Source organism: Stenella coeruleoalba (genome assembly GCF_951394435.1).
Source record: "Stenella coeruleoalba genome assembly, chromosome: 14".
In the NCBI taxonomy this organism is placed as follows: domain Eukaryota; kingdom Metazoa; phylum Chordata; class Mammalia; order Artiodactyla; family Delphinidae; genus Stenella; species Stenella coeruleoalba.
In genome coordinates, this window is record NC_137160.1 from 25,769,507 (window position 1) to 25,913,685 (window position 144,179).

The window sequence follows — 144,179 nt, forward strand, 5'->3', positions numbered from 1 at the left end:
ATTAGTAGGGGTAAAGGGGTGTCAGAAACAGAAGGGAAGGAACTGAATAAATGGCATTTTTTGAGCAGGTGTGCAGAGCACTCCTCAGGGGTTATTCTCCCCTGTCCCACCCAGGGGCAAGGAAACTGGGGGCATCCCATCCAACACTGGCTGAAGATTACTCCTGGGGGCACTGGCTTCCCAGCACTTCTGGCCTGGCTGGAACACAGGCCAACAGGAAGTTCTCAGATGGAGAGTTGCAGGTGCTTGGTGTAAAACCCGATAACATTCAGTTATGGGGACCACTGGGATTGAGTGGGACATCGATGATGGATATAGTCACTCTTTTGGATACATCCCTGCCCAATCTCTGCTTGAACTGAGCTGCTGAACGTGGCTGAAGAAAAGCATACAAATGCGCCAGTGGGTCTCACATTAAAATGTCCACCAACATAAAGTGAATCATTAGTTAATTCCTTCCAACTTCCAAAACATCAATTTCAAACTTTTTCATCCCCTGTCAAACCTGCAAAACTCCCTTTTATCTCCTCATATTTGATTCTTCTTGTTCCTATTTCACTAAGAATATAGATGTTATCAGAGAGAGCTTCCACGTTTCTTACCATGGCATCCGAACACCTACTATCTATTCATGTGCTCTGTCTTCTTTTCAGTTATAATAGATCAGTATTTCTCAATCTTTTTTTTCATCACCATGCTCCTTAAGGAGTTTTTATTAGATATATTTTCCCCTAACTGTGCCCCCATGAAATATTAATCCCACAGATATACTGTATATCTGTTTATGTACTATATGTATGTCTGAGCTTTAGACATAAAGAGAGTAAGAACCAGCGTCCACGCCCATGGAGAATGTATGCATCAGGTGGACCACCCATGCTGCCATTTTAGGCTAAACCCTCCACTGTGCACCAGGTCCCATCCACTCTCACCAACTCAAGGACATCAGTCCCACCAGTATCCTCTCTGTCCTGTACCATTATATCCCCATTTCTACTAGATCATTCACTTCAGCCTATAAAATCTTACATGTTCCATCTTATCCTCCTTTAACCTGCATCTCCCTTCACCGGTCTGTCCTATTTTTCTATTACTCTTTACAAAATAACTCAAACGACATGTCTTATATTTGCTGTCCTTACTTTCTCTGCCCCATTCTATCTTTAACCCGTTCTAATCAGACTTTCATCCCCATAGCTTTACTAAACCTGCCATTGTCACAATATCAATATTCTCCACCTTGCCATGTCCAAGGTCACTTCTCAGGCTTATGTTTCAGACCTATCAATCAGCAACACTAGGCTCAGTGGATCATTACTTTTTTCTTGAAACAATCATCGTATTCTCCTGGTTTTTCTACTACCATCATACTCTCCTTGGCCAGATTCTCTTCATATTTCTTACTTCTAAATGATAGAGTATTCTCCAAGTATGTTCCTATGGCCTTTTCTCGCCCTATAACCACTCTCTCTCTTTAAATGAGTTCAACTGGTCCTGTATTTTAAACATGATTCTTCTTTGCCACTTAAGTCCCTTCTCCTTGAATCTGGGCTCTGTGACTACTTGACCAGTAGAACATGGTGGGAGTGACGTGCCAATTTCCAGGCTCAGGCCTTAAGACACCGGCAGCTTCCACTTTCTCTCAGGACCTTCACTTTGGGAGCCTTGAGAGGCCCTTTAGGCTGCTGGGCTGTGAGGAAGCTGGGCCGCATGAAGAGACCATGTGTGTGGGTGTGCTGGCCAGCAGTCAGCGTGACCCGCCAGACATGAGAGCGAAGATACGTCCACACAATGCCAGCATGAGAGGGATCAGCCCGCCCTCCAACCCTCGGGTTTCCCAGCTGAGACCCCAGACGTCGTAGAATGCAGGAAAGCCATCCCCACTGTGTCCTGCCCCAATTCCTGACACACAGGATCTGCGGTTGTTTCATGCTGCTGTGTTTTGAGGTGGCTGGTTACACAACAATGATAAGTGGAAGAATTCAGCATTGTAATTACTCCTCATTCCTTTGCCCCTCTCCCAATTCTTTATTTTCATGTGGCAAAAGCCCAACCCTGGCTAATCCTACTATCCCTTTATTCCACACCTGCAACCTCACAGCTGCATATGCCAGAAATCCTCATCTTACTCAGATTAAGAGTCACAGTCCCTAAAACGGCCCCTACCTGACCCCCTCACCCCAACCCTTTCCCCACTCTCCCCCTGCTCACTCTGCCCCTCCTTGTTGTGCCTTAACTGGCCTGCCTGGCATGCTCCTGCCCCAGGGCCATTGCACTCACTCTTCCCACTGCCTGAGAGCCTCCTTCCCCAGATCTCCACATGGCTGGCTCCTTCACCTCCCGCAAGTCTCAGCTCCTATGTTACTGAAAATGGCAAACAGCCCTCCACGCCTACTCCAGCAGGTGCGTTTCCTTCACAGGATAGTGCTTTGCCTGTAATGTTTAATAAATGTGTATTTATTACACTCCCATGGTTCCACCCTGAATTGCACCAGAGGATGCAAAGATTTCCAAAGCAAAGTTATTTGAAAGACTCTTAGTTGAAGGCCTCTTGGTATAGGGCTCTCTTTAAAAAATTGTATTAATTATAATTGTGCTAAGGAGAGAGATTAGTACTGAGACTCTTTTGAATTATTTTGTAGTGCTTGTTGTTCTAAATAAGTAATTCATTAAATATATATGATATATAAAATATCTTTGTGGTTGTTTTCACTTTCTTCATGTCTTCCTTGATTTACCATTTAATACCTGCAAGTGAAGAACCAAGCATTAGGAAACATTTTATAGCCGCAGAGATCAGAGTAATCTCTTGTATATAGGAGGGTCTAAATCCATATTTATTAAATGATAAAATATAACAATTTAACACATTACTGTTATTACAAGTTGGCACCAAATTTGAAAATTTTGATTAAAAGGAAACATATTTGCGGGGTCTTCCCTGGTGGCGCAGTGGTTGAGAGTCCGCCTGCAGATGCAGGGGACACGGATTCGTGCCCCGGACCGGGAAGATCCCACATGCCGCGGAGCGGCTGGGCCCGTGAGCCATGGCCGCTGAGCCTGCGCGGCCGGAGCCTGTGCTCCGCAACGGGAGAGGCCACAAGAGTGAGAGGCCCGCATTCCGCAAAAAAAAAAAAAAGAAAGAAAGAAAAAAAGAAAAAAAAAAAAAAAAAGGAAACATATTTGCTTCTAATAAGAAGATTGAAAAATAACAAATCATGAATTCTTTTTCATAGTGTATGTTTTTCAACAAGCTCTTGTGTTTGTTTTTTTTTAAGAGGGTCAAACATCGACTGCTTACTTCTGCTGAGTTTTGAACCCTTTTCCTTCAAGTGGTGATCTTTTCTTTACTTGGCATTCTTGTTCAGTGTCACCTCTTTCCCCACCTCCTCATGCCCTCTCCTTTCTCTCTCTTTTTCTTCCTCCTTCCCACGCAGACATGCTCCTCTCACATCCGGGCCTCAGCACATCTGCTTTCCTTCACTTTCTTGACTCCTTGCCTGGCTAACTCCTGTCAGTATTATCTTAGCTATAGTTGCCTCTTCTTCTGGGAAGCCTACCCTGACCAAACCCAGTAAACCGCCTCCTCCACAGAATATTAACAGATCCTGCAGGACAAGGACTGTGTCCTGTTCCTTCTCTTCCCAGCACAGTGCACAGTCCCTAATACAGGGTTGATTTTCCAGGAACACATAGCTCTGCTGAATGAATGGAAAACTTGGCTCCTTGGCATCGTTGAACAGAAGTCACAAAATGTCACTGGAGAGATAATTGTTTCATTAGTTCAGTGAAATATTTTATATATTGGCAGCCAATTCCAATAGCAGCAATGCTGTATGTTTGCCAAGCTTTCAATATCCATGAATAATCCTTTATAAAAAGCCTGGCAGAATCTTGTAGACTGATGGACAGCATACTTAGAGCTGGTCAGAAGGGGAGAGGAAATTTTAGAATAAAGTTATGATCTAGAGAGTAGTATAAAAATTTATATAAGAATGTTCATGGCAGCATTATTCAGGAGAGTTGAAAAGTAGAAACAACCCAAATGCCCATCAACTGATGAAGGGATAAATAAAATGTGGCGTAGCCACACAATGGAATATTATTTGGCCACGAAAAGGAATGAAGTTCTGAGGCGGGCTACCACATCGATGAACCTTGAAAACTTATGTTAAGTGAAGGAAGCCAGTCACAAGAGGCCACATACTGTATGAGTCCACTTACATGAGACATCCACAAAAAGCAAATATATAAAAGCAAAAGACTAGATTAGTGGTTGGCTAGGGCTGGGGTAAGGGGAGGGAGGAAGGGGAGTGAATGCTAACGGTATGAGGTTGATTTTGAGGGTGACAAAATGTTCTAAACTTTGATTGTGATGATCACTGCATAGCTCTGTGAATATACTAAAAACCATTGAAGTGTACAGTTTAAATGGGCAAATTGCATGGTATGTGAATTATATCTCAATAAAGCTGTTTTGGAAAAACTGTAGAGAGCATTTGTTGCAAAGTTACACCTGAGTAGGCTGTAAAAAAAATATTTTTCTAAATAACCGTTACTTGTAAGAGTTCTACTTGGTGCTTCCTGGTAAGTGAAAAACCAAATCTCTAAAACCTGGGCCTTTGAACCCCTGTGTGTATAACCCAGGGAGCCCCATTCACTGCGGAGGGGTCACAACTACATGATGCTACAGATGCCAGCCAAACTGCTACAGCGTGATGAACTCAAGGGGGAAAGCTGTAAGCATAATGAGGAAGAAAAGAGCAAAATTACGTGTACAGAGGAAAAGGTAAACGCGTACGTGCAAACTGACAGCTTGCGAAAGCACTATTGTTTTTGTGTAGACTTCTCCTGGCTGGCCGTCCGATTTAGGGAGTCTTCATTTCAGGCACCAATGTAACTGGAAGGAGTGCTGATCTGGGACTTAGGACACCCTCATTCTAGTCCTGGCTATGTCATTTATTCACCATTCAACAAGCAATTATTAAAAGCCCACTATATGCCAGGCACTGCGTCTAGCCCTGTTGACTTAAAGTTCAAAGACACATACCCTACCTCAAGGATCTCACTTTTCAGAGAAAGAGGATAAAAAATATAATAAGTCCTGTGACAGGGAGGAGGGGATCTATTCCCTGCTGAGGAATAAAGAAAGAAGACGTAGGAGTGAGGAAGAGGCTGACCGGTAAGTTGTATTGTTTCCTGCTTGTTTGCTGTCCCACAAGCATTTCAGCTCCTTGAGGAAAGAGAGCCTTTTCTATCTTAGTCATTTTTTCAAAAACAACTTTATTGAGACGCACCACACAATTCATCCATTTAAAGGATACAATTCAATAGTTTTTAGTATATTCACAGATTTGTACAGTCAACATCATAATCTATTTTAGAACACTTTGTTACTCCAGCAAGAAACTCTGTACCCATTAGCAGTTAGTCCCTATCCTATCCACCTCGGCTCTCAGACTTAGCCAACCACTAATCTACTCTCTATCCTTTCAGATTTGCCTATGCTGGATGTTTCATATAGATGGAATCATACAGTATGTGACCCTTTGTGACTGGCTTCTTTCACTTAGCATAATGCTTTCAAGGTTCATCCATGTGGTTCATTACTTTTCATGGCCAAATAATATTCCATTGCATGGGTATGCCACACTTTGTCCATTCATCAGTTGACAGGTCTTTGTTTCCACTTTTTGGCTCTTATGAATAACGCTGCTATGAACAATTGTGTATGTTTTTAAGTGAGTATATGATGCCATTTCCCTTGGGTATACACCTAGGAGTGGAATTGTTGGGTCATATAGTTACTCTGTTTAATCTTTTGAGGAACTGCCAGACTGTTTTCCAAAGTCCACTATTTTACATTCCTCCCATCAATTTATCTACATCTTTGCCAACACTTGTTATTTTTTGTCTTTTTGACTATACATCCCAGTGGGTATAGGCACCTCAGTCAATTTTGTATCCTTAGTGCCTCAAAGAGAATCCAGTACGGGCAGATGCCAATTTATTTGTTGAGCGAATTTGAGAACATTTGTCATTTGGGGTTTCCCAAAATCTGACCTCCTTTCCTTTCTGGGGGGTAATCTAATGATTATTGGAGTGAAGCAGATCCCATTAACAATATAGGTCTCAAAAAATGTCAGCTCCTTACTTTCCCAGACCTGCCTGCAATTCGAGCAAGGAACGTATGTTAAGCTTAGTAAACCTAATGGATCCGCCACAGGCTTCAAAGAGGGAGCCCTAGTAAAACAAAGTAGGTTTGGTGGAGAATCCATTCTGGGGGCAATAACAGCCACTGCAGTGACATGTGGTTTCCAGGAGCAATAGCGCTGGGAGTGCCAATGGTGGATGGTACCTGTGTCCAGTGCTACTGAACTGGAAGTGTAAGCTGAGGTATCCTGTTTTGAACGGTGGTGGTCACCTCCTTCAATGTGTTGTGCTGTGATGTTGGTTGTGATCCTAGCTGCTGCCCCGACTTCCTTGCTCTTGCTTACTGTCGGAGCCTGTTTCTGCAGACTTCCCAGCAATTTTGTCAGCCACCCAATACCCTTTCACAAACTGCCTCTCTCCTTAAGTCAGCAATGTCAGTTTCTTCTGCTGCTTGCAACTAAGAAACTTGAAAGTTACAATGAATCTTGCATGGGTGAGTGGGTGGGGGATGGATTGATCAGTGGATGAAGGCAGCTACCTGGAAACAGCGTTTTGAAGTATGAGTAGAGGTTCCTCAGGCACGAATGTATTCCAGGCAGAACAAAGAGCACAGCATAGGCACTGAGGAATGGGAGAGCATGGTGTATTGGGAAAAACACCAGGATTTCAGTCTGGCTGGGATATAAGGACAAGGTGGGGAGTGGTGAGGTGTAAAGCTAAAGAGACTAGCCTAGGACAGATTGTGAAGGATCTTTTGGGTTACGCTAAAGAGTCTTGATTCGATCCTTTTAAACAAACTATCAGTTTAATCAACATAGTGACATAATCAGATTTGCATTCAGAAAACACACTATAGGGCTTCCCTGGTGGCGCAGTGGTTGAGAGTCCGCCTGCCGATGCAGGGGACACGGGTTCGTGCCCCGGTCCGGGAAGATCCCACATGCCGTGGAGCGGCTGGGCCCGTGAGCCATGGCCGCTGAGCCTGCGCGTCCGGAGCCTGTGCTCCGCAACAGGAGAGGCCACAATAGTGAGAGGCCCGCATACCACAAAAAAAAAAAAGAAAAAAGAAAAGAAAACACACTGTAATTTTTAGAAAATTCTGCCAGGAAAGAGAAAGAATTGGAGGAGAGGAATACCAGAGACGGGAAGACCAATTAAGGAGCTATAGCAAGCATTACAATGAAAGATGCTAAAGTTATGAATCAAGGCAGTGAGCTTGAACAAGAGGAATTAGATCTGAGATATATTAAGGAGGTAGAGGAATTTTTGTCCTCAATATAGGAATTAAGAAGGAAGATCACAGATGACTCCAAGATTTTGGCTTAAGTAAATCAAGAGATGGTGATGCCATTTATGCATGCATTCCTTCAACAAACATTTAATCATCACTTATTGTGGGAGGTGCTGATACAATGCAGCGAATCAAACAGACCTGTTCCTACCATTGTTGTGGTAACAAGTACTCTACATTAGGCCCCGTTTATGTGTCTTCTCAGGCTTTTTGGGCCTCTTGCTCCTGTCTCAGCTGCCACCATGAGCGACTTAGTTAAGTCCCTTGTGGTTTGACAGCCCAAGGACGACCAGCCACATACCAACAGTCTCTTCCCACCACTTCTGAACTCCAGGGCAGGGACCTGCTTTCTGAGTGACTATCAAAGAATATGGATAACACAACTGGGAAGTATGGGAAAGTTAGCTCCCTGTGGGACAAGCTTTTACCAATGACAAAGAGACAGGAGACAAAGATAAAATTCCTCTCTTCCTTGAATGTTCCAAGGCATGAGTCCTCCATATTGTCTGTCTGGCCAAGTGGTTGCAGCTGTCAAGAGATTGGCTGTATCTCCTCAAGTCTTTCCATGAAGCAGTGTTCAGCACAGTAATGCATCCCTGTGCATAGCTCTCCATTCTTCCTTGCCTTTTCCCTGTTCCTGCCCTGGGATAATATCTCCTAAAGAAAGGACCAGCATCCTTGCATCAGGGTCTGTTTTCTAGGGAACTGGGCTAAAACACACCCAGAAAGGAAAACAGAAGATGATGAGTTTATTTTTCACATGCTTTGAGCTTGAGGGAAAATTATCGATCCATTCAAAAATATGTATTGAGTGCCTCCAGGTATGCTTGAAGTAGGGATAATATGGTGGACAAAATAGACATGCTTCAGTAGGAATATTCTGGTGAACAAAACAGACATGTTTCCTGCTCTTAAAGAGCTTACATTCAGCAGGGAGAAGTGACAAATAATAAGTCACAGTACAGAAATAGTGGACATGATAATTCTAGATAATGATAAAGAGTTTTAAAGAAAACTTTTAAAAGGTGATATGATAGTGTGACTGGAATGCGTGTGTGGAGCGGGTGGTTCTAATCTAGACTGGGTGGTCAAGGGAACAGAGAATAGGTAGACGAAAAAGCCTCTTCCAGAAGGAGGAGCAGGTCTTCCACAGGAGGTGCCTGGGAGAATAGATGTGGAGATAGACATATTTGTCTAGCGTTGGGGTTTAGGTGCAGAGAGGAAATTTGCCCCATTTTAGCTGTGAAATAGTTGGTCTGGACATATGCATAGAAGGTAAAAGGGAGATTGAAGAGAGTAGCAAAGGCATAGGTGAGGCTGTAGATCAGGGACAGGTCAAAGAGTCAGTGGGCAGTATCAGAGCAGGAAAGGTAAGACACTATGTGTATAACCCCTGACACAAAGTGGTCATGGGTCTCTGGAAAAGCCTGGGCCTCGGTTTCTTTAGCTGCAAAATAAGAGCATTGATCAGGCTCCATTACTGTATGAAGGCAAGGAGGAGCTGATATGAAACTTCTATGTAGCTATGTAATTCACCCCTTGAAAGTCACAATTGCAGTCTTTAGAACCCAGTAGTAATTGTCTCTCTCCCATCATTAATTACATTCTGGCCACTCATCAGCTAACACAATTGTCAGACTCTTTCAGCAAAATGTCTTTTTCATAGCTGAGGACTCCTTACAGTAAGGACAAACAATTGGGGCTCATTAATTCAATCATCAGGACACTGATTATGCATCTATTGTCTACTCTAGTCAGTTATGTTAAATAAGCTCTTCAGTCTTCATCAGAGCAATTATGCTAATAAGGTTGAAATTTTCTAAGAGTATTATACCTTCATACACTTATCCTGCCTAGCAGCCGCCTGGCTCAGTCAATATTGTCACACACAGACAATTATAATCAAGGCATAAGGCCCTATTGTTGACATCTGACTACCAAGTTATCCCTCTCACAATAGAACTTTGAATAATTTGTCCATTGTTCTTCCAGGGTTTAGACATTGGCCCCTGTTTAGTTTTTTCCAAAATATGGAGATCTCAGATACCATTTAAATGCCTTTATGGGAGTGCTCATTGCACTGCATAATTTTCCAAGTAGTATTTGAACAATCATTGGATTAACTATCCAATGATAAATTATCCAGTAATTCTTTATGCTTTTAAATGTACAGACAAGAAATATAATATTAATTATCAGATGCCTGGAGAACGATGAGAAATATAATTTGTTTTCTCCAAATGTTTTTCTCTCAACCAGAGCCAGCTTCTCTCCCAATGTCATTACCTTTAAACTAAAAAACCTATTTGTACGTTTTATTTTCTTGAGTGATTTTGGCCATGGAATGAGGACTTTCCACCATGAAAAACCAATGCTTTTATGATAGGCACATAACAGATACCTGATAAATATTTGCTGAAGTTAATTTTTTTCTTGTATATGCTATATTCTTGTCTCCAGCATTTCCCATCAGATATTAAATATTTTTTATCTTAATAAAAATTACCATGGACTCTGTGTGTGTGTGTGTGTGTGTGTGTGTGTGTGTGTGTGTGTGTAGAGGCAGGTGGACACATCTTCAACATAAGTTCATTTAAAATATCAAATTTCATTGTATTGAGATAAAAATCCAGCTGTGTTGGATTTCTTCATTTACAACAAAAGTAACCCCACACATTTGTTCTTTACATTTTGTACTTAGGTTATCTCATTTAATCAGTTGCAAATAACTGGATCCTTCTTTAAGATGTAGTAATACTCACTGCAACTTAGTTCCACGAGGATGAGCATATATAGAGATTGGATGTTGACAAGATACTCAATAGTTGTACTGAGGGTAACTACAAACTGGAAGGATGGGGCAAAGCTACGTAGAATGCTTGCAGACCTTTGACACACATACAGCCTTTTTCTGCCATACAAATGCTGTATTTCACACTTCTTCAATTACGTGGTATTTTTTATCTTAGGTTGTGGGGAAACAACTGAGAGCGAGATGCTTGCCGTCCTTGTCCTTCAGGAATCTGCAATCTAAATGGTGAGACAAAACACTCACATGAGAAGTTAAAAACCCGCTCAAGACTAAACTAACAGATCAAGACATTACTCAAAGCAAAGTCATGGTATGTAAATCATTCTGACCATGAGAGAAAATTTATAGGTGAGTGATATCCTTTGGGCTGGAGTAACCAGGAAAAGCTTTACAAATTTAGCCGAGTTCTAGCTTTTGAATATGAGTTCTAGCTTTTGAAAAATCAATACATGGATATATATATATAGATATATATATACATACATATATATGTGTGTGTATATATAAATACACATATATATCTTCTTTAAAACTCTACAGAAGAATTAATGATAAAATTTAAGTTTTCCACTCATGACTTCAAGGTTCTCTTTCTAGAAGCAACCACCATTACCATTTTCCTTATATGTCTTTCCAGTACATTTTACTACTTTTAAATAGATTCTGAATTGATTTTGATTTGATTTTTCAGTATCATGCACAACAAAAGGTTAAACAAGGTGTCTATCCATACAAACATAAGACTTACTCAATATAATTTATACAATAGGGACCTACTGATAGGTCTTGAGATACCCTAGTGGATTTCCAAGTTGATTGTTGCCACGGCAATCCCTGCTCCATCTGCCTTCAGTTTCTATCTTGACCCACTTTGGCTTAGATGCATTTCTAGCTGAGAAGGGATGCTCCTTTTCTAAGCCTTTTGGGGACTGCATTGGTAGCCAGATTGCCCCTCCTCCCCTTTCCTCAATCCTACAAATCCTGGAAGGCTTCCTAAATGAAAGAGTTAGGGATCCAAAGTCTGACACTTTGGAGAGACGGTCTTAGACCTCAAGCATATGATCCATTGAATTAATGTGCCCCTCAAAGTACCTAACTCCTGTACTGGGAGCAGATTCTTCTGGAATTCCAGCCAGATCTGCTTCTGTTTCTATTTCTATTCACCCACATAGACAGCCAAATGCACACCCTGGTCACATAGGAGAAAATACTTGTGTGACCCAGGGTAGCTTTTTATAGGCCATTTCATATAAAAACTGTTGGCTGTGTTAGTAGGGAGAAGGACCAAAAACCATAAACAGCCCTCCTACTTCTAAATCGAATAGCCTTTGCCCTAGAACATCCTCCCTGGTGGCTCTGGGAAGCGGAAAGAGAAGTATTAGGATGTGGAACAGCTCCACCGATTGGCTTCCTAGATCCCCTTCGCAAGCTGTTTTTAAAAAGGGGTGAGTAGAGCTGCCTCTAAACTGACAATGGGAGACACCACCCTGGGGGTAAACTTTTGAAGGTAGAATTTCTGCTGAATGGGTTCATCTTAGCATATGTGTTGCAGGCAACAGAAGGGAAGAAAGGATAATGATTATTGGTTTTCTTTTAACTTAGCCCTGTGCTAGTCACTTTCATAATTATTACTTTATTTAATCATCACTCAACTATATTTAAGTAGCTATCATTGCAGGTGAGTTTCACTTGCCAAAGGTCACATATTTGGAGCATGCTCTTCATCACAAACTTTCGATGAGAAAAGTACTTCCATGTTTGAGGAGAGAGATGGAGGAAATGCAGGAGATTTTTAAAGGATATTTGGAAAACCTGTAAGACTCAGAGGATGACCAAGTATCTCTCCACATTCAACTGAAGGTACCCTCCTCAGGGAAGCCTTCACTTCAGAAAAAAATATATTTCAAGAAGTCTTACTGTTTGAAGTGGTCACTTGGTACTTCCTGCTTACTGATTTGAGATCTAAGTTTCTTTTCACCTTCAGTTCTACGGTGCTCTCTGCCTAACACAGTAGGTGCTTAATAAATGCTTGATGTGACTGGTTGGGTTCAATATTTCGGCAGAGGCTCGGGTGTCTGTAAGGTAAAAGTGACAAAGTTACCCGATTGGGGTTATGACTCCACTAGCTTTGCGAAGCCAGCGGCTTAGCGGCTTGTCGTGCAGATGAGCGAGGATGGGGCCTAACAGCGCCTGAACAGTGCAGAAATGAAGGGGAAGGGAAGATAACTCAGCAATTGAGGGGCATCGTGCCAGGCACTTATGTTCTAGACTTCACAAGACCATTCAGAGCATGCATTACTAGCACCATTTTTAACGAAGACAGAACGACGGTTCCGGTTAAAGAAAAATACCTGGCATCCCCTTTCCCTGGCCCTACATCCCAGAAAAGATCTCAGCCCTGGGCTTATTTACATCTCGGACCCCGCCCCCGTTTACCACCACGAGGGCCCCGCCCACTCATTCGCAGAAGGGCGCGCCCAGAGTGGGTCCGGTACCCGAGCTTCTGCAGAAACCTCTTCTGCCCGTGGCTCGTCCCGTCCTCTGGGCTTCCCCGGGGATGAGCACGTATCCACTCCCGGCTTGACTACTGAAGGTGGGCCAGGCGGCCCCCGACAGGCCCCACCCAGTGGCGCTGGCGAGAGACCGGGAGGGAGGTCAGGGCCGAGGTAGTGAGGGACGGGTGGTCGTTAGCGCAGCAGGTTACGTGCCTTCCCCTCCCCTTCCCAGAGCCTCTCGTGGGACCGCGCAGGAGACTAAGCCAACCGAAACCGCGGGCATCACACCCTGCCTACTCCTCCACCGCCCCGCCGGCCACGCCTCGCCTCACGCTCTACGGGGGAGGCGGGACCAATCAGCGAGCGACGTCTCCCTTCCGATTCGAGGCCCCCGACGCGCGGCTCACACCCCGAGCACCCCGTGCGCTGATTGGCTGCACGCGCCGCCGGTCCGGCCGGGAGGGCGGGGAGGCCGAAGGGAAAGGAGGTGGGGAGGTAGTGGCCCGCGACTCTCTGAGCCCCGCTCGCGCCCCGGCCTTTCCCGGGCGCTCGGCCTCCTTCTTTCCCTCCTCCGTTCTTCCGTACGCGCCGAGCGCTGCGCTCGGCCGGCGTGCCTCGCGCCCTAACGGGCGGCCGGGGGCGCCAATCAGCGGGCGGCAGGGTGCCAGCCCCGGGGCTGCGCCGGCGAATCGGCGGGGCTCGCGGCCCGGGGTGGGAGGCGGGTCTACCGCTCGGCCGCGGCGGCGGAGGAGCAGCTCCCAGCCAGCAGCCAGCGAGCGCCGAGCGAGCCGCCCGGAGGTGGGTGCGCCGCGCCGCTGCGGCCGGCAGCGGAGGGCGCAGGGCGGAAGCGGAGGTGGGCCGGCGGGCGCAGCGGGGGAGGACTCGGCCGTCCCGGCCGCCCGGGGTGGGGGCGAGGCGGGCGCGCGCCCGAGGGGAGGAGGGGCGGTGGCGGGACGCGCGTCCCCACCCCCTCCTTCCCGCGGGCGGCGTCCGGGCCCGCGCCCCCTCCTCGCGCGCCGGGGTCGACTGCCGGGCTCCGGCTGGGGGGCGGGGCGGGTGGCCGGGCGGCCGCGAGAGTGATTTCAGTCCTGCCTCCAATCGCCCATTCCCCTCTCCCCTCCCAGCCCCTCATCCCATTCGGAAGAGGAAGGAACAAAAGGTCCCGGACCCCCGGCTCTGACGGGGCGGGACCCGGAGCCTCGGTGCAGGTAACGCCGCGGCGCCCGGCGGGCCCATGGGGCTGGGGTGTGTCAATGTGGGGCTCGGGTCGGTGAGGCTCGCCGCGTCACCTGGCCTCGGGGGCCGGGGGCTGGGGTGTGGCGAGGTCGGGGCCGCGGGGCGCCGGGCCCTCGGGGTGCGGGAGCGCAGGGCGGGGCAGCCGGAGGGACGGGGCCGGCAGCCGGAGGGACGGGGTCGGCAGCTGGAGGGAAGGGGTTGGCGCTCGGAGCTGCCGCCCGCCCGCTGCCCGGGGCGGGGGCCGGCTGTGGCCCGTCCCCTGCGCCGCGAACACACTCGGTAGTTTGTGGTTGTGATTTGCAAAGCCCGGAGGGACGGAGCTCTGGTTTCGGGAGTTGTTGGGAAGCCGAGTTAGGAGCGTGCGATACTTTGCTTCCACTTTTTTTTTTTTTTTTTTTGGTGCTGTAACCTTTGTTAACCATTCTGGTCTCGGGGTTCAGAATCGCTTGTGTGTGCTCTCACACAAACACGCACACGGCTGATACTCTGTCCAGATCCTTCTCTACTCGCTTGTGAAAGTTGCTCTGTGAGCGGAGCCTATTTGTTTTTATCACACGCCTTTAGAGAGCACGCTGATTGATTTCACGTATTTCAAACTTGGTTTTCAAATCTGCAACTTTGTTTTGTTCTCTCCTGGGGGATACTGCCCTTGGGTTGAGTACTTTCGTCTTTTACTTACTTAACCGTTTTGTGGTTATGGTTTCCTTTTGATCCTAAACAAAAGAAAGACAGTACTTAGGTTAGTTTTGTTATTTCTTTCTCCTGACCCTTTAAAAGCTAAATACTACCGGTTTGTTGTCAACTAAACCTTTATTTAAAAAGAAAAAAATTTCCAGGTAAAACGAAAATGAAGTAGCATTTTCCATCTAAGTCCTGGCATGTTTGTTACAGTTTGGAGTATCCTAAATTTTGGTGTTTTAAACTTTTAAAACGACGCAAGTAATTAATAAATAAACAAGTGATCACGCAAACTCCATTTTCCCAAAAATGGTCCCTGAAATTTGAATTAATTTCCAGAATTCTGAATGATTAGTTCCTTTTCTTCTGATTTCATGTGAATTGAACCTTCACCACTGATTGTAAGGGTGCTTTCCTTGAGACTAATAAGATAATACATTTTCTATTATTCTGAAAATACATTAGCTAATTTTCTAGTTTTGATACCCTTTAAAAAAAAGTTTTTCTCACATACATGTGTAAGGTAAATAATTAAATTAAATTTGGTAAGTTTTGATGTGAATAAATAAGTGAAGCAAATATACACAGAGATGGGAGAAATAATGTAAAATGGATTTCATAAATGTATCATGGTTGGAGGATTTTTTTTTCATTTGCCTTAAAAAACCATACAGGGTATTGATAGAATTTTCTCCACCAAAAGGTCATTTAGAAAACATTTATATTAAATTCAGGAAGTAACACTGATTTTATTTTTAAAGTTCCTTAGTGTTTTTTTTTTTTTTTTTTGCCATAAAATTAGCTGTGGTAGTAAGTAAGAATAGTTCAAGTCTATGGGCATATCTAAGGTGATTACCCACTTACACTCTTAATGTTAAAATTGAGTTTAAAGTAGTTCATTGGTCTGTTTTAATTAATGTAATGTGATTGGTAACATCCATTTCTGGACTTGTTTTAGTAAGAAATTGCTGTTAGAACTTGGTTTTTATACTCCGTTCTTACCTTGTACAGTGATTTCACATTATAGGAGTTCAACAAAGTTTGGTTTTTCAAGGCTGTAAGTTAACCTGTGCCTAGTCATAAATGGTCAGATCTCTACACACACAATCTGTAAGGTTCATGAAATAAGAATCTTGTAAGAAACTGTGCAGAGTAATTTCCTGTTGTTTGTGGCTTGTCAGGCTTGGTGTGTGCTTTAACTCTTAAGTAGGAATTTGGGGATAGTTTTGTATATTTCAGCAGAAATTCTCTTTAGTAAGAACAAAGGTTGTTTCTACTTCAAGATGGCAAAAGGTCCCCTTTTCATTTTCATATTGTAAATATTACAAACATGTTGCTAAAATTTTGTTACTTCACATTGGGGGAAAATCCGTGAGTGAAAAATAGTTTAGTTACATAACCTGCTGATCAAAGACCTATTGAATTTTTACATTTTGCAAATATTTTCAGCTTTGGCTTTTCTAAAGGTGTGAAAGCACTCCTTATTCTTGTTTGGTTTTGATTTTGTTGGCTTTGTACTTTAGGACTTCTCGTTTTGTAGCAGCTTTTTTACACAGGTGTTTTTGTAATGCATATAAAAGTCGTATTTAGTGCAGTCTGGCAGATGGAGTCTCATTCTTATTCTTGGGACAAGAGTCATTTTTAGAGGATGGCGGGGGGCATGTCTTTTGATGGGAGTAGAGGAGCCATTTTTATCTGTAAGAGGAAAGATTGTAAGTATTGCATTGTAAAGGTATGTCAGAAAATGTGAAATAAAAAGATTTCAAAACCAGTTCAGGAGAGGTTATGCATTTATTCAACAACTAACTTGTATTTATTGAACAGGTAACATTTATTCATTTATTAAACAGTAAAACAGCCTTTTGCTGTGTGTCAGGCCCTGAACTAGGCAGTGAAGTAACAGGGAACAAGTGTATCCCTGTTCCTTGATGGGATTAGAAAAGTGGAAGATCTTCATATCTCCTTGTCCTGTCCTCCAGTGTTTAGAGTAGGAAGATCATGTTAATGTACAAATTCAGGACTGAGCCAATTCCTAACGTATGCTTGCACGGCTTTCTTTTGAGTTTAGAGGACAGCACTAGGGAAGGTGTCACGTGTTAACTCATATTGTCACCGGGAATAGGTAGTGTATTTTTTGGGGGTGGGGGAACTTGTCACCATTTTTGCACAATCTCTACAAATTGAAGATATGACTAGTCTTTCAGAAGTATATTTGTTGCTGAGCAGGTGAACACTTGTAGAGCTAAGCCTAATTTGGCCTTAGTTTGATTATCCATTGCCTTTTATAGAAACCGGTTAGGGAAAGAAAGCAAACCTGAATCGGTCAGGTTCTAATGAAAGTATCAGAAATAAAGTATAAAAACAATTAGCTAAACCGAGAAAAAGGATTGGGCTGCAATCTTGTGTAATGGAAAGGCCCTGGGTTTTGGCGTCAGAGAGACCTAGGCGTATAGTCAGTTTCTCAGTCACTGTATTGGGCAAATTACTTAACTCCTGAGCCTTGGTTTTCTGATTGAAAATGGAGGTAATAACACCTTCCTCTTAAGGTTATTACATACAAAGAGTAAATGATTGTGATGAAGATACCTAAGCACAGTGCCTCAGACTAAGGGTCTTCTCAGAAGACCTTTGTTCTCTTCTGGTTGTAGCTTTCACTTGTTTTCTAATTCAGATGATTTTCCTACACTCTTCTCCTTGATCTATTATAAAATACATTTGAGAAACAGACACTTAGCGAAAAGGTCTAAGGTAGGCAAATTGTCCTAGTCCATACCTTTCAGTTCTAGTCATAGGAGAGAGATTGTGACCCTTAATTAGAACCTGTTGGCATTTATTTCAAATGTTTCTAACAAGCAAAATTATCTTGCTTCTAAACCCATAGTAGATTAGAGACAAGTAGATTGTGGGTCATGTGGGAGGTTGAGGGGAGTCTAGTGAGGGGTGGGGTAGGAGGATGGGGAACTGTTAGCCTACTGTCTATTTTAAGGAAAAACAGATAACAGTCTGGTGAGGATAATGGAGATAATCTACAAGACACAAAAAACGAATACTCAGAGCCTAACTAGCATGTCTGGAACCATTCAGTGCAGGACCAGACCTGAAAACATAGTAATGAAAGTTCATCGATTAGATTAAATCATATTTGGGAAAATCTATTTAAAGAGAGCGGTAATCTACATAATATACTTTAGATTGTCATTCGGGATGATTAACAAATGTTCTTAAAGGGGTAGAACATGGTTCTAATGACTTATGACAGATCCAAAGTACCTGCTCTGACCAAGGTGCTTTTCATTTGTTTTGCCATTCAGAGTGCCGTGATTCCAGACTGAAAAATCTTTCATGCTAGGCCAGTAGTAAAGAAAGGTGATCTAAATGGTGTTGCACCCCAGGCCACACCTTTTCTTCGGAGTAAGTCATTTTTTTGTCAGTCTGCAGGGGTGTTGTGTACAACTTTTCACTCAGGTTTTAGGATAAAGTATGCTAGAGATTTCTAGGACTGAACAAGTGTGGACAGTTGACTAGTCTGTCTGTTGGGGGCTTCATGCTTCTTTTATGTGACTTCTTTCCAATATTAGCCTTGGTAATTTTTTTTGATCCTCATCTTTCCTATCTCAGGGTTACTTTCTAAACCATCTACTCCATCAAATATTAATTGGTGACCTTGTAATTTATAGCCTTAGCTATTTGGAAAAAAGAAAAGGGTCTTTTGTTTTTAAACCAGTAGTACAAAAGTTATCCAGCCTTTTTTGTTTAAAAATGCACAGTTTGAGGCTTATTGCTTATCTCTGATCAATTTTTTAAATTTATTCCATTTTATTTATTTTTGGCTGTGTTGGGTCTTCTTTGCTGCGCATGGGCTTTCTCTAGTTGCAGCGAGCAGGGGCTACTCTTCGTTGCGGTGTGCGGGCTTCTCATTGTGGTGGCTTCTCTTGTTGCGGAGCACTGGCTCTAGGCGCGTGGGCTTCAGTAGTTGGCAGCATGTGGGCTCAGTAGTTGTGACTCGCAGGCTCTAGAGCGCAGGCTCAGTAGTTGTGGCACATGGGCTTAGTTGCTCCGCGGCATGTAGGATCTTCCCAGACCAGGACTTGAACTTCACCGTGTCCCCTATATTGGCAGGTGGATTCTTAACCATTGCCCCACCAGGGAAGCCCTCTCTGATCAATTTTGATCATTACTCCAGGTTGATATAATTGTGATGTGTTCAATTAGGACATATTTCAATGCTGATTATAGGTAGACATCTCAAGGATAGCTCTGAGCTTCAATTTCAGTAATTTCATGTAGGGAGAATGTAATTTTGCCAAGCCAGATGGATTTAGACCCTGCCTCTGGTTTGGCTAGTTAGCCAGAAATATTAAGGTAGTTAAGGTAGTTGTGGCTCACATATGTGCCTTACATTCTAGAGTGTGTACGCGTTCCTCTTAGATATAAGTGAGCCACACTGACAGGACAGATGCCTGGTAATTTAGATCTTTAAGTTTGTGCTTTTAAGAAAATAAGTCCTGAAGTGATTCATTCTCATTAAAATTTGTGAGTTTACTGTCAACTTGTCACAAATTCTTCCAGATAGTTCTGTAATTTTCAAAATCTCAGAATTACTTTGGCCTCAAGACTAGAACAGTGGAAAGTGAGTGCAGACTTTAGTTTTGATCTGTTCAGTACACATGTCCAGTTTGCATCTGAAAACCTGTAGTGCCCTACTGTGACCTCCCTTCTCTTTCGGCGGGAGGGCATAGCTTCAGGTTTAATGGCTGAAGAATAACTGGGAGGAGCCACTGGAAGTTCATCAGATTTATTACCTTGAGTCTTTCAGTTCAGAAACTCGATCTGAGGAAGTAGCATAGTAAATCTGTGATCTTGTAGTTTGCCCGTTGAAGATAAAGTACATTTGCATATGCTACTTCAGCTTTTCCAAAAATTCTATAACGGGATAATGGTTATGGACTTGTAAATATTAAGGAAATGCTCCGTCTTAATCATCCTTCATTATAAAATGTGGGGAGGTGAATCTGGTTTTCAAAGTTCACAGAATAAACTCCTGATGAATGGTGCAACGGAAGCTGGGCCCATGGGCTTTCTTCCTTGATTTGAATGAACTATGGAAACTTTTTTGTTGACTAGAGGCGCTCTATCTATGGCAGTGAATGCAAATTTTTCATGTTTAGACCAACCTTTTACTTTGTAGACAGGTGGTTAGGCTGTAGTTCATGTAAGCCTGCCAATTAAACTTTTCTTTGTAAAATGTTTTAAGTATCAGGAGGGTTCCGCTTTTGCCTGAGGTTTGTGCGTTGGCCATATTTGCTCTAAACTAGTTTTCAAACCTAATGCACACACATACCTTTATGCACACAACAGCAACCAGAGAGAAGGCTCCTACCAGCAACAGCAACAGCATTATGCAGAATCTCAAAATGTAAGGGAAGTGACAGTTGCTGAAGCCCTGCCTGCTCAGTTTTCCTCTCATTCTTTGGCCCCCAGGAAGCCTTTGAAGCTCTAGAGGAGTAGTAGATCGTAGAGAAGAAACTTTCTGTAGACCCACACCATTCAATATAGTGGACACCAGCCACATGTGGCTATTTAGCACTTGAAATATGGCTTCTGTGACTGAGGAAATGAATGTTGAATTTAATTTTAATTAATTTTAATTTAATAGAAAGTTGTGTTGGGCAGTGCTACTCTAGCCTTTGCTTTAACTGCACTTTTACACCCTGAGGACTTGTACCCAGTTGATGTGGGTGTAATTTGTTGCTTCAGCAGAAGGTCAATACAGACTCTGGGAGTTTGAAGGGAGATTGGAGTACTGAATATTTGTGCTGATTTGAGTCTGGGCTTGTGTAGTCTCTTAATAGTTGGATCCTTTTTCACAGTCCAGGGATGATAAACTAGTATGTAGTTTTATGTTTACAAGCTGAATATAGACCTATGGATTCCACGCAACTCATTAAAGGTGAAAGGAATGTAACTCAAGTAAAGAACAGATAGAGTCTCTTTACACAGCAGTCCCCATATAATGGGGACTTTCACTGAAGTAATGACCTGCTTTTAGGGTTAAATTCAAGCTCTAACATTACGTTTTAACAGTCCATAAAACTGAACACATGAATGTTTTCTCTTCGCTTTTAAAAGGCACATTACCCATCGCTCTCCATGGGGCCAACTTAGGTTTCCAGTTGGCAGTGTCTTTCCTTACTAGCGTACAACTTTGGGAAAAAAGCATAGTTACAGTGAGAATTGAGAAATCTGGGTTTTTTTTGGTGGTTGTTCTTAAAACTAGTTTTTACTTTTTTTTTTTTTAATGCTTTCTATTGTCCTGGTTTCTTTGACTAAAACAATTATAAAAATCCAGGTCATTAGTAAACGTGTGATACATGTTTAAATGTGGATGGCCAAAAATCTAATAGTGATTTTATACTATTTCAGCAGGAACTTAGGTGTTCGTTATGAGGCAGCACCATCACATTTCAAGTATTTTATGTTGAAATATCTAACTTGATTTTCTTTTGAAATAAATATTTATATAGGTATTTGGAGAATGTTTTGTATTTGCAGTTTGAAGATATTTGAAATCTACATTTACTTTCTATACTTAATGACTTCCTTTGTTCTAAACTTGAACCTTGTGAAGTGTTTTTTGCCACTCTTTTTCATATTCGCCTTCCTGCTGCCCTTTTAGAAGTCATCACTGAATTCTGAATTGCCAAGTTTAGCAGTCTTTTCTCCATTATCGTACTACTTTCTTCAGTGTTTTTGCATCATTGACTATACTCTCTTTATCTAGATTTCTAAAAAATCACCTAAAGAGACATAGATTAGGCCCATTCCTCCTGCTACAAATGTTGGATAAAATGTAAAACATTTTTGGTTTTTATATATATATAGCTGATCTAGAGAGGGAGGGGTGAGAGGGAGAGAAAAGTCCCCAGGTACCAGAAATTTAGAAAATCAGTTAGTGTCAAGGAAAAGCTGGCCTTGGGGCATTTATTAGATAAATAATTCAGTAGCTGGGGCTGGGGTTGTAATGCCATTTGGGGAAAGGAGATAAAATTCTGGGAACTGTATACTAAAATATATATATATCTATATCTCTGTTCCGATATCATTGAAACTTCTGTGGCCTCTGAGAAAAACAAGCCTCAAGCTTCTCTATGGAAAAACTAGAAAAACACTAGTTTGTAGTGTTTTTGTAGAGGGACTTAAATATCACATGAAGGCCAAGCAGGGTAAATAAAAAGCAGACACTAGCTAGATGTAGCATAGTGGGTTTTTTAAATAGGTAATACATTATTGTATTCAGATTCAAAATTCCAAATTCAAAAGATACAAAAGGATATACAGTGAAAAGTCTCTTTGCCAGCCTGTCCCTGCCACCCAGTTGCCTTTCCAAAGGCAAGTAGCATTACTAGGTTTTCTTGTATTGCTCCAGAGATTTTATGCATATGTGAGCAACTTTGTGCATATATTACCTTTTAGTACAAAAAGTGGTTCTGTATTTTGCTTAATAATGCATCTTGCAGATTATTCCATGTCAGTACATAATGAGTACTTTTAAACTTTTTCTTTTGGTTGCACAGTATTCTTCTGTATGGGTGTCTATAATACATTTCATCAGTCCTCTGTTGATGGACATTTATTTCCAGTCTTGTGGTATTAAAAATAGTGCTGTAATAAATAACTTTGTTTATACATCATTATACACATACATAGGATAGATTTCTAGAAGTAGGTCAGAGGATATCTACATTTGTATTATTTATTTTAGGGAATGTACTTTATTCATTTTTTGAATAGGTAGTAAGAGCACATGGTGCAAAATTCAAAAGGGACAAAATAGTAAATATTTCAGATCTCTTAACTCCTGCTACCCAGTTCTGTATCCTTCTAGAGCTGCTCTGTTCAATAGTTAGCCACTAGCCACATGTGGCTCTTGAACACTTGAACTGTAGCTAGTCCAAATTGAGATGGGCTGCATTTGTAAAATACACACTAGATTTTTAATAATTAATTAAAAATAGAGTGTAATATATCTCCATTTTTAATACTGATTACACATTGAAATAATATTTTCGAGATATAGTAGGGTATATTAATAAAATTATTAAAATGATTACTTTTAACTATTTTTACTTTTTTAATGTAGCTAATAGAAAATTTACAATCACATGTGTGGTTTGCATTCTATTTCTGTTGAATGGCTCTGGCTTAAAGAAATTCCATATATATATATGAACAAGTCTGAATGCATGAGAATTCCTCTTATCAGGCCGGGTTTTTTTTCCTTTGCATTATAATCTGTAGCGTCAGAAATCTCGAAGTTGGTTAAAACATACCAGGTGGTTCTTTACTGTCACATTTACTCTCAGCATTTACCATGATCATAGTGGGTCTCATCAGTGAAAGTCATGCTTCCATTGACTTTTACGATGTTTGTCCACTTTAGAGAGAAGCCTGATATTACTCTTTTTTAAAAAAAAATTAATTAACTTATTTATCTTTGGCTGCGTTGAGTCTTCGTTGCTGTGAGTGGGCTCTCTCCAGTTGCGGTGAGCGGGGCCTACTCTTCGTCGCGGTGCGCGGACTTCTCGTTACGGAACACAGGCTCTAGGCGCATGGGCTTCAGTAGTTGCAGCATGTGGGCTCAGTAGTTGTGGCTTGCGGGCTCTAGAGTGCAGGCTCAGTAGTTGTGGAGCACGGGCTTGGTTGCTCCGCGGCATGTGGGATCTTCCCAGACCAGGGATTGAACCTGTGTTCCCTGCATTGGCAGGCAGATTCTTAATCACTGTGCCACCAGGCAAGTCCCCTGATATTACTTTTGCTACATGTTTTTGAACCTGCTCCAATCTGCACTGGTTGCCTACACCTAGTACACAGCAGTTGTCCTCGGATCCCCCTTCACTGTCATTTTATGGGGTTCACTGTCATCTTATGGGGTTCCTTAGCCTTTCTCCTTTGTTAGATCTCCTATTCTTTTGCTCTCCTTTCTTTTGATGAAACATATCCTTCAGGACTTCCTTTGAGAGAGAGTGTGTGTGGAAAATATTTGGAGATGTTACATGTCTGAAAATACCTTTATTCGATCCTGGGTGGGTAATAGAATTCTAGGTTAAAAATAATTGTTTTTCAGAATCATGAGGGCATTGCTCTGTTGACTTCACTTAGTGTTACTGTTGCGAAAATCAAATCCATTCTGATTCTTTTCTGTATGACCTTTCAAAAAATTTATCCCTGGAGACTTTTGGCTCTTCTTAGCATTCAGAAGTTTCATAGCCACCAACCTTGATGTGGATGTGTTTCATCCATTGTGCTGGGGTCTTGATGGGCCTTTTCAATCTGGAAGCTCCCATCTTTCAGTTCAGGGGATATTTCTTGATTTCTTTGACTGATAATCCCCCCCCCCCATCATCTCTGATGTCTTTCTGGAAGTTCTGTTTGGACATTTGACCTCCTGAACTGGTCCTCTAATTTTCTTCATTTTTCTCCACTATTTTCCATCTTCTTGTTCTGCTTTCTGGGAGATTTCCTATACTGTATCTTCCCACACTTCTGTTGTACCCCCCCCCCCATTTCTGCTATCAAGTCATCCAAGAGCTTTTCTTTTACACTTTGAATGTTCCCTTTGTAAAGTATGTTTCCTTTGTAGAACATGCTGCTCTTGCTTCAGGGTTGCTATATTCTCTCTTGTTGCTCTGGGTATAGTGATGATTTTGACGATGTTTTCTTTCTCTGTATAGTCTCAAACTTCTTGAAGGTTGCATTTTTCTGTTTTTGCTTGCATTTTTTCTCAGATAAACCAAGTAATTCTTGATTAAGAAGGTGGGGGTCTAAAAAGCTGATTGGAAACTAAGCATGTGGGTCTTCTTTCAGTTTCACTGTAGAGTGATCTGAGTGGACCGTTTGTTGGTAAACTCTCAATATTAGTATCTGTATGTTTTTCCTCCTGGGTTGGTCAGGTAACCCAGAGAAGAGTCTTGATCTGACTAAATGGGTAAAGGTCTGGCTGCTAGTATCTTGGGAGCCAGAACTCAGTGGAGGAGGGGGTTGGGAGTGTCTGCTTTTAGTGTGCTTATGTTCATTTACTCCCTCTCTTCTCCTAACGGGACCCAGGCCATCTCCTAGTACAGGTAGACTGTTTTACTCTCTGCCAAGAATAAACATTTAGTCTTCTGGAGAGGAGAGGAGCAGTTACCCAGTGGCATAGAGTGGGGAAGTGGATCTAAGTATCTGATTGCTTCTCAAATATCCCTCACCCAATCCTGCCTATTTTATCTCCTTCCTCCTTCTGGCCCTCAGTTCCTGCTGTGACTGGTGGTGTCTGCTACTTAGCCTTTTGAGAATTCTGCTGTGTAAATCAGGATGTTTCTCCACAGGTAGCCTAGAGTTAGTAAGTAGTCTCTGATCTGTTCACAGTTATTACTCATCCATCCATTTTCCAGTTATCAAAATTTTGCTTGTTTTCTTCTTACTCTTCTCCCTATCCTCATGAAATAGTCTTTTCTTTTTTCTTTTTAAATTCCTTTATTGTGTGTTGAGTTTGTTTTTCGTTTGCTGTCTGCACTTGCAATCCACTGATTAAAGTTTTCCATTAAAAATTTTTAAGGATAACCCTCTGAAAGAATTGGAATAGAATGTATAACTCCAAATCAGTGGGGATGAGGCGGTGGAAATAAAGAATATGTGATCATTCAACTAGAAGGCAGGAAAGGAGAAAAAAGAAGCAAAGAAATTGCTTAGGAATTAGAAAACAAAATAAGATGATAGAAAATAAGCTTAAATATCTCCATAAACCAATATATAATTTCAGATTAAGCTTGCTGGTTAATGGAGAATGAAAAATTAAAAATTAACTAAATGCTTTTTATTAGTAGATACACTTGAAACTATGATGACACAGTTTTAAAGTAAAGGGAAAAGATGCAAAAAGATGTACTAGGCATAAACTCCATTTGGGCTGCTGTAACAGAATTCCATAGACCGGGTGCCTTATAAAAACAGAAATCTATTTCTCACAATTCTGGAGGCTGGGAATTCCAAGTTCAAGGTGCCAGCAGATTTGGTGTCTGGTGAGGGCTCGCTTCCTACTTCATAGACAGCTTTCTTTTTGCTGTAACCTCATATGGCAGAAGGGGGCAAGGGAATTCCCTGGGGTGTCTTTTATAAGGGCATTAATCCCATTCATGAGGGCTCCACTCTCATGACCTAATCACTTCCCAAAGGCCCCACCCCCAGATACGATCACATTGGAATTAGGTTTCAACATGTGAATTTGGGTGCAGGGCAGGGCAGGTGTGGTAGGGACAGTCTATAGCAGTCTATACGGTAACATTAGCAGAATTATAAGGGTAAGTCAACAAATGTGTAATAATCATTGTAGGAGATTTTAACATACCTCACAGTAATTTAAGAAGAGATAGGTAAAAAATAAGGTTTTACAGCACTGGAAATGTGCAGTTAGCAAGCATGCAACAATTACAAATATATTCTTTTCTGGTACACATGGAATTTTACAAAACTTGGTTATGTACTAGACCTCAGAGCAAATGTTGACAAATTCCTAAGAATTTGTACCTTAAAAATCATGTCCTTGGACCCTAGTGCAGTTAAGTTAGAAACATAACAGGAGGATAGCAACAACAGCTCCCAAATCCACAGTTGTATGCTGAAAAAAACATACTTCTAAATTTAAGAGCAACTCATAAAAATTAGAAAATGTTTAGGATGATGAAAATACTATCAAAACTGGGATACAGGGCTTCCCTGGTGGCGCAGTGGTTGAGAAGCCGCCTGCCGATGCAGGGGACACGGGTTCATGTCCTGGTCCGGGAGGATCCCACATGCCGCTGAGCCGCTAGGCCCATGAGCCATGGCCGCTGAGCTTGTGCGTCCGGAGCCTGTGCTCCGCAACGGGAGGGGCCACAACAGTGAGAGGCCCACGTACCGCAAAACAAAAAACAAAAAAACAAAGAAAACTGGGATACAACAAAAGTTCATTTGCCTATCTAGGAAACTTACAACCTTAAATGTGTATTAAAGAATTAAGAATGTTTACTTAGTAAAGAAAAATAAGTTAACTATACAATGTAATGAATTAGAAAAAGGAAGGAAATAAAGTTGAGAAATATTAATAGGGGAAAAATAGATATAACTGGAACAACTAAGCATAAGGTGCTAAGTTGAAAAGACTAAGTTTGATAGAGGAGGAAGAGAAGGCACAAATGTGTTAGAAATGAAAAAGGGATAGGACTGCGGCCAAATTGAGATTTCAAAACTAAGAACACTGAGCAGCTTTTTGCTTTCAGATTGGAAAACAGGTAGAATGGAAATTTCTGGCAAAATAAATTACCAAAATTGGCTTAAGAATAAGAAACTTGATTAGATTATAATGTTAAAATTTAAATTCATAGTTAGATATTACACCAAAATGAAATTAAATAAAAATCCTCAAACAAAAAACCCAAACCCCAAGTGAAAATTCCAGATGGGCAAGTTCTATTAAACTTAGGAAGAACCAGTAATTCCAGTGTTATACAAAATGTCATAGAAAAAATCATTTTGCTAGGCAACTGTAATCTTGATACCCTCCCAGCCATCGAGACAAGTGTAGTACCAGAAGGGAAACATGTAGGCTACATCTCACTAACGAACATGGCAATAACATTTTAGGTAAAAATGTTAGTATTTGCTCAAAACAAAAAAAAACACTGTGACTATTTAGGGTTTGTCTCAGGAATGTAAAAATGATTAAACATTAGAAAACCTGTAAATGAAATTCATTACATTAACACATCAAAAGAGAAAAACCGTATGATAATCTCAGTGGGTGAAGGAAAGCATATGATAAAATTTAGTACTTATTCTTGACAAAAATTCTTAGAAAATTAGGAATTAGGGAACTTGCCTAATTTGAGTAAATGGTGTTGGTTTAAAAAATAGAAGTGTACCTATGGCATGATTCCAACGATGTGAATTTCCAGAACAGGTAAAATTACTTTGCTAGAAATCATGGGTGTGAAGGGTAGATTGACTCAAAAGGGACCCAAGGAATCTTTTTGAGATGATGAAAATATTCTGTATCTTGACTGGGATGGTGGTTATATGGAGGTATATATTTACCAGGACTCACTGAATTATATGTTTAACATCTGTGCATTTTATTGTATGTAAGCTGTGCCTCAATAAAGTTGACTTTAAAAAGAATACAGTTGACTCTTGAACTGCATGGGTTTGAACTGTCTGTGCCAGTCCACTTCTATGTGGATTTTTTTCTCCAATAACTATGTACTACACTATTCATGGTTGGTTGAATCCTCACATGCAGAACTGTGATACAGAGGGCTAACTGTAAAGTTATATGCGAAGTTTTGACTGCATGGGGGGTCAGCACCTCTAACCTCCTCATTGTTCAAGGGTCAACTGTATATAAAAACCAGTGCATTACTATATGCCAGCAAAAAACAAAATCTAAATTTTAAAAAGCCACCCTTTAAAATGGCAACACAAACTACAAATACCTAGGAAAAAATAAAAACACATGGGACCTTAATGGAAAAAATTATATGACCCATATAATATTCAATTATAAGAAGATGTGTTTATGAATAGAAGCCAGTATCGTGTCAGTTTTCCTCCACTTATTTATAAATTGTATCATTCCAATTAAAATCGCAGGTGAAAGAGAATTCACTTTATCAGATTTCAAGACATATTGTATAGCTTTAATGGTTAAGACATGATGGTATTTGTCTCAGATACAGACTAATGGAAGGAAAGAAAAAAAGCCTAGAAACACAAATAGCATTTGTAATCACTAGGGAAAAGATTCAGTATATGGTGCTGGTGTACTTGATTATTTCTGTTGAGGGGAAGATACCTACCTCACATCATACACACAAAAAAATTACAAGTGTGAAAAGCAAAACTTTACACTTTGACTTTTAAAAGGTGACAGCATATGGAAGGATCTTTAAGAAGGTACAAATATATACATATGATTAAAATACTGATAAATTTGAGCACATTAAAGTGAGCTACTTAAGTATAAAAAAGGCCATCAAAAGTCCCTTGCTAGGTGAAGATACATGTGACATGTGTAATTAACAAAAGACTATTATCTAGAATATATAAATAGTTCCTGTGAATTAAGAAAAAGATGGTGAATGTGAACAAATGATTCAAAGGAATACGATCCTGAAAAGTCAGTAAACATGAAAATATTCTCAAACTTCTTAGTAGTTGGGGAAGTGCTAAACATCGACAGCGCTCTGTGTTGCACCCCATCCTTTTGACAAAAGTTTGAGGGACCAAATAATGTGTTAGTGATACTGGGTAAAATAGGAACTCATATTTCCTTGGTGGGAATGACAATTAGTGTAACCATGTTGATAGTATTTGGTAAAGTTGTATATGTGCATGTCCTACTATGCAGCATTTCAACTCCTTGGTATCTGTCCTAAGGCAGTGGTTTTCATATGTGTTTTTACAGACCTATGGTGGGAAATATGTTTTACATGAGACACAGACTGAATTAAAATTTTTGAAATAATTGAGTGCGCTCTGTTTTCTACTGTATTCTGTTTTTCTTTTTTTTTCTTTTCTGTTCTTTTAAAAAAGATACTTCTCAGGATCAATTAAGTTGATTTCATATTCATTAAGGGTTTACAACCCTCAATTTAGAGAAATGGCAGAGGATAACATATGGTAGAATGTCTCTTAAGAGTGTGTGTGTGTGTGTGTGTGTGTGAGGTTGCAGTGTGAAATTGTATTTCTCGCTGTGGAGCTTCTTTTTTGATCAAGAAGTTCAGAAGTTTCTGTCCTTAAAGAGCTCTCATATACGAATGAGAAGATATATGCCAGACTACTCATGGCAGCTTGTAAGAGTGGAAACCAAAAGGAGACTAGACAGTGAACTGTGATAGAGTCATATAATGGAGTGGTATATGACAGCTAAATGAATGCATTAGAGTTGAGGATTATATATGTATAATATATGCTATATTATAACTATCAGCATGGATAGTTATAATAACGAGTGAAAAAAGCGAAGTTACATGAGCAGTGTTTAAAAGTTTGACACAAATTTATAAAATGTGCAAAACTTTATTGTATGGATACCATATGTATCAAAACCCTTTAATGACCATGGGGGAAAGTCAAGATAGTGACTCTCCCTGAGAAACAAGAGGGAGGAGAGTGGGATCATAAAGGTGTTCATAGGGGACTTCAGCTATATCCATCTATCATGTCTTATTTCTTACATCTGATCAAATACTGCAAAATGCTGAGAGTTGACAGAGCTGGATGGGAGATCCAAGGGTGTTTCAATGTATTGATTTTTTTGTATGACTGAAATATTTTTTTCTTAATGTTCCAGCCACAATAAAACCCAAGATGGAGGAATAAGCAAATTTAATGAGATGTACAGAAAATTAGACAACTTATTGATGGGTATTAAGTCCAAAATAAATGGAAATATCTCATTTTCATAAATAGGAATACTCAATATCATAAATGAATCTAAATTCATCGCACTTCCAAAGTGCTATAGGGTTTTGGTGGAATTTGACAAGCTCAAATTAAAATAACTAATATAAATTTGAAAAATGAGGGAGCGCTCACCTTGTAGGTATCAAAACTTGCTTGAAAGTAGTAGTAGTAGTAGTAGTGTAGATACGAACAAGCATACCAATGAACAGAATATAAAGTCCACAATCAGACATGTATTTATAGGGATTTGGTATGTGACAGAAGTGGCATTTTGAATTAGTAAAGGAAAGATAAACTATTTAATAAATGGTGCTGATTAAATAAGCTGTCCTTACAGGAGATATTTAGATCGCCATCTCAACCCTTAAAAAGAAATTCCTGATAAGTTAGGCGCCTAAGTGTGAAAGGCAAATCTAAAGTATCTACAAGAATATCTAGAGGGAGCAATATCTTTATAAAATCAGGGTATTTCTTTGTGTCTCAGATTCCTCATTGGTAAATAATAGTACCCACCCCACTGGATTCTTATGAGAATTTAATGAGTTAATGCTTACCAGACTATTACACTAACGTGTCATTGAGTAAGCACTCAATAAATATTTCCTGCTGTATTTGGGTGCAGAAAGGGATTTCTTTAAAAAGAAGCAAAGTTGTGTCATAAAAGATTTTATATTAAAATATAAATTTGTATATACTAAAAGACAATGTAAGAAAATGAAAAAACATTCTAAGGATTTGGAGATTTTTTTGTAATACATATTCAGTGATAGGGTTTATATCAGAATAAAAACAGTACGCAAAGAACAGCAAGTTGAAGACTCTGCAAAGAAAATGAACCGTAGTTTAATAAGACATGTAGAGAATGCTATTTGCAAAACTATTTTACAGTTATTAATAATTTGAAGGTTTTATTTGCTAGTTCAGGATAATCAGACCTCTTACTTAACTGAAACTTTCCAGTGAGTAATCTTGGAATCCCAATTTTACTAAGGTATCACTTGATAAGCTTTCTTACTTAGCTGTAAAGATAGTCTTCCTATTCTGTTGAAACTTGCATTGTATAAGTATCAGTTATAGCTGGAATTAGGAACAGAGTTAGAATCTGAACTTATTTTTCAATTCTTGCAGATGTTGGGAAAACATTTCTAACTTTAGTAGAGAGCTTGCTGCCACACTATTGAAGGAAATCTGTATATTATGTAAATGACTCACATCTCGATAACTTGATCATAAATCTAATTTTCTTATTTTCTTACTCCATTTTGTCTTCAACTGGGAACATGGAGGAGTCGATACCTTGTAAAAAACCTAAACTCAGTCTGTTTACATTTCAAAACTATTGGCTAAATATGATACCTTAGCTATTTAAAATGCTCAGCTAATTAAAGTGTATTATCAGCATTACTGAAAAATATTATTTTATTGCATAATTGAAAAATTCTCCAGAGATAATTAGCCAGGAGTCAGCCAGCCATGATTACTAAAACGTGACAAGTTAAGGCTGGTAACTTTAAATGAACACATAGTTCCAAAGTGGTCATAACTGCTCTTCTAAGACATGGGACATTGAAATCATGTGGCAATACTAGGTCATGAGGTTATTCAGATGACCCAGAATAGGCGTAAACATTTCATGTTTTCATTTCCATGAAGAAAAAAAATTTTAACGATTTTACAGAAAGTTTTCAGGTCCCCAAGAATACATCTTAACTCACAAGAAACATTTCTAACAGAAATCTAACAGAGAACCTGTTTACTCAGATTCTTCCTAACACTGGGAATCCCTTTCATTTTTGCTGCATATATAAAAGTTTAATTTTTATTCATTTTCCTAGGCTGAATTCTCATGGATGGATTAATTAAACTAAAGTTATAGGCACTTTTAGATAGAGTCTTGTTATATTTGCTTGTTCTGTCAGTTTTTGGCAAGGAACAGGGATCCCTCGTGTAACGGAGGAAGAGTTTTGTTCTAAGGATAAAATCGGTGTGGGGCTGAAACAGTGCCTGCGGAGCCCTCAAAATCCAAGCCTTCTCCGCAGGACTAGCTCTGCCTTGCTTGGGCGTGCTCTCTTGCCCTGACTACCCTCTCTTCTGAGCCTCTGCTGTATTTTCTGCTGCACCCTGGTTATGTGATGAACACAGTTACTTACGTAAAGCCATGTATTAATCCTGACCCTGTAACCTTAGCTTTCAGATTTGCTTCTGTTTCTGTGTTCTGAATAGGGATTAGTGCATCATTCCACAGTGCTCAGTTACATTGGTTAGTGGCCATTATTCTTGAATCCTCCTTTTCCCTAAACTGTCCACATCCACTTGGCCAATAACATGTGAATTGTTTCTGAAATCACTGAAGTAATACTAACATTAGCACTAACTTGTCTTCAGTTTTTTAAACTGGGCTGCCTCACTCTCCCCTCTCTCCTACCACGTTGCTTCCTTGTACTCTGAGTTCTAGTAATACCTACATTTTTTGGGGTAACTCCTAAAACGTTTCCTGTCTCTTGAAAACCTGCTGAACTTTCTGCCTGGTATTCTCTCTCTCTCTCTTTCTCTATTCGCACTTCCGCTGTGTGTTGCTTTTGTGATACCTCTCCCTTCCAAAGGTTGAATTAATAAGCATGTTCTCTGTGCTTGGATAAGACTGTCACATGGTATTGAGGTTTATATAGCTGGCTCCACTAGAGCGTGCTTTGTGACACAGAGTAGGAATTCAGCAGAGGTCAAAGGTAGCCAAATACACCTTTTGCTGCCTGGTAGTTGCAAATGTCTACTTTGGTGGATTATTACATGTGTTTGATGTAGTTTTTTGTGTTTGCTTTATTTTTCCAAGTTGTAGTTTCATATACTATAGTATTTTTAAATTATAGTATTTACTATAGTGTACTATAATGTATGGCATTTTTATATATACTTATTTATGTGTGTTATTATAGCATCTCCCACTCTAGACAGCTTAATGGTGCTACCTGCTGTCAAGCTCTCGTTGCTGTTCTTTACTTATCTTACAGTTCCCTAACTGGGCAAACCTCACTTTCCCACCATTTCTGCTGTATTGCTAAAGAAAGTCACATAATCCTGCTTTTTGGCTCCTTTCAGATTTTTAGCATCTAAACCACAGTTGGGCTATCAGGGGTGCCAGGGCAGCATTGTTATGTGGAATTCCAGAGATGTCCCTATAAAAGGGTTACTATGGCCAAATAAATTTGTGAAATTTGGCATGCTATATTACCTCTTGTGGGAGACCCTTGGGACAGTCTTCCTGAATTGAGGTTGGGACCTGTTAATTGTTTTTCCCTTTTGAGGGGAATGAATATGATTATTAATTAGGTTGTGACCATTATTTTCTAGCAAACTGTACCAAGGCCTAAGTATCTTCAGTTTGGAAGACCATTTTTGAGAATGGTCTTTTGAGAATTCAAAGTCCTTTTTTGAGAATTATACTAACTTTTTTTTTTTTTTTTAAAGTAAAGGTATACCTCTGTTGCAGCAACCTTGCCACCGCTGCCCCAGATAAGTTTGTGATTGGATGTCATTTGGGCTCTCACTGTTTGTTCTCAAATAATAAAAAAAAAATCCCTCCCGCATCCACGGCCCTGTTCCCCAACATATACCTAGATGTGCTTGCAGAGGCTCCCCTCCAAGCTGTGGGCAGACACTTGTTGGCTTACTTAACATCCTTGGTCAATTGCCACGTCCTCCCTTCTGAAACTTACAGTATGCGTTGGCATATTGAAGGTCTGATAAGTTCTTAGATAAAGAAGTCCATTTAACTTTGCTTGTTTGAAACTTCTTAATGTATTTGTTTAGATGCTTTTTAATTTTTTTGAATTGTAATTTACATTGATAAATGCCCAAACTTTAAATTTTCAGTTCTGTGAGTTTTGATACTTGGGTACTCACATGTAATTACTTCTCAAAATAAGATAGAAAACAGTCTTATCACCCCAGAAAGGTATTTGTGCATCAGACCAAGCATTTCTCTGTGTGTCCCTCCCCTTTCCTGAGACAGTCATTTGACTTCTCTCACTGTATTAGTTTCCCCAGTTGTTGCAAGTCATAAGTGGAATCAGTATATATTTTGAGTGTCTTTTTCCTAGCATGATTTTTTTTAACATCTTTATTGGAGTATAATTGCTTTACAATGGTGTGTTAGTTTCTGCTGTATAACAAAGTGAGTCAGCCATACGTATACATATATCCCCGTATCTCCTCCCTCTTGCGTCTCCCTCCCTCCCACCCTCCCTATCCCACCCCGCTAGGTGGTCACAAAGCACCAACCAGCATGATACTTTTGAGATTCATCCATGTTGTGAAGTGTATCAGTAGCTCACTCATTTTTGTTCCTGAGCAGTATCCCATTGTATGAATATACCACAGTTGTTGGTTTTATTTTTTTCAGTTTTCTTGAGATTTGGGCTCTTTCCAGTTTGGGGCCATCATGAGTTATGGCTACTATGAACATTCTTGTATAAGTCTTTTTTTGTGAACTTAAGTTTTCATTTTTCTTGAATATGTCTAGGAGTGGAATTGTTGTGATATAGGGTAGATGTATGTTTAACTTTTTAGGAACTTGCCAGTTTTCCAAAGGCACTGTACCATTCATTTTACATCACATCAACAGGGTATGAGCATTTCCAGTTGCTCCATATGTCAGGCTGAATAATGGTCCCCAAAGACATCCAGGTCCTAGTCCCCAGAACCAGTGAATGTTATTTATATGGCAAAAGGGACTTTCCAGATGTGGTTAAGGATCTTGAGATGGGGAGATTATTGGGTAATATCTGGGTGAGCCCTAAATGTAATCACAAGTGTCCTTATAAGAGGGCAGATAGAGGGAGGTTTGACCTGAGATGGAGAAGGCAGTATGACAATGCAAGCAGAGATTGGAGTGATGTGCTTTGAAGGTGGAGGAATGGGGCATAAGCCAAGGAATACGGGAGACCACTAAAGGCTGAAAAAGGCAAGGAAGCAAATTCTCCCGTCAGACCCTCTGGAAGGAAACAGTCCTGAGTATACTTTGACTTTCTTGAATTCATTGAAACTCATTTTGGTAAATCTGTGGTGGTTTAAAGCACTGAGTTTGTGATAATTTGTTACAACAGGAATAGGAAACTAGTATATTCTACATCTTCACCAACATTTGACAGTGTCAGAATATTTTTAAACCATTCTAGATGGTGCGAAATGCATTGTGGTTTTAATTTGCATTTCCTGAAGATTGTTGATATTAAACACCTCCTAACGTGCTTATTGGCCATTCCTGTGTATCCTCTTTCATGCAATATCTGTAATTTGTCCTTTGCCTATTTTTTAAAAAATGGAGTGTACTTTTTTCTTTGACTTGCAGTTCTTTATATATTCTATATGGTAGCCCTTTATCTCAAATATTTATAGCAAATATTTTTTCTCTAGTCTGTGACTTACTCGTTCTTTAGTGGTGTCTTTTGGTAAGCAGGCATTTTAAGTTTTGATGAGGTTTGTGTTATTTATATTTCTTTTGTGGTTAGTGCTTTTTATGTCTTAAGGACATAAAAGTATTTTGTGTTTTCCTCTAAGAGTTAAGATTTTGCTTTCCTATTGAGGATGGTATAAGATAGTGCTTGAGGTTTACTATTTTCCATATTTTTGAAAAGCTGTTGAAAAAATGTTGAAAATAGATTGACTTGGCGCCTTGGTAGAAAATGAGTTGACTGTATATGTATGGGTCTATTTCTGGATGCTCTTCTATTTCACTATCTTTATTTTTCTTATGCCCACTCTATACTCTTGATTACTAAGGCTTTTTCAGTGAGTCTTGAAATAAGGTGGTATAAGTCCTCAAAAATCCTTTTTCTTTTTTCAAGCTTGGTTTTATTATTCTAGATCTCTTTTGTTCCATAGGAATTTTAGCATCAGCATATCAGTTTCTTTTTAAAAAATCCTGCTGGGATTTCAACAGGGATTGCATTTATATATCAAACTGGGAAGAATGGACATTTAAATAATATTGAGTCTTCCAGTCTATGAACATGGTCTCTCTTCATTTCAGTCTTCTTTCATTTACCTTAGCAATATTTTGCAGTTCTTAGTATAGAGGTCTTGAGTATCTTTCTTTAGATTGACCTATAGGTTTTTTTTGTTGTTGTTGCAGTTATAACTGGTATTTCTTTAAATTTCATTTTCCATTTGTTCTTTGCTTGTATGTAGAGATACACTTAATTTTGTATGTTGACCTTCTATCATGAAACCTTGCTAAATTCACTTCCTAATTTTACTAGTGTTTTTGTAGGTTCTGTGCAGTTTCCAATGAAGACAGTCATATCACCAGAGAATATACTTACTTCTTTCCAATCTTTATGCCTTTTATTTCTTTCTTGCCTTATTGTGCTGGCTGGAACATTCAGTGCATTATTGAATAGAAGTAGTGACAGTGGACATCCTTGTCGTATCCTCAGTTATAAGGGAAAGGGACTCAATGTTTCATCATTAGATATGTTGCTAGCTTTAGGTTTTTCATAGATGTCGTTTTCCAGAATGAAGAACTTCTTCCCCTTTTCTATTTCTAGTTCTCTGAGGGTTTTTAATCATGGATAGATATTAAATTAACATTGTCAAATGCCTTTTTTTTTTCCCCTGCATCAGTTAAGAGAATCATAAGGATTTTTCTCCTGTATACTGTAAATGAGGTGCTTGATTTTTTTTTTTTTTTAACTGTTAAACCAGTTTTGCTTCTTGGGATAAACCCCACTTGGTGATGATGATTACTTTTTCTATATATGTTACTGGGTGTGATTTGCTAATATTTTGTTAAGGATTTTTCCTTCTAGTAGTAGCAGACCTTTGCTTTTTGTATTAGTGCAGGATCTTGGGCCAAAGACAGTTTCTTGCTCCTGGCCCATTGTCATATCGATAGCTTTGCTTTCTATTCATTCCTTAGCATCAGGGTATGTTTGTCTGCCACTGGTGGTGGCAGTGTTTCCTGTCTTCCTCTAGGGGTAGACTGTGGTTATGTTACATGGTGAAAGGCTTGTTTGTATGTGGGAGGTGGGCAAATAGGCTCTGCTCCCCCCACCCTCTCAAATAGTACACAGCTTTTGCTTTACTCTTCCCTTTCAGGCAGGGAAACTTTCCTTGGGCCCTGGGTGTGGGAGGCTTTCCTGCATCTCCCCTCCTGGTTGAAGGCTTTTGCTTCATGTTAGGTGCCACTTAAAGGGGAGGAGCTCTCTCCCTTCTCTTGCCCCATGCCATTCTTTTTCAAGAGAACTCAGTTGAGAGCCTTTGAAAAGAGCTTGTGAATGAGTGCAGATTCCCCTTTCGTCTGGGTTTTCACTGCCATCCTAAGTGACACTCAGCCATTATATTTTTATCTTTAATATTCAGCAGATTGACTACTGTATGTTTCCTTTCCATCTGTGGGTTAATATCTGCCATCATTTTTGAAATGCTTTTGGCCATTATCTCTTCTTAAGCTTTTTCTGCCCCATTCTCTCTTTTCATCTCCTTCTGGGACCCCAGTTACACTCCACTTAAACCCCAATTGACATTTGGTCTTGGATGTTCTGGGATTTTTTTCCACACTTTTTTTTTTTCTCTTCATGTTTCAATCTGGGCATTTTAATTTGGCCTGTCTTCAAATTCACAGCTTATTTCTGTCTGTTTTTAAATCCATCTAAAGAAATCTTTAATTTCTGATACTGTATTTTTCATTTTTAATGTTTCCCTGTGATCTTTTTTTTAATAGCTTCAATGTCTGTGATTAAATTCTCCATTTCATTATTCATGTTGTCTATCTCTTCCATCAGTTTTCATCATAGTTATTTTAAAGTATGTCTGATAATCCCCAAATCTAGGCCCTCTCTGATCTGATTATATTAATACTTCATCTTTTGACTTTGGTTTGCTACTCTTCTCTGTCTTGTAATTTTTGATTGAATGCTGAATGTTTGTGTAAAATCAGTACAGGTTGAAGTATATATTATCTACTTCCCCGAAATGGCCCATCATTTCTTGTGGGGCTAAGTCAACAAGATGTGTGCATAGTCAGCTAGTTCTGGGCTTATTTGCAACTTTATTTTGATTAGTTCAAGTGTCTTGAGAGTGGGATTAAGACTTTACTTTCTGTAAGATTTGTTGTCTTAGTGTAATTTCAGTTATCTCTTTATGCTTTGTATCTGAGCCATCAGCTTTCTGAACCGTGGTGACTTCTCTGCTTTACAGCCTAGCTACTGGTTTCCTGGTCATTCTGGAGTTCTTTTTGCTCTCTAGTCTTACCCCAGGCTTTTGTGCCTAGTGAGATCTCTCGGTACGAGTAATACCTTCCAGTGCTTTCTCTCAGCAGTCCTTTCCTACCCCAGCCTTGGTAGTTCAATTTCCAGAGTATCTGCATGGAAGTTTCTGTCTCAGCTGTCTTGTCCCACCTCAGCCCTTGGCAGCTGAATGTCTGGAGTCTCTTGGATTGATTTCTCTCACATCTCACCACCACCCCTCCCCCTACCCCCTCCCCAGGGCATTTGAGGAAGATCCTAAGCTTCTTAGCGTATCTTTTAGCTTTCCTGCCCTGTCTTCCAACCTTTGCCATATTTTGGCCAACTCTTGGTGCAGACCTGTGGGATTGAGCGGTTGAGTGGTGCAGACTTGCTCTGTGGAATCCTTGGAATTCTAATGTCTTGTCAGCCTACATGTTACTGTTAAAATGTACTAAAATTTAGGCTGATTTCTCCTTACCTTCACTGTGGTGGGATTATTCCTCCTTAGCCGCTCTACCAGGAAAGAGACCATCTGTGGGCCCCTCTTCTATCAAGACTCAACACTTTCTGGAATTTAGTTTCACTTAGGTTTCTTTGCATCTTAAACTTTCTGATGGGTTCAGAAAAACCATGATTTTATAGCTTTTCTGTCTTGTTTTGATTGTTAGGGTGAAAGTGATGGTCTATTGTGACTCTGTATCTCCTGATTAGAAGTGGAACTCCTTCATGGAATACTTTCTGATATATAATCTGGCAAATACCTGATAAAGTTTGTTATTTCACTTCACCCTAGTTGATTTTACACCGTATTTCTCAGAGCTAGGTTTCAAAATGTTTTCCATTCTTCTCAAATCTGAACTCTCCAGTTCTGTCCTCAAGTGGTAAATTATCTTATCTCTTACTTTGAGATTAAAGCCATTGACATTAAATTTTAATTGGGCTGGTGGAAAGTGTGGGAAGAATTTGTAGTAGGTGCTTAGAAAACTAGGCAAATGAAAAACTAACATAATTAGCTCTGGGGAAAGGAAAGAGTTGTACAAAAAAGGAAACATGATTATACAGTAGTAGTTATACAGTAGTAGTTAACTACTAATCTCATCAGGTACAAAACTACCTGGGAGATAATTATTTTTAAGCTTGGAGGAAAGCAAGTGGTCGTGGTGTAAATCCTCATTTTCTGTAGAAAAATCGCTAGATATATCTAAACTTGCTATTTCAAGGGATACCATTACTGAGGTATAAATAGCAAGAATAAAAGTTAAAAGGTTCTCTTGGTGTGAGAAGAGGAGCTATATTTGACTTTACTCACTATGCATGTTGTTACTTAGATATAAATGAAAATATTTTTTAAAAGAGGCTTAATTAAAAATCTTCTCAAGGGGTGGTAAAAGTGAACCAAATCTTTTTATCACAGACTCTCTGTACCTTTATTTCTTTATTTTTATATTTTTTAACTCTTTGTTTTTTTCTTTGGCTGCTTTGGGTCTTCGTTGCTGCGCACGGGCTTTCTGTAGTGGTGGTGAGCGGGGGCTACTCTTCGTTGCGGTGTACGGGCTTCTCAGTACGGTGACTTCTCTTGTTGCGGAGCACGGGCTCTAGGTGCACAAGCTTCAGTAGTTGTGGCGCACGGGTTTAGTTGCTCCGCGGCATGTGGGATCTTCCCAGACCAGGGCTCGAACCCGTGTCCCCTGCATTTGCAGGCGGATTCTTAACCACTGCGCCACTGGGGAAGTCCCTATGTCTTTATTCTGCTTGTTTACTTCACACTTCATGCCTTTTCCCTTGTTATAACTTTACATTTTACTTTATGATACTTGGTTATGAAACTTTAAAACTTTGGGGATATTGAGCTTGTAAATTTTTAAAAATATTTTTGTTACGTGTTTTGAGAATAGATTGAAATTCTAAAAAGTGAGGAAAACTTTCTTTTGGTGAAGATATTTTATGGATACTAAGTTAAAAATAAAGTAGTATGGGTAGTGATAAACTTGTCCAGTGTTGATAAAGATAAAAGATTTTACTTGCAAAATTATTATATTTGTCCACTTATAACACTGTCTTGTTTTTAGAAGGATTTGTTTCCACAATTCATTTAAATTATTAAAGTCATTTTCAGGGGTGAAAAAGATAACTTCTGAATGTCTGTTGTGAAAGAAATAATTTGAATTTCTGTTGTATTCTGTAATTTGCTTTTGATACTATGTTGAAACTAGTAGTTGATTGTAAAGTTAGCTTCTAAATTATCCTTTCCATATCTTTTCTAGGTTAGATTAAGGAGAATATTTTCTTAGAGTGGATCGCTGCCTTTGGTAAGAACATGTCGTCCATCTTGCCATTCACTCCACCAGTTGTGAAGAGACTGCTGGGATGGAAGAAATCAGCGGGTGGATCTGGAGGAGCAGGTGGTGGAGAGCAGAATGGACAGGAAGAAAAGTGGTGTGAGAAAGCAGTTAAAAGTTTGGTGAAGAAGCTAAAGAAAACAGGACGATTAGATGAGCTTGAGAAAGCCATCACCACTCAAAATTGTAATACTAAATGTGTTACCATACCAAGGTAAGTGTTGTTAGATCAGAAATTTGATGGCCATACTGTTGAAAATTGCTTAAAGGAATCTGAAGGGAAGTTATTGAAATTTTGTTACTTTCAAGTGACCTGTCAATAGTGATTATTAAAATATGACAGCTATTTTTAACCTGTCGTATTAATTTTGTTTAACTCGTTAAGACTTGTTTATTTTACAAAGCATTTTCTTGAACAGTGAGAAGGTTTAATCAAGCAAAATAAAATACTTAGATTGTATTTTTATCTTCACTGTCTTCATTTACCTTCATTGCCTAAATGCTTCATTGTATGTTATCCTAATTTCTGTGATTGAATGACATTTGAATAAAGATTCAAAGATTTTTCTATCACCAGTGCAGTAGTGACTGACAGTTTTCGCCTCCCTTGGTCAAAACTTCAGTAAGGAGTGAACAGAGGCTGCTAACATTGTGATGAATTTTGTATTGTTTTTGCTTGAGTTGCAGCACTACTTCTAACAAAGAACAGTATGTGAGACAGCTTCCTAGGTGTCATAGGTGGTCAGAACCTGTCTTGAAGACCTACCTCTTGTATGAGAAGGACCTGTTACTTAAGAGGTTGAAGTTTCATTAGTGTAAATTTAATCATTTACAGATCAGTACCACTGTCAGAAATACTGTTTTTTAACATAAAGTAGCAAGTGGTTTTTAAGTGTTTTAATGTGTACTACTATAGTTGTGCATATTACAGGGTTTGCGGGAGTGTCAGTTTATAGCATTTTCTAAAAATGATTGTTTTCAGTGTCATACACATAGGCTAGCATATGGCACGTAAAACCATTCTACTTGACACGTTTCTAATGAGTTTTGGGAAATACACTCTGGATGCTTGTTGATAATAGATCCTAATAACACCAGCCTGTCTGCTTGCAAATACTAGGAGTAGAATGTTTCCTCCCTTGTTTGGTAGGTTAATTATCCATTTCTTTTACCTCACTTGTTTCATGTATTTCTTAAATAAGAGTCACTTTTCCTGGTATATTCTTTCGTTTTAGAAATGTTTATGAATGCCTGCTGTGTACAAGGCACTGGTTTTAGGCACATGGGATAGATACAGTATGAACAAAACTCAAAGTTCCTGCCCTCCTCAGGGATAGATGTACACAGTAAACAAGTGGACAGATTAATCTAATTGGAGATGGTAATGAGTACAAAGAAAACAACGACTGAGGGGTAAAACTGCTTTGGATTGGATTGTGACACTTAATCTGAGCTTTGAGAAGTAGCAGCTAGCTGAGGGAGGTCTTCTAGGCAGAGGAAGGAGTGAGTGTAAAGATGCCAAGTCAGGATATAGCTTATTGTATTGGAGGACTTACTGTATCGCAGTAGAGATGGCGTGATACAAAATGAGTACAAAACTTGGAAAGGGTCAGATCATAGAGGGCATCGTAGGGCAGTTTGAATTTTAGTGTCAATGTAATAGAAAGCAAATAAAGATTTTTAAGTGGATTTTCAGATTTTAATCCTTTTCTCTTTTCCTCGGTACGTGGGCCTCTTACTCTTGTGGCCTGTCCCATTGCGGAGCACAGGCTCTGGACTTGCAGGCTCAGTGGCCATGGCTCACGGGCCCAGCCGCTCTGCGGCATGTGGGATCTTCCCGGATCGGGGCACGAACCCGTGTCCCCTGCATCAGCAGGCGGACTCTCAACCACTGCGCCACCAGGGAAGCCCTTAATCCGTTTTTAAAGAATTTTTTACATTTATATTTTTACAAAGATCATTCTGGCTGCCGGACACACGTGGTTGGAGCTGGGGGTGGGTAGTGGTGTAGTGGTGTGTGTGTGCATGTGTGTGTGTAGTAGACTGGTGTGGTATAGTGGTCTGCAAGCGGGGAAATGAGGAGGCTATTGAAGCAGTCCAAAACAGAGATGCCAGAGGTTGGGCTGGCATGGAGGCTGTGCTGCCACCAGAAGTGGATGGATTTGGTTGGAAGTTGAACTGACAGGACTTGCTAATGAATTGGTTAATAAGTCAGGTTTTTTGTGTTCACTTTTTATTGTATAGTGCCTGGTATTTCAGTTCAGTAAACATTTATAAACATACAGTCTTTGCTCTTGAGTTGCTTACTTCCTAGTAAGGGAGGTAAACTTTAAAAAATAAGAAAGGTAATTTCATAATGTGCAGGAGGTGTTCTGAAAGATGTATGCTTAGGGAGCTGTTTGCAAAGTGGGGACCCTTCCCTGCTCTGCGGCTTGTGGAAGGTTTCCTCCTGGAGAAAGATTGGTGCCTGAGTTGGGTGGAGGTAAAAGAGGAGTTTAGTCAGGATAAGCTCCATTCATCCAGAGTGGCCCTGGGGTGTTGAGAGGACTGGTGATGGGGGTCCTGGGAGTGCCAGGTGGGAGGTGGGATATGGCAGGACTCAGAGGCTGTGTGGTAGGGAGGAAGCACCACATCCTGCGCGCTGGGGGGTTCACACTGAACATGAGTGTGATTGAGTGATGGGGGAGTTGTCAAAGAGTCTTAGGTAAAGAAGTGAGGAAAATGGTTGTGAGACTGTCAGGAGTGGAGGCAGGGAGACCAGTTAGTATGTTGTCTCCTCATCCAAGGGAGCTGTGTGATCCAGGAAGACGGGGGGCCATGCTTTTGCACAGCTTCATCTAGGGCTTCGGTGCCAGTGCGGTGAGGTTGTTGGCAGAACAGAACTGAGAGGAGAGTCATGCAGTCCTGTCTCTTAAGGAGATACAGTAGGAAGCAGCCTCATGATGGAAATGTATAGGCCTTCTGTTTAAACTGTAGAAGTCCCTTTAGTCGAATTTCTTTTCCTTATTTTCCAGTCTTCATTTTACAGTCTAGTTTTTAGAGATTTTTTTTTCGTATTCTAGGGCTTTTTCATCATTTAAAGATTTTTTTCCCCGCACTTTTACCTGAGTAATGAAAGTGAAGTGGTGCTTGTCCAGTATCTTGTTTTTCACTCTTTAAAAGTTCCTTGAAGCTTAGAAACTTGCTTGTCTAATTTGGTGGTCTTTTTTTTTTTTTTAATATTTCAAGAAATGTAGATTTGTTAATATTGGCTGTTTATCAAAAACCTTAAGTTTCTTGCACTATATTCTGGAGCCATATATTTTATAAAGTTTGTTTTTAATAATAGAACAGTTATATTGTGTCAGATTATTAGTCACCTCTTAACTACTAAATGTATTTAAACATTCAGTCAACTCTTAATTATATAGACTGTAAAAGGTGGGGAATGGGTGTGGAAAGGGTCCATTATAGAGGAATCCAAACCCTAGCTTAAGCAAAATTATTTAAAATGTAATTCATGGTGGATTTACTGTAAGCTTATTAACTTAAAATTGCAAATAAGTTGTCAATAAAATACCTTAACGTATTGATGTACTCATCACGTATTAATGAACATGAAACATAAATTACTTAATTTTTTAAAATGACAAATGTTTTCTGTTTAAAAATCCCTGTTTCATTGACTCTTCTTAACAGCTTCCTTTCCTCCAACCCCCATCTTCTAATGTTAGAGTGGGACTAAATTGCGGCTAGAAACATAGTCCTGACTTTATATCCCTCCCATCCCCCTCACATAATTAACTCTGCCTTCATTGCTTTGTCTCTGAAGGGATAGAAGCTACTACCCATATGTGTCACTGCTTCCTTCCTACTGTTTTATGTGGTGACACAAAGTGATTCATGGGTAGATCTTAACCTATTAAGCTACAATGAGCTGAATAGTATAAAGTTTCATGAAGCTTTTCCATCTCAATTTTTTGAGACTAACAAATGGAGGACAACTCAGTCATAAAATCAGAATGGCAATTGATGTTTAGGTAATGAATCAGTCAGAAGAAAAAAAAGTGACTTTCAGTGCATTTAATCTACAGTAAAGCAAAATCCAAACAGCAGTGGGGATGGAGAGCTTGTAAAGTTTAAAACAAGTGGCTGTGAGGTCTGAAATGCCAATTTGATAATATCCGTTGTACATAAATGAAGAATTTATTTTCATAAACATATATTATAAGGGCTTTCCTAAGGTGGTACTTTGACCACATAATTACATTTTGATCTTTCATCTTAAGGAAATAATCAGGAATATGGTCCAAGATTTCTGGTGTTCATTTCAGCATTGTTTATAATAGCAAAGAATTAGAGAAACCCAATCCTAACCCACAGTTTCCTTAACTGTAATAATAAAGGAAACTTAACCCAACTCATTTTATACCAGAATTGAAAATGAATAGTAAAAGTAAAGTTTATATCAATCTTACTCATAAAAACAAATGCAAAAATTATAAATGAAAAAGCTTGAATTATAAAAATAAAACCACAAAATCATGACTAGGTAAGGTTTATTGCAGGAATGCTAGTATGATTCACCTACAGGAAATCCATTAATGTAAGATACTCTATTCATATTTATGAACACTCTGATCTTGGTGGATCTAGAAAGAGCTTTCTATAAAATTCAGTATTCATGTTAACAAATTAGGAATAGGAATTTTCTTAACTTGATAAAGCAATACTTCCAAAAATGTTAACACTTAATCTTGAAACTTTAGAGAGAAATACATCAAATTGTTAATAGTGATTATTTATGGATTACCTAAAAAAAGAAATGTCCTGTAATTTTTCCGTAATATTTATCTATGAAAGTATGTTTTACTTTTGCAGTCAGCATAATCAAATTTTTTTTATGGTTTGTTTTACTTTATTTTTTTTTTAATAATTTTTTAAAATTTATTTTTATTTATTTTTTGACTGTGTTGGGTCTTTGTTGCCGTGCGCGGGCTTTCTCAAGTTGTGGCGAGCCGGGGCTGCTCTTCGGCGCGGTGTGTGGGCTTCTCATTGCGGTGGCTTCTCTGGTTGCGGAGCACGGGCTCTAGGCATGCGGGCTTCAGTTGTTGTGGTTCACGGGCTTAGTTGCTCTGTGGCATGTGGGATCTTCCCGGACCAGGGCTTGAACCTGTGTTCCTAGCATTGGCAGGCGGATTCTTAACCACTGCACCAGCAGGGAAGCCCAATTAAATGTTTAAAAAGAACTTTTGGGCAATACTTAGACTATTCTTGGCTTTGCTTTTTTACCCTTTAAATTAAGTCAATTTTTCTGTTAAAGGGCAGTTATATTTTCATTTTCTTAACATTCTAATAAATGTCTTTATATTTTTTCCTTCAAAAAGTATGTTTCTTAAAACAAAGTAGTATGTGTACATGATTCCAAATTCAAACACAGATTATACAGTGGAAAAATGTGTCCCTCCCACTCCTGTTGTCACCTGTCTCCTCACCTAGTTGTATTACTAGTGTCTTATATATCCTTACAGGATATGTTTCTTGTTAATACTGTTGCTAACATTTGGATTTTGTTTTCCATCTTCTAAATTTTTAAATATCAGAGTAATTGAAATAAACTTTATGCAGATGGTCAACTTTTACTTTTGATTTTGTATTACTACCCCTTTTACTTCTCTGGATAACCCAGGAAGAATTAAAGAGAAGTCTTTTAAAACCAAACTGTAGTATCCTTCAGTTCTTCTTAAATTAGTGTTTTTTTGTTATTTCAGAAGAGAATAATTCTCTCTCCCTCGTTCACACATAGAAATAGACTGTGTGTGGGGGTGTGTGTGTGTATGAGATAATATATATGGAATACTATGACAGAAAGAACTCTGAAGTTTGATGACTTGTTTTTGAGTCAGCTTCTTCAGTACTGATGAATGTGAATCCTGAGGCATGTGATTATACTTTTGACTGTTTCTTCATCTGTGAAACGGGTGGTACTATCTGAGTTCTTTCACAGTACTATTTTTGGGTCCTTTGAAATAATGTTAAGTTTAGTTTGTAAGCTATAAAGCACTACAGCCATGAATATGATTTGTTTGAAATTTTCACAGATATTCCATGTCTTCATTTTCCTTCCAGGTTTTCTAAAAGAACTCACATTAAATTGTATTGTCTATCTTTGCTTAGTAAACATTTCTGCCAGACAGCTATCATAATTTAGTATAACATTTATTTATAAAATCAGTTCATCAAAGCAATGAAACATTTTATAAATGCAAACTAGAACTTTGAGATTACCAGCCTCAGCATCCAACTTGTCATTTTCTTTCTATATGTTCTGTGTATAAGTTGTGAAGGCGCTTGTAATGAGCACTTCACTATGGTCCTGTGAAACACAATTTGAAGGACACTTTGCTAAGACCCTTAACCTTTATGTGGTGCCTACATTTACAGTTCTTTTTTTTGAGGGAGCTCATGCTCTAGGACCCTGGTGCTCAGAGCCCTTTTGTGTATATAATATATTCTTCGGTAGGGCATTTTTATCATTTACCTTATCAGGGAAAACATCCAACTGCCCTAGGACCTAGGTTCCTTTATAAAATTATAGGATTATTACCCAGGTTAATTAATATATAATTTTAAATTTAACGCTCGATGCAACAAGCGTCATCCCCACTTTTCTTGTCCCATTCACGTAACGTATTGGCTTTAAAGAATTCATTTCTCAACTTAGAATCAACCTAGCTAAAATAATAAGCATTTAAAAAATTATAACCATCTTTTATTTTCTCAGCATCTTTGGTCTCTTTCCAGTCTTATCTGGAACCATTTCAGTTTGCCCAGACTATGTGACTAACCACATTCTAGGAAGATCATTATTATTGGGGACAACATTTAACTATATTGTTTGCTCCTTCTCCTGCCTGTCTTGTAGTAGAGTGTTTCCAGGCCTATGTCGGCCCCGCTGGTAATACAAGTAAATGTACCACTACCATCTAAGGCAGGGGTCCCCAACCCCCAGGCCACGGACTGGTACTGGTCCATGGCCTGTTAGGAACGCGGCCGCACAGCAGGAGGTGAGCGGTGGGTGAGTGAGCGAAGCTTCATCTGTATTTACAGCTGCTCCCCGTTGCTCGCGTTACCGCCTGAGCTCCGCCTCCTGTCAGATCAGCGGCAGCATTAGATTCTCATAGGAGTGTGAACCCTACTGTGAACTGCGCCTGTAAGGTATCTAGGTTGCATGCTCCTTAGGAGAATCTAATGCCTGATGATCTGAGGTGGGGCTGAGGCGGTGCTGGGGAGCGGCTGCAAATACAGATTATCATTAGCAGAGAGGTTTGACTGCACAGAGACCATAATAAATCAACTGCTTGCAGATTCATATCAAAACCCTATCAGTGTCAAGTGAAAACAAGCTCAGGGCTCACACTGATTCTGCATTATGGTGAGTTGTATAATTATTTCATTTTATATTACAGTGTAACAATAATAGAAATAAAGTGCACAATAAACGTAGTGTGCTTGAATCATCCTGAAAACACCTCCCCCACCCACCTACCCCGGTCTGTAGGAAAACTGTCTTCCACAAAGTGGTCCCTGGTGCCAAAAAGGTTGGGGACCACTGATCTAAGGGACCTGAAATTGACAGTACCACACATAGACTGTGAAGATGAAAAATAGTAGTAAAACACCAGTTTAGGATATTCTTCAATCTTGTGTTAAATCTTACCTGGTAATTGGACTGAAATGACTGTGTCCCACATGTCTCTTATACTCTGATCTTTACATTCTTTTTGTTTTTCCTCTTTCAGTTCGGATGTTTTCTATTGACATAAGTTTGAGTTTACTGCTCCTGTTTTCTGCTATGTTCAGTCTTCTGTTAAACATATCCAATAAGTTCTTAATTTAAAATACTATATTTTTCATTTTTAGTATGTTCCTTTGATATTATAGATTCTGAATCTCTATTCTTCACCTGTTTTTTCTATTTTCTGAATTTTCTTTAATATATTTATAGTAGTTATTTTATAGTCCCTGTCATCTCTAATATCTGGATCATCTTTAGGTCTGCTTCTGTTATTGTCCGTTCATTCTTTTGATTATCATCACATTTTCCTGCCTCTTCATGTGCTGTGTAATTTTGATTGTACGCCATATATTGCATACAAGAGAATTATAGATGCTGCAAATGATGCTTTCCCCTGTCAGGTAGATAGGCTAATCACCTTAATCTTCTCAGGGGTTGAGCAGGGTTGAGGCTTGGTTGCCATTTTAATTTGATTTAGTCTACACTGGCACGTACCTTTTCTGCAAATAAGATTCTCCTGGGATTTTGCTTAAAAGCCTGGCAGGTCTCTGTCCTCCACTCCCTCAAACACTGTGGGAGATTCACTTCTACTCTTCTTCCATAGCTTGAGTTTGGCTCTTGGGCCTCCTACTGCTTGCATTTTTAAAATCAGGCAGATGTCTTTGAGGAAGGAGAATCTTGTGATTGTCAAATGTTTGACTGTGTTATTTTCTTCAGTTGAGTTTTTCTTCCCAGACCGAGCCTGATGCTCAGCGTGTACCTAGAATCTGCAGGTGACCCCAGGGAAGGAAATGACAGACAGTCATCAGTTCACCAGAAAGTGTTCTCGCTTCTCGCAGTCTTTGTTCATTTGGATCTCATTACTTTAATAGCTCTCCGTTGTCTTTGAATAAGTATTTTTTGTTACTTTTTTCCCCCTAGTTGTTGCAATAGGGAACATTAGCCTGCTATGACCTGCTTATGTCTTACGTGGAAGCAAAATTGTAACAGCTTTTGAAAGTGGGACTCTTCTGGTATTTATTCAGAGACCCGAAATTGGAGAACAACTGATTGCAAGTAACGTACACTGAGAATTGAGGTGCTATACCATTCATGCAGGACTTGCAGAAAGGATTAGCTGAGACAAGTATTTGCTACAGGTAACCCATCACTGACCTCTGAGCCATGTAAATAAAATATAAGAGTTTGTGGAAGGGATCCCATGTGAAAACTTGGGAGCGAGTAGGGTATGCTGTGGCATTTCCCCTTTCTTTATCCAAATTGAGGGGCTTCAGGGAACTTCTCAGTTTGACATGAGGTTTGGGAGATAAATAGACTGGTACCTGACTGTCATCTGAAAAAGGCTAAAAAGTGAGAGAGCAGCTGGAGCTGCTCCTGCATCAGTAGAATGAAGGCAGGGCACTGTTGGAATGGTCTGCACGTTCAGAGTGCAGTGCATCAAAGGTGCAAGAATTTTCCCATGGGCCAGGTGGACTTTACTAAGGTAGTTGAAGTTGACTTGTCTTGAACAGATCAAGAGGCTCAACTTGGAAAGTCAGAGTGACCCAAGCCAAACAGCCAGAGAAATTCCTGCAACAGGAACTAACTACAGGGAAGAGGCTGCATTTGGGCTTCTGACCTTATAAGTCTGTTCCCTCGTCCCCTAAAACCCCCTCTTCGTGATGTTCCAGAACCTACAGGGCCCTTAGAGGTAACAGCTAGAGAGTCCTGGAAGAGGTGAAATTAGCAAAATTGAATGAGAGAATAAAGTTTTGATTTAGATCAGGGTAGTAAAATTTTAATTTCTGCAAAGACGTTTATTGTGTTATATATATATAATCTATTTGGGTGTGACTAGAACAGCCATGGGATCTTTCTGAAATTTTACGCAGAAAGGAGGAAAACAGTTTGACAGGAGCTTGCTTGAGGGTAATGATATGGGAAGACTCAACAAATCCAGCTTTTTAAATAAGCTGTCTGTATTCTCCTTTTGAAAACTTGGGAATCCAAATTTAGTGGTGCTGGGGACAGGTAGACTATATGGGGAGAATGGCGGAATGTTACATACATCTGCATGAAGTATGTAGCATTTTTTTTTTTTTTTTTTTTTTTGCGGTACGTGGGCCTCTCACTGTTGTGGCCTCTCCCGTTGCAGAGCACAGGTTCTGGACGCGCAGGCTCAGCAGCCATGGCTCACGGGCCTAGCAGCTCCGCGGCATTTGGGATCTTCCCGGACCGGGGCACGAACCCGTGTCCCCTGCATCGGCAGGCGGACTCTCAACCACTGCGCCACCAGGGAAGCCCAGGACTTGAAATATTTTGAGCAACTATTTTTAGAATTGATATTTAAATCTTTTCAATGATAGGGACTATTTTATTTGTGTGGGAGATATTTTGTTATTTTTCAAAGGCAGTAGAAACATCTAGCAAGATCTCAAAGTGTGTTTTCAACATAACTTTAAAGGGAAAGGTAAAAAATTTTTCAATCACCACTTGGTCCTTTCTTCTGCTTCTAAAAAGAGCTGTTCCAAACCAAAGAAGAAGAGTATCAGTTTTATCTTATTGGACTCTATGGAAATTTTAGTGTCTCCCCGTATTTTAATTTGGGAGTAGCTCTACTAATTTCCTTGTCCAAAGCGTTTTTTTTCCCTGAGAAATTATAACTCTTACAGTGAAATCTCTAGTTTTTATAATTAAGCACATTCTATAGTGCTTTACTTATCAGAAATTCTATACCAAAGTTATTGTTTTAATTTTGTCTTGCTATGTTTTTATTTTTAGTAAACTATATAAGAGACAGAATAGTGTTGGTAATTAAGAATGCAGCCTCTATCCCCGCCACTTGCTAGCTGTATGACCTTAGACATGTCACTTCATCTCTGTGCTTCCATTATCTCATTTGTCAAATGGGGTAACTGCCTAAATTGTGGGTTATTGGAAGATTAAGTAATTCAGTATGTGTAAGGACTTAGTGCTATGCTTGAAATATAGTAAGTGCTTAATCAGTGTGAACTATATGTGGGGTGGATCCCTCCCCAAGTTTGATTTTGATGTGAGACTGATGAAGCCAAACATGTAATGAAAGGGCATGAAAAAGATTATTGTTCATATGATAAGGCTTTCTGGGGAAAGCAGGGCAGGCTCCCAAACTGGTCCAAAAATTACTTGAGAAAGGAGTGACAGGAGACATGGGGCTGGGGTGATAATTCCTGCACTCCTGTGTGTGCCCAGACTTGCCTGGTTTAAAATTCTCACCCGCCCCAAGGGCTTCCTTATCAGCTTGCTCAGATTTGAGGCAGAGGGGATGAGGACATGATGGGACTCGAAACTCTTAGCAGTCACATAATCAAGAATGGAGTCAGATTCCTCATTAAACTCAATAAGGATAATTGAAAAGTAAACCACACCTAGGTGCATCATAGTCAAACCCATGAAAGAGAAAGTCTTGAAAGCAGCCGTGAGCAATGACATGTTATATACCTGGGAACGATGATGTGAAGGACAGGTGACCTTTTGCAGAAGCGAGAGGGTCAGAAGATTATAAAATGATATCTCTGAGGAGCCATAACCATAAATGTGTATCTACTTAATAAAAAAAGCTTCAGAATACATGAGTGAAACTGGATAGAATTAATGGGTCAAAATGACAAAAAATTGTGGTAATAGTTGGAGAGTTCAATTAGACCAAAAAAGTAAGTAAAGGCATAGAAGACCTAAATCTAAAATCAGTATAATAACAGTCTTTTCAAGTACTCTTGGTAACATCACCAGGAAAGACTATTTGCAGGGCACAAATCTCAATAAATTTTAAAAGATTGAAATCAACAGAGTATGTTCTCTGCCAACAGTAGAATAAAATTAGAAATTAATACCAGCAAGACATATTAAAAATGGAAGTTATCATAATTCTTTGACCCATGGGTCATTTAGAAGAGAACCATGAGCAAAATCAGAATATATATCAAACTAAATGATAATCAAGTTATACCATATCAAATAAGTGGGATGCAGCTAAAGCAGTGCTTAAAGGGAAATTTATAGCTTTAAATAATTATACTAGAACAGAAAAGTTATCTAAGACGTCACCTAGGGAACTATGAAAAAGGTCAAAGAAAATGGACAGTAAGTAGAAGGAAGAAATAATAAAAATAAGAGCAGAAAATCAATGATTAGAAAAGAGACAACAGAGATGATAAATCCAAAAGCTGATTATTTAGAAAGATCAATAAAATTGAATAAACTCCTATAATGCTGATGGAGAAAAAAAAGAGAGCGCCCATAACCATAAATTAGCTATGTATGAAATGAAAGAGATATTATCATGCTAGATCCTACAGACATTAGAAGCATACTATGGATATATTTTAAACAACTTTATGTCAACAATTTGTAATAGTCAAATTTCTTTAAAAACATGTTACCCTGGCTGGTGCAAGAGGAAGTGGAAGATTTGGATAGCCCTATAATCAATTAAAGAAATTGAATTCATAATCAAAATCTTTCCCACAAAAAAAACTCCAGGTCCAGTTGGTTTTACTGGTAAATTCAAGCATTTGAGCAAGAAACAACATCAATCGCATAGAAACTCAGAAAAACAGAGTTATTTTATGAGGTCAATATAACCCTGATAACAAAACCTGACAAAGATGGCACCAAAAGGAGAAAATTTAGAGATTGATACTTGTCATGAACATAGGTTTAAAAAGTTGTTAACAAAACATATACTCCAGCAGTATACAAAGAGGACATTATGATTGAGTGAGATTTAGCTCAACAATGCAAGGTTAGTTTATAATATTCAAAAATTAATCAGTGTAATGCACAGCACTAACAAAGGAGAAAAACAGTGTTGATCACTTTACTTGGTTAGAAGCATTTAACAAAAATTCATTCATTCATGACAAACACTCCCAGCTAATGAGAAATGTAAAGACGTTTCCTCAGTTTGATAAAGGACATTTAAGAAAAACTGACGGCTTAAGAATATACTTACTCACAAAATAATATGTTTTCCCTAAGATCAAAAGTAGGACAAGGATGTCCATTCTTGTGCCTTCTTCAATTCATTATTTTAATAGAGGACCTAGCCAGTGCAGTGAGGCAGGAAAATGAAATATAAGAGGCATAAAGATCTGAAAGAATGGGTCAAAACTCTTGCTTTTTGTAGATGATATGATTATGTAAGAAACCTTAAGGAATCTACAAAAACAGTCACTAAAGCAAACAAGTAAATTTAGCAAGGCTTCATCTTACAAGATCAGTTGTATTTTCATAAATATTAACAGCAGACAAATGGAAGTAATATTAAGAAAACAATTCTATGAATAGTAGCACCAATAAAATACCTAGGAATACATTTTTTTTTTTTTTTTTTTTTTTTTGTGGTACGCAGGCCTCTCACTGTTGTGGCCTCTCCTGTTGTGGAGCACAGGCTCCGGACAGCGGCCATGGCTCACGGGCCTAGCCGCTCCGCAGCATGTGGTATCTTCCCGGACCGGGGCACGAACCCGTGTCCCCTGCATGGGCAGGCGGACTCTCAACCACTGCACCACCAGGGAAGCCCCAGGAATACATTTTTTTAAAGACATAAGATCTGTACACTGAGATTTCAAAACCTTAATGAGAAAAATTAAAGAAGACTAAACAAATGGGGAGAGAATTCTTCTCATATAGCCAGATACGCTTTTATCAGACTTAGACTCCCTAGATAACAATTATAAACTCTGCACAAAATAAAAAGGAAAAAAATAAGGCACTAGAGAATGAACAAACAAAATAGACATTTTGAAGGAGATTTGACCCTTGGAAGAAGCAAGTGACATGAGGTGAATTTTCTGTTCTTATAGCTTTTATCCATGCAGAATGTGCAGGGTAGCTACAATTTCAATATGAAACCTGCCTTTTCTGTCCTGAAGAACCAGAGATCAGAGTTTAGGACAACCACAGTTGCTGAAGAGTGAGAGGAGAATTCTGGCATGGAGAGAGCCACAGAAGGGGAGCCCCACATTTTCCTTAAAAACTTTGCTGAAATCACTAGGCTGGTGAAAAATTAATTGGAATTGTTCAAAGACAGAGTTTGAGTGTGAACAAGTTAATTGCCTGCCAAAACAAGAGCAGTTAACACTTAGAGGAATATAACAGAATCTAGCATCTCCATCATGTAACGTTCACAGTGTCCAGCATACAGACTTTAAGTTACTCAACGCATGAAGAGCAAAGAAAATGTGACCCTTTCTCAGGAGGAGACCAATGGAAACCAACCCTGAGACAACCTTCATGTTGGAACTACCATACAATAAATTGACAGACATACCATGTTTGTGAATTGGAGCACTCAGTAGTATTAAGTTAGTTCTCTCCCAGTTTAATCTGAATCAAATCAATCTCCATCAAACCCTAAAAATATATATGGTTTTCATAGAATGTACAAACTTATCCTAAAATTTAGGACCTAGCATGTCCAAAGCAATCTTGAAAAAGATCAGCAAAGTTAGAAGACTTAAATTATCTGACTTCAAGACTTTCTGTGAAGCCACAGTAATCATATATTGTGTTTCTGGCATAAAAACAAACAGGTAGATAAATGGGATAAAATAGAGAACCTTAAAATAGATACTTATGTGGTTGTTTGATTTTTGACAGATTTGCCAAAGCAATCCAGTAGGGACAGGAAAGTCTTCAATAAATAATACTGGGAGAACTGGATTCTCCATCTGGAAGAATGAACCTTGGCCCCACCTTAAACCATTCAAAAAAATTAATTCCAAATGGATCATAGTTCTCATCTAAAAGTTAAGACTATCAAGCTTGTATAGGAGAAGACGTTTGTGACAGAGGTAGGCAAAGGGTTTTTTTCTTTAAAGGATATGGAAAGCAATAAGAGGAAGTTGTTAAGATAGACTTCATCAATATTAAAAAAGTATTTCATCAAAAACCATTAAGAAATGAATAAACAAGTCATGGAGTGGAAGAAAATATTTGCAAAATATATTTCTGAGAAGGGGATTGTATCCACACTTTATAAAGAATTTCTGTAACTCAGTAGTGAGAAGAGGAATATCCTGATTTTAAAAATGGGCAAAAGATTGCTCATTTCCATCACAAAAGAAGATATAGAAAGGGCCACTGAGCAAATGGAAAGTGTGCAGTATTGTTAGTCATCAGGAAAACGCAGATTGTGAAACAGTGAAATACACTGCACAACCACCAGAATGGCCTATCGTGGGAAAAAAAACAACACATCAGTGATTGCCTTTGGGGGTGGGGGAGGGGATTACAGGGATTAACTGAGAAAGGGGTAGGAGGGAATTCTTGGCAGGACAGAGGGTTACCCAATTTATGTATTTGATAAAACTAACAAAATGGTACCATTAAGATTTGTTTGACACTGTAAATATTACCTCAAAAAAAGAGTGATCCGTGAGCTCTAGTTAACAATATACACATTCTTTAAGGTCTAGATTTGAAGTATCTACGACAGTTTTGAACGCATCAAAAAATAAGATGGATTGATAAATAGATATTGGGGCAAGGACAGCATGGCTCAGAGCCTTTATTGGAGTTTTCCAGGGAAGGAATGATAGTGCTGGGTAGATATGCTGAGTTAAGTTTAGGATTAGATACTTTTAGTAATTTTGGCCAGTCTCTGGACTGTAGGGCTGGTTCCTAGTTGTCCAGTACCTAGCCCTAGGGTGATTTAGGGCAGGAAGAATATTGGCTTGGTGTGTGTCAGAGTTTGATTAAACAGTTAGGGGTGTGAGCTCTGGATCGGTTGGTTTGTGTTTCAAAGGTGAGCTCTCAAGGGAGTCTCTTGCCACCTCTAGACCTGGGAGGGGTAGTCTCTCCAGGATCAAGGCTTCAAATGCCAGAGTATCAAGGATACAGAAAATAAGAAAACATAGTTAATACATGTTCCTATAAAAGTTTGAAACTACAGATCTTAAACTATCATTCTGCAGAAGTATACCTTTAAAAATTTAGGCTTTTAAGCCAGCCAGAAGTGGATGTAAATCCTGGCTGTTACCTCAATAGCTTTGTGACTTTTTGAGTTATTTTTTTTTTTTTGCGGAGCACAGGCTCCGGACGCGCAGGCTCAGCGGCCATGGCTCACGGGCCCAGCCGCTCCGCGGCATGTGGGATCTTCCCAGACCGGGGCACGAACCCGTGTCCCCTGCATCGGCAGGCGGACTCTCAGCCACTGCGCCACCAGGGAAGCCCACTTTTTGAGTTATTTAACTGCTCACATTTATTTCTTTATATGAAAATAATGGTCATGTTAATTCACTTTATAGGGTTTATATGAGTATAAATTAGATAATACATATGAAGCACTTTGAACAGTGCCAGGTACGTAGCAGATGCTTAAATTAAATGTTGGCAATTTGCTTAAGTTTTCTGTAGCCAATGAAAATTTCTTAATTGTTCACTTGTATCCTTTGCTAATTCGTTAAGAACAAGGTTGTACCTAAAGCTCCTTTCTTGGTGATGGAGTGAAGGTTAAAAACTATCTGGAGGGGGCTTCCCTGGTGGCACAGTGGTTCAGAGTCCACCTGCCGATGCAGGGGACACGGGTTCGTGCCCCGGTCCGGGAAGATCCCACATGCCGAGGAGTGGCTGGGCCCGTGAGCCACGGCCGCTGAGCCTGTGCGTCCGGAGCCTGTGCTCCACAACGGGAGAGGCCACAACAGTGAGAGGCCCGCGTACCACCAAAAAAAAAAAAAAGAACTATCTGGAGGTAGGCATTTTCTTTTTTTCCATTGCCCATCCCTCAGCTGTATAATGGTGTGAAGTGAAGTATACAGACACACGTAGTACATATACTTACAGAGACTTTATTTTTTTATTACAGCTATCAGCTCTTGATTCCTGTGGTGATATAAACTTTTAGTCTTACTAGTCATATACAAAATGGAAGGACTGATCTGTTATAAGTAGAAATAATGTTGAATGGGTGGGGCTTTCCTGGTGGCGCAGTGGTTAAGAATCCGCCTGCCAATGCAGGGGATATGGGTTCGATCCCTGGCCCGGGAGGATCCCACATGCCACGGAGCAGCTGGGCCCGTGGGCCACAACTACTGAGCCCGTGTGCCACAACTGCTGAGGCCCACACGCCTGGAGCCCGTGCTCGGCAACACGAGAAGCCACCGCAGTGAGAAGCCCACGCACCGCAACGAAGAGTAGCCCCCGCTCGCCGCAACTAGAGGAAGCCCGCACGCAGCAACGAAGACCCAAAGCAGCCAAAAATAAATAAATGAATACATTTTAAAAAAATAAATAAAAACAGGAATGCTTTAGAAAAAAAATATTTTGAATGGGTGGTTGCAGATTATTCTGTAGCAGTCCGTGTTTCATGAGTACATCAGTAATCGAGCTGCAGCCTCAAGTGAAGTTTCTTTTGTTGAACCCTTTCATTTTACTCAGTGTTCAGCATTGCTTATATGGGTTTCCCCAGTGACAGTCTAGATCCTACTCCTTTTGATTTGTAGAAGAAATATACTCTTTAGACAAGAAGTTCGTGAAAAATAATGAATTAGTAAAACACAATGAGGCTTATTACTTTTGACATTGGTGGTTTAACTGCTGCAGTAAATTGTGCAAATACTGTAGGGACAGTACAGCTTGTTTAATGGTTTATATGCTTCTGTGGTATGAGCCTTCAAAGTCAGTGTTATTTTCTTGAGCTTAGTTCACATTACTTCTCTTCTATCTCCTGATAACAAGTATACAAATAAATATACATCCTTAATTCAAAAAGTATATTAATTAACAAACAATGTCTGTTTGAACCAAAGTTCAAAATGTTAATGTAGATGTGTGTATAAAATACCTATACACATATATGGTTGGTAAATTGTACACTAGATTTTAAATTTTAACTTCAGTTTTCAAAGGTTTATTCTTAGATGAAAAAAAGCTTTAATGGTTTTGCTGATAATTATTGTAAAAGTGATTACAGGGCAATTCTATAAGGATTTCTTCCAGGTTTACTACAAAGTCATCTGGTTAGTCCAGCGGTCAACTAATATACTATATGCCATTTTTTTTTTTTTGGCAGTTTAGTGTCCTGATGATTTTAATAGCTGTTCCAGCCTCTTTTTTCCCAGATTTTTAAAATTCAGTCTATGTAAGCAAGAAAGTTTCACAGTTGATAATCTGCCTTTAAGAAATTGTGTTTCATGCAGAGGATTGGACTTTGCATGGTATTCTAACATGGACATGCTTGCTCATCTGTCTGTGAATTGATGCAGGGACAGCATCGTAGATGACTTACGGTCTATTACATCTTATTTCAACATAAATTGATAATCTATGCTAATTGCATTGATGAACAATATCAAATTTTTATCAGGCAGGTAGAATTTATCTGAGACCAATTTTGTTTTTAACCAATTAGCATGGTATTTTTTAAAACTAAAGAGTTTTTAGACTGTCCTAAAGTCAGATAGTCAAATTTAGGAGATGTTGAGCTAATGTGTATGGGATAGTGCTATCACTGTAGTTAATTTTGTAATTAATAAAGTCTAATACTTTCTTTAGGATATGTGGATTTCACCTAGCAGGTATTTTTATGAGTTTAATGTTTTCAGACCCATCCTTCTCTTCCTTACTACTTGTCAACAGCTTGGTGTTGTGCAGGTTGATACGTTTCACGTTCAAGTAACGTGTAGACATTTCTTGTGGACTTCTCTTAATGTTGTTTAAATGCTTATACATTTATTTATTTATGTTTGGTTGCGTTGGGTCTTCATTGCTGCTCACGGGCTTTCTCTAGTTGTGGCGAGCGGGGGCTACTCTTAGTTGCGTTGCGCGGGCTTCTTCTTGTGGTGGCTTCTCTTGTTGCGGTAGGCGCACGGGCTTCAGTAGTTGTGGCACGTGGGCTCAGTAGTTGTGGCTCGTGGGCTCTAAAGCGCAGGCTCATTAGTTGTGGCTCACGGGCTTAGTTGCTCCACGGCACGTGGGATCTTCCTGGACCAGGGCTTGAACCCATATCCCCTGCGTTTGCAGGCGGATTCTTAACCACTGTGCCACCAGGGAAGCCCTGTTTAAATGTTTAGAAACATAATTTAGTGTAAACTTATGCTTATCAAAAGGTTGATTTATACTGAGTTCTATAACCAAGAAAATTCTAACATCAAGTTAATGATTTGTTAATTTTGATTTTCTGTTTCCATTGTGATTGTGCTGCTGAATGACTAAGGATCTTTTGAGGCCAGCATACTACCATGTGCCCTGTGTTGCTAAATTCTCTACCTCTTTTCTCTAAGCCTACTATGAAACATAATTTATTTAGCACATCCTGATATCATTTGGCCTTTTTGGGGTGATCTCATCATTTACATGTTAAGTCAATCTCTCTACTTACCTTTGGTGCTGAGGTGATTGTCAAACCCAGATCCAGACCCAGACACCGAGATGATGCAGGCGAACAAGACTAGTGCTTACCAGGTTATCCAGAATATGTGTTTAGAAGATTTATGTAAAGTTACTATTTACTCAGAATAAAAATGTAACTTAAAAAATTATTGTAGGAACCAAACAGACCCTTGAGAGTACTATATTTGAGGTGCCCAGGGATCCCCAGGTTTTAGTCACAGAAATGCTGATGTAGGTGGTGAGAAAGTAAAAGCTCAGAAAGCTCTTGGTGGAGTGGAGAGCATTGTTGGACAAGAGTGGGCTGGAATCCTGGCCCTGCCACTTGTTAGGAATCTGACCTTGGTGAGATTGTTTTACTATCCCTCTGAGGCTCGGTTTCCTCAAATTGAAAGTGAGATAATAATGCACAGCTTGCAGGTGATTATAAGGTCCATAATATATTTAAAGTCTTACCTAGTACCTGACATGTAGCAGCTAATTTATGAAGATAATTGCTATTACATATTTCATTGGTTTTAAGGTGCACATTTTTTCACTTTGGGGTGCATCATATAAATAAATTTTGAAGTTTTTCCTTTTAAGTTTAACACAAGATAATGTTGCATTTTAGATTTATTGAAATAAGGAATGTGCAAAAGACTTTTATAAAATAGTTGTTACAATCAGTGCTATTTCTCTAACATTTTTCCTGGGTTTGTTTCTTTTAATATCTTTTAGGAACTGTACATACTTGCAGTTGTAACTTGCCACTCCTTGTGAACAAACTGAAAACCTGAGAGATCCATTTTCCCCACTGTTGTTTAATGTATTATGATTTAGTGTGCCTAGGAACATTGTGGTCCAGTTTTTATGCTATAAAAATATTAATTTAGTCACCAGATACCTTGCTTGCTAGGTGGTAGGTATACAAAGACCTTTGGGAGCTCAAGGTCTTATGGGGATTATTTTCCCCATAAATAAAAACTTTGGTTAGTAAGAATCTTTAAGGAAGAGGGAATGATTAAAACCACCTGATTTAAATCCCCTAGACTGGGCTTCCCTGGTGGCACAGTGGTTGAGAGTCTGCCTGCCGATGCAGGGGACACGGGTTCGTGCCCCGGGCCGGGAAGATCCCACATGCCGCGGAGCGGCTGGGCCCATGAGCCAAGGCCGCTGAGCCTGCGCGTCCGGAGCCTGTGCTCCGCAACGGGAGAGGCCACAACAGTGAGAGGGCTGCGTGCCGCAAAAAAAAAAAAAAAAAAAAATCCCTTAGACTACTAGGTCTTAAAAATTGACCTGATTTGCTAGGTATACCTAAAAAAATTAGTAATTAAGTCAAAAGGTGGCTAGGAAGGGGCTGTTGACATAAATACATGTGCAAGAAAATGGGTACCAAAGGCCCATGTTATATAGAGAGGACATTTTGCTAGAAGAGAATAAACAGGGCTCAGGCTGGCATTTTATTACCTCCTTTAGTGATGCCCAGAGTGAGCTGAAATGACGCAGAATAGGAAATAACAATCTGTACTTCTTAATTATCTAAGGTTAGAAGCATATCTTTTAATAGAAATGTCAAGACAACTTGACTTACATTTTATTCTGTGGCAGTATTATTTTGTTTGATTTGTTTAATTTGATAAAAGGCAATACATTCACATGGTTTAAAAATCTGTATATGTTTTATGTGTACATGCATACATAAAAACAACAAACAAACATCGAAAAATTTACCCTTCCCTCCCTCTCTCCACCTCAAGTAACTCCTGTTCATGGTGTGTGTGTGTGTGTGTGTCCGTCCCCATATGCATGTGCAAATACTTAAAGTTTTAATTGTCCTTTTTTACACAGAGAGTAGCTTACTAAAATATTGTACATTTTTTTTCACTTAATTTATATTTTAGAGCTCTTTCCTTATCAGTTCTTAGGGAACTTTATCGTATACTAAATAAACATATGAATTTTTTTTGTTGCTACTTTCCATTTTGATTATTATTTCATTGTCTGAAGTTCTTCTTTTTCCTTGTTTGTATTTTTAGGTAAAATTTTCAAATGGTAAAGTACACAAATCATAATGCTTGGTAGGATTAGATCTGACAAATGCATATACAGTGTATCAAGATACAGAACATTTCAATCACCCAGAAAGTTCTTTCATCCTCTTTCCCCCGAGAGGCAACCACTGTTGAAATTTTTTTCACTTCCAGTTTGTTTTGCCCCTTCTAGAACTTTATGTAAATGGAATCATTCAGTATCTAGTCTTTCATGTTCAGCTTCTCTTGGTCAACTAAATATTTATGAGATTCGTCCATGTTGTGTGTTCTTCTTTTTCCAGATGTTTTGCTTTTCAAGATCTTTTGCATTTCCATATATGTATTAGATCAGCTTGTCAGTTGCTATAAAAATACCTTGCTGAAATCATGATTGTAATGGATTTGAAAAAATAGAGCAAATATTATTAGGGAATTAGGGAAAATGGACATCTTGAGTCATTTAATCTAATATATTGTATTCCTTTATATACTTAGGCTTATTTAATATCTTTCAGCAAGATTTTTAGTTGTTAGTAAACAGGTCTTACACATCTTGCATTAATTAAACCTTTTGTCTAAGTATTTTATGTTTTTGACACCATTGTAAATGGAATTTAAATTTTTAATTTTCAAATAGTTTATTGCTGTAATAGAAATATAATGGATTTTTATAAGTTGCCATTAAATCCTACAACATTGCTAAATTCACTAATTAGTTCTAGAAGTTGCTTCAGAGACTTTCTGTGTAAACAATTATGTCATTGTTCAGAAAAAGGGTTTTTATTCCTGCTTTATTGATTATTGACATATGAAAAATATAAGTTTAAGGTATACAGTGTGATGATTTGATACACATATATATTACAGAATGATTACCACAATTAAGTTAGTTAACACGTCCATCCCCTCACATAATTACCTTTTCGTATGTGTGTGGTGGTAACTTTTAAGATCTACTTTCTTAACTTTCATATATATGATACAGTACAGCCATACCTTGGAGATATTGTGGGCTTGTTCCAGACCTCACAATAGGACAAATATCTCAATAAAGTGAATCACTAGGAATTTTTAGCTTTCCCGTCTATACAAAAAGTTACGTTTATGCTATGCTGTAGTCTGTTAAGTGTGCAATAGCATTATATCTTAAAAAATAAAAACAGTGTACATACCTTAATTTAAAAATACTTTATTGCTTAAAAAAAAAAATGCTAGCCATCATCTTAGCCTTTACTGAATAGTAGTCTTTTTGCTGACGGAGAGTCTTGCCTCGATGTTCCTGGCTTCTGACTGATCAGAGTGGTGGTCCTGAAGCTTGGAGCAGCTGTGGCAATTTCTTAAAATAGGACAGCACTGCAGTTTGCCACATCGATTGACTCTTCTTTTCACGAACAATTTCTCTGTAGCATGCAATGCTATTTAATAGCATTTTACCCACAGTAGAACTTCTTTCAAAATTGGAGTCAGTCCTCTCAAACCCTGCTGCTGCTTTATCAACTAAGTTTATGTCATATTCTAAATCCTTTGTTGTCATTTCAAAAACCTTCACCATATCTTCACCAGGAGTAGATTCCATCTCAGGAAACCACTTTTTCTGCTCATCCATCAGAAGCAAATCCTTATCCGTGAAAGTCTTGTGAGATGGCAACAATTCAGTCCCGTCTTCAGGCTTCAATTCTGGCTGTTTCCACCACATCTGCAGTTACTTCCTCCACTGGAGTCTTGAACCCTCAAAGTCATCCACGAGGGTTGGAATCAAATTCTTCCAAACTCCTGTGAATGTTCTTAATGGCAGCTAGAATGGTGAATTCTTTCCAGAAGGTTTTCAGTGGACTTTGCCCAGATCATCAGAGGAATCACTATCTATGGCAGCTACAGCCTTACGAAATGTATTTCGCAAATGATGAGACTTGAAAGTCAAAATTACCCCTTGATCCATGGGCTGCAGAATGGATGTTGTGTTAGCAGCCATGATAACAACATTAATATTGTTGTACCTCTCCATCATTGCTCTTGGGTGACCAGGTGCCTTGTCAGTGAGCAGTAAAAATTTGAAAGGAATCTTTTTTCCGAGCAGTAAGTCTCAACAGTGGGCTTAAGTTATTCAGTAAACTATGTTGTAATGCAGGCTTTGTCATCCAGGCTTTGTTGTTCCATTTATAGATCATGGGCAGAGTTGATTTAGCATAATTCTTAAGGACCCTAGGACCCTAGAATGGTAAATGAGCATTGGCTTTAAAGTCACCAACTGCATTAGTCCCTAATGAGAGAGTCATTAGGAGAGTCAGCCTATCCTTTAAAGCTTTGGAGCTAGGCATTGACTTCTCTCTAGCTATGAAGGTCTAGATGGCATCTTTTTCCCATATAAGGCTGTTTTGTCTACACTGAAAGTCTGTTGGTTAGTGTAGCCACATTCATTAGTTACCTTAGCTAGATCTTCTAGATACCTTGGTGTCACTTTTACAGCAGCACCTTCACCTTGCACGTTGATGTTACAGAGATGACTCATCTCTTTCCTTAAACCTCATGAACGAACCTCTGCTAGCTTCAAACTTTTCTTGTGCTATTTTCTCACCTCCTTTAGCCTTCACAGAGTTGAAGAAAGGGCCTTGTTTTGGATTAGGCTTTGGCTTAAGGGAGTGTTGTGGCTGGTGATTCGTATCAGCAGTAAGGCTGTTTTTGCCTTTTTTTTTTTTAAATCATTTTTGTGTTCACAGGAGTAGCACTTTTAGTTTCCTTCAAGAACTTTTCTTTTGCATCCACAATTTGGCTTACTGTTTGGTGCAAGTGGCTTAGGTTTTGGCCTGTCTGGGATTTCAACATAACATTCTTCGTTATGCTTCATCATTTCTAACTTTTGATTTAAAGTGAGAAATGTGCGAATCTTCCTTTCACTAGAACACATAGAGGCCATTATTGGGTTATTAATTAGCCTAATTTCAATATTGTTTTGTCTCGGGATGGGGAGGTGGTGGGGGCAGAGATGGCTGGTAGGTGGAGCAGTCAGAACACATACAGCATCTTAGATGGGTGTGATTCATGGTTCTCCCAAACAATTGCAATAGTAACATCAAAGATCACAGATCACTATAAAAAATATGATAATAATGAAAAAGTCTGAAATATTGTGAGAATTACCAAAATGTGACATAGAGGCATGGAGTGAGCAAATTCTGTTGGAAAAATGGCACCAGGAGATTTTGCTTGACTCAGGGCAAATCTTCAATTTGTAAAAACAAACAAACAAACCCAAATACACAATATCTGTGAAGCACAATAAAATGAGGTATACCTGTATTGTTAATTATAGTCACCATGTTGTACGTTAGATCCCCAGAACTTTTAGTTCATCTTTTGACCTACATCTCCCCATTTCCCCCATACCCCTGACAACCACCATTCTACTTTATATTTCTTTGAGTTTGGCTGTAAAAAAGCAGTTTTATTTCTTCTCTTTCTAATATTCTTTCTTTTTCTCGCCACTGGCTACGACCTCCAGTACAGTGTTAATTAGAACTATATCATTGTTGACTAAAATTAAGTCATTAATTTAAAATATTTCTTCTTTCTAATATAAACATATAAACATTTAAGCAATAGCCTTTAGCCCCCCTTTCCCCAATTTTTTATATTGTGGAGTCCTTATCATATAAAGTATTTTCTACTTTATTTTGTCATTTCTTCTTTAACCCATGGGTTACTTAGATGTATGTTGTTAATTTCCAAATATTTGGGACTTTTCTAAGTATCTTTCAATCATTGATTTTTAATTTAATTCACTTATGGCCAAAGAACATAATCTATAGGATTTCAGAGTTTTAAAATTAACTGTCCTCAGCATGTGGTCTCTCGTATTTTTTTTAACCAAGAACGTCACAATATGTAACTCAGAAGTAAACTCAGTTTAGATCTCTGTAGATTATTCATTCATTAACGTTCAGTTGATACCTAATAATGCAAACCATTTGTCTGAAATAGTTCATTGATCTTAGATCATTGCCCGTTGACTCCAGATAATTATTGATCAGTTTCTCTTGGATCCCGGTGTTAAATAGAGGTGCCTCAGGCCTAAAGGGAAGGCAGAGGTAGTAGTACTCTTGTCTCACTCTTATTCTGTGCTTCTGTTTAATGCCTACAGTAAGCATGGAGCCTTTCTACTTTTATCTGTTTTATATAAAGGAATTCCCCATAAAGTTCACTCATTTATCAAGTATTTTTTGAGTCACTGTTATTGTGCTAGATCCTATCTTGTCCTTTGACTTTGTTCAAAAAACACTGACTATACCATAGGATCCATGGATGACTTCTCATTACATGCCATTCTTTTTTAAATACATAATGATGAAAACTGATAGAGTTCCCTTGGGAGGTCTTGAACTACATGTCCCCATACACAAAGACTAGAAGGGAAGAGAAAATTGTCCTAAGTTTGGTCTGGTTTTTTGAGTGATGTAATTTGAAAGCCATTTCTGGGAAGAAATTAGCATTTCTAGAAAAATTTAGGCAGTTTTCTAGCCTCTTCTAAAGAACCAGGCACCCACCCACCCACCCACCAGCTGATTGTCAGGCACTGTTTTGCTCTCTTTTAAATATTCCATGTGCACTTGAAGAGGATTCTATAAATGTCAGTTAGAAGGTGGTTGATAGTATTGTGCAGCTCTTCTATGATACATAGATTTTTTTTTCTTTGTAGTGTGACTGTCCAAAGAGTTACTGAGATTACTCTGATGGCTGATTTGTTCATTTCTTCCTTTAGATCTGTCGGTTTTTGCTTCATGTATTTTGAAACTGTATTTTTAAATGCTTACAGGATTGTTAATGTCTTCTGATGAATTGTCCCTCTTAATGTCTCTTTTTACTTTGGTAATATTCTTAGACTTGAAGTCTTATTTCTGGTACTATGCTTTATTAAACTTATTGCTTGTATGAACTTTGTATTTCCACTTTTGTATTTTCAGCCCATCCATATATTATGTTTAAAGTACATCTTTTTTTGTAGACATTTTGCATCCTGTATTCATTCTGACAAGTCTCCGGCTTATTGGAGTATGTGGTGTATTTATGTATAACATTATCGTTGATGGGTTGGACTTACTCTTTGTTTTACTCTTTACTCTGTTTTCGGTTATCTGTTTTTTGTTCTTTTCTCCTTTCTTTCCTTTGGGCTTATTTTTTAGTATTTCATTTTAGTTTGCTATATGCTCTTTAGTTACTCTCTTTTGCCCTTTGTGTGTGTGAGGGGGAGTTGCTTTCACAGCGACAATATGCATCTTTAGCTTTGCAATAATGTAGTGGTTTTTAAACACCTCCTGTTGCTTCTGCTGCCATTGTCATAAATTACACTACATGCTTTTAGAGTTACAGTCTTTTTCTGTAGTTGGTCATATCCTTTTTGTAGAAATTAAGAGACGAACAGAATATTGTCTTTCATATTTACTTACATACCTATACTTGCTAGTTTTTTAAAAAATTTCCCCCTGATTTAGAGTTTCCATCTGTTGTCATTTCTCTTTATCCTGAAGAATTTTCCTTTAGGCATTTCTTTGTGCAGAGTCCGCTAGAAGTCTCTCAGTTTTTGTTTATCTGAACACATTTTTGTTTTGACTTCTTTTATGAAGGATACTTTTGTTGATTATAGATTTTAGCTTGAGGGTTTTGTTTTTTCCTTGCAGCTCTTTAAAGCTGCTGTTCCATTATCTCCTGGCTTCCACTGTTTCTGATGAGAAATTGCTATTCACGTCTTTATGCCTTTACATGTATAGATTGCTCTGGTTTGGCTGCTGTCAAAATTAAACAAAACTGCACGTTGTTGGTTAAAAGTGGTAAAAACAGATTTTATTCAGTAACCATTCCAGCAGGGGTAAGATCTGAGCCCAATTTCCGATTTGCACAGAGGTGACTGGGAGAATGAGGGAGTAGCAAGGGGTTAATGAGTGGGGTCTGGAACAGAGTCAGGGAAGTGAAAAATTACCCAAAAAGTGGGTACGAGGTTTGGTCAGTGTCCATGTGATTTAGGCCATCTGTGTCTGCTAAATGGCATTTATCGGAAGTTAGACTTCTGCCTTCCCTCAGAGGGCAGACTGGAAGATGGAGACCCCATTTTTCCTGGTGATTGGTTACATTTCAAAGGAATGGTTTTCAGGTCCTCCACTTCTGAGTTGTAGGAGTCATGTGTACATTTCAAAGAGACAGGAAGGATTTACAGTTGTAAGCTTTTTAAATAGATGCACTGGGAAAAGGAGGTCAGGGGCCTATGGACCAGTATTGGCTGGAACAAATGGTTAATTCTTTTGGCAGCCTTGAGCTTTTCCAGGCAGGAGCTCAGTAGGGTCTGGGTCACACCAGGGACGAGGCCTTAGGTTGCTAGAAACCATGTTAGAGTTTGGTCAAGTCTCTAACTGCAGGGGTTTGGATGGAGTCCTTTGTGCCAAGTTTTTATGCTTCTCACCAGCTTAAAGATTTTCTTTTCATCTTTTGTTTTTAGGAGTTTGACAGTGATATTCCCAATATGTTTTTGGTTGGTTCTTTTGTATTTAAACTGCTTGGTATTCACTGAGTTTCTTGGAAGTTTAAGTTTAGTTTTTCACTGAAGTTGAAGATTTTTCAGCCATTATTAATTAAAAATTTTTTTCTTGTTCTTGCTTCCCCTCTTTCTGGGACTGCACATGTTACTGAGACTGTTTATTTTGTTATTCAGTCTTTTATTTCAGTTCTGATTAGATAACTTCTATTGATCCATCTTCAAATTCACCAACTCTTCTGTCTTCTCCAACCATCAGGTTAATTTTTAATTTCTGATTTTGTAATTTTCAGTTCTAGAGTTTTCATTTAATTTGTTTCTATATTTTCCATTACTCAGCTGAGATTCCCATCTGTTCATTAAGTCCACGAACATATTCATAATAGTTACTTTAAAATTCTTGTCTGTTAATTCATCTTGGGGGTCTGTTTTTACTGGGGGTAACATTTTCTTATTTCTTCTCATGTTTAGTATTCTGTGATTTTTATACTGGATATTTGGGACAAAATATTTTAGAGACTAAATTCTCTTATCTTTCTCTGAAGAATGTTGATTTTTGTTCTAACAGATAGTTTTGGGTGACCTCAGAGTCCAAACTGCCTCTGAGAAAAGAAACAGCTGAAATCTCAGCTTAGTTCTTTCAGACTTTTAAGCACTGGTTTTCAGCAGGCCTCTGCAGTCTCTCCCACATGCATAGTTTAAGGGTCTGGGCAGAGTTCATACCCCTATTCAGATTTTTTTTTCCCTTCGTGGCTTCCGTCATTATGGGATTTCCCTCTTCTCTTTCCAGCAGCCCCAAATCCACCCTCTGATTCTGCAGGTCCTTAAAACTGCTGTTTTCTGCTTAAGGTCTAGTTGCCCTGGGTAGCTTACACTGTGGGGTGCCTTTGGATATAGAGCCACACAAATGCAGCTCGCATCCAGTGCAGTTCCCCCCTTACAAAGGCTGACTTCCCTTCAATTTGTATCTGTTTTTGGTCTCTCTCCACTGTTATCAAATAGTTGATTTTATTATATTTTCAAATAGTTAATTTTATTATATTTTGTTCAGAGACTCTCATTTTTATCCAAAGGAAGATTTCCCTGATTGAGGCTACTCTACTGGCAGAATCTCTGTTCTGTTTTGTTTGTGTATTCTTTTGTTAATTGCATACTATTTCCATTACTGAGGATTTATAATGTGTTTCAGGATCTGGTAATGGCCAGTTTCTTCTTTGTCAGAGTTTTCCTGGTCATTCTTGTTTATTTTGATACATTATATCTCAGGTAATTTTATCAGGGTCTTAAACAATTTTTTAAAATTTTTATTGAGTGCATCAGATATATAAATTTGACAGAACTGATATCGCTATGATATCTTCCTGTCTAGGAAGATGTATGTTTTTCTCTTTGCTCAGTTGATTTTTGTGTTCTTTAGTAATAATTAAAATATTTCTTGGTGTAGTTTTGACACATTTATAATTACATTTATTCTAGGTGCTTTGTATATTTTGTTATAAATTGATTCTTTGAAAAATTTTCATATATAAACAAGGAAATATTTTACTTGATAGAAGCAAATTTATTATTTTTAAATAAACTTTCCAATTTGTGTGAGAGAGATTATAATGATCAGTAGAACTGAGGCTTAAATATACCTTGTGATGGCAGTGGGAAAGTGGCCGAGCTAGAGTTGGGATTTAGGTCTTTCTGCCTCTAAATCCATTGCCTGTTTTTAACAACTACTGCTTATTGTTCTCTGATACATTTCAAGGCTTGAATAAAGCACAACTTAAGCTCTTCATGACCTGTTACATTTTGGTTCTCATGTCAGTTCCAGAGTTAACTTGAGTGAAATGTTCATTTTAGTCTCATAAGAGCAGAATAGCCTCATTATCTACTCTTTTATCAATCATTTTCCTCAAATTATTTTCAAAGAGAGAAGAGTAAGATGCATACTGTTCCTTCTGAGGTTTAAAATTTGGATTCATGAGACTCTAGAATTTAGTTGATTTTATTGTTTTAAACTACATGGTGCTGTATGTTTCCAGTAGATATTTGATAAATACCCGAATTAAAGGACCATTTATGTGATGGTTGTTTAGTCAGTACACCTTTGGGAAAAAAGGAAAGGTCTGAATTATCCTCCAGTTTGGTTTTTTCTGACTTTTGTCGTCTGAGAAGTGGAAGTTAGAAGCCTAAAAACCAAGAGAATCTGTAAAATGTCTCAGAAAGCTGCTGGAAAGTGTCTGAAAATGTATTTTTAAAAACCACCCAGTATTATACTTACTGTAGCCTCCAAAGCACGGCGTGAAATGTTTCTGCAGCCCAGTGACTGTGCAGAAGGCCCTGTAGCCCTGAAGCCCTGAAGCCCTGAAGCCCTGCAGCCCACTTGATGTGTTGTCCAGCCACAGGAAGACAGCACTTTTCACCAGTGCCCTTTGAAATGCTGATTGAGTTAGCTCATTAGCAAAGTATACATCTGGAATTTAACCAGTTGTTTGTTTAATTTGATTTTCAAAAGTTGTTTTGAAATATTTCTTTCTCTTCCTTTAAATTTTGATGATTTTGTAATATGTAAGAAATGGAATAGAGTTTCAGAAATTATCTTTTGACTCTAATTTTAAAAGTATGACTTAGTTATAACTGAGACCCCTTTGGCTGTCATTAGTTCCATTCCAGACTGTTTTTAAGCACCTGTTCTTTTCTCCTTTTCTTCTCTTCTCCCACAGATGAAGTGGTAGCAGGGAAAATAGGCAGACTTATCTCTGGGCTGCCCTTGTTCTGGAAAGAAATGTGGAAGAAAAATTTTGAGATCTTTCTGGTGTATGCCTTTCAGGTGTATTAATGAGAAAAACTAGATAGAGCAACTTTGTCATATTCATACTATCTTTTATGAATTTTGTCCTTTCACGTATCTTTAGTCCTCATAGCAATTTCTTAAAACTTTTAAGGTAGTATGCTGCACTAGAATGACTTCAAAATCCATTTCCGTGTCCTTTACAGTAATAAGAGAGCAATAATAATTTTCAGTAAAACTGAATATATATGTATCTCAAACAAATAACCTGGAAATCTTAACTGTGGGTATATGTCTATTTCAATTGGAATTTTACCTATATTAAAAATACTAGTTGACATCCATTTTTAGATAAGTTTTTTTAAAAAACTGGGTTATAAAATGAAGCACTGTTAGTAAGGCTAATGGCATAGGATCCTTTGTTGTGAGTAGAAGAAATTGGAAAAGGCATAGGTATTGATTTCATTAAGCTAGAGAGCATTGGTGTTCACATTTTAAAAACATAATCATAACTTATCTGGAGTCACATGTTCCATTTTATTGGCTTCCTTCATATAGAAAATATAGAAACCAGCACTAAATGCCTGTGAAAAAGTGAAGCAATGTATATTTTCTGGGTGAAGGAAGTATTCTGTACATTTTCCATGTTTTACATCATGGTAATTTGAATAACCATGCTTCCATGTTCACATCAATTTTTTGTTTTTCAATTTATGCACAGCACTTGCTCTGAAATTTGGGGACTGAGTACACCAAATACGATAGATCAGTGGGATACAACAGGCCTTTACAGCTTCTCTGAACAAACCAGGTGAATATTCTGCCCTCTATCGAATCCTAGAGATCTTGTGGGAGGGAGGGTGTTTTGTAAAGACCTATAGTGGGTTGCTTAGTATAATTTTGCCTTGGATGTTTCCTTAATGTAAAATAAGGCATGGCATTTAAAATAACTGCTTGCCAGTATTAAAAATATATTAAATGTTTCAGCTGATGTTTTATCAATGAAATTCTAGTTTTGAATCTTTTTTAAATTATTGCATCCCCTAAAGAATAGAAACTTTGATAACTATATTCTCATTTTAGTGTGAGGTTAGATTATAATCTGTCGTTGGCCTAATTTTTAAGTAGATACATAACCAGTTTTTTGCTAAATTTCTTGCTATCATCTAAATCTCATCTGTATACTAATAAGCACATACTTATTTACTGAACCCCTTATATCACAATTAATGCCAGGCTAACTCGTTTTTATGTTATCTTTTTTTATCACCTTATTCTCTTTTTTGAGCATATTGGTATTGGTCCATTTCATCTCATCATATTCATCACCATCTGCATTTATGTGTGAGCTGTATAGAAATATACCTCAGTACTCAAAGCAATCACAACTGGGTAATGAGTTACATTAGTTTTAGTAAGTTACTTTTACATCATTGTTGGTATTTATCATTCTTCACACTAGTTCCTTTTTTTGACAATTCTGTCACCTACAGAAATAATGCCCTTAAAAGCCTCCCTAAATAAGAGTTTGATTCACTAAAGATGGAAGTTGTTGACAAAAGTTTTTCAAGTATAGCTATATGATACTTTTTTTAAAAAATCACTTTTTCCCCAAGCGGTTACCCGTTCATTGACATTTGAGTCATTTATGTAGCATATTTATAAGAAACATACCCTAGTGTTGCTGCTTACTTTTATATGAGATCCATTAGATAACACATTTTTCTTCCTTGTACTCACTAAAACTAACTAAACGTCTGTCATTCCTTTCTTTATGCTCTTATTGTACTAATTTATCTCAATTGAGAACATTTTTTTTTTGAAGTTCCCACCTTTCTTTTCCCTTGCTTCCCAATAGGTCTCTTGATGGTCGTCTTCAGGTATCTCATCGGAAAGGACTGCCGCATGTAATATATTGCCGATTATGGCGCTGGCCTGATCTTCACAGCCATCATGAACTCAAGGCAATTGAAAACTGCGAATATGCTTTTAATCTTAAAAAGGATGAAGTATGTGTAAACCCTTACCACTACCAGAGAGTTGAGACACCAGGTAGGAAAAGTAGATTTTTTTCCCCTTGTTTTAATTAAATGCTTGAACTTAAGTGTATTAGGTACTCTTATACCTAATTGACCCAGGGAAATTTTGGTATAAAACTAATAAATTACCTTAAATTCAGTATATTTTTTGGCAGTAATTAAAAATACTTTTAAATTTTTTAACACATGTTATGGGAAAATATATCTTAGAGGGAAAGATATCTTAGTTTCTTGGAATAGCAAGCATTTCACATCAAAGTACATGTCTAGGAAATTCTAATCCCACAGATACACAGTCTGCTTAGAACTGAATGATATGTCTTATTACTTGTCTGCTGTACTACCTGTTTTCAGTAATTTTGCTCTTTGTTTTTTTGATGTACTTTAATGACATCATTTGCATCTAAGCAGTTCGGTAAAACTCATAGCAGGACTTTCAATTTACTTAGCTGTATACTTGAACTGTATACTTATACTGTATACTTGAAACTAAAAGAATACAGCTATATTTTCAAAAAATACCCCAAATCTGATTTTACAAATGTTTCTGCAACCTTTCCGATGAGGATTTATGAACTTCTGTGGTAATATAATATTACCAGGATCACTTTGTCCCCAAAAGTACAAGATAAATTGGAACTTGGAGATTTAGATTGTGGACTATGACAAGTTAAAATCATAATCAGGTTTGTCAGTTTCTCAATAGCCAAATAATGCCAAGTAGGTGGATCCTAAACTTCAAAAATTAATGAAAACTTTTAATACAGGTGTCACCCTCCCCTTTGCTCTGCCATTGACTTGGATTTCTTTTACTCTTTTAGTTTTGCCTCCAGTGTTAGTGCCACGGCATACTGAGATCTTAACAGAACTACCACCTCTGGATGATTATACCCACTCCATTCCAGAAAACACTAATTTCCCAGCGGGAATTGAGCCACAGAGTAATTATATCCCAGGTATTTTTGCCTCAGCATCTCCTAAAATTTGGGATAGATACAAATTTTGTTCATAAATGTTCAAGTATTAATAAATTATGGTTTGGCTTTTTACAATTTTTAGTTCTACAGACATAGCAACACGTATGTTGTGCTGAAAATCAGAAAACCTCTGTTTTAGTTGTTTTTCATCTGGGACTCAGTAATGCTGATAAATAAATGAACTGCATGGTTCTCAAATTCTGCTCTATTATATTATATGTCCAGTAATATCCCATGATATGGAAACTACTCTTTTAGTTTTCACTGTTTGTTAGGACAACAGCTAATAATTTCTTCCTTTTTTGTCTGTTTCCTTTTTTTTTGTTTTTTTTTTCCTAGCACAAACTAAAGGTAAAAGATTGAGCATTTAGCTATACTTAGGATTTTTTTAGTGTCTTTTTTCTCCTTGTGTAATATTTATCTATTCCGCTCTTATGTTTATTTTATACAACTGAAAATATGTAAGGAACTTGGAGTTTCAACTACATTTAAAAAATTGCTTTGTCTCATCATGGAAATAATGCTTGTTCATTGGAGATAATTTTGAAAACATAAGGAAAAGGAAGGATTTTTAAAAATAGCTAATTTTAAGGTTAGAAAGTGTTTTCTGATTATTTTAATGCTTTTTTCTTTTACTACTGTTCTATTCCAAAAGAGGATTTAAAGCTGTTTTTTGGGTAGCTGGGAAACCAACATTTTGAAAAGTTAGGACAGGGCAAAGATGTTGTGGAGAGTGGAGGCCAGGGTGAGGGGAAGGAGGATGAACAAAGGGCATTTAGTAGGGAGAAGAATTTGACTGGAAGTGGTTACGTGTGGGTTGTGGGTAGTGTTTTGGGTGAGGGAGTACTTAAGTCTCTGATGTGGGAATTAGTATAATTCAACAATACTTAGGAAACTGAGGTGTAAGCATACACTCTTGTAAGACACCTACCCAATAATTATATGGAGGGTGTTAGAATGTTTAGTGGCTTTCACTTGTGGAGATGTTTGGGCTTATTTTCCCTGTCGTCTTTACTTGTTTAGATTTGGGCATTTTACAAAGTAGAAAATCACAAGTGGATTACACCTATCTGCTTTTCTGGACAGTGGGGCTTTACCCAGCTCCAACTGACAGCAAAACCTTGGGATTCGCTTTTTAGTCCATCGCGAAAGAAATTTTAACATTTCCTCGAAAACACTAGTACCTTTGTTGTTTATTATTTTATAGATAACTAATAATGGAGAAAAATGAAAAAAGATAACATATTTATCAGTTCAGTATTTCTTCCTCTTTAGACCTTTGAGACATGAGTGGTTAAACTGGCAAAGCTCAGCTCTTTTTTTTAATTTGCTTTAACTTTTAAAATAGCACGTAATGGTATTTATTCTTATTTTTGTATTCTTTGTTGTTCGAGTGTATGAAAGAATTTATTTTATTCTCACATTAAAAATTTTGGGGTACTGACACTTAAAAAGAAAAGTTTGATACTTAAGTTAAAATTTATAGTTAGCTTATTGAAGAGAGATTATAAAAAGTTTATGAAGGAAGCCTTTAACCCACATCATTTAAACTTATTTTTTCCTCCTTGAAATTATAATTGGTAAAATTGTATAAATGTTTTTATTTTACATGAAGTTTATTCAGATATTCAGATGCTTCCTGAATATAAACATTTTGTTCATAAACCATATTGGAAATGGCACATTAGAATCTTAAGTATTTTCAGGAAGTAGTTTGCCTCAGTTTTGTGTAGCAGTCTGTATTTGAATTTAATTTTCTGCCTCAAGCATTCAAGATTTACTGGTTAGCAATCATGGAGCAATATACTTTTTAGGTAGAATTCAAGCTAGACCATTCCTGAACTATATTACCATATTTTGCCCTATAGAACCTAATGTAAGATGTAAGCCTGTATTATTTTGTAATCCAAAATCTTGTTTGCCTGTGTTGTGTGTCCTTTAATCATCTCTTAAGTACCCATCCATGATGGCCATTAGGTTAAAAAATAATCATAATTATGGGTACTAGATTCTTTGAAACATACCGATCAGAACTGAGGCATCTTTGAAGTTATGTTTTTGGCTCTTGCCCCAGAAAATACACATATGACAATGAGCCAGATATGTAAATAATAGCTAAGAAAATATGCACAGAGAGCTCAATTATATTACAAGTAAGTTTTAAGGATTCACCTATAAGGTTTGGATCAGAACCTGAATCTTAAGCCCTCAGTATCCAATATTGCTTTTTATAGAGATGTTATGTAACATTCCTATGTTATTTGGAGTGATTTGTTGGTTATCTTTGGTAGCTGGGAGAAAAGGCGATGAGATTAAATTGAACCTGTACGTGATTTGTTCTAAACTTTTTTAGAAACGCCACCTCCTGGATATATCAGTGAAGATGGAGAAACAAGTGATCAACAGTTGAACCAAAGTATGGATACAGGTAAAAATATTTTTCAAAATTCCTCAGTAATTAGATACACATTTTTGCCTTGTTGGAAACTCACTAGAGTTATTCATAACCCTTACATTTAGAGAAGTTGGGACATATCAAAAAAAAGAATCATCTTAATTTAATAATCATATTTGAATCATCAGAGGAGTCAGTGAAAGATTAACGTATGCTACTCTGCAGAATAATTGTTAGAATTTTCTCTTATTAGAGTAAACAAATAAAAATGGGAGAACACTCACTTTTCTTTTTAAAATATTGATATTCTGTGCTTCTGTTTAAAGTTTTAGGTACTCTATGAATAAATGTCTTTGTGATGAAAGATTCTAATTAATTATCCCAATAACAGGCTTTCAGAGGAACTTGGAAGTAAGAGATGGGGATCAGCTTTTCAGTGCTCTTTTAACTTACTAGTGAGTTCTGAATTATAGTAGATTGTTTACACAAAATACCTTGTATATTGTACCTGACCTAATGCAATTAATTTCTAATATTTAGCTATCAGCTTAAAACACAGTGAAGAAAAAATTGACGTGTAATACACATCAAAGCTTTAAAACAGTTGTTATGTAATAAAATGTATATAACCCATCAGAACTAACAGGTCACCAGTGAAATAGCTGTGATGTCATTGTAATTGTATGTTTTGATCTATTTCACCCTGGTTATATCTTAAGGATTGGACACCTTAATATCACAACCTCCCAAATTATAGCATCCGCTTTTCTACACAGTTTATACTAAAGCATTCTGCAGTTATGATAATCTAAGTTATTTTTTACATGGTGGGGGCTGGGGTGGTTGGCTTTTACAATAATTCTGTTGTTTAAATTCTTCCATTATTTAGACTCCCAAGTGAGGAAGTTTCTGCTATAGCTAATCATACTTATAGCTTTTCAAAATAGTAGATAACCAAGAAAAGTAGATGATGATCATTGGAAATAACGTATGTTTTTAAAAAAAAATTTTTTTTTGGCCGTGCAGCTTGTGGGATCTTAGTTCCCTGCCCTCAGCAGTGAAAGCGCAGAGTCCTAACCACTGGACCTCCAGGGAATTCCCTATATTATACATCTTAATGCAAATATCTTACGGCAAATGACATTTAGATTTCCGAATATATCTTCCTAAGAAATGCATGTGTGTCAAAGAACTGTATTCCTAAATCAGTCATGTTGATGGACAGTTGCTACTGTGACACTTAGAAGTGAATGCCAATAAAAATATGCCCTAATGACATCATTAATCATCAAGGAAATGCAAATCAAAACCATAATGACATATCACTTCACACCCTCTAGAATGGCTATAATCAAAAAAGGGGGAAGTCTCAATGAAGATTGGAGAAGTTGGAGTCTTCATATGTTGCTAATGGGAATGTAAAATGGTTCAGTTACCTTGGAAAGATTTGCTATTCCTCAAAGTTAAATATAGTATAACAATAGACCCAGCAATTTCACCCAAGAAAATTGAACACGTGTCCACATTAAACTTGTAAACAAATGTTCATGTAAGCATTATTCATAGTAGCCCAAAATTGGAAACAACCCAAACTGTCTATCAAATGATTAATGGATAAATTAAATGATTTATTTCCATACGTTAGAATATTATTCAGCCATATAAAGGAATGAAGTACTGATGCATGCTTCAACATTGATGAACCTTGAAAGCATTATATTAGGTGAAAGAAGCCAGGCACAAAAGGCCATAAGGATTCCAGTTAGTGCACAAATGCCTATTCTATAATATAGCTGAAACATGGGAAGAACAATAAGATGAATATAATCATTGGTTATGATAATGGTCAAAATCTAAAAGTGGATAATAAGCTGAATCAACTAAAATGAATTCAATGTTTTGGGGCTAGCTTTGAACGTAACCTAATATTTCTAATTCTGTTTCAGTGGGGGGAAATGTTACTGTCTTTTCAAAATGACACATTTAAAATTATTTAGTGTAATGACAGTAACAGTGTGAATATTTGATTCATGAGATGCTAAAAGTTGGTTTAAATACCAGTCTTCTACCTGCTATCTATTGTTCTCTCAGTGCCATGGGAAGAATTTTCTGACTGATGCAGGGTCCCAATTTAGAACAAAATTAACCTGTTTTTAAACTCTGGTCCATACCTTCCCTGAGGGAAGGACATAATTAAATTGATCTTTCAAGCTCTGCTGGAATAGAAGGAGTTAATATTTTTTAAAAGGGTAACCAGAGGAGAATTCTCTGGCAGTCCAGTAGTTAGGACTCCGCTTCTACTGCAGGAGGCATGGGTTCAATCCCTGGTCGGGGAACTAAGATCTAGCTGTGTGACCCTCCCCCACCAAAATAAATAAATAAATATAAACAAACAAAAAAGTAACCGTAGGACAAATAATGCAGAATACAGAACTGTATGAACAAGTACCTGTTATTTTTCGCTTTGCTTTTTCTTTTTTTAAAAATTTCTCCGGTCAAGCCTTCATTCTTTAAAGTTTGTGGACATTAAGGATCAGGCTGAACATCACAAGAAATATAAGTTTGATTTAGTTCTAATTTTTTTTTCTTGCAAGCCAGTCATTTTGTGTACCCCTAGACAAGGTTCACATACCCCACTTAGGAGACAGCTTCTCTAACCAAATGCATAGCGGCAGGATAGTATGGTTGGACTCTGAACTAGACTACCTGAGTTTGAATTGTCCCTCTGCTATATACTAGCTAGATGACCGAGGCACACAGTTTCCTTATTTGTAAATTAGGAATAATTATAGTACCAAACCCATAGGGTTGTTAATAGTTAATTTTTGTAAAGAAGTTAAATGTTCCTAACTTACAGTAAATACTATGTGAGTATATTTAAAGAAAATATAAAAGGATGAATTAACCATTAAGAAAAAGGAAGAAACTTGATTGCATGAAAATTAGAAGTAAATTGAGGGACTGAGATCCAGAAGCAGAAGCAGTTTAATCTTCATGACTACAATCTTCTAAATAAAATAGGAAAATAAGGTTATTTGTCAAGAACGGAGGGTCAGGTTTGAGAACTTAAAGGTAGTGGTCTTATTGGCTATGCCATCTGTGCAGTGTTTTACAGTTTTTAGCATAGATATATAGCATTTCTGTCATTAGATGCATTCTTCACTGTTTTAACCTTTTCATGCTATTGTAAATGTTTATTTTTCAATTTTATTTTTAATTGTTTTTTCCTAGGATATAGAATAAAATTTGATTTTTGTATGTTGATCTTTTTTCCTGAACTTTGCTAAAATCACTTTTTGTATCTAGTATTCTGTAGATTCCTAAGATTTTCTGTACATACTACCTTGCCATCTCTTAAATAAAGACAGTTTTACTTCTTGCTTTCTAATCTTTATGCTTTCTTCTTTTTCTGTTCTGGCTGAGACCTACAGTAAACTATTGAATAGAAATACTAAGAATGGATATTTTTGCATTGTTCTTGATCATAGGGGGAATACATTTAATAATTCCCCCAATAAGTTAGATGTTAATTATAGATTTTTAATAGATTATCTTTATCAGATTGAGGATTTTCCATTCTGTTCCTAGCGTTCTGAGTGTTTGTAATGAGTGGCTGTGGAATTTTGCCCATACTTTTTCTGCATCTATTGAGAAGATAATACAGTTTTACTCTTCTTGAGTGAATTCCACTAAATGATTTTTCTAATAACAAATGAATTTTGACCTTATTTGGTTATGATAAATTATACTTTTAAAATATTTATGGATTTGATTTGCTAATGTTCTTAAAAGGATTTTCACATCTATGTTTATGAGAGATTTTGGTCTTTAGTTTTCTTGTAATGTTTTTCTGTAGTTTCAATATCATAATTATGCTGGGATCAAAATATATTGGATGAGGTTTTCTAATATTTTCTGAAAGACTGCATAGGATTGGAATTAATTCTTCCTTAAACACTTGATAGCTTCTACCAGAGAAGCCATCATTTATAGCGAAGGGTTTTTTAAATTGAGAGTTATTTAGATTTTCAATTTTTTGTGTTGGTGTGCTAACTTGTGTCTTATAAGATATTTTGTTCATCTGAATGGTAGATTTTATTGCTATAAAGTTATTTCTAATCTGTTATCCTCTTGTTGTCTGCAATATCAAGTAAATCTTGATGACCCATTTTTTACTTAAAATGTTGATAGTTTGACTTTTCTCTTTTATTCTTGATAAGTCTTGCAGGGGCTTTATCAGTTAATATTTTTAAAGAACCAGTTTTTGGCTTCTTAAACTTTTCTCTTGTGTTTGCCTTTTTACTGCTTGATTTTATTTCTATTCTGCATTATTTTCTTCTACTTACTTCCCATTTAATTTGGTCGTTTTAGATCCTTGTAGCTTAAATTTAGGTCATTGATTCTTTTGTATTTTTTTCGATTGATTCTTTTTTTCTTGTCTGAGCCTCTATACATTATTTATTTAATTTTGTTTATTTTTTTACACAGCAGTGTCTTATGAGTTATCCATTTTATACATATTAGTGTATATATGTCAATCCCAATCTCCCAATTCATCACCCCCTTCCGCCCCCCAGCCACTTTCACCCCTTGGTGTCCATACGTTTCTTCTCTACATCTGTATCTCAATTTCTGCCCTGCAAACCGGTTCATCTGTACCATTTTTCTAGGTTCCACATATATGCGTTAATATACGATATTTGTTTTTCTCTTTCTGACTGACTTCACTGTATATGACAGTCTCTAGATCCATCCACGTCTCTGCAAATGACCCAATTTCGTTCCTTTTTATGGCTGAGTAATATTCCATTGTATATATGTACCACATCTTCTTTATCCATTCGTCTGTCGATGGGCATTTAGGTTGCTTCCATGTCCTGGCTATTGTAAACAGAGCTGCAATGAACATTTTGGTACATGACTCTTTTTGAATTATGGTTTTCTCAGGGTATATGCCCAGTAGTGGGATTGCTGGGTCATATGGTAATTTTTTAGTTTTTTAAAGAACCTCCATACTGTTCTCCATAGTGCCTGTATCCATTTACATTCCCACCAACAGTGCAAGAGTGTTCCCTTTCCTCCACACCCTCTCCAGCTTTTATTGTTTGGAGATTTTCTGGTGATGCCCATTCTGACTGGTGTGAGGTGAAACCTCATTGTAGTTTTGATTTGCATTTCTCTAATAATTAGTGATGTCGAGCAGCTTTTCATGTGCTTCTTTGCCATCTGTATGTCTTCTTCGGAGAAATGTCTATTTAGGTCTTCTGCCCATTTTTGGATGGGTTGTTTGTTTCTTTAATATTGAGCTGCATGAGCTGTTTACATATTTTGGAGATTAATCTTTGTTGATTCGTTTGCAAATATTTTCTCCCATTCTGAGGGTTTTCTTTTTGTCTTGTTTGTAGTTTCCTTTGCTGTGCAAAAGCATTTAAGTTTCATTAGGTCCCATTTGTTTGTTTTTATTTCCATTACTCTAGGAGATGGATCTAAAAAGATCTTGCTGTGATTTATGTCAAAGAGTGTTCTTCCTATGTTTTCCTCTAAGAGTTTTATAGTGTCAGGTATTATATTTAGGTCTCGAATGCATTTTGAGTTTATTTTTGTGTATGGTGTTAGGGAGTGTTTGAATTTCGTTCTTTTACATGTACATGAAACTAGCTGTCCAGTGTCCCCAGCACCACTTATTGAAGACACTGTCTTTTCTCCGTTGTATATCCTTGCCTCGTTTGTCATAGATTAGTTGACCATAGGTGTGTGGGTTTATCTCTGGGCTTTCTATCCTGTTCCATTGATCTATATTTCTGTTTTTGTGCCAGTACCGTATTGTCTTGATTACTGTAGTTTTGTAGTATAGTCTGAAGTCAGGGAGTCTGATTCCTCCAGCTCCGTTTTTTCCCTTAAGACTGCTCTGGTTATTCGGAGTCTTTTGTGTCTCCATACAAATTTTAAGATTTTTTGTTCTAGTTCTAGAAAAATTCCATTGGTAATTTGATAGGGATTGAGTTGAATCTGCAGATTACTTTGGGTAGTATAGTTATTTTCACAATATTGATTCTTCCAGTCCAAGAACATGCTATATCTCTCCATCTGTTTGTATCATCTTTCATTTCTTTCATCAGTGTCTTATAGTTTTCTGTGTACAGGTCTTTTGTCTCCCTACGTAGGTTTATTCCTAGGTATTCTATTCTTTTTGTTGCAGTGGTAAATGGGAGTGTTTCCTTAATTTCTCTTTCAGATTTTTCATCATTAGTGTATAGGAATGCAAGAAATTTCTGTGCATTAATTTTGTATCCTGCAACTTTACCAAATTCATTGATTAGCTCTAGTATCTTTCTGGTGGCATCTTTAGGATTCTCTATGTGTAGTATCATGTCATCTGCAAACAGTGACAGTATTACTTCTTTTCCAATTTGTATTCCCTTTATTTCTTTTTCTTCTCTGATCGCCGTGACTAGGACTTCCAAAACTATGTTGAATAGTAGTGGCGAGAGTGCACATCCGTGTTGTGGTCCTGATCTTAGAGGAAATGCTTTCAGTTTTTCACCATTGAGAATGGTATTTGCTGTGGGTTTGTCGTATATGGGCTTTATTTTGTTGAGGTAGTTTCCTTCTATGCCCACTTTCTGGAGAGTTTCTATCGTAAATGGGTGTTGAATTTTGTCAAAAGCTTTTTCTGTGTCTATTGAGATGATATGGTTTTTCTTCTTCAGTTTGTTAATATGGTGTATCACATTGATTGATTTGTGTGTATTGAAGAATCCTTGCATTCCTGGGATAAATCCCACTTGATCATGGTATATGATCCTTTTAATGTGTTGTTGGATTCTGTTTGCTAGTCTTTGGTTGTGGATTTCTACATCTATATTCATCAGTGATATTGGTCTGTAGTTTTCTTTTTTTGTAGTATGTTTGGTTTTGATATCAGGGTGATGGTGGGTTCATAGAATGAGTTTGGGTGTGTTCCTTCCTCTGCAATTTTTTGGAAGAGTTTGAGAAGGATTGGTGTTAGCTCTTCTCTAAATGTTTGATAGAATTCACCTGTGAAGCCATCTGGTCCTGAACTTTTGTTTGTTGGAAGATTTTTAATCACAGTTTTAATTTCATTACTTGTGATTGGTCTGCTCATATTTTCTGTTTCTTCCTTGTTCAGTCTTGGAAGGTTATACCTTTCTCAGAATTTGTCCATTTTATTGGCATAGAGTTGCTTGTAGTATTCTCTTAGGCTGCTTTGTATTTCTGCGGTGTCTGTTGTAACTTCTTCTATTTCATTTCAAATTTTATTATTTTGAGTCCTCTTCCTCTTTTTCTTGATGAGTCTGGCTAATGGTTTATGTTTATCTTCACAAAGAACCAGCTTTTAGTTTTATTGATCTTTGCCATTGTTTTCTTTGTCTCTATTTCATTTATTTCTGCTCTGATCTTTATGATTTCTTTCCTTCTACTAACTTTGGGTTTTGGTTGTTCTTCTTTCTCTAGTTCCTTTAGGTGTTAGGTTAGATTGTTTATTTGAGATGTTTGTTGTTTCTTTAGGTAGGATTGTATTCCTGTAAACTTCCCTCTTAGAACTGCTTTTGCTGCATCCCGTAGGTTTTGGATCGTCATGTTTTCATTGTCATTTGTCTCTAGGTATTTTTTGATTTCCTCTTTGATTTCTTCGGTGATCTCTTGGTTATTTAGTAATGTATTGTTTAGCCTCTATGTGCTTGTGGGGTTTTTTAACTTTTTTTCTCTGTAATTGATTTCTAATCTCATAGTGTTGTGGTCAGAAAAGATGCTTGATATGATTTCAATTTCTTAAATTTACTGAGGCTTCATTTGTGACCTAAAATGTGATCCATCATGGAGAATGTTTCATGTGCACTTGAGAAGAAAGTGTAATCTGCAGTTTTTGGATGCAATGTCCTATAAATATCAATTAAATCTATCTGGTCTATTGTGTCATTTTTTTTTTTTTTTTTTTTTTTGCGGTACGCAGGCCTCTCACTGTTGTGGCCTCTCCCGTTGTGGAGCACAGGCTCCGGAGCACAGGCTCAGTGGCCATGGCTCACGGGCCCAGCCGCTCCGCGGCATGTGGGACCCTCCCGGACCGGGGCACGAACCCGTGTCCCCTGCATCGGCAGGCGGACTCTCAACCACTGTGCCACCAGGGAAGCCTATTGTGTCATTTAAAGCTTGTGTTTCCTTATTAATTGTCTGGATGATCTGTCCATTGGTGTAAGTGAGGTGTTAAAGTCCCCCACTATTATTGTGTTACTGTCGATTTCCTCTTATAGTTTTTAGCACTTGCCTTATGTATTGATGTGTTCCTATGTTGGGTGCATATATATTTATAATTGTTATATCTTCTTCTTGGATTGATCCCTTGATCATTATGTCGTGTCCTTCCTTGTCTCCTATAACATTCTTTATTTTAAGGTCTGTTTTATCTGATGTGAGTATTGCTACTTCAGCTTTCTTTTGATTTCCATTTGCATGGAATATCTTTTTCCATCCCCTCACTTTCAGTCTGTATGTGTCTCTAGGTCTGAAGTGGGTCTCTTGTAGAGACAGCATATGTGTGGGTCTTGTTTTTGTATTCATTCAGTGAGCCTCTGCCTTTTGATTGGGGCATTTAATCCATTCACGTTTAAGGTAATTATCGATATGTATGTTCCTATGACCATTTTCTTAATTGTTTTGGGTTTGTTTTTGTAGGTCCTTTTCTTCTCTTGTGTTTCCCACTTAGAGAAGAAGTTCCTAAACATTTGTTGTAGAGCTGGTTTGTGGGGACTGAATTCTTTTAGCTTTTGCTTGTCTGTAAAGCTTTTGATTTCTCCATCAAATCTGAATGAGATCCTTGCCGGGTAGAGTAATCTTGGTTGTGGGTTCTTCCCTTTCATCACTTTAAATATGTTATGCCACTCCCTTCTGGCTTGTAGAGTTTCTGCTGAGAAATCAGCTGTTAACCTTATGGGAGCTCCTTTATATGTTATTTGTCGTTTTTCCCTTGCTGCTTTCAATAATTTTTCTTTGTATTTAATTTTTGCCAGTTTGATTACTGTGTGTCTCGGTGTCTTTCTCCTTGGGTTTATCCTGTATGGGACTGTCTGCGCTTCTTGGACTTGGGTGGCTATTTTTTCTCCCGTGTTAGGGAAGTTTTAGACTATAATCTCTTCATATATTTGCTCGGGTCCTTTCTCTCTCTCTTCTCCTTCTGGGACCCCAATAATGCGAATGTTGTTGTGTTTAATGTTGTCCCAGAGGTCTCTTAGGCTGTCTTCATTTCTTTTCATTCTTTTTTCTTTATTCTGTTCTGCAGCCGTGAATTCCACCATTCTGTCTTCTAGGTCACTTATCCGTTCTTCTGCCTCAGTTATTCTGCTGTTGATTCCTCGTAGTGTGTTTGTCATTTCAGTTATTGTATTGTTCATCTCTGTTTGTTCTTTAATTCTTCTAGGTCTTTATTAAACATTTCTTGCACCTTCTTGATCTTTGCCTCCATTTTTTTTCCGAGGTCCTGGATCATCTTCACTATCATTATTCTAAATTCTTTTTCTTGAAGCTGGCTTATCTCCACTTCATTTAGTTGTTTTTCTGGGGTTTTATCTTGTTCCTTCATCTGGTATATAGCCCTCTGCCTTTTCATCTTGTCTACCTTTCTGTGAATGTGGTTTTTGTTCCACAGGCTGCAGGATTGTAGTTCTTCTTGCTTCTGCTGTCTGCCCTCTGGTGGATGAGGCTATCTAAGAGGATTGTGCACGTTTCCTGATGGGAGTGACTGGTCATTAATTCTTTTCTAATGTAAGCATTTAAAATTAAAATTTCCCTCTAAGCCGTACTTTAGCTTCATACCAAAAGTTTTAATAAGTTATTTTTCATTATTATTATTATTATTCAACATCTTTATTGGAGCATAATTGCTTCATAATGGTGTGTTAGTTTCTACTGTATAACAAAGTGAATGAGCTATACATATACATCTATCCGCATATGGCCTCTCTCTTGCGTCTCCCTCTCACCCTCCCTATCCCACCCCTCTTGGTGGGCAAAGAGCAATGAGCTGATCTCCCTGTGCTATGCAGCTGCTTTCCAATAGCTATCTGTTTTACATTTTGTAGTGTATATATGTCCATGCCACTCTCTCATTTCCTCCCAGCCTACCCTTCCCCCTCCCCATGTCCTGAAGTCCATTCTCTATGTCTGCATCTTTATTCCTGTCTAGCCCCAAGGTTCTTCAGAACCTTTTTTTTTTTTAAGATTTAATATATATGTGTTAGCATACAGTATTTGTTTTTCTCTTTCTGACTTACTCCACTCTGTATGATCCATCCACCTCAGTACAAATAACTCAATTTCGTTTCTTTTTATGGCTGAGTTATATTCCATTGTATATATGTATATATATACATATTCTTTATCCATTCATCTTAGGTTGACACTAAGATGGACACTTTGGTTGGTTCCATGTCTTGGCTATTGTAAATAAAGCTGCAGTGAACATTGTGGTACATGACTCTTTTTTTGAGTTATGGTTTTCTCAGGGTATATGCCAAGTAAGGGGATTGCTCTGTCATATGGTAGTCCTATTTTGAGTTTTTTGAGGAACCTCCATACTGTTCTCCGTAGTGGCTGTATCAGTTTACGTTCCCACCAACAGTGCAAGAGGGTTCCCTTTTCTCCACACCCTCTCCAGCATTTATTGTTTGTAGATTTCTTTGATGATAGCCATTCTGACCAGTGTGAGGTGATAACTCATTGTAGCTTTGATTTGCATTTCTCTAATAATAAGTGATGTTGAGAATCCTTTCATGTGTTTGTTGGCAATCTGTATATCTTCTTTGGAGAAATTTCTGTTTAGGTCTTCTGCCCATTTTTGGATTGGGTTGTTTGTTTTTTTGATATTGAGCTGCATGTGCTGCCTATATATTTTGGAGATTAATCCTTTGTCAGTTGCTTCGTTTGCAAATATTTTCTCCCATCCTGAGGGTTGTCTTTTCATCTTGTTTATGGTTTCCTTTGCTGTGCAAAAGCTTGTAAATTTCATTAGGTCCCATTTGTTTATTTTTGTTTTTATTTCCATTTCTCTAGGAGGTGGGTCAAAAAGGACCTTGCTTTGATTTATATCATAGAGTGTTCTGCCTATGTTGTCCTCTAAAAGTTTTATAGTGTCTGCCCTTTATTAGGTCTTTAATCCATTTTGAGTTTATTTTTGTGTATGGTGTTAGGGAGTGTTCTAATTTCATTCTTTTCCGTGTAGCTGTCCAGTTTTCCGAGTACCACTTACTGAAGAGGATGTCTTTTCTCCACTGTATATTCTTAACCTCTTTTATCAAAGATAAAGTGACCATATGTGCATGAGTTTATCTTATATTCTTACCTCCTTTATCAAAGATAAGGTGACCATGTGTGCATGGGTTTATCTCTGGGCTTTCTATCCTTTTCTATTGATCTATATTTCTATTTTTGTGCCAATACCGTACTGCCTTGATTACTGTACGTTTTTAGTATAGTCTGAAGTTAGGGATCCTGATTCTTCCAGCTCCGTTTTTCTTTCTCAAGATTGCTTTGGCTAATCTGGGTCTTTGGTGTTTCCATACAAATTGTGAAATTTTTTTGTTGTAGTTCTGTCAAAAATGCTGTTGGTAGTTTGATAGGGATTGCATTGAATCTCTAGATTGCTTTGGGTAGTATAGTCATTTTCACAATATTGATTCGTCCAATCGAAGAACATGGTATATCTCTCCGTTTGTATCATCTTTCATTTCTTTCATCAGTGTCTTATAGTTTTCTGCATACAGGTCTTTTGTCTCCTTAGGTAGGTTTATTCCTAGGTATTTTATTCTTTTTGTTGCAATGATAAATGGGAGTGTTTCCTTAATTTCTCTTTCAGGTTTCTCATCATTACTGTATAGGAATGCAAGAGATTTCTGTGCATTAATTTTGTATCCTGCTACTTTACCAAATTAATTGATTAGCTCTAGTATCTTTCTGGTGGCATCTTTAGGATTCTCTATGTATAGTATCATGCCATCGGCAAACAGTGACAGCTTTAATTCTTCTTTTCCGATTTGGATTCCTTTTATTTCTCTTTCTTCTCTGGTTGCTGTGGCTAAAACCTCCAAAACTATGTTGAATAATATTGGCGAGAGTGGACATCCTTGTCTTGTTTCCTATCTTAGAGGAAATGGTTTCAGTTTTTCACCATTGAGAATGATGTTGGCTGTGGGTTTGTCATATATGCCCTTTATTATGTTGAGGTAAGTTCCCTCTGTGCCTACTTTCTGGAGGGTTTGTATGATAAATGGGTGTTGAATACTGTCAAAAGCTTTTTCTGCGTCAATTGAGATGATCATAAGGTTTTTCTCCTTCAGGTTGTTAATTTGGCTTATCACCTTGATTGATTTGTGTACATTGAAGAATCCTTGCATTCTTGAGATAAACCCCACTTCATCATGGTGTGTGATCCTTTTAATGTGCTGCTGGATTCTGTTTGCTAGTATTTTGTTGAGGATTTTTGCATCTGTGTTCATCAGTGATATTGGTTTGTAGTTTTCTTTTTTTGTGGCATGTTTGTCTGGTTTTGGTATCAGGATGATGGTGGCCTCGTAGAATGAGTTTGGGAGTGTTGCTCCCTCTGCTGTGTTTTGAAGAGTTTCAGCAGGATAGGTGTTAGCTCTTCTCTAAATGTTTGATAGAATTTGCCTGTGAAGCTGTCTGGTCCTGGGCTTTTGTTCGTTTGAAAATTTTTGATCGCAGTCTCAGTTTCAGTGCTTGTGATTAGTCTGTTTATATTTTCTATTTCTTCCTGGTTCAGTCTCAGAAGGTTGTGCATTTCTAAGAATTTGTCCATTTCTTCCAGGTTGTCCATTTTATTGGCATATAGTTGCTTGTAGTAATCTCTCATGATCCTTTGTATTTCTGCAGTGTCAGTTGTTACTTCTCCTTTTTCATTTCTAATTCTATTGATTTGAGTCTTCTCCCTTTTTTTCTTGATGAATCTGGCTAATAGCTTATCAATTCTGTTTATCTTCTCAAAGAACCAGCTTTTAGTTTTATTGATCTTTGCTATCATTTCCTTCATTTCTTTTTCCTTTATTTCTGATCTGATCTGTATGATTTCTTTCCTTCTGCTGACTTTGTATTTTGTTAGTTCTTCTTTCTCTAGTGCCTTTAGGTGTAAGTTTAGATTGTTTATTTGAGATGTTTCTTGAGGTAGGCTTGTATAGCTATAAACTTCCCTCTTAGAAATGCTTTTACTGCATCCCATAGGTTTTGGATCATTGTGTTTTCATTGTCATTTGTCTCTAGGTATTTTTTGGTTTCCTTTTTGATTTCTTCAATGATCTCTTGGTTATTTAGTAGTGTATTGTTTAGCCTCCATGTATTTGTATTTATTACACATTTTTTCCTGTAATTGATATCCAGTCTCATAGTGTTGTGGTCGGATAAGATACTTGATATGATTTCAGTTTTCTTAAATTTACCAAGGGTTTATTTGTGACCCTCGATATGGTCTCTCCTGGAGAATGTTCCATGAGCACTTGAGAACAAAGTGTAATCTGCTGGATGGAATGTCCTATAAATATCAGTTAAGTCCCTCTTGTTTAATGTATCATTTAAAGCTAGTGTTTCCTTATTTATTTTCGTTTTGCATGATCAGTCCATTGGTGAAAGTGGGGTGTTGAAATCCCCTACTGTGATTGTGTTACCTTCAGTTTCCCCTTTTATGGCTCTTAGCATTTGCCTTAAGTATTGAGGTGCTCCTATGTTGGGTGCATATATATTTACAAGTGTTATATCTTCTTCTTGGATTGATCCTTGATCATTATGTAGTGTCCTTCCTTATCTCTTGTAATAGTCTTTATTTCAAAGTCTGTTTTGTCTGATATGAGATTTGCTACTCCAATTTTCTTTTGATTTCCATTTGCGTGGAATATCTTTTTCAATCCTGTCACTTTCAGTGTGTATGTGTCCCTAGGTCTGAAGTGGGTCTCTTGTAGACAGCATATATATGGGTCTTCTTTTTTTATCCGTTCAGCCAGTCTGTATCTTTTGGATGCAGCATTTAATCCATTTACGTTTAAGGTAGCTATCGATATGTATGTTCCTGTTAACCATTTTCTTAATTGTTTTAGGTTTGTTATTGTAGGTCTTTTCCTTCTCTTGTGTTTCCTGCCTAGAGAAGTTCCTTTAGCATTTGTTGTATAGCTGGTTTGCTGGTGCTGAATTCTTTTAGCTTTTGCTTGTCTGTAAGGGTTTTAATTCTTCCATCGAATCTTCATGAGATCCTTCCTGGGTAGAGTAATCTTGGTTGTAGGGTTTTCTCTTCCATCACTTTAAATATGTCCTGCCACTCCCTTCTGGCTTGCAGAGTTTCTGCTGAAAGTTCAACTGGTAACCTTATGGGGATTCCCTTGTATGTTAATTGTTGCTTTTCCCTTGCTGCTTTTAATATTTTTTCTTTGTATTTAATTTTTGATAGTTTGATTAAAATGTGTCTTGGCGTGTTCCTCCTTGAATTTATCCTGTTTGGGACTCTCTGTGCTTCCTGAACTTGATTGACTATTTTCTTTCCCATATTAGGGAAGTTTTCAACTATAATCTCTTCAAATATTTTCTCAGTCCCTTTTTTAATATCTTCTTCTGGGACCCCAGTAATTCGAATGTTGGTGTGTTTAATGCTGTCCCAGACGTCTCTCAGATTGTCCTCAATTCTTGTCATTCTTTTTCCTTTATTCTGCTCTGCGGTAGTTATTTCCACTATTTTATCTTCCAGGTCACTTACCCGTTCTTCTGCCTCAGTTATTCTGCTATTGATTTCTTCTAGAGAATTTTTAATTTCATTTATTGTGTTGTTCATCATTGTTTGTGTGTTCTTTAGGTCTTCTAGGTCCTTGTTAAATATTTCTTGTATTTTCCCCATTCTGTTTCCAAGATTTTGGATCATCTTTACTATCATTACTCTGAAGTCTTTTTCAGGTTTCCAAGATTTTGGATCATCTTTACTATCATTACTCTGAAGTCTTTTTCAGGTAGACTGCCTGTTTCCTCCTCATTTGTTTGGTCTGGTGGGTGTTCCCCTTGTGCATCTGCTGTGTATTTCTCTGTCTTCTCATTTTGCTTAACTTACAGTGTTTGGGGTCTGTGTTTCACAGGCTGCAGGTTCATAGTTCCCATTGTTTTTGGTGTCTGCTCCCAGTGGGTAAGGTTGTTTCAGTGGGTTGTGTACCTCTTCCTGGTAGAGGGGACTGGCGCCCATGTTCTGGTGGATGAGGCTGGATCTTGTCTTTCTGGTGGGCAGGGCCACGTCCAGTGGTGTGTTTTGGGGTGTTTGTGAACTTACCATTTTAGGCAGCCTCTCTGCTAATTGGTGGTTTTGTGTTCCTGTCTTGCTAGTTGTTTGGCATAGGGTGTCCAGCACTGTAGCTTGCTGGTTGTTGAGTGCAGCTCGGTCTTAGCGTTGAGGTGGAGATCTCTGGGAAACCTTTCCCTGTTTGATATTCCGTGGGGCCAGGAGGTCTCTGGTGGACTAATGTCCTGAACTTGGCTCTCCCACCTCACAGGCTCAGGCCTGACACCCGACCATCGTACCAAGACCCTGTCAGCCACATGGCTCAGAAGAAAAGGGAGAGAAGAAAAAATTAGAAAGTAGGAAAATAAATAAATAAAATAAAGTTATTAAAATAGAAAAAAATTATTAAAAATAAAAAAACTAGGAAGTAAAAAAAAAAGAGAGAAAGAAAGCAGAGAGCAACCAAACCAAAAAACAAATTCTCCAATGATAACAAGCATTAAAAACTATATTAAAAAAGAAAAACAAAAGGACAGCCAGAACCCTAGGACAAATGGCAAAAGCAAAACTATATAGACAAAACCACACAAAGAAGCTTACACATACTCACAAAATGAGAAAAAGGAAAATATATATATATATATATATAAAAAATTTAAAAAGGAAGAGAGCAACCAAATCAATGAACAAATCTACCAATGATAATAAACTCTAAATACTAAACTAAGAATAACATAAAACCAGAAACAAATTAGATGCAGAAAGCAAACCCCAAGCCTGTAGTTGCTCCCAAAGTCCATCACCTCAATTTTGGGATTATTTGTTGTCTATTCAGGTATTCCACAGATGAAGGATACATCAAGTTGACTGTGGAGATTTAATCCGCTGCTCCCGAGGCTGCTGGGAGCAGCTGCCTCTCTTCTTTGTTCGCACAGCTCCCAGGGGCTCAGCTTTGGATTTGGCTCCACCTCTGCGTGTAGGTTGCCTGAGGGCATCTGTTCCCCGCCCAGACAGGACAGGGTTAAAGGAACAGATGATTAGGGGGCTCTTTCTCACTCGGGCTCGGGGGAGTGAGGGGTACAAAATGAGGGGCGAGCCTGCGGTGGCCGAGGCCGGCGTGACGTTGCACCAGCCTGAGGCGTTCTCCCAGGGACGTTGTCCCTGGATCACGGGACCCTGGCAGTGGCGGGCTGCACAGGCTCCCGGGTGGGGAGGTGTGGATAGTGACCTGTGCTCGCACACAGGCTTCTTGGTGGCTCCAGCAGCAGTGTTAGTGTCTCATCCCCATCTCTGGGGTCCGCGCTGATAGCTGTGGCTTGAGCCCATCTCTGGAGCTCGTTTAGGTGTTTCTCTGAATCCCCTCTCCTCGCTCACCCTGAAACAATAATGGTCTCTTACCTCTTAGGCAGGTCCAGACTTTTTCCTAGACTCCCTCCTGGCTAGCTGTGGTGCACTAGCCCCCTTCAGGCTGTGTTCATGCAGCCAACCCCAGTCCTCTCCCTGGGATCTGACCTCCGAAGCCTGAGCCTCAGCGCCCAGCGCTCACCTGCCCCGGCAGCTGAACAGGGAAGCCTGTCAGGCTGGTGAGTGCCGGTCGGCACCCATCCTCTGTGGGGGAATCTCTCCGCTTTGCCCTCTGCACCCCTGTTGCTGTGCTCTCCTCCGTGGCTCCGAAGCTTCCCCCCCGCTACCCTGCGTCTCCGCCATTGAAGGGGCTTCCTAGTGTGTGGAAACTTTTCCTCCTCCACAGCTCCCTTCCAGAGGTGCAGGTCCCGTCCCTATTCTTTTGTCTCTGTTTTTTCTTTTTTCTTTTGCCCTACCCAGGTGCGTGGGGAGTTTCTTGCCTTTTGGGAAGTCTGAGGTCTTCTGCCAGCGTTCAGTAGGTGTTCTGTAGGAGTTGTTCCACATGTAGATGTAGTTTTGATGTATTTGTGGGGAGGAAGGTGATCTCCCATGTTTTACTCCTCCCCCATCTTGAAGGCGCCCCCCCTTTCGTTGTTATTTAATTATTATTATCATTAAAGTTTTTTCGAATTCTTGTGATATCTTCTTTGATCCATGATTATTTAGAAGTCTGGTCTTTTAGAAGTATGGGGGTTTTCTATATAGTTCATTGATTTCTCACTTAATTCCATTATGAATCAAATACACTATGTATGATTTCAGTCCTTTGAAATTTACTAAAAATTATTTTATGCCACAACATGGCTTATTTATCTTGATGAGAGTTCCATTTATACTTTTAAAAATGTTGTTCAATTGTAGTGTTACTCTAAGTGTCACTTAGGATCATTGATGGTATTGTTTAAATCTTGACTCTGTCTGATTTCTTTCTATTTGTTATACCAGTCACAGAGAGGAGGGTTAAAATCTCTTAACTGTGACTTTGGATTTGTCTGTTTTTCCTTTTAGTCCTGTCAGTTTTTGCTTCATGTATTTTTTTTTTTTTTTTTTTTTTTTTGCGGTACATGGGCCTCTCACTGCTGTGGCCTCTCGCACTGCAGAGCACAGGCTTTGGACGCGTAGGCTCAGCGGCCATGGCTCACGGGCCTAGCCACTCTGCGGCATGTGGGATCTTCCCAGACCGGGGCACGAACCCGTGTCCCCTGCATTGGCAGGCGGACTCTCAACCACTGTGCCACCAGGGAAGCCCCTGCTTCATGTATTTTGAATCTCTGTTATTAAGTGGTGCAAATTTAAATTGTCCTGCTGATGAAGTGACCCTTTTTATAAAATGTGTCTCATATAAACATCACCATATATTCTTATTTCACAGGTGGCATGGTATATTTACTTTTACCATCCTTTTACTTTTGGTCTACCTGCATCTTTAAATTTAAAATGTGTCTCTTGTGGATACCTTTCTATGTCTTACTTAATCTAACAATCATTGTCTTTTCTTTTTTTTTTAATGTATTTATTTATTTTTGGCCGTGTTGGGTCTTCATTTCTGTGCGAGGGCTTTCTCTAGTTGTGGTAAGCGGGGGCCACTCTTCATCACAGTGCGCGGGCCTGTCACTGTCGTGGCCTCTCTTGTTGCGGAGCATAGGCTCCAGACACGCATGCTCAGTAGTTGTGGCTCACGGGCCCAGTTGCTCCGCAGCATGTGGGATCTTCCCAGACTAGGGCTCGAACCCATATCCCCTGCATTGGCAGGCAGATTCTCAACCACTGCGCCACCAGGGAAGCCCAACAATCATTGTCTTTTAATTGGAGTATTTAGTTCCTTTATAATTAATGTAGTTCTTAATAATCATTGGGTTTGGGTTACCATTTTTCTATTTCTTTTTTGTCTGTGCTATCTGGTTTTTGTTCCTCTGTTCCTGATCTTCTGACTTCTTTAGATTAATCGAATATATTTATATTTGAATCCACTCTGTTTACTCTCTTGAATTTGTAGCAGTATCACTTAGTATTATTTTCTCAGTGAGTGTTCTCGTGATTACAGTGTATATCCCCTATCATCATCTTCTATTTAGAATGTTACTTAAATTGTAATATTTTACAACTTCATGTGAAATATAGGAACTTTACAAGACTATAATTCCATTCACCTACCTCTGTCGTTTGTGCTAGTGTTTTCATATATTTTATTTATAAATATGTATAAACCCCCAAATGTTAATTTTTGCTTTAGACTTTGAGGTTTTTAAAAAAATTATTTTAAAGAATTGAAAAGTAATGTTTTGTATTTACCTACCATTTTTTCCATTTCTGCTCTTCTTTTCCTGTAGACATTTGTCCAGTTGTTTTAGCACCATAAGTTGAAGATACTTTTCTTTCTTCATTGATTTACCTTGGTTTCTTTGTTGAAAATCAAGTGATAAGGTATATGTGTGTCTAACTTTTGGTCTTCTCTAAGCCAGTTCAGTGACTTCATTTCAGATAATCTGTTTTTCAGTTTCATAACTTCGATTTTAAACTCTTTATCTGATAAGTCCAGTATCTGGTTTATATGTAGTTTTGCTTGTGTTAACTTTAAAGTCTTGATTATGGGTCAGTTTTTCCTACTTCTTTGCATGTCTCATGTTTTTTTAGTTGGATGCTGGATATTGTATATAAAATAATACTAGAGTGTAATATAGATAATATTTCCTTATGAAAGACTCACCCTTTTCTTTCTCTGGTTGCTAAGTTGGGGATCTAATCTCTTCCATATATTAGGAGTTGAGTTGAATAGGTGATAATTTAATTCTTAACATCAAATCACCTCAGGTTTTAAGGAGGGGCAGTCCCCTACCTCAGCAGGTCTTTCAGATATGAGTATGGTGAGACTGTAGGATCTCTCACTGCTTTGCAGCCTTTGCCTGAAACTTCCTGTGCTAGCATGTACTACTCAGCTAAAGACATGAGGGTTAGAATTGGCTAATGAAGAAGACTGTATCTGTGGTTGGGCTTCTCAGATTCCAGTTGCCAGCGTGTGGCCATTAAAATTTCAGCTGGTTTCTCCTTTGGCAAGTACAATCCTACATGTGTTTGTGTCCTAACTTGGCAGATACTCCCAGCAATGAAAATGGTTACCACTCTCTACTTAAATAGGAAGAGCTCATCCTTCTCTAAACTACTTCACTTAGACTTAAATGGATCTATAGTTTTTGGGTCACTTTTTGGTAAAAAATATAATTTTTTTTAGTGTTTCTGATATTTTCTTATTGTAGGAGCAAGGTTTTTTCCAACAGTCTTCTACATTCTAGCCATAAGGGGAACCCTACAGAAGGTACAAATAAAAACACAAGAAGAGCAACTGTATTCTCATTATGAACATAATTCATGCTTGTAGAAAATTTGGAAATACATAGAACATAATAAAGAAACATGAAGGAAGTGTGTATTTTTAAAGTGGAATTGACATAGTACCTATTTCTTTTATTTTTGCTTAATCTCATTTTTACCGTTCTATGTCAAATGAAAGTTAAACAGTATTTTACAGGTTAAAATTATAATGCAGCATTTTGAATTATGCAACAAGTGGATGTTCATTATAAAAAATAAACAGGTAAAACAAGAAACTTTAAACGTTATATGTAATTCATAAAAAACAGTACTGCAATGAACATCATAGAAAGATAGGTAGAAAGTGACAGAGGAATGTGCACCTAGGATCTCAGATTCTAGAAATTCTGTTCTTAACTACTGCACTGGACTTCCTCTGGCTCGTTTCAGATGACATGGGGAGAAATGCCTGCCTTTGCAATATATTGCTGAGGTAAGACTTGTTTGGTGATTAGGTAGGGATATGGTTGAAGGAATAATCCATCGTGATTCTCAGTTTTTTGAAGGGTTTGTGAATGCGATTGGTCTGTGTATTCAGTAAATGAGATTCTTTTAAAGCATATGTTTAAGCCTTTTTTGGTATAAAAACAAAATCGTAGATAATTTTAGTTCTTCGGGATTATCTCTGTAATATGAATGCAAAGAAGATAAAACTAAATGATTTTAAGGCCTTTAACTTTCCTGTTCTTCCATATATGCCTTTTGAAAGAATAAGTCTATTTTTATTTTCTTATTTGAATGATAGTAACTTATGGTTAGTTAACACACTGAAACTTATAAAAGTAAAATATACATTTCTTTGCCGTTAATTTTGCTCAAGAAATTCAAAGTAATTTTAATATTTCTCAAAAAGTTATAGATACTAAGCATGTAACTTATCTCATACCAAAATGAATTCCATTTAGAGAAAATGCTTAAATTAAAAAATGAGACTCTAATTTCTAGGACATGGCATTGAAGAATTTTTAAAATAATCTGAGCAAGAACTATGCAACATATAAAACCATAGAAGAAAAGGTTGATAAATTTGAATATATAAAATTTAAAATGTTACCACTATACACCTGTTAGAATGATCAAAGTCTGAATTCTGCCAAGAATGTGGAGCAACAAGATCATTGCTGATGGGAATGCAAAATGAATGGTACAGCCACTTTGGAAGACAGATTGGCAGACTCTTACAAAACTAAACATACTCTTCCCATATGATCAGCAGTCATGCTCCTTAGTATTCACCTAAAATAGTTGAAAATTTATGTACACACAGAAACTTGCACATGGATGTTTTTAGTGGCTTTATTCATAATTGCCAAAATTTGGAAGCGACCAAGATGTCCTTCAGTAAGTGAATGAATAAATAAACTGTGGCATATCCAGACAATGGAATGTTATTCAGTGCTAAAATGAAAACTGCTAAATAAAGGCATGAAAATACATGGAACATTAAATGCATATTACAAGTCAAAGAAGCCAATCTGAGAAGGCTACATACTTTATGATTCCAGCTATGTGATGTTCCGGAAAAGGCACAAACAACTATAGAGACAGTAACAAGATCAGTGATTGCTAGGGGCTAGAGGGCAGGGAGGGATGAACAGGTAAGCACAGAAGATTTTTAGGGAAGTGTAACTATTTGGTATGAAACTACAATAGTGAATACATGTCATTATACATTTGTCAAAATTTGTAGAAAGTACAGAACCAAGGATGAACCCTAATGTAAATTAAGGGCTTCGAGTGATAATGATGTCTGTGTAGGTTCCTCAGTTACAATAAATTGACGTTGTGGCACATGACTCTGATGGCAGGCGAGGTTATACATGTATGGGTATATGGGAACTCTTGTAAATTATGCTCAATTTTGCTGTGAACCTAAAACTCTAAAAAATAATGTTATAAAAATTTGTTTTTAACCTTGAAAGACCTACCAAAACAAACCAAAAATCTTGGGGAAATGTTTGTAAATGTATGACAAGCCTAATAACTGATTTCTAAATTTAAAACTTACAAATAAAGAGGAAAAAGACAGTAGTTAATAGAAAAGGGACATAAAGAACATGAGTGCACTATTTATAACAAAATAAAAATAAGTAAAATTTTTAAATATCAGAGTTGCCCCATTTAAACCTTTCAAATTGTTATATGTCAGAAGGTAGTGACATGGCATGAAGAAACGCTCATAAACTGTTGGTGGGTCTAAACATTTTGGGAGGGTACTTTGGTACTTATAAAAGTTTAACCTCACATTCCTTTTGATCTAACATTTCCTTGTTGAAAAAATGTATCCTACAAATATCTGCGAACTTGTATGCAAGGTTATGTGCACAAGGATTTCTCTAGATGTTTTAGCTGCAAGTAATAGAAACTAGCTTTAAATAGTGAGATCATTACTTCTCATAACTGGAAGTTCCAGACTTCAGTAGAAGCATGTATATATGAATAACTAATAGGTTAATCATCATTTAACCTGGCTCTGTTTAAGAAAAAAGTTTCTAAAAACTTCTGTTAGCTAATAAATTTTTAGCTTAATTTAACTTCTAAAAATTTTATATATGATTTTAATCGACTTTCCTTTTCATAATATATAGTTCTAACTTTTATCACATCTGACTGGACTCCTCTTAGTCTAAATTAATGAACTGTGACTCTACTAGTCACTTCTTATAAGTATTTAATAGAGGGAGTAAACAGTTAAAAGATGAAAAATTGGGCAGTTTCCTCCATTTCTAATAGTGGCTTTGTTTATTTTATCTCAGCTTCAGGAAACAGCAGTGAGTTTTAGTTCATTGTTCTAAATATATTTTGACCTTTCATAGCTGTACCTGTTGTGACTTGCCAACAGATTTTTCAAACTGAAGAATAAAAAAAGAACATAAGAACTTTGTTATGGAAGGCTGTTCTGTCTTCTCAAAAATCATTATCACCTGTTCTTTATTTTTGATTCATTTGTTTATGTGGAAATTGCTGTTTCACCTGTGTTGCCTGGTATTTTAGGTCATGGTTATAGTGTGGAGAGGGGAGAGGTCCACAGGGGGCATCTGACCTTATTCTACATCTATGCCATTGCTATATTTTTAAAGCTTGGGGGCTGTAAGTCATGCTTTTTTGGGTAACATTTTCAAAATATGTAGAGAATAATGATAAGAAAACAAAATTTTTCCTACAATTATAATATTATTTAACAACAGTTTATAACAAATATGTTTTAAAATTTAGTTGCATGAAATTGAGTGAAGTAATCTCAGTCACTGTTTTTCTTGTGTCTGTGGTTCTTCCTTCTTTTTCTTATTTTATGTGTTTGTGCCCCCTCCTCCCTTATTTTCTTGATTAGATTTTAGCAAGTTTACCTAAAACTGGAAGAAATGAATACTTTTCTAATAAATATAATTTACTGAAACTGACTCCAGGAAATAGAGCTGCCTGAACAGTCAACCTTCATAGAAGCAATAGAGAAGTGTCTTAGAATAAACCCTAGAAAATTTTTAACTGCAAAGAATTTCACATGGGAATTCTACTGAAATATTAAAGAATGTGTTATTCCAATGCTAAGTAGTTTAAATAAACTGTTACAGAGCATAGAAAAGACTTAAATCTTCTAGCTTGTCTTTATGAGACAGCGTAACATTTGTGCTTGCAACATAAATCTGCAGACCAGTATTGCATACGATTATTGATTCAGAATTCCTAAATAAAGAATTTTCTCTCTCTCATCCTCACAGCCAGCATCATACTTAATGGGCAAATACTAGAAGTAGTTCCTTAAAGAGTAAGCCAAGAATTTCTGGTATCACCACTGTTTTATCAAAATGTGACATACCCCAAAATGATTGGTAAATTATATCACATAAAAGTTTTTTTTAATACTGCTTAGTCAAAATTGGGATGAAGAATCATAAGCCAGATGACCAAATATTTACATCCCATACCATGAAAGGACTAATATCACTAAAACAATAAAGAGCCTTCTGTAAATCAGTGAGAAAAGTGATCAACACCACGATAGAAAATTGAGCAAAAGAAAAGAACAGACTATTCACAGGAAGGAAATAAAATATAAACAAGTATTCAACTGCTCAGTGTCATTTATAAGAGAGATACAAATTAAAACTATACTTGTTAAGACCTTGTTCTTACTTATCAACAATAGCACATGAGCCTCCCCTATTTATGTTGTTGCTGGGAATGTAAACTGGTACAACCTCTATAGATGACAATTTTGGCAAAATATATCAAATTACAGATGGACAACCCTTTGATTTGGCAGTTTCTCTTTTAGAGCCTACCCTTAAGATACAATTGAGAATGTGCATAGTGTGCGAGATTAGTTATTGGAATCTTGGTTCTTAAAGCAAAAGATTGAAGATAACCTGAATATCCATCAATATGGGATCATAATATTCCATAATGTAATGTTATGCAGCTAATAGATGAATGGATGGATGGATGGATAAATAGATACATAAGTAAAAGGGAAACATATCAACATCTCTGATAGAATAAGTAATATAAAAGCAAAGTTCAGAACTGTGTTACCATTTGTACATAAAAAGCAGGAGGCACAGAACACAATATATTATATGGTTTGAAGAATATTTCTGGAAAGGTACACAAAGAACTGGCAACATTGGATGCCTTTGGAAGAGGGTAGCTTGAAGCCAGGACTTTTTTGTATCTTTTATCTATTGAAGCTTCCAAAATTAAACTTCCATTAAGCAGTTGTATATTTTGAATCCTTGGTATGTAAATTATCTGTGTATCATCTGTGACCATTACAACCAGATACAATCAGTTTTATTATTTATTTGGTTAGAACTTATGGAAATACTTTTACAGCTGGTTTAAAATTGAATCTTTTGTTTCAGGATCTCCAGCAGAACTATCTCCTACTACTCTTTCCCCTGTTAATCATAGTTTGGGTAAGTTGCAAATACTTTTCCCCTACTGTTTTTATACCTTTTTAATTAAATGTCCTTTCTGGTAATTATTTTCCATATATATGAGAAAGAGATCCCAGCGAATAATCAAATGATTGTTCAACTTAGTGCTTTCTAAAAATGATACTGATAATGTGCCTCAATATTACTAAAACTCTTTTCTCCTGGCACATACAAGAAGTTAATAACCTTTTTATTCATGGAAATCATATTCATGAAAAATGTTCTTATATGGCTAGATTTTTATGTATATATTTAGTTTCTGATGTATTTTATAATAGCAATTATTCATATGAGATGTGTGTATAAATATATATAGACATATATCACTCACATGTACATGTAGTATGGGAGATGATATATATATGTGATAGCTAATACCTATGTATATATGTGTGTATACGGTCTGTAGTTTATTCTTGGTCTTCATTTTACCTCACTATTTCACAATTTCTTTTCAGTTTCTACACATTGGAATTTGTTCTACAAAATTGTCATTTTTTTCCCATGATATTGCTTATGATGCATTTTAATCAAAATGACAGCACTTAAATACATGTGATCCTCATTTTCCCATGAAATATGTAGATTCTTTTGATTTATATTCTGTTTCCACTTGCATACTGTATGTTTTCTTTTTTTTTTTTTGTATGTTTTATTACTTTCTGTTTCTTGTGTATATTTGGGTTTTCTATTTTTGTAACTAGGGTAACTCAGTGAGAATCTCATGTTAAAATAGACAAATGTCAAAAATATGTTGTATTTTGTATCCTATCATGACATCTTTTTTTCCCCTGTGGCTTTTGACTCATTAATCTTTGCTTCAGCTTTGTTCTACTCTGTCCTACCCAAAATTAACTTTATAATGCAAATTGACTGTGGCACAAGCAGGGTAAAACTACTGTTAGAATAAATGATCCACCATAAAGTCTAAGAAAGCTGTTTGAAGATTAGAATGACTTAATGAGATAGGGGATATTTGAGAAATTGAAAATCTGGAGTGCTCTTTGGAATCTGGAGTTCGTGATGTAGATGTTAAGTCTGTTTCCTGGGCTGTTGCCAGTGTAGGCTGGCATAGAACATGTAAAGGTGATGATATTCAGTCTATTCTTGGCTTGAGGTGGCTTGAATTATTCACACACATTTCTTTTATGTGTTTGTTTTTTCTGCCCCAGATTTGCAGCCTGTTACTTACTCAGAACCTGCATTTTGGTGTTCAATAGCGTATTACGAATTAAACCAGAGGGTTGGAGAGACCTTCCATGCATCACAGCCCTCACTCACCGTAGACGGCTTCACAGATCCATCAAATTCAGAGAGGTTCTGCCTAGGTTTACTCTCTAACGTCAACAGAAATGCTACAGTAGAAATGACAAGAAGACATATAGGTATGTTTTTTTCCCTTATGTGAAAAACCAGTGCCATATACTCATCATGTGAGCATTATGTGGTTTACCACATCAAGAGATTGTGTGCAAAAAAGCCTGCCTTCTCTCTCCCACCTTAAGGGCAGTCATGTTGAAGTGCACAGCTTCACAGCTTTTAGTAGATCCTGGTGATCCTTCTGTCTGTGAACTTTTATCTTGAGCTTCTGTTAATTTGGCACCCTCGATACTGGGAAGTCCTTCAATAAATACGTGTTAAAATAACTTTACTCTGCTGAGCCTCTACCAGTCATAAAATTGTCATGTTCAGATTTTAGGGATGTAATTTTAAGAAATCATGAGTTTTTTTTTCAGTTTGTTTACATCTCCTAGTTTTTTCCCCCTTTCAGTGAATTCATATGTCAGATCTGCACACTGTTAATCTGATGCAGGATATCTAAAACAAGAACGACCATTTAATTTGTTCAAAAATAATTCATAGAATCTCAAAATGTGGTAATCCCAGGCACCCTTTCAGCAAGTTGGTGAGGTAAAAACAATTTTCACAGTGGTACTAAGATGCTGTTTGCCATTTTCACTCTTGTTCTCTCTTGACTGTACAGTGAAGTATTCCAGAGGCTTACAAGGCTTACGATTTTGCAAGGAATTAAACGTAGACTCTGATGAGAATTCTACTGTCTTCTCTTAAGCCAGACATTAAGGATATTTGCAAAAATATAAAACATTGCTACTCTTCTCACTAATTTTTTCTTTGGTTTGCAAAATAGTTATTTTTCACAAACTTGTTTATGTTAATATGTAGTGGGTTTATTATTTTGATTTTCAAATGAATTAATTTTTTTGAATCTCAGTTTCCACACATAATATGGTAAGTTTGCATAGATGTAATCCACATAAACAACAACTCTTTGGGTCGTCAGTAGTTTTTTGACAATGAGGTACAAAATAGTTTGAGCACCACAAAAATAACTAACATAGTTCTCATCACCTTAAAGTAACTTCTTTTGATAATAATTTGCTTCTGTTCATTTAATTAACCATCACCTCCTGTGAGAAATAATGCTGATCACTAAAGAGTCAATGTGATATTGTAAAGTGCTAGTGACTTCAGAGGTCTGTTAGTTGGCTCCATGTGGAATTTCTCAAATCTTGCTTGATGTGTATATTTTATATCATCTTCCTAAGGTACTCAGGTATCTTATAGGTGAGGAAGGCCTCTGAATATCTGCCCTCTTTTCAGTAAAACAGTTCTGATTTTTCCATGTTCTAATTAGGGCTCTGCGTAAACATTTAACAAAAGGTTTACCCTACCTTATTTACTTCTGTACAAAATTTTAGAGTGCTATAATTATTGGATTATCTTTTTTTACTTTTGATTTCTAGTTTATTGGGGTGCTTTTGATCAGAAACTATAGCCTGAAAAATCTCTACTTTTTGGACTTAATGTTTTCCTAATGGTCAAGTGAACAACTTTATTTTTTATATAAGTATTCTGTAGTCATTAAGAGAACTGGGCACCAGGTTCCATATTTATGTAGTAAATCTGGCTTGTTGGTTTTTATTAATTTTCTTTTGCTGCGTAACATATTACCACACATTTACCAGCCTAAAACCACACAAATTTACTGTGTCACAGTTTTTGTGGGTTAGGAGTCTCCTCAGGGTCTCACAAAGGGAAATCAAAGGGTCAGCTGGGCTGTGTTCTCATCTGAAGCTTGAGGTCCTTTTCCAAGCTCACAGGTGATTATTGCAGAGTTCACTTCCTTGAAGTTGTGGCGCTGAGATCCTCATTTCCTGCAGACTGTAAGCTAGAGGCTGCTATCAGCAACTAGAGGCCACCTGCGTGGCCCCCTCCATCTTCACAGTCAGCAGTGAAGACTCTGTTGTGTTGAATTCCTGTTGCTCACACTTTGAATCACTTTCACCAGGGCCAGCCCAGTCCCTTTTAAGGGCTGTCACCTGATTAAGTCAGGCCCACCAAAGGTAGTCTTAGTTTCTTATGGTCAGTTGATTTGAGAACTTAATTACATCTGAAAAATCCCTTTAAGCAGTATGTAGATTAGTGTTTGATTGAATAATTGAGAAGATAAATACACCGGGGTGAGAATCTTAAGTGCTATCTTAGAATTCTGCTTTTCACAATTTTTTCTTTAATCCTTGTATTGCTAATATTTTATGTGTATTTGATCTGCTCATATTTTATGTATATATTTGATCTGTCAAATTCTGAAAGGTATATTAAAATCTCCCAATATAATTTTTTCTTATCTAATTCTGCTTACATAAATAGGGACCTAGTTGCCCCCATAATATATATAGTTATAAAAGGGGCAGATGACTCTGATCTCTTGATAATTTTTATTACCTTTTTTCTTAACCATAGTGGGCTCTTTAAAGAAATACTGTTTATTATAATGAAGGCATATTAATCCAGACATTAGTTAATTCCTTCAAATGAATTCTTTTATTTATTTAGAAATAACTGTAATTTGTATAAAATTCTTTATTTTGCTATCCATTCACTTTTCTGCGTTGCTTAAGTATTTTTGATAAGCACGTATTATCTTTACAAATCAATCAAATCATTTTTAAAAAATACTTGGAAAAATGTACAGTGGTATGTTTCCAAGTTAGATTTCAAAAAAGCATAGCTATGGAAAAAGTCATCAAAATACTTTATGTCATTTTACTATCCTCTGAGAAGACTCTTTGAAAGTCATGCTGAAATAGTAAATGTTGTAAAACTGATTCCATATATATTTTGTTTTAGGAAGAGGAGTGCGCTTATATTACATAGGTGGAGAAGTTTTTGCTGAGTGCCTAAGTGATAGTGCAATCTTTGTGCAGAGCCCCAATTGTAATCAGAGATACGGCTGGCACCCTGCAACAGTGTGTAAAATTCCACCAGGTATGGATACAACAATGTAAATAAACCTATTGTATCAACTTGCTGAGTTTTTCTTTGCTATTACTTTTAGGAATCAGGAGATGATTTGCATGCTCATATTCTAAAATCTGTAGCCCTTTTAAAATGATTTTCTAATAGTAATATTCTTTTTACATAATTTTTAAATCTTTTTCTCAATCGTAGGCTGTAACCTGAAGATCTTCAACAACCAGGAATTTGCTGCTCTTCTGGCTCAGTCTGTTAATCAGGGTTTTGAAGCCGTGTATCAGCTAACTAGAATGTGCACCATAAGAATGAGTTTTGTGAAAGGGTGGGGAGCAGAATACCGGTATGAAATACATATTCGGTTCTTAAATTTCCACAACGTAATTCTTTTTTCTTTCATTCTTTGTATCTTCTGAAGTTCATGTGTATTTATTTTCCTTGAGGTTTATAGAGTCAGCAGATCTTTATGTAAAATAACAAAAGAAAATTGGAGGCCTCTGGATTCAAAACTGTTGCAAATTCCTGTGCTGGCATTATGGAACAAAGAATTAAAACGTGTATGGACGGGTACTGTAATAGAATGCAGAGTGTTAAATACCATAAATGGCATATTGGAAGGGTTATGTCAGTTCATGGAAGGAGAGATGTTTCGCTGGGGCTGGGGGAGGTAGTGATGACACAGGGTCTGGGTTCTGAAAGATGCCTAGGATTTCGGTAGTCACAGGTTTGTGGGGTGGGAAGTGATGATCCTGGCAGTAGAGTACAGTTCAGTTTGACTGGAGTATAGAAAGTAAAGAAGAATAAGGCTGGACAAATAAGTTGAGACAACTTCAGTATAAGGTTAAAAGGTGGAACTTCATTCAGTAATAGAAGGGAGTACTTGTTAGGTGCCAGGCACTGTGCTGTGTTTTAGGTGCAGTGTCTCACGCCTTTCAACATGGCTAAGAATTACTGTTGCTGTCTTTATCCTTTCTTTATAAGGTTGCAATCTTTCTAAGGTAAAAAATGGTCCAGACTAATATTTATTTGGAAATAGGCTTAGAAAAGATTTGATAGTTTGCCCAAGGACACATTCTAAGTGGTAGGGACGGGACTTGAGGAAAGCTCTGCTTGACTCTTAACCTCTTCTCTAAGGATAGTAAGTAGCAGTTATGTAATTGAGTTTTACCAAAGCTAATCTGTCATCAAGGGGTAAGATAGATTACGCTATTGATAAATTAAACAGTTGATTGGATTCCACAGCAAAGACAGGGAATACTTCATCAGCATATTAAAGAATGAAAGTATAAGTGAAATACTTAGTCTTTCTTCAGTTCACATTGCTTACTGTCTGAATGTCTGCTTAAGAAGATATTCATATAGAATGGTAATAGTACTCCTGTTTCATTCAGCAGTTTGGGCCCTTCTTCAGAATTTATTTCATTTCATTTGAACTTGATTCCCTGTATTAAGTTTTGTGAGGTGTATGACTTTTGTGATGGTGAGATTTGAGATCTACTGGTTTGAATACTTTTATAAATATATGTGTTATGTATGTATATTCTAGAATGAAGACTTGTCACTATTTTGTCCAAGTTATGTTAGTAGAAGAATTCACTTTTTGACTTTGCTGTAGCTCTCTTTTGTTTTAATCATTTCCCCTTTGAGATGTGATAACTTTAAAGAATGCTGAGGTTTTTTTTCCCTTTGATAAAAAATTATCAAATTGTTAATAAAATTAGATTTTATTGATATTAAATTAGATTGATAGTTGATATTAAAATTAGATTCAGATAGTACCATCTGATACCAGTTTATTAGGTCAGACATTTTTTTTTTCTCTTCAAAAGATCATAATGTTGAAGAACATGGTAGAAATTCAGTGGAATTAGATATGAATTGCATAGGTCAGGGAGAATTCCATGTATATCTGTGGGTCTCCTGTTAAGACCAGTTTTGATTGGTAGAGAGAGATACTGCCCTTCATTCACTGTGGACTCTGCTGTTCTTTAACCCAGAGCTAATTTAAAATCTATATGAGAAGCAGTAATATACAGTATGTTTTCATGGATAATGGAGTCAGGTACATGTACTTTGGATAATAAAGTAGTTTCCTTTAACATTTACAGATCAAAATAAATCAAATACCTATATATCTGTGAACTGTGGAACCTTTTATCCTTAATGACACTGGTGCGGAGGAGATAGACCTAATGGTTGGATTTCTAAAACTATCTTTTAGTTTCTTTACTGCCAGCTTGATTGCTTAGCGTAAAAATCAGGACATGTAGTAAGCAGGAAACATAGATGTGTAAAGAATTCATAGTTAATTGAGAAATATGTCTCAGTTAAGTGAATTAGTACTGAAACGAATAAACAGTTGGGGGACACATAATGTGTGTCTCAGACCCTGAGACAAGGGTTTGCATGCAAGAAGTTTATTCAGGAAATGGAGGGAGCACTGGTCAGGAAGGAGGAAGTAGGGAAGAGAGGTAGGGAGGAAAGGCAGCCAGTACCATTCTTAACCCATCTACTCTAGTGGGTGGGTCACTAGAGCTGTTCCCTTAGGAAAACTTTGGAAAACAGTAAAGAACACACAGAATTATCCCACCCAGAGGGAAGGGAAACTGGACCTTTAAATGCCAATTCCTGTGTCATTGCTTGAGGTCTATTCCTGGGGATGTTAATTTCCTGGCACTTCTGATCTGCTATATATGTGGACGGAGCAGAGAAGTTCTCAGGCACAGAAATGCAGATGCCTACAATTGGAAATTGGCTAGACTAGAACACTGAAAATCTGAAGAGTATAGTGGGGCACTGACACCATCTGCTACAGAAAACCACATCCTTTGAAATACAGTTTTAAATCATATTGAGCATGTGTCACATGGAGGTGAAGAGTTGATAATGGCCTTTTCTCATGTTTGAAGGGCTGTCATGTCGAAGAAGCAAGCAGACTTACTGACTTATTGTATATAATAAATAAGAACTAAAATCAGTATGTGGAAGTGACAGGATGTCATTGAACAATTTGCGATTCCCAGAGGGTAGCTCATTTTGTTTGAAGTACTAAAGGTGCTTCTTAGTAAAAGCCTGCATGATTTTGCTAAAAGGGATGTTGGTTGTTGGCTTTGTCAGGGAAAGTTGAACCCCAACTCTTAACGTTCTGTGATAAGCTTGGGTCAGAATTCTCTTTTGTTTTGCTATACTTTAAATTTGAATCCTGTTCCATTTGGACTTCATTTGCTATTTGAGTATCTTCTATGCTGTGGATGATTAACAAGTAGGGTGACTTTATATATTCTGGTTTGCTTGGGACAGTGCTGGTTTACGTCTCTTGCCCTGGCAGTGATTATTTATAGTGACTACATTCTCTCTTAAAGGTGTCCCATTTTGGACGGTAAATATAAGGTTACTCTACTAATTTTAATTTGAGGGGAAAACAGTGTTTTTTTTCTCTTTAAAAGAAAAAAAGTCACATAAGTACTTTGAGGATTAAACAGTTTTTAAAATAGTAGATATGCAAACTTGATACTCTGTCAGAAAAGAATCTAGGTTTTAGTATATATTGATACAACCTTTTGATTTATCTAAATTCTTCCATAGCCATGTTATTCTTTTAATTTCATAATTATTTTCTTGCATTCTTTTAACAGAAGGCAGACAGTAACAAGCACTCCTTGCTGGATTGAACTTCATCTGAATGGACCTCTACAGTGGTTGGACAAAGTATTAACTCAGATGGGATCCCCTTCAGTGCGTTGCTCAAGCATGTCATAAAGCTTTGTCACCAGTCAAGTCCCATCAAAAGACTTAATGTACCAACTCTTCTGTCATAGTATTTGTGTGTGGTCCCCGTGGACTGTTTACTATCCAAAAATTCAAGAGAAAACAGCACTTGAGGTCTCATCAATTAAAGCACCTTGTGGAATCGGTTTCCTATGTTTGAATATTAGATGGGAAAATTAGTGTCTAGAAATACCCTCCCATAAAGGAGGAAGAGAAGATTTTAAAGACTTACTGATGTCTTGTTGGGCATAAAACTGAGTGTCCCAAAGGTTTATTAATAACAGTAGTAGTTATGTGTACAGGTAATGTATCATGATCCAGTATCACAGTATTGTGCTGTTTATATACATTTTTAGTTTGCATAAATTAGGTGTGTGTGTGCTGCTTCTTGATTTAGGCAAGCCTTTATAAAGTTACAGTACCTAATCTGTTATTCCCACTTCTTCGTTATTTTTGTGTGTCTTTTTTAATATATAATATATATCAAGATTTTCAAATTATCATTTAGAAGCAGATTTCCCTTGTAGAAAAACTAATTTTTCTGCCTTTTACCAAAAATAAACTCTTGGGGGAAGAAAAGTGGATTAACTTTTGAAATCCTTGACCTTAATGTGTTCAGTGGGTCTTAAATATTCATTCTTTTTGTGTTTGTTTACTTATTGCTAAAACCTTACGGAAATTTTTCCAGACCTCTCCTCCATTTCCACTTTTGTCCTGATACCAAAACAGTGTAGCGTGACATCCATCACCAATAATGGTTGCACTGATACCGCCAGCACCAGTTAATTCTGGGGTATGGTAACAAATCATATGGAGTAAGTCCCTTTGTCTTACACCAGATTTCGGTTTCAGCAGATGATAATAGACTTGTGTAACCTAGCAGTCTTTTGATTTATCTTTACACCTCATAAAAAATGCACAGGTGGCAGTATAATTATTTTCAGGGATATGCTACAATTATTTCAATATATTTATCCTTTTTAAAAATTCAATCTATAGAGATAAACACTCTTTAAAAAGGTATTTTAAAATATTTCAGTAGCAAACCTAGTGCTCTTTGAGTTGAGTTTCATTTGATTTAGTTACCAGATTGTATTATGGAATGGACCTTTTGTAAATGTAATTGCTTCAGCAGAATACCTAGAAAAGTAATGCTGAGGTATGATCAGCAGGTAAAGGCCATCTGTTTTTAAGGTATGTTGTATTAAATTTATACAATCTATGTTATTTTACATAATTATGAATTCTGAATTTTAAAATTTGGGGGAGAAGCAGTTTAGCAAGTTTTTTAGCTTATAATTACCTACACTCTGAGCTGTTCTTAACTAATCCTGAATATGTGGTGACTGTTAGAACCAACCATGCATTTTGCTCTACAGTGACAGGAGATGTCGGAAACTCTGTTGGAATCCACCCTGCAGCAGATAATCCTTATGTTTATTGTTAACTCGTTGCAGTTTAAACATTTCTTGTTTGCATCTCAGTAGAAATGGAAAGTAACCACTCCTGGTCCCCTTCTAGTAAGTTTTCATATTTTTAAAGACAGATTATCTTTGGTACTTGTTTTTTGAAACCATATTCACCTTTATCTACAGGTGTTATTTTCAATACTTTCAGCATTGGTTGTTTTCTATTAGATATTCCCCATTTTTCTATATTTGTGTATGCATGTATGTGTTTATGTAAACTTGGTATAGTAATTTTTTATTCATTCAACAAATATTTATTGTTCACCTGTTATGTGTGCCAGGAACTTTCTTAGCCTTTGGGTAAAGGTGAACAAGACAGATAAGGCCCTTGCCTTTGCTGAGACAGCAGTTTCTATAATGCTTAATTAGCTTATTTGTCTATGAAGGAGATAAAACAGGGTACTGTGATAAAGCATAGCAGGGGGAATGCTTCTGAAAGGTAGTGATGCTTGAGCTAACACTTCGGTGAGAAAGGAGCAAGCCTTGTGGAGAGAAAAATAGGCATTCTTGGCAAAGAAAATGGCATCAAATGCAAAGGCTTATTTTAAAGGAAACTCATAATTTACTAGGTGTTTGTGCTTTATACAAAAACCTCTACACAGGTCCAAACTTGAGGATCAGATTGGTTCTACAGTTTATAATAGTTGAAGGTGGCCTTACTTTGTGATAGATTGCTTCATGTGTCATTCTCACTAATATTTCCTCTTCCTCAAATCCTTCCTGTAAAAAGTTTACACCAGGTCAATACCATTTAATTGAACAACCCTTTCTTCAGTTCTGCCTTGGGCAGATTTTCACCATTGTAGTGACTGGCTGCTTGCTTCCAGATGTCCTGCTGTCCGAAATGATTACTTCTGCAGCCCATCCTGTGGATAGAGTAAATGTCCCAGGTATTACCACAGTCAGACCTGTTGGAAATGTGGAGGCTCTGCCCTTTGGAAGTGTTTGCTTACTAGAGGACCTGTAGTGATGTTAGGGAACACTGTTCTTTGTCTGGTTGAAAGTGATAGAACATCCTGGCAGTTGCTCTTGCATTGATATGTTAAGCAGAGCAGTGCCACCTGTAGCATTTCAGTAGTGGGTCACATCTCTACAGTTCTGGTGGCATTCTTCTGTACAGTATGAAACTGGGACTCACCTCTTTGGAAGCGCCCATGTATTCAGCGGTTAGACCTGTCAAGCAGTTGACTTTGTGGTGGTGGTGGTTACATTTGTATGAGTGTGTTCAGTGGTCTTCCTTGCTTTTTAATGCGATGCTGGTTTTGCATTCTGTTTTGGCCACTGTGGCCTAATTTTTGCCAATTGTTTTTTCCCTTTATAGGGTTTGTTTTCATTCTTCTAAGTGATAAGATCTCTCTGTAGAATTTTGTCTTTATTTAGATTAGCAACATCATTTAGAATTTCTTCCACACAGTGCTGGTAATTTCCTCAGTTTAACAACATGAGAACTGAATGATCATGCTTTCTGTCACATTTCTAAGATGAATGGTGGTTTTCACAGTGGATTACATACACCTTAGGGCTGGTTTAGGGAATTGGAGGCTGGTGACATTCCCACTGACTTTGGCCTGGCCAGTGGCAGCTTCATTTTTATTCTGTGTTGGAGTTCCACGTAGGAACTCCAATAGAATGATTTCTTTCTTAAAAAAGTTTTACTGCTTAAAAAAAAGTTTGACTTTCCTGACTAGATTTGAACTATACCAGTTAGTGTGCTAGTTGTACATTATGATATACATTCGTTCAATAAACACTTATTGATGCCTGTGCTTTACCTACCCAGTGTGATAGATGTTGAGTAATAAAAAGATAACTGGGATTTGGTACTGACTCTCAAGCCATCTTAGTCGTGTGGGGTTACTTTCTCTCTCAGGACCTGTCACTTTGCCAGAAGAAAATCTGCCTAATTTTTCTTGAAAGCTATATATTCTTACTCTGTATTCTTACTCTTATTCTGTATTCTAAGTATATATTTGCAAATTGTTAATATCTGGGGTTTTTTTAAACCTCACATCATATCTAGTTTTGCTTGGTTCATCTGTCCTTTAAACATTGCCAGATATTCTCCTTTGTTAAAATTATTTTATTGATAATTTCACTTTATTTGTGCCTTTATTGTCAGTTTCATCAAGACTAAGATTTTGAACTTGAAAAACAATCAGTCTAGTCTCTTGCTAGTTGAAATCAAATAAAAGAGTATATATACCCAGTTGGTTTCTCTACCTCTTCCAAAAATTGTCCAAATATACCTTTAACATCTTTCTTTTTTTTAAATAACTAAATACTTTGAGCATTTACTCAATAATCAGTGCCCTCCTGGTCTGGTTGATGGTGGGAAGTAATGTAACGCAAGACAATCCTCACTGTACTTAGCATCTGTCTTTATGTACAGTCTTTACTTTCATAGCTAAACATTCCAGCTTCACAGTTTGCCACCCCTCCACCATTCCCCGGTATCTCTTTAGATAACTAAGTAGACTGTGGACGTAAGCAACCCGTGATCTTGTCTCTTACTCTGGTGCAACACATTGAGGTTTAGACGTAACACATTATTGCCCATCTTCTTTCCTTTGTGAACTTTATTTTGCTAAGTCCTTTATATTCATCAACTGAATTTTATTCTTCCTTCCCTTCTCTTGACAACATGTATCCCTAGTGGTTTTGCCAGTTGCCCTCTTCCTTGCCAACCGTGTTGTATCTGCATACATCGGAATGTTTCTCTCCTTTGAACTTTACTAAAGACCAAAAAGGATGGTGCTGTTCAATCCCAGGGTCCTAATTTCTTCACCACGAAGGTTGACATTGTTGAGATTGGTCAGTCACTTAAATCTTACAAATGGCTCAGAAATTCTCTCCAGTTAAATGTTTTTGTGATGATAGCGTACATCGTCAGATTCTGTTGTAAATTATGTTCAGGATTATCAACTTTTCCGGTAGTTGCAGCCAATGATTTCCTCATAATACTAGCCCTGTTTCCACCTTGGGGCATATTGGGTTGTTGTATTTAGTACAATCAAGAGTAATAATGATAGTGTGTGGTGTCTAGGGGTTGTCAGAGTCCTATTGAATTCCTTTTATATCTTCCTTTTCAAGTTTTCATAAATATTTTGTCTGTTCAAGACTACCTTTTGTGTGTGGGGATTGAGGGACAAATTATCTCTTGGAGTGGAATTCCTATGTTTGAAACCTCAACCAGGAAATGTGAGCTATACTAGATATAGATAGCCTCATGATAGCTTTTATGATGAGAACTTGCCTAATGTGTTCATATAATTTCTTGAGTAGGAACTGTTTTATCTTGGATATTATAGCTGACTTTATATATAGCGTAACTGCCTTAAATCTTTTTAGTAGGAAATAAATTATATAATGTGTATGTATGGATTTATATATACACTCACAGAAAAATCTTAACAGTAGGGGTCATTTGCATACATTTTAACAGTGTTCAATGATTCTATTGTTTAAATCTCATATCAGTAAAAAAATTCTTAAGTTTCTTGCAGACATTTTCCTTTCATGGACAGACCATCAGGGTAAATTTTTTATTCTGCCAGGGTCCTAATTTGGCAGTTCAGTTAATATGCCATTTTTAGGCAGCTTGACAATTAAGAATCATAACTGGAACATCAAAAAAGAAAAGCTCTGAGTGGTCTCTGGAAGGTACTTGCTTAAGGTTACCTTTTTTTTTTAAAAAAAAAAATAATGTTAGGTTGTGTGTCCGCCACACCTGCTCTTTCCCCCGGCATAAGACTGCTGCTTAAGATACCCTGGGAAGCACCACTACCAAGTCAAGTTTTCCTGTATTGAAGGGTAGCCTCAAGATGACTTTCTTAGCTGTGCTCAACAGAAATGGATTTTCCAAAGTTCTTTGGGCCATTTCTGATTCACAGAGGATCTGACCAGAGTGTATTAGCCTGAGTTAACGTCAGTGTCAATTGGCTTGCTGCCATGAGATCCATAATAGACCCAAAATTTCACCATTGATTGAGATGTAAGGGCCCTTTGAAAGAATAGTACCACTGATGTTAGGAGTGAAGTGAGGATTCATTGACTCCACACAAAGGACTTTTAGATGTTTCTCCAACCAAATTTCCCCCCAAATTATATTCTTCTACCCTCTTTTAAAAAAAAAAAAAAAAGCTCTTACTTTCTATAGAATTTCCAGTTTGCTCTTTTGGGTGAGGGGTAGGGATTTACTTTCTCTTTCTAATTAAAGATGCTAATTTATTGAACCATGAAATCCGTAATATATTGATTTAAGGACAAAAGTGAGGGTTTAGAATTTTAAAAGTGCTTCACTATTACAGAGTTTTCATTTCACACTTGACTCTTCTTTCTCCCTGTGGCTTTAAAGCTTTTGGCGGTTTTGCAGCGTTAGTCACTAGGTGACTTGCCATATTTCTGGTTCTGTCAGTCCTACCGATTACAGTGCTGTGACAAAGTTAGTTCTCAGCATTTGTCCATAGGAATGGAAGTCTTACTAAAGTCTTTTTCTTCCAAAGAGATTTTCCTTTCTCAGTAAGTTCCTAAGAAAATACTTGTTTGTCACTCTCTTTATTCATGTTCTTGGATTGTTCAAACAGCAAAAAAAAATGTTGGTGAAAACGATTAGGGTCCTTTTCTGATGAATGTACGTACCTGCATTAAGAATGTAGTCATTTGTCGGTTTTATGTAACTAATATACACACATTAATTTTAATCAGGAGAAAGAATTATCACATACATAGCAAGTAGGTAACATGCATGGCTTTTACATTTTTAAAAAACACCCTATTTTTTGGCAAAATGTAGAACCCAAAATGGTCATTTCTCAGACCAACTTTACCTCAGGCTTCATTTTTGCTGTTTTGACCCTGGCCTTTAAGGCATAAACATTTATATCTTTTTATTAGTGATAGTGAAACTGTGACAGTAACCATTTCTATACAAGACAGCAAAACAAGAAAAACTATAAAGATTAAGATGAAAGCAGTTGTGTGGTTGTTGAGCTAGATCACAGCATTTTGTAGGCAAAATAAAAACATTCATATCTGAGAATTTTTTTTTTTTTTTAGCCATCTTTTCCCAAGGCCAGACCTTCTGGTAGAGCACAGTTAAAAGTAACATAATTCTGGGCCTTTGTAATCTGAGGGAAATAGCCCCAGTTGGCAGTCTTCATGTTAATATATGAAACAAGAATGTAGGAAATAGTTGGCAAAGCGTGTTTTCACCTAAAAAGAAAATAATATGAAAAAATATAAAACTATTATTCATTTAGCTCTCAAAATCTCAAAAAGATACGCTAAAATGCTATATAACTGGACAAAACCAGAAGAACGTATAGAGGATTTGTGGGAAAACAGGTTTCAAGGATGAACTTTTATACACTGCTCAACAATTTGCTTACGTTCTACCAACTATTCTTAAAATTGACACTGTTAAATAAGATATTTCTAGGAACTAATGATTAGCAAATGTCCTAAAAATATTTTTAAGCCAGTTCCCTCGTAAGTAGCCCTATTTACTCTTGAAAATTCTTACCCTTTCTCTAGCGATAATAAGGGAGGAGTGAGTAGTGTTCTTAGGGTGACCAACTGCCCTGGTGTGCCTGGGACTGAGGCAGTCCCCTGGATGCAGGACTTTTGAGTGCTAAACCCAGGAAGTCCCCAGGCACACCAAGGAGGAGCTGATAGCCTTAAGTGTTCTTGTGACTTACCCTCACCTTAAACATTGTAATAGTTGCGGTTAAATTCAGCTGCCCTATAGCATATGTGTCCTCCAGTCACTTACTATTGTGTATGGAATGTGAGATTTATACCAATAATAGCTAATGGCACCAACGTGGTAGTGAGACTAACACAGTAATCCAGGGAAGATAACTGGTGGTTTAATGAAACAGAAGAGGCAACTAGATAGCAAAGTTCTTCAGAACCTGTGTGTATATGTAAGTACAGATCATGTCTTTATGGGGTTAAATTTAAATTTTCACAGTAAAGGAAAACTGAGTAATGCTGTGGATTTCTTCTCTCTTGAGGGAAAATATGGCCTTTGATGCTCTATCCTCTACTACATTCCCCAGACTATCCTGCTCAAGAAGCCAGAATGTGGCATTATTATGTTTATTCTCAGTGAATGTTGTATTGAGATTATTAAATGCATCAGCCAATGGCAGGTGAAGGAATTGGGTGTCCTGATCCAGACTGAGCAGCACCCTAAGTTCTGATAGCCTCCTACCCCTCAGGTGCTTACCAGCTGCAACACCGACCACGGGAGGTGAGATTTTTCTAAGACGGCATTAATTTTGTAATGCAATATGATGGATGCAGAGTCTGTTATTGTTTCCCTGTGGTAGTCCTCAGACTGCATCCTCTGTGCACTGTGATGTAGATGGTAGATGTGTTGTTTGTAAGCTTTAATCCTATGATTGTCAAAATATGATGTGTTTCCTTTTTTTTTTAATTAAACAGTGAGCTGAGGCTTTATTTCAGCTGGTTTTCAAGTTAAAATTGTGAAATACTGATTTCCTTCCCACCACCCACACCAAATATTTTAGTCTATTTAAAGTACAAAAAAAAAAAACAAAGTTAAGAAAACGTTGCTTAAATGTCCTGTGATTTCTGGTCAAATTTTATATATATTTGTGTGTGTCTGTGTATGTGCTTTCACTTTTTACCTTGTTGGCTCTCTACCTGTGTTAATAGTACTGTCACCATTGAAAGGTGAACATTTTTCCTAGCATTAAAAAGAAGCGATTTGAGTTGTTTACCATGTTATTATGGGACTAATTTTTAATCGTTTTCATTGATTTTGACTTAAACTGATCTTTTTTTAGAGGGGATTATATTTTGCTGACCACACTCTAAATTGTACAGAAACAAACAAAATTTGTTGTGTGTATTTTCACATAATGCAATTATGCTATTGAGTGCATCTTTTTATTTTTTAAGTTTGGTGTTATATAAAAAGATTATCCCACTCCCCTGGCAGACAGATAACGCACTGCTTAGTATACACACACAAAACGCACCTCATAGTGCTAGTAGGTTAGGCATTTTAGTTTACTTCAGAGCTTGCCTGTACCAAATAATGATCTAATACACATGATCTGTGCTGTAAATGGACTAGAAAGTGAAATTCACATTTACCTTCAAAATGTACTCTTAGCAGAAACAGCAAATGGTATTCTTTTAAAGATTTCATTGAAAAATAATACATAAGGTGTACTCATAATTAACATCATCATGAAATAATTGAAAAACAAACTTTTTAGATCAACCAGACTTTCTTTGTGCCTCGCAGGAACTCAGTTCCTAGGATGAATCAATACTTCTCTCATTAGCAGACTGCTTTCATTAGACCATTTAAGACACCTACGTTAGGATGCAACAAAAGGGACCTCAAAATCTAAAATACACTATGCTGCTTGGCATTGAACAGCCCAGGGCCTAGCTTGATTTCATTAACAATTTTGTGTTGGTAGGAAACCTACTTGAACAAATCCTACTTAAATTGCTACACCATACAACTCTATAAACAATCTAAAAGGAGCCTTCCAGTATTGAACTGCAACATCACTTCAGTTGACAGATGACTAGAAGAGATCCTTTTCCATCGTCACTTCACCCTGGGAACTTTCCTGCTTGTTACCCTGGTGTTAGTGACACTGGTTATCTGTGTCGGAAGATTTTTTATAGCAACCCCAGTGTCCATAATTGTGCATATTCAAGGGACTGAAGGGTAGGAGAGAAGTATTATTTGTATGTTTGGCCTTTCTCTCCAGTTGGCAAATCCTTTTTTCCCACTTGCTTCAAAAGAAATTGGAAGTGCTAGTGTGGGAAGCATGCCTATTAATATCACACAGATGTACTCCAGTGCCCTCGTTCTCAGCGTGAGGTGTGCCCAAGGACTAGGGTGAAGGTCATGTTCATCCGCTGCCCAAGAATATATTTGCACCATGCAGTTATCCAGCTTCTTTTTAACAGACTCATCCTTTTCATCAAAATAATACAAGATGAGCCCAACCTAAAAATTAAAAGTTTGCAAATGTAGGGATCTAAAAGAAAAAGTCAAAGGCATACATAAAAGCTGTTTTCTGCTGCAATGAATAGATATGAAAATACTTGTAGAATTGATCGGATGCTAGTTTGCACATAGACTTAATTACATTCTTAAAGCGGACCACACTAACTGAGGGCAAGAACATTGAATCAGACTTATGGGTAGCAAGTTCTGTGATAAGCCAACACGATCTTTAGGAAGCTATGAGAACAGAGTATGTTACTGTGCTCCAGTCCAAGCTACATGACCTTATTTGAGATAGGGATTTGCCATAGTTTTTATAATCTTCAATTTTTTTTGTACCTGCTTTAATGCTGTGCAGCAATAAGTTTGTTTAAAAAGTTTAGAAAGTAGTTCAGGAAGGATAAGATCACAGAGGAAGGAGAAGTTGTTTCTGAACTGTGTGGTGCAGGACGAGGAAGGACAAGATACGATTTAAGCACAGTGTTCAAGGATGCATTGAATTTGGATAGATGGAGAGGACTTTTGGGGCCAGTCAAAATGAGGTCTTGGAACAGAACTTGTGGATCTGAACGTGCATGAAAGCTGGACAACTTTACTGAGCTGCTATGAATGGTGAGCAGAAAACTGACAACCACAAGCTAGGCAGGTGCTACTGTGAAGCCCACATCTAATAATAGCACCTAGATAGCCAGGAGGTAAAAGCCATACATAACTCTGCACCTTGGGTCTTGTAATCTACACAGAGATTGTGCTACTGAGCTGGCTGGCTGGGGCAGAGGACATGAGAACACCAGCCATAACCCCAGCCAAGGATGGACTGCTGGTTTGGGGCGGGGGGAGTTTAAACATGTACATATATGTGTGTGTGTATTAAGTGAAATTTAACTTTCTTCTCACAGCTGGAGATGATTAATCTAGAGAACCCTCTGAAATTTTATGCAGAATTTTGTGTATTTGTAGACTTTTATGGTGAGAAGTAGCAATCATCAGAGAGGCCTTAACCACTGCCCAACAGTGATTCCATTGAGACCACCCATCTTGAACTTAAGCTAGAATTAACTCTGTTTTTAGATCTTGTTAAGGTTTTTTCCATGAGAGATCTTATCTCTAAGCTATTTTAACTTGTTATTGGCAGTATTTGATCACACTATTTTAAACATAAATGCCATGTAAATAAGATATTAATATAACTGATGACCCACTTTTAAATGATTGCAGTTTTTAAGTATGTTTAGGCTGTAGTGGGAAAAAATGAAGATTTACACAAGCCTAGCCTAACATCTGGAATAAAAAGTATTCTAGGTTGCCTTTTTATAATGAAAATATTTTTATATTGAAAAAACAGATTAGTGTCTTTGTTTTACCCAAGAACCACAAGTTACTTTGTTCCAACTTTTAAATCAAAATCTTGAATAATAGCATGTGGTATCACCACATTTTAAAAACGTACTTAGTCAATCATAAACACATTTTCTAAGGAATTGAATTTTATAGAGATAATTGAACGCTTTCATCTGTAACAGAATTAGTGGCCTGCAAACCACTGTGGTTTCTTGCTTTGCTCTGAAGTTGTTAAAGGGGGAATTTTCTGCTCCAAGTTACATGCATAAAGGAAGTAAGATGCAAAGTAAAATTCAGTTTTTAAATTCTAAAGCAACACCCACTGACAAAATGTTATCCTCTAAAAGTTTAACTACTTTTTAACTAAACAGTTGTTTTCCTGTCTTTTATCATTCCAGTATCTAGGTGCTTAAGTTAACATAAGTATAAAATCAAATATGTTAATAAAATCAAGCTAGACTTGGTAAACTAAATTTGGAGTAAAGTTTCTAGCAGTGTCTATATGACATCTCATATGGTGTGATTTTCATTCAGCAAAATGTTACTTAATTCTCTATGTTCTGCTTCCCCCATTTCCATCCTACCCCTATAACCTCCTGCAATTAACCCTTAGAAAACTGCCTTATCTTAGAATATTTAATTGATTTGTTTCTGTTTTTTAAGAGCCAAAATCACAAAAGGGAGAGATGGCTAAGAATCTGGCTTGTTATTACATCCTTCAGAAAATCACCTTTAACATGGGTGTATATTTTGTGTATCCTCTCTTAATTTCTAGTTTTGTGGGTGTACTTTTATTCTATTGAGTATTGCCACCAAGGAACAACTAATCTTCACATTTACAATTTACATAATTAGTGATTGGCTGAAAAGGGGTATTGAACATAAAATCTTAGATAAAACTGAGAAATGGAAGATTTATATAATTTAGTCTCCTGGTTGGCTGTTTCTCAACTGGGAATAGCAATGTCTTAAAGGACATTTAAGCAACAAAAATGCTAAGGGCGGGATGCTTGAAGAAAAGAGCCCTGTAATGGTCAACTACTTCAGTTATCTTGGATAATGGAATAAAACTCAGTTGCCTTTTTAAAACAAACTTTTTCTGTCTTTAATGACTTTGGACAGAATCACATTCTGCTAGTTTTAAGCCTTGGTTATCATTTCTGATGTAATGGAAAATACAGCTGAACTCAGAATCAGAGGTCTTCCGTTTGGGCCCTGATTCTGCCAATTTATGGTGACATCAGATAGATAATTTCAACAGTCTGCTGCTTCAAGTTCCTCGTTTCCTCCAATTCCCCAAAATGAGGAAGTTGCTTTTCAGGGTGGTTATGAGGATTAAATGAGAACACTTTACACAGAGTAGAAGCTCAGCGCTGGAGGACTGAATCCACAGTCGAGGGAGTGTCAGGAGGTGGTGGCAGCAAAGAAGGTCTTTGCTACCAAACCTGCCTCAGAAAAGCGGCAAGAGATACCACACTGAGAGATGTCAAGTAAATGAAAACCTATGGGAGCAGTTAACCGTTGCCACAGAAGTAATGCATAGCAACCATAAAAGCCCAGTGGCGTGCAATTGCAAACATTCATTTAGTTTACGAGTTAGGTCAGTGATTTAGATGGGGCGTCTCTGGGTAGTTCTAGTTTTGCCTGGCTCGCTGGGGAAAGTGGGAGGTGGCCTTGACTCAGCCCTTTTCTGTGTCTCATCCTCCTGCAGCTACCCCAGGCATGTTTCCATGAGGTGGCAGGAGGGAACAGCAACCGAGCCCAGTCCCAGGAGCCCCTTTCAAGTCTGCACCCTCCCTACTGACTGATCGGCATTCCCCAGAAGCAAGCCCCAAGCAAAGCTCAGAGTGGAAAGGCACCACACAGTGAAATGGCAAAGGAGGAGGGTACCAGGAGGGTGAAGAATTGGGGCCCTAACAGCAATCAATCCACCGTGCCCACGCTTTGTGCTGTCTCACTGTTGTACTTGTTTGCCAGTGAAGAGTGGGAAATGTGGGGAAGCTGAGGACATCCCATGCTGGGATATATTTGGTTCAAGTGTTTTCAGTCCACGGAGCATTAAGTAGAAGCCTCTTCTAACATACGCCATGAAGGTGAGTTAAAACCAAAGCAGTGTATTTTCTGTCTACTCTAGGTTCTTGCGGTTGCCCCTGGTCATTATCATATGACCGGAATTAGCACCCTCTAAACTTTGAGCCTGGCTTGTACAGAACTAGGAGAGTCCACCTCACAAATGAGGTAAAAAGAAGCCTTTGATTCAGAGAAACGTTTTCTCTTAATGATGAACTTTACGTTCATTAATGCCACTTCCAAAAGCTTTCTGGGACTTCTTACGTACAAAGAAGCTGTATGCCTGCTGGACCTAACGCTGGACCTTTTTGGAGGCCTGAAGTGCTTTAGGAAAGGTTCACCAATAATAATGATGGATCACGGTATGTTGTAACTCTGACACACATTTTAAAAAAGGAAACACCACAATTATCTGTGTCCTGTTTATTACAAGTATCAAAATTGTCTGGAGGGTCCGAGTCTCTGCTGTTGAAGTTGGGGAGCGAGCGTTTCTTTGGAGACATGGCTAGGCTTGGTAGCCCTGAAAAGTGGAATTGACTTCAGCCTTCAACTTTTAGGTGCCCAATGTTTCCTTACCACATTTTTCAGAGAACTGAGTATATATCTCCTCGAATATATGTTTAAATGAGCTCCCCTTCCCCATATTCCTCTTTAATGGCCACACAACTCCTTTTGTTTATCACATGCACGTAAATACACAGAAATATTCTGTGGTCTTTTACGGGCGGCACAGTGGATGAAACTATATTTAACTTTATAATACACCCATTATTTTTGTAAAATACAAAAGCACCAGCAAAAAAATAATCCAGATTACAACCACCAGAGAAAACCACTGTTTAGGTGGTGTAATTTTTTCTTCTCCTCCTTGCTTTGGATGTATATGTATTTTTAACAGGAAATGTCTGAAGTATCTCCAGCAGCACGTTGAGTTAGAGAAAGCTATTACAAATCATAAGAAAAATCTCTAAAATTAAGCCATTCAGCAAGCCATAATGGACAATTTTTTTTAACTTGCTTTGAGCAACACACAAATTTGGTGTTTGAATTAGACATTTTCTATGCATGATTTTTTTAATGTGCCTTAAATGACTATATACTTTCATTAGTGTATTTGAAACTAAACATTTCTTTGTCATGTCTGTTGCAAGTGTCCTAAAATAAAAGTGTGCAGTGGAACCAAAGAATTTTATTGATCAGCTAGCATTATGTTCGGATATAATGAGCATAGAAAATGTATTGGACATACATAGTATTAAACATGCCAAGTTAATCAATTAGTAATATTACATTAAACCATTCGTGATTACTTCCTTGTTCATGTTTTGGTAAATTGTTTAGGCAGTTATTAGATGAAGTTCTATCTTATTTTCCAACTTATATTATCCAAAAGTATTATGCATTTTACATGCAATCCAAAAATGTCATAGTGCGCTTTGGTATTTTTTTAAAAAGCTACATGGTTATATAAGAACATTTTTTTCATGAAAACCAAAACTTCTGAACAATACATAGATATAGTTAAAAAAAAAAAAAAGAATTTCCTTCCATTCCAATCCACTTCCACAGCCCTCCCTGAAGAAAGCCTTTGGGTATTTTTGTCTTTGCTAAATGTGGACTGGGAGCTAAAATTTGCAAGGAAAGTTGATCTTATCTCCAGGTTCTAAGAGGCCCCACGGTGAGATGTATCTTTATTGGCCCTTAGGTGACCCACCCGCCCCCCGCCCCCCGCTAGTCCCACGGTGACTCTCCAGAACTTTCATTCTCCTCACCACCAGTGCCTCTTTCTCCCCTCCTCAGCCCAGTGGCAGAGAAAAAGTTGTCTTGTGTCAGGACTAAGCCATGGACTCTGAGCCCAGCTGGTTCTGCCTGGCTCCTCTAGAAGGTTTCCAATCAGTTATTCCTTCTCAGGTTTTCAGTTCTCAGTGGCCACTTGCCCCTTCCTGCAGCCTATATGTCCTCAGTAACTCCCACTTTAAAAGACAACAGGAAAATGAAGACAAACTTCCTTGCAACCCCGTAACGACTTTCTGTCCTGCTGTTCACAGCCAAGCATGTTGAGACCAGTTTGTACCAGCCATCTCGATTTTCTATCCTACCACCTTACTGGCTGAAGTCACTTCTCCAATTACTGAACTTGCCATTGGGTGCTGCACTTGTCTTTTCCCTCAGACTGGGAGGAAGTGACGTCCTGTCCAAGGCTAATTCTTGTACCAGTGCGTAGGTAACTGTTTTCCGAAATGTAGTCACAGGGAGAACTTTTAAAATGCAGCTTCCTTGGCCTCCCCTGAGGGATTCTGATTTAGCAGGTCTGGAAAGGAACAGTGAGAGCTGCATTTTTAGAAAGCCCAAAGTGACTGTCAGTCAGCAAACCCGTGCTTTAGACCACATTTCCCTGTGAGCTTTCAGACCTTGCCCCGTCAATGCTATTCCATTTTCCCACCTCCCACACATTGCAACTTAGACTGAGCAAAAAGTAAGTTGCACTTTCTTTATTTCATATAATTAATTGAAAATTCCTCATCAGCCCCATCTGGCTTTATTTAGGAGGGTGTGGGAAGAGGTAGATGACCTTAAACTTGCCAGTCAAAGATAACTCATTCTCTTATTCCAACAGTTTATGTTGGGCTTCAAATTGCCTCTTTGGAATAAATGCTCAGCTTTTCAAAGTGTCTTCCAGTCTTCCTCCCCGAGATGGCTCTAGTGGATGGGGGAGTAGAAGTCACCTCTGGGTGATGGGGGAAGCGGTTCTCCAGTGACTGTGCTCAGGTCCTTGGGCAGTCTTGCTTCTGCTGTTCCATCCTGCTGTCTCTGTTCAGTGGCTACTGTCCTTACTGAATCTGCTGGTGCATGTGAGTGACTCCTTGGCTTTTGTTCACATGTTGGCATGTCCCGCTGCTGACCACAGCTCTGCCATTGCCCGTGGTTTCAAGGTCTCCCCTTTCAACAGCCTTCATTTTCCAACTTTAGGACTCTTTATCTGCTGACTCTTGGAAAAGGGGGAGGTTGGAACGTTGGGATGTCCTGAGCATCTTGCTCAAGCTTTGGGAAGCCAACAGAGTCTTCTCAGACTAGCTGGTCAGCTCCCTCTACCAATCATGAGTTAGTGCCCCTAAGCCGTGTTGCATATGCCTCTGAGTCACAAGAAGGACTTCTCTGAGTGGCTCGCAATCTTCCCCAGGCTATGCCTAGGAAAGTGGTCCATTTACCCATCATGCAATTTCTGTCTCACCCTCCATCCCCATCCTGCCCCCTACACACACACACACACACACACACACACACACACACACACACACACACACACACACACACACACACACACACACACACACACACACACACACGAGTATTGACCCTGAGAAGGAAAGTGAAGTCACAGATGTTCTTACTTCTTTAAAACCTACTCGTCCTTTCTGAATCCTCCTCTCTCCCTACGCTAGGAGTCTTTCTACTTTCTCCCTAATGAAACGACTCTCCTTACCTCATATCCCAAGTTCCCTGTATCTATGGCTTAGAGTAAATCTCCACGTTCAGTTGTCCAAGTTTGCTTTTGGTATGTGAATGGAGTTCTTAGAATTTAGAACTCCCTTTTCATTCTCAATAAAACCCGACTTTCAAGACTCCTTATCTTCATCCTAGAGATATCAAAGAATAATAAATTAATAAATAAAGACTCTAAACGTCACAGCTGAGTAGTTACAATGCTATTACTCTAGTACACAGCCTTTTCTGTCCTGCCATTATTAAGCATGGCCTTGCTTTATTGGAAAGACTGCAGGAGGAGAACTGATGAGGAAGATGGAATCTTTAATATTATCAAAGTATTGGCTCTACATAGACATTCTTACCCCAGACTTGCTCTTTCTGGCTTCAGTGTTTGCCTGTTTTGGTCCTAGTACCTTGAATGTCCTTCTCTCTTCAGCCTGATATAACGTTAGTCATCCCTCAAAGCCCCGTTCAGATATCACCCCCACCAAGGACCTCTCTTTATTCTCTCCAAACTTCTTTGTCCCTTCTGAGCATTTCCTTTGTCATTTGTCTATACTGGTGGGAGGGCATTTATCATGTTATAATTAGGCCTGTGTACACTTAACTTCCTTGCTAAACCATGAGCTCCTTTCTGCCTTGGAAAGCTCTCCAGCTTTCACTCTGCACTTCCAAATTTATCCATTCTTCTTGACCCAGTTTAAATTTGATCTCCTCTGCAAAGTCTTCCCTAACCACCGCTATTGAAAATTCCCTCCCCCCATAGCAATGACTGGCCGCAGCACTTGGATGGTCGTGAGAGGTATATACACAAAATCTCATATGGAAGCCCTGGGAGAGAGTGGCACGGGCACTCATGAAAGAAACCTCGACAGCCAGTTTGTAAGTATCGGGGCCTTTCAGGAAGAGTGGTTTAGATTTAATGAACGCCACTTAGATTATAAGCTCCTTGACGTCAGAGGCTAAAATCAGTTTTCCCCAAACATTTCTTTTTTATATATGCTACATCTTTGTATCCGCTTCAACATTTCTAGCAGTGCCCTATGCACAGCGGGCCTGCAGTAAATGTTCCTTGATCAACTGACAGGTGCTCAGAAAAACTTCCCTGATTGACCCTCTTGTGATGTCTTCCCTTTCTGACAACTCATTAATTTTTAAGTGGTTTTCCTTGAAATGCTTGGCATGCTTCTTTCCTCCCTCCACCTTTTTTTTTTTTTTTTTGCCTTCCACGGGGTCCCATCTTGATCAGCTGCTCTCATTTTCTCTTTTGTGATCACAGGTTTTGGCAAGCCCTGAAAGGAGTGTGAGCTTGGGGTGGGAGCAGGGGGAGAGTTGGGATTGTGGACCAACCCAATCCAGCTCATAGAAGTAAATGGTCACTGGAGGTGCTAAAGCACTTCTCTGAGTTTCAGAGGTAGCTTTTTTCAAAACACTGGAGGCCATGAGCCTTGTGATTCTCATCCTGTCCCTGGAAGCCAAGTGGACTTGGCTCAGTCCTTACCCTCCATTCGGGGCTGGGGGCTGTGAGTTAGACTGGTCTCAGTTGAAGCTGTAGAGGCTGCAGTGTGGTCCTAATGAACACGCCATGGCACTCCAATCCTTGGGGGACTATGGTGCTCTTTCCAACAGAAAAACCTCTAAGTCAATAACTATGTCTTTAGAGAGCTAGACAGGCACAGAATTTGTTTTGACATGAGAAAACCAGGAGTGGCACCCCCCAAATCAAGGGAATGAGGAAGATGCTGGATCTGGAAGGCAGTGCAAGAGTGTGAGCGTTCAGCCATGGCTGCGCCTGAGGGTGCATGGGGCTATTTTATTTACGTTTCTAAATCAAATATGTTGGCTGATCAACCGGTCTTTTTTTGTGCCTCGCACTGTGGGTGCTTGTAGGAGAAACACCACCTATCTGGGAGAACCTTGATGTGCTGTCATGGATGTAACCAGTTCTGACTGTAAAGCAGTATGGAATCAGATCCAAAGCACAGTCTGTGGCATAAAGTGCTGCAGGGTCCCAGAGGGAGCAATGAGGGTGGGCCAAGGTGGCGAGGCGAGGGTGGGTAGCATTCGCCTTTGAGAACATAGCCTGAGCAGAGGCACAGTGGGGATGGTGAGTGTGCAGGGGACGAGTTCAGGAGGGTCTAGGACAGGGAAATGACTTGATTGATGGCCATTTAGTTTATTTTCATATGTGTAGAATTTTGAATTTGCTTGGTTCCTAGAATTCCTGGGTCAGGTTACTCCTTCCTGGGATGAGAAGCCATTCCATGGGCCCCACGTACCGGGCTGTGGCTCCTCAGTGACCGCACTCAGATGAGCTGTCTAGGCAGCCAGGACGGTAGGAGCCCTCTGACTTCATGTCTGCAAGGGTACCTGTTTCCACTATATAATTACCAGCATGTAACAGACTTTTATCAGCCCTCTTTAGGATGGCTTTTGGCAAATGGGGTAGAAATCTATCACGCATTTAAATTATCAGACTCACAGACATAGAGAACAGACTTGTGGTTGTCAAGGGGGAGGCGCTGTGGGGGAGGGATGGACTGGGAGTTTGGGGTTAGTAGATGCAAACTATTACATATAGGATGGATAGACAACAAGGTCTTACTGTACAGCACAGGTAACAATATCCAATATCCTGTGATAAACCATAATGGAAAAGAATGTGAAAAAGAATGTGTATATGTGTATAACTGAGTCACTTCACTGTACAGCAGAAATTAACACAACATTATAAATCAACTATACTTCAGTAAAAAAAATTATACCCAGTCTCCTCTTTAAAAGGTTTTCTGTATCAACTCCACTCCACTCCATATCCAAGTACGTCTCAGACCAGGAAGCAAAAGGAAGTAGGGAGTTTGTTCTTTTGGGTTGAGAATTAAGAAGAAAACTCCACCCAAATAACAGGTATGTGGTGGGAAAAAATGAGATCTCCTTCACTACTTAATCATCAGGTAAGGAGAGGGGCAGAGGAGTGCTTGGTATGGGGGAACCTCAGAAGATTTAAAGAGAGTTACAGACAGACAAGGCTGAATGTTGGATGTCATCCAACAAAGCTCTTAGAAGATTGGAGTCACTGCCCCATTTTTGAGCTCTGACCTAGACCTGGAGGTCTGGGAGACCTGGCACAGACTCAAGAGTGCTTAATTATCTTTCTGGTTCTGGGTCCTCTTTAGCCCCCTGGGAAGGGGGGCCACGTTTGGCCATTCTTCATAAGAGCACATATCTAGACTGGTTAGTCTACTTTAAAATCCCCTGTGGGTTTCTTAACCTCTTCCTGGTTCAGTTTCCAGATTGAAGTGTGTCCCTCCCATCCCCCACCGCCCAACACTGCCTGCTTCTGGCCTGGAAAACTGACATCCCTTTACACCAACTGACATCTGCCTTATGCTTTAGGGAACTGAATAAAAGGAAGGGGCGGGTGGGGGTGACTAGAGAAGCTTCAGGCTTGACCTGCTGTGTAGAGACTGCCTGTTTCCATGACAGCACAGAGCTTCTCCCTCCCACTGACCACCAACTCCCACAAAGATGCTGGAGGACAGACTTGTTCCTGTAATGCTATTGTTGAGAACTTTACTGAGAATCCTTCCTTGAGCTCTACCTGCGACACCTTTAGTAGTTCTTTACTATGGTGAGGTCAGTGGGCAAATTGTTGGAAGCAACCCAAATTATTCAGTTGATTACCAGGTAAGGGGCTGTTGAGCAATAAAGGTGGAACAGAAGCAATGGGAGTGCTTTTCTCTGCTGTTTGTAAATTAACTCTGATATCTATTCTTAAAGTCCAGAAATATTTCCAGCAAAGCAAGGCTCACGGAAATCCTTACAGCCCTCCTAGTAACATCCCCATTTCACAGATGCCAAAACTGAAGCACACACAGGTCAGTGTCTTGCCCAGGCCACTCAGCCGGTGAGTGGTTGGGTGGGATTTGAGTCCAGGCCTCTGGAGGCAGAGCCTGAGCTCTTAGCTGTGATGCCGAGTTGCCTCTCTCTACTTTAAAGGGCATCTCTCATCGGAACATAACAGATCCACTGATGTAAGAATATTTACGTTACAGTGGTCCTCCCTTTTCTGCAGTTTTGCTTACTATGGTTTCAATTAACCATGTCAGCCGTGGTCCGAAAATATTAAATGGAAAATTCCGGAAATAAGCAATTCATAAGTTTTAAATTGCGCCTGTTCTGAGTAGCTTGATGAAATCTGGCACTGTCCAGCTCCATCCTATATATTCAGTGTATCCCATTGTTTCGTCACTTAGTAGCGGGTTAGATTATCAGATCAACTGTTGCAGTATGGCAGGGCTTGTGTTTAAGTAACACTTTTTACTTAATGGCCCCAAAGCACAAGAGAAGTGATGCTAGCAATTCTCTTACTGTACCTAATTCATAAATTAAACTTTATCATGGGTATGTTTGTATAGGAAAAAATTTAGTGTATATGGGGTTCGGTACTATATGCTGTTCCAAGCATCCGCTGGGGTTCTTGGAATGTATCCCCTGCTGATAAGGGGGGACTACTGTATTTTATAGTCACATTTCCAGCGCTCCATGAGGGTAGGGGCTCTGTCTTCTAATTTGCGTCTCTACAGAGCTGTGCACTCAAATGTAAAGGGTGATTGTAGCACACAAGGTTGTCCTTGTTTTCCCAGTGAGGAAACAGAAGCTCAGCCCAGCTAACTCACCCGAGGTCACTTACTTTTAGACCTGGGATTTGAACCAGAAGCTGCCTGGCTCTGCTTACCCTCTTCAACACCATCTGTGGTAGTTTGATTCCTGTTTGCCATGGGAAAGAAGGAGGGTCAGAATCTGAGTTTTCTGAGCTGTCCTCCTGTAGCAGCCCCTTCCCCCGTCTCCTTAGTTATGTCCACTGCTCTGCTGAGCCTTCTGCTCTGTGGTTCCATCTCCCTTGAGGAGGTGGGGTAGGTAGTGATCAGAACAACCTCCAGGTTCGGGGTGGAGGGCACATGATTTTGTACAGAAGAAGAAGCAATGGACCGAAGGGCCCTCTGGGGTCTTTGATGCTCTTTGATGTCTTCAGGGCACTGTCTCTGTGACTCTTAGGTTCTCTTCCCGGGCTGTAACTGGTAGGGGAGGAAAGCTGTGGGTAACAAACAATGATTGCAAAAGTGCTTCACAAACTAGAGAGGGGCCATAAAGTTTTAAAATGTAGATAATGTTATTCATTCATTTATTTTTCCCGATTGAGCCCTCTTGAGATTACCTCTTCTGAGTGTGCTATAGGCACAGATTTATTCAGTGAAAACCAGAGAAAAGTGTGTGACATGATGTATCCCAGACTCATCATGAGGGCTGGATGGAAACGTCGCATTAGTGCGCTGGTTTGGTTGTGATTTTGCACAGCACGTTGAACCATGCATTGATAATGATAGGCACATTAAACATATCAGGGAATGGCACTGAGCACAGTGTGTGTTGAATTATCAGTAAAGCATTTATGATGTACAGTTGCCTATGTTACTTTGTGGGCACACTGTGTAAAGCTCTGAACAGAGGAAGTTGGCATTAGCACCCAGAGCCAGGTCCCTGGGAGCACACGGGAGTTATTTCCGCTTTGAGGTCTGTGGCTTCCTACTTGCCTACACTGAAGCCTGTCCACTCTATTTTCTTCATAGTTGCTATGTGGTGTCATGGAGCCAAAGGGTTGACCGTACATGAACAACACAGGGTCTGTACAGGAAGGCTTCCAGAGGACAAAGCCAGAGACCCCTTAAAGCCCAGCAATGTTCCAGGAAAAGAATGGAGAGATGTTGTGTCCAGTCTCTTTGGAATTAGGTGAAGACCTATCCCAGAAAAATACCCCAGTCTGCCTGCCAAGTGGCTGTCATTCCATATTTAGTTGTTCTCGTTAGTGGCTCCCAGAGTCTCTGGCTCACATGCAAATGTTTATGAACCGGTGCAGGATTAATCCATTGACTTCTCAGTTTGAATGTTAGAATAAGAAGTAGAATGGGGAGCATAAAGCCAGCACAGGATTTAGGGGCCTGGGTCCCGTCCTGGGCACATGGAGGGGTCGTGGTCGTGTGGTAGGGAACACCCTAGCCCTGTGCTCAGTGGATCTGAACGGAAGCAGCCTGAAATGCCTGCCCCTTAGGCCTCTCACCCAGGACAGTGATGAAAGAAACACACTGTTACCAATGGCAGGTAGAATTGTTATTAATTAGATCAGTTAGAAAAAGGATTCAAAGGGGCGGGAACCTAGGACGGGCAAGTTTTGAGCCTGATGGGTGGGAGAGGATGCTGGTGGGTGTATGTGAGAGAAGCCGGAGGTCTGAAGGGTCTTCCTGGGGTGGGAACTGCAGTGGTGGTCCTTGAAACAGCTTAGCCCCACGAGTGTGCACGTGTGTGTGTGTAGTGAGGGTCTCAGGGAGAGCAGGAGGGTGAGAATAACTGAGTTCCATGGCAGAGGTGGCATCAGGCAAGAAGGAAGGCTAAAGAGAGAAAAGACCCCAGAAGCCACAGAACCTGTGCTGCTGCCACCTGTGGGTTCACAGGTGGGGCACAGAAAAGGTGGTAGCTTGAGAGCGGGGCAGGAGGCAGGTGGGTTCACAGGTGGGGCATGGAAAAGGTGGTGGCTTGAGAGTGGGGCAGGAGGCAGGTGGGGTTTGGTTTCAAGACTCTAGTAATTAGAACTGAGTCAGCACTGGGTTGGGACTCAAAAGACCTAAGATCTCATATCTACTCACCACCACCTAGTTATGTGGTCTGGGCAAGGCCCTTCTCTTCTCTGGGCCTGACGAGGGGATTTTACCGGGAAGATTTCTTCTTCAGAAAAATCCTCTGAGAGAAAGTAACACACAGAAGTTCTGGAAAAGAAGGGGCTTCAATGGCCTGGAAGATGTTCTAGCTCCCCCGCTGCCACCTGAGCTCAGGCACCAGCAGTTCTCTGTGAAGGACCACACAGCCCCCACCTCCCAACTGGTCTCTCAGTTTCTGCTCTTTTCCAGTAGAAGCCAGAATAGTGTTCTTATTTTCATTTTCTTTTTGAATAGGAAATAGATTGATATAGTATAAAATTGAAAAAGTCTAACAGGGTGGACGTTGAGGTTTCTTTCTTCTTCCTAAGAGGTAGTCAGTATTACCAGCTTCTTTTATATCCTCCTAAGGTATAGTTCATGATCACCTATAGTTCCCATTTTAAATGTAAATATACTAGATCCACTGCTCTGTAAATTCATCTTGTCACTTATTATTTCTTGGAAATTATTCCATATTAGCAAAGAACAGTCTCATTTCTTTTTTAACGACTGCATAATATTCCACTGTATGGATACACCGTAATATATTTAATGCCCGCTGGTAGGCATTTAGATTGTTGCCAGTGTTTTACACTATGTTGCAATGAGTAACATTGTACTTATGTCATTTTACACAAATACAGTATATCTGTAGGATAAGTTCTCAGTGGTAGACTTGCTGAATCTAATTCCATTTGCAATTTTGATTTATTGCAGTTACCTTCTATAACATTTCTATCAGTGTACACTACCACTAGGTATGAATGAGAACGTGCCTTTTGCCACATACCCTCATCAACCCAATGTATTAATCAAACTTGTTCAACCTTTTCCATCTGGAAGGTGAAAAATAGTATGAGGATTTGATCTTTTAAAAAGGTAAATCAGATTATGTCACTCCTGTGCTCAAGACCATCACTGTTTTCTCATCATTCGTTGAATCCCAACTCTTGGAGCATGGCCCAGTAGGTACTCCAGATCTGGCCCTGCTACCTCTTCGACTTTATCTTCCACTTCTCTCCTCTGATTCACTCTGCTCTAGTCTTCCAGGCCCTCTGGTTCCTTCTCAAATGCACCAGGCTTGGCCCATCCCCATAATCTGTGTATAAACTCTTCTTGAATCCTTGCTTAACTCCGTAACTAGGCATGTGGGGATCAAAACTCCAAGGTGCCCAGAGGAAAAAAGCAACTGGAAGACTGATAGAACTGAGCAGAGGTTGCAGCTTCCCACTGCATCTCCAGTGCTTCCAACGTACAGGGGCTTGGTGTCAGGCTTCCCACTGAAACTCCAGAAAGCCCACACTCCATAAGTAAAGACACATCCCAGGACTCAGGGACTCACCCGACAACTAAGGACAAAACTGAAAGAGACTCACCATAACAGAACCTAAAATTAAGCCACCTCAGGATTAAGATGATCTGTCAGTTACTTAACAGTTTGTCAGAGCAACACACTGTACCCTTCAGAGGAAGATAACAGAATCTAGAGTCTCTATAAGAAATCATCTATAATATCCTATATACAGTCCAAACTTACAAAAAAATTCAAAGAAACAGGAAGATGCGGATCATAGTCAAAGAAAAATCAGTCAACAGAAGCAGACACAGATAACACAGATGTTGCAATCAGCAGAAAAGAACTCTAAAATAAATTTGATAAGGTCTTTTAAAGGATCAATAGGAATGATGGATTAATTGGTAAAAAGATAGGACAGTTCAGGAGGAATATGGAAACTCTAAAAGAGAACTAAATGGGAACCCTAGAACTGGAGGATACAGTATATTAAAAAAATCAGAGGATTGGTTACAACAAAAGACTGCATCAGTGAGCCTGAAGACAAGTCATCTTCCAAATGAAGCACCCAGAGGAAAAGATACTGGGAAAAAATGGATAGAGCCTCAATGACTTGTATCAGAAATTGTGGCCTGCATGTAACTGGAATTCCAGAAGAAAAAGAGGGAGAATAGGAGAGAAAAGTATCTGAAGAAATATTAGCCAAAAATTTCCAAGTTTCCTCAAAAACAGCAACCCACAGGTCTAGGGATATCAGTGAATCCTAAGCAGGATAAATACAAAGAAATCCAGTACTAATTACACATAGTTAAACTGCTAAACCAGCATACCAAAGATAAAGAAAAAATATTTAAAAATATTAAAAGCAGCAAGAGGAAAAAGACTTACATATAGGGGCAAAACAGTGAGAATGATGGCCGACTCCTCAGAAAAATAAAAGTTAATGGACAATAAGTAAATCTTTGAAGTGCTGAAAGAAAAAAGATGTCAACATAGAATTCTATGTCCTGCAAAAATATATATCAAAACCAAATGTGAAATAAAGACATTTTCAGATAAACAAAAGCCTAGTGAATTTGTTTCCAGCAGACTCACACAAGAAAAGATGCTCAATGAAGTTCTTCAGGCTGAAAGGAAGTGATATCAGGTAGAAAGGGATGAAGAACATTGGAACTGGTAAGTATGAGGGTGTCTTAGCCAGCTTGGGCTGCTGTAACAAAATGCCATAATCTTGGTGGCTTAAACAACAGAAACTTATTTTGCACAGATCTGGAGGCTGGAAAGTCCAAGGCCAAGATGCCAGAAGGATTAAGTCCTAGTGAGAGCTCTCTCCCTGGCTTGCAGATGCCCACCTTCTTGTTCTATCCTCTAAAGGTAGAGTGAGAGAGGGCTCTGGTCTCTTCCTCTTATAAGAGCACTAATCCCATCTTGAGGGCTCCACCCTCATGACCCAATCTCCTCCCAAAGGTCCCACCTCCAGATACCATCACACTGGAGATTAGGGCTTCAACATGTGGATTTGCAGGGGGAATATCAATCCATAGCAGTGAGTAAATACAAAGTCATGGGATGAGATCTCCAAGGAAGAGGTTATGGACAGAGACAGAATTGCTTCTGGGTACTCCTATATCAAGAGGACAAGAAACTGAGGAGGAGCCAACAAAGGAGACTGAGGGGGAACAGCCAGAAAGGAAGAAGGAAAACCAGGTGAGTGTGGTGTTTTGGGGAAGGGTCAGACTGTCACATACTGCTGATGCTGACAGGCCAATTTGGAGGAGGACTGAGAAGTCATTGCTGGGTTTGGCATCCTGGAGGTCATTGATAATGTCGACAGGAGCTGATTTAGTGAAGCAATGGGGGTGAAAGGCTAATCAGAGTGAGTTTAAGAGAAGCTTAACAATGGAAAAAAAGAGGGATAGATGTTAGGAGTTAAACAGCACTCTGTGGCAGCCTCCCTTCTAGGTAAAATGCATGTAGCATGCTTGGCTCATAACAATGGCACGTTACTACCAGGTTCTTCCTCCATCTCTCTCCAGGGGAGGCTGGCACTGACCTGGTCCCTACAGTAGAATAGGCAGGGCTGAGGGGCCTGCTCTTAGATGTTCAGGGCAAAGTACCAGAGTTCTATTGTGACCTTCTCCCTCTCTCTGAGCTCCTTACCCAGGGACCCAGAGGCATGGGTGGCCATAGGTTTTGTGGTGCACTGCCAGCTTGGTGGTATATTCTGAGGCACTGTCCCACCACATTAGATGTAAACCTGGGGCGGAGGCCCAGGAAGCTGGATCAAAAGGGGCAGCTCCCTGACCCCACGCTGCTGTGGAAGGACAGCTGGCAGGAGTCTCCTACTGGGGCCTGTGCACTTTTGCTCCCAGCCAATCAGCCTGAATGGCAATGATTCATTTAGGATACTCTTGGCTGAAAAGAACAGAAACTCAATTGAAAATAACCTAAATAGTGAAGAAGCTTAATGTCTCACAAAATACATGTCTAACATAGTGTTTTCCCTGTGTTGCAAGGGAGTGAGTTACTTCCTGCCTCTGTGCTCTGCTATCTCCCCCTTTAGTTCAGCCACACATTCATTCATTCAGCAAATATGTATTGGGTGCCTGCCTCATGCCAGGCACTGCTCTAGGGGCTGGAGCTACCTCAATGAACAAAACAAATAAAATCGCTTCTCTTGGTATTTACATTCTATTTTGGAGAGAGAGACAAAAAAGGGCACATGATGGTAAATAATACGAAACTAAATCAAGCTGGACAAGGGAATGTAAAGTGTCAGAAATTGGATCCTATTTTATATAGAAGGTCAGGGAAGACCTCTCTGATAAATGACATTTGAGCAGAGACCCGTGGAAGCAAACCATGTGGGTCTCTGGGAGAAGAACATTCCAGGTGGAGGGAAGAGCGAGTACAAAGGCCTGATGTGAAAGTTGCTTGGTGAGTTTGGGGACACAGGCATGGAGGGAGATGAGGACATAGAGGTAGCAGCAGTGGGCCAGGTCACATAGGCCTTCATAGGCCGTGGTGAGCACACTGGATTTTACTCTGCAATGGAAGCTCTTGGAGGATTTTGAGAAGAGGAGTGCCTTGATTTAACTTAGTCTTAAAGAATCACTCCATCCTGGAAGAGGGTAGGGGCAGAAGCAGAGAGCCCAGTTAGAGGGCTCTGGCAATAATTGTCCAGGTGAGAGAGGATGGTTGTCTTGGATCGGGGTGGTAGCAGAAATGATGAGAGATTTTCAGATTCTGTGTGTATGTTGAAGGTGGGGTGAACAGGGTTTGCTGATGAACTGGCTGTGGAGTCAAGGGATATTCAAGGTTTTTGACTTGAATGACTCGAAGAGTGGAGTTGCCAATAACTGGGACGGGAGACTGGGGGTCAGTGGTAGTACGTTTGGGGGTTAAAATTAAGAGTTTAGTTTTGGACACCTTTTACTTGTGCAAGTGGAGCTGTTGATTTGGCAGCTGAATGTACAAATCTGAAATTTAGGGACAATGATTGGGCAAAGATGTAAGTGGAGACATTGGGACACAGGTGGTGCTCAATGCTGTGTGCCTGATGAGCCCACTGAGGAAGTGGGTGTGGGCAGGAAGGAGGTGTCAGGATTAATCCCCAGATTCTCCAAAGTTTAAGGGTTGGAAAGATGAGTTGAAAGTAGTAAAGGAGATTGACAGGAAATGACCAGTGAAGTAGGAGGAGAACAAAGGGAAAACGTTGTCCCTGAGAGCAAATTTCAGGGAAGACAGAATGATTGTCTGTGTCACATGCTGCTGGCGATCAGAGCCACACCTACTTGCAGTGAACCTCCTCTCTGTTGGCCTTGGAGTGGTGCCCCTGAGACCTGGGGTTGTTTGTTACTGCAGCATAACCTATGCTGACTGATACAGCATGCTTTTCTCCAACTATATTCCCTTTCCTGAGTTCAGGTCCAGAGAGGATGGACTCTTGGTTTAACAAGCATTGGGGTTTTGCTAGAGAGGCATGACAGAGGGAGCAAGGGACAGGACACTGAGTGTGTGTTTAATGAAGCCTGAGCTGGACAAGGAGAGAGGTAAGGGAGATGCTAGGTTCATCCTGAGGGTCCTCCCCTGATAGTTACGAGAGGGTGGCCAGAGGCAGTCAGGACAAAATGCTTCCTCTCAGATCCCTGGGGAGAACGTGCCCCCCGTGTCCAGGTGGAGCTTCTGACAACAATGAGAGCCACTGAGTTTTCTTTCTACAAGGGCTCATTTTAATTTTTCTTTCCAGCAGAGCCTCTGCCACAGCTATTGTAGGTACCTGCTTTTGTTTTGTCCTTTTCAGATTGAAGCTGACTGGAGGGAGCGAGAGAGAGAATAAGAACACAAGTTCCCTCCCATTTTGCCCTTTGGGAGGGTAGGCTTTCTGCTTCTTACAGATTCTCCATGCGCTTGGGTGAGTATTGTCCTACGTGGTCTGCCCACACCCTCTAGGTCCTGATCACTGGCTGTCTATTCCAAACAAGGACAGGGATCAAATCACACATTTTGGAAGCTGGGCAGGCTGGAACCTGGTCCTTTGACTCTAAGCCCACCTCTCCCTGTACCGTACTGCAAGGGGCTAGAAGGCTCCCCATTCCCCCAACCTCCTTTTCCTTGTTAGAGAAGACAAGTGGGCCTGCACAGCCATGGGCTCTGCCCCCAGAGACGATCTGCAAGTTCTGGCCCCAGCCTGCGGGCCCCCTTCCCGGCCGAGCTCAGGAAGGAAGCAGCAGTTACGACTGGATGCCTCTCCCAGCTGCCCCCCTCCAGTCCAAGAAGCTGGCCAAGAGCCCACACGCTCTTTGCTTCTCAGCCTCCGCTCAGGCACGGGCACTTAAAAGAGGCTACATGACGAAGGGCAGGAGTGTGCAGACAGGCCCCGTTTCCCAAGCTTGCAGGGTGCACAGCTTGGCTGGGCCGAGCCACACCCCTGGCCGGGCACTTCTTCCACAGGACTCTGGCCTCCCTCCAGGTGGGCTCTGTGGGCCTTCCTGGCACCCCCATCTGCCCTCAGCAAAGCGCCTCCTGAAGGAAGGGGCATGGAGATGCCCCCACGTGACAAGTGAGGATGTGTTCCACAGAGGGAGCCCGCTCTCAAGGTCACATGGCTCATGACACCACGGCCATGGTTCTGTTTTAGATCTCCCTCCCTCCCAGGGTGAGGACTACTAGGCCTTCAGTCTGGTGTTAGCTAGGCCACCTGAGCCTCCCCTGTGACACCTACTAGGCCAACTGGTAAACCTTGCTGAAGGCTCCGGGGTGGGCTCGCTCAAGGAGCGCTGGGGCAGGGGTAGGCGGTGCCCTGGACAGAGGCTGGGGAGGAAAGGAGAGCAGGAGAGTCAGGGCACGGGAGGGGGCTGGCCCCGGCCAGGCTTCTGTAGGCTTTCCCAGGTTCTCCTATAGGAAGGGGCCGACTTTCGTATTTTATAGGAGGCAAGTTTGTTATTTGCTCAATGACCAAAATTTAACCTCAGGTCCCTTTGAACAAGCTCTAGGCTCTTGGGTGAATCACTGGTCCTTGCCTCAGTTTCCCCCTGGGTTTTGGATTCAGTGCTCAAGCACAGTGACTCTGAGAGGACAGGACACAGGCCTGTTAACAAGGGCCCTATCCTGCCACAGGGGTGGAGCACATTGTGGGCTGTCTGGCTGGGTGGGGATGGTCAGTGGTTGGCGGTGACGACGACAGTGCCTATCAGAGAGGCACTGACTCACCGCCCTGGGGCGCTGGACAAGTAGGGCAAGCCAGTCTCAGTTTTCCCAGGTATAAAGTGGGTGTCGGGCAATTTGCTTCCACGGGAGGGCCTGGAGGGCTGTAACCACGCAGGGGTGTGTAAAACCTTGGGAGCCTGAGGATGGGGCGGCCTGAGGATGCTGGCAGGACAGCCAAGGGTTTTAACTGGCTGAGGAATTAGGAAATTCCTTTAGAAGAAAGAACAGTTGGGGAGGGTGAAATGGTGACCCAGGGAGAAATTGGTGCCCTTGGGAAGCCATCTTAGCGCCCAGCAAAGCCCTCTCTCACAAGGCAATCAAGTTGTTTCTTCTGTTCATACCAAAAGGGCCTTTTTAAAATGCAATTAGGCTCTGTTTTATTATGTGTGACAGACGAGGCCATTAACCATTCCAACGATTAAATCAGACTTCATTAAAAAAAAATGGAAGTAACTGTAAATTGCCTTGGGTCACGATCGTTTAGAGCTGAGACACTGCAAAGGAAAACATGAGGGAGCTCACTACCATGAGGAAGTTAATCAATTTGACACCCCTGGCGGGCTGCGCACCCGGGGAAGAGCTAGCTGCACGCTCGCCTCTCCCGGTGGTGAGATCCCGGTGGGTGTGGAGTCGTCACCTCTCCCTCCCCAGAGCAGAGCCAGGAAGGCACGAAAATAACTTGAAAGTTTGGGGGAAATGAGGATTTCTTTTCCCAGAGAGGTTTTGCTAGTTTTCTTTTCTGAAAAATTACGTAAATATATCAAACGTGATACCAAGTCATACGTAATACATTTTTTATGTTTTTGCACCAGAAAGTGACTTTAGAGCTATAACGAGCAGTGCTGTGTAAGTATGATGTGTCTCCCCTACCCCCAGGCAGGGTGGGGGGCATCTCTGGACGTGCTGATTTCCAGTTTGTCTCCCTCCTCGAGGCCTGGCGTGGGCTTGCTGGTGGGTCCTGAGGGGGCCCCTATGTGGGGTGCATCTTGCCCTCCTCCCCTGTGTGTGGGTGGGAAGGAGGGGTGGAGAGGGCAGTGGAGCCCAGGGGGCCCACGAAAGACAGAAGCCGGGAGGAGACCCAGCCCCGGCACCCCTTACCCCCAGGCCCCCTTATCCCAGAGACACCCAAAGCCCAAGCCTCCTCCAAGGGTGGGGTGGGGATGCAGGGGGGAGGGGGAGGGGTTTGCAGGGGTGCAGGGGGGAGCCAAGGAGGGTCCAGAGCAGGGTGAGGGGCTGAGAGGTGTCTGGGGCGAGTCCCCGGCCTTGGGCTGGCACCAGGCGACGAGGGTGGGCAGAGGAGACTCAAGGCCACCCCAGGCGGGGATGGGGGCTGTTGGGAGACTCGGCCTTGTCCACGTAAGCGTCTCCTGGCTGGATAATTAGCCTAAGTCCACCCAGAATGTTTGGATGAGCATGTTGGTATTCACGGAGGGGAGGCAGAGGTGGGCGGAGTGGGCGCTGTCAGCGCTGAGAGCTGGCCCTGGCACCCTGCCCTCTCTTCCCCCTTCCTGCCGCCCTGGTGTGGCCTCCAGAGCCCTGCGCAGGGCTCACCTCCTCCATGAAGCCTCCCAGGCCCCACCCGGGCTGCACTTAGGGACCCTCTGGCCCCCCGGAACTTGCCTCCCTGCTCTGCTGGCACAGTCTGAAAGCTGCCGAGTCAAGTAGTCCCTGGCCGTCAAGCTGTCCTCCATTCCTCCCGGCTCCAGCACAGCACACCCTGCCCTTCCTTGTCCTCTGTTTAACTACTCTGGACCATTCCCTACAGCCCAAGGTCAAGGCCCTGACCCCTTTGCGGCCTCAAGGCCCTTCAGGAGTTATCCCCAACTACCTCTCTGGCCTCCCCTCCTTCCAGCCTCCTTAACTCTGTAGGTGCCACTCCCTTTGCCTGGTTGCCTGGGCCTCTCTTTTCGACCTGGGGAAAATCCTACTGTAAGTCCTGGCCACCTCCACCTGGAAGCCTTCTCAGATCTGTCACGTTTGGTGAGTCACAGCAGTTTCCCTCCCTCCTTCCTTTCCTTCTCCCGGCAAATATTTACTTCGCAGCGTCTGTGCCAAGCCCTGTATAGGAGCGGAGAACTCCGAAGAGAGCAGGACAAGGTCTCTGCCTCCATGAAATTGACATTCTGGGCAAGACAACTGATACATGTGAGATCAGGAGGAGGTAAGCGCCTTGAAGAAACATAAGGCTGGGTCAGGGGACAGGGAGGGACTGGGGTGCGGCCAGGGAAGGCCTCCAGGACAGAGGAATTTGATCCGAGGCCTGAATGAAGTGAGGGAGCAGAGATTCTGGCAGAGTGGCCTGGAGGCCAGGGGCGGGAGGTGCTCCGTGTGTTCCCGCAGCACAGCTCTGTGGCCTGTTTTGCATTGTGTTGCCACAAGTGTAGTTACTCAAGGCAAGGAGTGTCTCATTACTCTCTGAATCTACCCAGGAGCCCGGCTCTGTATTGGGCACAAGAGGGCCATTGGCACATGCCTGCAGGACGGCAGATGAATGAATGTGTGAACCAAGGGAGAAATGAGTGAATTCCTGGACCTGTGCTGGGCACTGTAGAGAGTCTGTCCCCAGCTGCCCCAGTAAATGTGGGCAGAGCCTTAACTTCCAGCCACAGTGCTCTGCATCCCAAGAGCTCCATCCCTGGACTCCCATCCCTCAAGCCGGAAACTGACCACCTGGAAGCCTCTAGGGAGCCCGCCCTGCTGGCACCGTTGTCCTTCTTTCCTGGCTGTGCCAACAGCGAGAGGCAAAACGTGCGTTTAGGTAACATTTTGACGTCTGGGACAGGTTTGGTGGGCTTTGGCAATAAGAGAGCATGGGTTTGCACGTCCTCATTGTTTCCTTGTTTGCGTCATTACGTTGTGTGTTATTTGCAGCAAAGATGGCGTTTCATACAGAGGAGAATCAGGCCTCAGACTTTTCTGTTGGTAAGAAGTCCAAAATGACAATCCTTAAGAATGTTAGCCTGGGGCAGGCAAAATCTAACGATTGTCTCCACAGTACCACACCTGTGGATGTGATAGGTTAAATGCTCCCGGCCTGTGGTGGTCGACGGTCCACGAGCTTGTGCTTGTAGCAGCAGACAGGCCCCTTTGGGTCCAGCTCTGTCCTTGTCCAGACATGGCTGGGAAGCTGTCTCCCCAGTGCAGCCGAACCTGCACCCCTTCCCTCACCCCTTCCTGCACACCACTCACCAGATGCCCCCGGACCCTGGGGAGCAGCACGGTTGCCAACCGTGATGATTTCAGTGGTGTTTTTCCTTCCTGGAGACCAGGACCTGCCTGAAGTCCGTCAATACAGAACTCCTCCTATGCACTCCTGGGCCGTTTCCTCCAAGGCCGCACCCTGGGGAGGAGTGAGTCACTAGAGCCATCTGCAGAGGGGCTGGGGGCAGGGGGCTGGCTTCTAGGGGTGGGGGTTTCTTAATTGTTTTCTTTGGCCCTTTGCTCATGGCTCAGTAAAAGCCAAGTTCTGTTCTGGCCTGGAGCCGTCTAAGCAGAGGCCCGAGCTTGGCAGGCCTCTAGTTTTCTCTGGCATCAGAGGTGCTTTCCGCAGTTTTCTGCCCTGAGAGCGCTGCTGTCTTTGGAGAAGACATCCTGTTCATACACCGGACACCAGGAGAGGGCGCCCAAGGAGTCGCCTGTGTGCCCTGGAGACAGCTCTCATCCTGGTGTCCTGTCCGTCACCGCCAGAGTCCCCAGCCTCTCATCCCTCAGACCCCAACATTGGGAGCCAGAGATGATGGTCTCTAGTTGAAACTCTGACTCTTAACAAGCTGGGTGGTCTTTGCAAATCACATCTCCTCCAGGACCCCCAGCTTCTTTGTCTGTTAAATGGGGATTAAAAGGAAAAAAATTTGAAAACCACCACTCTGTCTTGCCAACCTCACAGAGCAGGAGCCTGTATGAAGCTCCAGTCAGGCAGACTGGAGCCATGGCTTAGAAAGGGCAAGGCAGATATGCGGCAGATACTCCGCAGATCAAGCTGGTGGCTATTTTTATCGTTAACATTGTAGCCCTGTGCTTCTCTGGGCAATGCTAACCTGGGGACAGACAGCCGGTGAGGGGTTGAGAAACCTTTAAAAGGAGAGGTAATGAAAAATATTGAAGTTAAGGTTAATTTTCTTAAGCAATAAAGAAAAATCAGGAAATAAGTACTAGTAGTTAACCAAAAAATATCAGCCACCTTTTTGTCTTCTGCCAATATTATATAAATACTCACTTGACGGAAAAAGAGAATATAGTAAAAATGGTTATTTGTGAAATTAACAGAAAGCAAATCGCTGAACTATTGAATCAAGCCTAACATCATTGGTACTTTACCGTTCAATGTCTTCTCTGCAGAATGAAGGCATTTTCCCACACTCCTGAGTCCTTGTCTCGGGTCCTTCTGACCCTGACTCTTATTTAGAGATGGCCTCCAGTTCTGAGGGAGATGGGTCCCCTCTCTTCAGTGTCTCAGGGACTTCCAGCTTGAG

At 39.2% G+C, this 144,179-nt stretch overlaps 1 protein-coding gene and 1 long non-coding RNA gene across 7 annotated transcripts; one reads left to right on the plus strand and one right to left on the minus strand.

Annotated features, from left to right (window-relative positions):
• Positions 1-9,947: 9,947 nt before the first annotated feature.
• On the minus strand, positions 9,948-13,071 carry LOC307197079. The gene is made up of 3 exons (XR_013831321.1): positions 12,752-13,071; positions 12,174-12,331; positions 9,948-10,474 (listed from the first exon to the last, which is right to left on the minus strand). It is a non-coding gene; the product is annotated as an uncharacterized lncRNA (long non-coding RNA).
• Positions 13,072-13,176: 105 nt separating this feature from the next.
• On the plus strand, positions 13,177-120,425 carry SMAD2 (SMAD family member 2). 6 transcript variants are annotated; one of them, XM_079942157.1, is made up of 12 exons: positions 13,177-13,604; positions 13,876-13,959; positions 40,635-40,923; positions 71,868-71,957; positions 73,005-73,198; positions 74,007-74,141; positions 76,516-76,590; positions 101,464-101,517; positions 102,711-102,923; positions 105,691-105,828; positions 106,012-106,156; positions 109,449-120,425. In XM_079942157.1, the coding sequence occupies exons 3-12, from the start codon at positions 40,688-40,690 to the stop codon at positions 109,570-109,572; spliced, it is 1,404 nt and encodes a 467-aa protein (XP_079798283.1). In that variant the 5' UTR covers positions 13,177-13,604; positions 13,876-13,959; positions 40,635-40,687; the 3' UTR covers positions 109,573-120,425. The 6 variants fall into 6 exon arrangements, with proteins under 6 accessions (XP_079798283.1, XP_079798282.1, XP_079798285.1 ...); XM_079942156.1 differs by having other exon boundaries at positions 13,177-13,549; XM_079942159.1 differs by lacking the exon at positions 13,876-13,959.
• The last annotated feature ends 23,754 nt before the right edge of the window (positions 120,426-144,179 follow it).

Excerpts from the sequence above, each read along its gene's own strand:
- SMAD2 (XM_079942157.1), top strand. The coding sequence starts at position 40,688 with ATGTCGTCCATCTTGCCATTCACTCCACCAGTTGTGAAGAGACTGCTG. Across the intron at positions 71,958-73,004 it reads AGCTTCTCTGAACAAACCAG|GTCTCTTGATGGTCGTCTTC; the intron begins GTGAATATTCTG and ends GCTTCCCAATAG. Across the intron at positions 73,199-74,006 it reads CCAGAGAGTTGAGACACCAG|TTTTGCCTCCAGTGTTAGTG; the intron begins GTAGGAAAAGTA and ends TTACTCTTTTAG.